The sequence below is a fragment of the Ochotona curzoniae genome, unplaced genomic scaffold (assembly GCF_017591425.1).
Source record: "Ochotona curzoniae isolate NIBS_2020 unplaced genomic scaffold, NIBS_Ocur_1.0 scaffold_4701, whole genome shotgun sequence".
Taxonomy (NCBI): Eukaryota; Metazoa; Chordata; class Mammalia; order Lagomorpha; family Ochotonidae; genus Ochotona; species Ochotona curzoniae.
Genome location: NW_024467122.1, coordinates 70,366,165 through 70,508,514, shown reverse-complemented (window position 1 = coordinate 70,508,514; position 142,350 = coordinate 70,366,165). Strand labels below are relative to the sequence as shown.

General features: G+C 53.0%; 1 protein-coding gene and 2 pseudogenes across 1 annotated transcript; all 3 read right to left on the bottom strand.

The window, feature by feature from the left end:
* Positions 1-38,562: 38,562 nt before the first annotated feature.
* On the bottom strand, positions 38,563-42,822 carry LOC121148415 (annotated as a pseudogene).
* Positions 42,823-58,530: 15,708 nt separating this feature from the next.
* LOC121148414 lies at positions 58,531-58,890 on the bottom strand (annotated as a pseudogene).
* A 10,094-nt stretch (positions 58,891-68,984) lies between these two features.
* Positions 68,985-134,978, bottom strand: SMAD6 (SMAD family member 6). Its single transcript, XM_040969670.1, has 4 exons — positions 133,905-134,978; positions 127,357-127,413; positions 124,315-124,392; positions 68,985-69,891 (listed from the first exon to the last, which is right to left on the bottom strand). The coding sequence occupies exons 1-4, from the start codon at positions 134,722-134,724 to the stop codon at positions 69,350-69,352; spliced, it is 1,497 nt and encodes a 498-aa protein (XP_040825604.1). The 5' UTR covers positions 134,725-134,978; the 3' UTR covers positions 68,985-69,349.
* Between the last annotated feature and the right edge of the window lie 7,372 nt (positions 134,979-142,350).

Sequence of the window (142,350 nt, the reverse complement as noted above, 5' to 3'; positions counted from 1 at the left end):
CTGGCATGTGGTCAGGACTCCAGGCACACGTCCCTAGCATGGGTTTCCTTCTCACACACACCCTGGGCTCCAGTGCAGCCTCGCTCGATCCACACTTGCACTCCCACAAAGCTCTCTGCTGACTTTAGACTTGAAGGTGCACTTCTTCCGCTAGAACGTTGCTGGCCACATCCAGCCAGCATTCCAAGCCTAGCCACAGGTTGGTAGAGCAGTATGTTGGCACCTGAGCCATTCTCCACCACGTTTCCAGAGGCATTAAGCAGGGAGCTGAGTGGGAAGTAGAGCAGCCAGGATTGGAACTGATAGTCTGATATGGAATGCCAACCCCACAAGTGGTGATTTAACGCCTTCCCCAGGTGCAGAGGATTCTAACATGGTATTCTGAAGGCTCACAATGAATGGCAAAAATTACAGCAAACAAAATATGCAACTTCTAAATTGAGACAGGATCCACATGACATCCTGATTCTCCCTTCTGTCGCCAACTTGGCACTGTTGCCAATGTTGTCCTTCATTTCAAATCCTGACGCTTAGTCTTGTCTTACACTTTTTTTTTTTTTTGGCATGAATGGTGATCTTAAAAGACAAAAACAAACAAACAAAAAAGACAACATTGAAACTCTACTTGGTTACTGAGTATGGCGGTGTCGCCTTATCTTCTGCACACAGCACAAATGCATCCGCTGTCTCCCTGTAGTCCCGGCCCTTCCGACTGAGGGTTCCTAGGGAGGGCCAAGGCCTGGACCCCAGCCTGCTGTTTGTCAAGTCTGGGTCCCCGGCTGGACACATGCCATTGTTCACCATCTCCAGGAGATGTGTAGATGGAAAGCCCTGTTACTTCTGTCATAAGTAAACATGCTGTCTCCATGAAAAAATTCACACCCACAAATGAGCAGCATCTTGCTGAACTGTATGGATAGAATCAGAAAAAATTTGGATGGAGCTCTCTCCTGGGTCCTCTCCTCCCTCCCTGCCTCACCCTGCAGCTGCCCCCTTGTTTCACCGAGGGGTTCCATCTCCGGGACCACCGTCTTCGGCCTGTGTCCCCCTGCCTCTTGCTCCCATGGCCCACAAGCTCCCAGGCAGAGAAAACACCTTAGTCTCATTACTCAGATGGCTAATTGCGAACTGATTTAATTAAAGTATACAGATATTTCCCCAAGTTAGTTACATTTCATATGGCTCCATTAGGAGTAATTGGTTGCAATGAGGAAGAGAGGAAAGGGGGGCTGGCCAGGTGGGTGGGGAGGCCCTCGGTAGGCGGGCATAAGGCTGGCAGCCTGGCTGTTTTGGGTGGGTTCTTGGTATGCCTGGTGGTGCCCTGAGTTCCTGCAGTTGCCAGCTCTACCCAGCTCGCAGTAGGTTGCAAACAAGGGCATGATGGCCACCCAGAGCTGGCCTGGCCTCCTCTGGCCCACACTCAGGTTTCTCAGGCATGCCAAGTGACAGCACGTGCAAAGCCCTTTTCTTCCTTCAATGTATTTGAAAGGCATTGAGAGAGGGACTCAGAGATCTCCCAGCCACTGGCTCACTCCACTCCCAGCCAAAGCCAGGAGCTTGGAATGCAATCCAGCTTACCCGTGTGGATGTCAGGGACTCTCACCAGCTGCCTTGCAGGGTGCCCAGGGACAGGCAGCCAGAATGGGGAGCTGGGAGGGACTAGAACGCAGGCATCCAACATGGAATACGGCCTCCCAGTCAGCACCTTGTCCACCAGGCTTAGCACCCTGCCCTTGATCCCCTGCAGGACAGTAGCACAGCTAATTGGGACCATAGGGTGTGGCTGCAAAGTGGAGAGACACAGGCGGCGGATGAAGCATCAGTCTTGGACTCAGAAACTCTGTGATCTGGAGTCAGGTGTGTGGCTTAACGTTCCCTGCAGCCTAAGCCAACAGCTTCCTCTCCTGAGTCTCCAATGACTCACCTGGCAGACACGGAGAAGGAGGTGGAAATGGGTTGGCTCACTTGTTGTCCATTCTCCCCATCTTCCTTCTTGGTACAGCTTGGATTGGTGCAGCCCTGTGCCAGATTCAGACTCTCCACTTCCCAAACCTCTCTGATAGACAGAGCTGGCACCAGGACCAATTCCAGTCAATCAGTAGGGTTTCAAGAAGTCTCCTTTCAGCTCAGCCAGCAGATGTCTCCCATTTGTCCTTTCTCCCACCTAGAATACAGTCCTGATGGCTAGAACCCCAACAGTCCTTTTGTGAATAGGAGTTGACTTGAGGAGGCACCTTCTAGCAGAGTCAGCCACTGGGCTAGGAGGAGACTACTGGAGCCTTTGAGGAGCTCTTGTTGGCTCAGCCCTGACCACTTGCAGCTTTCATGACACCTGGAGAGCAAGGGAGGCCTCCGCTGTTGTATTGCCTTTTGTATTCTATCTTTGTTAAGCCTTTGCTCATTGGGGCTTAGTTCCCTGTCAGCAAATGTCACCTCTCACTGATACTGGCTTTCCTGGCCTGTCAGGGTAACAGAACTTTGATCCCAGAACTCGGAACTGCCTGTTCCTTCCCTCTCCTGCTGCAACACCACCCACACCCACCTTGTCTCCAGCCCCAGTCGGCCTGCCCTGCCCAAGCCCTGATCCAGGACCACACTGAGACCAGACTGGGAAAGGACAACTTGAATGTGAGGATTTGTGCTGCACTATCTGACAATAATCCCACACCTGCCCTTCTGCCCCACTAAGCAGCCTTGGAAAGATCTCTGACTCCCTGCAAGCCATGGTTTCCTCATTCGTGACAAGGATCATGTGCAATTAGGCTCCTCTTTTAGAGACATTCCCTGGCCAGATAAGGGGAACGACCTGGGTTTTCCGGAGACCTAAAAGAGGAGGAAAAGTCCCCTGAGCCTTCTTAACCATACAGACAGGACCATTAGGGGCTGGGTTTCCAGTCTGCTTCTGCTTCCAAGGCCTTGGCTGACCCTAGCCACTTCTCTTGTTCTAAACCCAGAGGTTGCTGGAGTGGTGAGTGTTTTCATGCCAGATTGTGCTGGCAAAGATGGGAACAACAGCGAAGTCTCCAAGCTGCTGAAGGTCTGGCTGAGGAACAGGGTTCAATACCAAACCCCTGCACCCCCCTCAGCCTTGCCTGGGAGTGCTCTCTCCCCACCCATGTGGCCTGGCTGTGGTTGGCTTCCCCAAGGCTCACATGCCAGACCCTTGGTCCCCATGAGGTAGAGCCTAGAAGGAGGTCCTCCACCATGGCAGAGCATCATGCTGGTGTCTGAGAAGGAGTTAGTTCCTTCTTAGGAATCTGAGTTCCCATGGCTGGTGTCTGGCCCATGGCCTAGCAGGTAAAGCCACTGCCTGCAATGCTGGCATCCCATATGGGCACTGATTAAAGTCCTGGCTGCTTCACTTCTGATCCAACTCCTTGATAATGCACTTGGGAAAGCAGGGGAAGTTGGCCTAAGTGCTTGGGCACCTACATCCACGTGGGAGACCAGAAGAAACTCCTGACTGGCCCAGCTCCAGCCATTGCAGCAATTTGGGGACTAAAGCAGTGTGTGAAATTTCTCTCTCTCTGTAAATCTGCCTTTCAAATAAAAAAAAAAATCTTCAAAAGCTAATAATAATAAAGCAAAAGTTACCTGTCCCTGTCTCCTACTCCCTAACTGGCCATATAAGCTCTTCTTTTCACACAGGCATCCACCTTGACGCCATTCATCAGACTGTGACTCAGCCAGCCAAGATACCAGCATCATACCCTACAACCTTCAGACCCAGCAGCTCAGGAAGCCTCTTTTCTTGATTAAAAAAAAAAAAAAATCCCCAGCCTCAGGTGTTTGTTATAGTAACCAAAAATGAACTCACACACTATGCTTGGTCTATAACCCAGAGCAGCTGGTTGGTTCCTATATCAAGGGTACAGAGATGGGGACAGGGGAACTCCAGCAAACGGTTCACAACCTGGTCCTCTCGCCTGCGTTTCCCAAGTAGAACCCACTTCTGCTCAATAGTTGCACCTGACACGGGCCCAGGAGAGCAGCACCAGGATGCTTGACCACCCAATCAGCACCTCCCATCATGCTCTGACTTCCTGCCCCTTCCAGGCTGGGAGACCCACCCTGCCTTTTCCATCCCTAACTCCGAGCCCCCAGAGTGTCTCCCAGCCCCTGGACCACACCACCGACCCATCTCACCAGTGTGTTTACTTAAAGCTGAATTCTGTATCTGGAAGTTCATTAATGTGTGTGTGTGCCAAAGTGTGTGGTTGGCTTAGTGCTTATCCTCAACGGAGCGAGCCAGGTCCTGAGAGGTAATGCCATGGGTAGTGGAATGTAAACAAACACATTCTACCTCAATAAACATGCTAATTCCCAGCGATGATATTCACAAGTAAGAGATCCATCACGCCGATCCTATTTGGCAGAGGCAGCGGGCCTCATCCGTCAACGGGGGGAGGTCCCGCCAGTTCGCTGCAGGAGGGAAATAGTGCAACTTCGCTCGCTTGATGACGCCCTCGGGGGGAACATGAACCTCATAAACGAAGGCTGGAAATGTGATAAAAGGATAATCTTGCGTCAATGAGCCCAAAGCATCATTACCTGCGCCCACCACGGCCAGGCGCTAGGCTCGGGATGCTGTGGCCCCATTTCCGATAAATTAAGGCCACGGAGGCAGTGCCTGGGGTCAGCAGGAACCCTGGGTGCCTGCCTCTATCCTGTCCCCCCCCTCAAACCCCCTGCCAACCTTGTGTGTCCCTGGCCACCCTAGCCCACAGTTGCTGTACAGGATTCATGCTAGCTGGATGGGAAGTGGTGTCATGGATGAGAAAGGCAAGGACAGCCCTGATCTGACACACAGCCCTTGGTGACATCAGACGGGGCCTAAGCCCTTTTTCCCACTCCAGAAAGGAAAACACAGGCAGCGGGTGTTGCTTCATTTCCTGAGTCACAGACACACTGGACGGCTCCTTGCCACCCAGGCACTGAGCCACTCACTTGCAAAGCGAGATCAGACCAACTTCGGACTTTGGGGAGTTCGTGGTCAGCTCAGAGAGGCTTAGCGGCCTGTGTGTTCTGAGTGTGAAAGGTGCTCTACATACCCACCACCACACCTGTGTCACAATCCCTGATCCCACATCAGGATGATGGTGTTACGGATGGGGGTGAGGGGCTGTCTTTGGGAGATGATTTAAGCTGAGCCCCTGGGAGACCCCCTGCCCCTTGGACGGTGTGAGGTCACAGCAAGAAGGCAGGCGTAGCCTGCCAGGGAGGACAAGGCCCTCTTAAAGTATTAAGTTGATTTGCTCCTTGACCTCGGATGCCTCAAGCTTCTGTCATTCCTGCTTGGGGTATGTTGTCATAGCAATCAGAGCTAGTGAAGCCAGAGTGCCTGGGTGGTGGCTTCAAGGCTGGAGGTCACTCCATAAACCAAGGGGCAAGAGTGGGTTAAGGGACCCTTCTCCTGTTGTCCCCTCTCAGCCATGTACGTGTCTCCTAGGCCTACTCAGGCTCCACTGGCAGTGGCAATGGGGAGCCACTGTCCCTGTCCCACCTGCTGAGAGGGGCGGGGTTAGTTTCCACCCCTGCCCCCCTGAAGGGTTCAGGGCAAAGCCAGACTGCAGCTGAGAGCCAGGCTTCACTGTTCCCCTTGCACTCCCCTCCCTCTGCCTTATCCTGAGAACAGACGCCCCAAAGAACTGGGTGACCTGGAACCCCACCACCACCACCATGCCGCCCAGCTGGGCCCTGTGTTCTGCAGGTAGATGAAGCCGGAAAGAGTGCTGCAGGCAAAGGGTGCCCTGGATTCACAAAGCAGCGTCCCATGACCAGCTCATGGCAAACAGGCCCATGGCCAGCATGCCGGGCACAGGACGCAGGGTGCGGGCTATGGGGCACGGGGCATGAGAACAAGCCAGACCGCTCGCTGTGGGAGTAGAAGTGAACAACAGAACAATTCACAACAATCCTCCCAGCCACAGCGCCTGACACACCTGCTCCCTCTCTCCCCAGGAAATCCTTCACACCAGAAACGCGCTCAAACGGATGCACAGTGCACGCTTGTTCCCCAGCCCTGAGAAGAGTAACAGGAGCTGAGGAGTTAGGAAGTCTAGAAAATAGTAGCTCAGGGGTCAGCACTGTGGCATAGTGGTTGAAGCCATTGCCTGCATTGCTGACATCCCATTTGTGTGCCAGTTCGTACCCCAGCTGCTTTGTTTCCCATCCAGCTCCCTGCTTGTGGTCTGGGAAAACAGTAGAGGATGGCCCAAAGCCTTGAGACCCTGCACGCACATGGGAGATCTGGAAGAGACTCCCGGCTCCTGGCTTTGGATCAGCTCAGCTCCACCATTGAGGCCACTTGAGGAGTGAAGCAACAAGTTGAAGATCTCTCTCTCTCTCTCATCCTGCCTTTAAAATAAATAAACGAAAAAGAGAGAGCAGGGGATCTTTAAGAGCAGTAAGTGCTGAGATTAGAGAAGACTTCACTTGTTCATTCAGCCAAAACATTTGTGATGTAGGAGAAGAATCTGTGACCAAGTAGCAAGCAAAAGAGAAAAGTGGCGAGCACCTGCTGTGTGCAGCAACTGTGCTGGGTGCTTGCATCAGCAGCCACCAAGCCTGCACCACAGCCTGGGGACAGCGGGTCCTGCTGCTGTCTCACACAGCAGACACCAAGCAGCAGGAATTGCTGTGTGATGGACAGGTCCAGGGACCCATGCCTGGAGCCTGAAGCCATTCACTCCACACGACGTTGCAGAGACCTGGAAGGGATTAACTAGATATGCCTGAAGGCAGATACCCATGGGTGGGTCAGCTCCAGTCCTGGGTCTCCTGGTGTGTCGTCGGAGGGGCCCTACTGGGCAGCAAAGCCCTCCCTCAACCCCGCAACCCCCACGCCTTGCCACACCCAGGCTCAGACCAATCAGTCCCCAAGGCGTCCTGCATGGCATTCGCACATGGGGTTAATGTTCTGGAAGGGGGTGGGAAAAGGCATTTGTGGGGCAGCAGGACCAGCGACAGCTCCTCAGAAACCTGAGCCACTCATGCCTTAGTCCATGAGGCTGGCTGGGAAATTGCTGCCCAGAGCCAAGCCGGGCACCACCGCTCAAGCTCTCATACTCCCCGCCTGCGAGTCTCAAATACTTTCCGCGGTTTCGCCAGTTGGAGGGCCAGGAGAAAAGAAGCCGTTATTATGGACTTGGCTCGGCCAAGCAGCCTGGGAGCCGTAAAATCGCAAGGGCTGGAAAATCTGACTCTCGAACTTCAGGGGCTCCGGAATGTGCGGGGGAAGGGAGAAGAGGTAGGGGTTCCAATCCGCAGGGGATGCTAGCCACGGCGTGGTCACTGCTACCCCTCTTAGAGGACTTCCCAAGTGCCCCTCCTGGATAAGAGAGCACCTGGAGCCCCTCTGGGGCCATCCAGGTGCCCCACTGAATATCTGCTAGTGACAAACCAGAGGACAATGACAGAGTGGGCAGAATGAGAAACCATAAGCCAAGAAGGTGTGGGAAGAACCAGTGCCGTGGCTCAGCTGACGAATCATCTACCTGTAAGTGCCAGCATCCCATATGGGCACTGGGTCATGTCCTGGCTGCTCCACTTCCCATCCAGCTCCCTGCTTGTGGCCTGGGAAAGCAGTGGAGGACGGCCCAAAGCCTTGGGGTCCTGCACCTGTGTGGGAGACCCAGCATCCCAGGACCCAAGCCATGCTGTCACGCTAAGGAAGCCGGATGGTGCCTGACCCAGATTCTGGGCCCCCTCTACTCACAGGCTGTGGGACCCTGGGGAGCTCACCTCTCACCTTCAGCTTCCTGATCCCTCGCCAGGGGTACAAAATTGGGGCTGTGTCTCTTAGGGATCACACTTATAATGAGGAGGCACAGGGGGACATGAGGGAGTCTGTGCAAGTGCCAGCGAGGACCCAGTCAGGGCAGGGGTGGCTGTGGAGACCCAGGCAGACATGTCACAGACATGAGTGTTGTTGGCCTCAAGGTTGCCCATCTTCTTGGAGTTTCCAAGCTGAGTGCTCACCAGGCACCTGCTTGCCCAGGTCCCTTAGCCCAGCAGGCTGGGATCCTGCACGTTCAGGGCTCCTCTGCCCTCCGTGTCTGGCTGGGACTATTGTCCCATCCTGGGACTCTGGAGCCCTACGAGGGAAGTTGGAATCTGAGTGTTCAGGCTCCAGGATCCAGGTAATGCAGCCTGCGTATCTCCACATCCGTTGTATTCCTAGCCTGGATCCCTGCCTGCCCTCCAGCCCGGTGTATGGGTTATGGCGGGGCGGCGGGTGGGGCAGGAGGGACCTTGCAACCTTAGACTATAAGGAGAGGGGGTTTCCAGTGAGTGAGAAGAGTGGTCCAACAGCTCCCATACACAGGCATGGGGCACGGATGGAAACTGGCAGGCAGGAAGACTTCGCACATGGCCCTGCCTTGTGGGAATCCTGGATTGACACGAGGTGCAGGATTTCCTGTCCATCCTTGAGAACTGGAACAAAACAGGACTCAAATGATGGCAGGTCCTCTCCCACAAGCCTCATGGTGTCTACTAAGAAACGGAAGCCCAGCGAAGGTCAGTGACTCGCCAAGGTCACACTGAAAGAGGATGACCAAGGAGGAGCCAGGACCAGCTCAGTCTCGCATCTCTAGCCCAGAGGTTCTCAAACTGCGCCCCTGGAGAAGGCGTTCAGCCTCAGTGTCCCACCTGGTGCGTCGTGGATGAGGGAACACTCATCCTCCAGAAGACAGAGCAAGTGGGTTGAAGCTTTGCATGACTGTAAGCTCTGCGAGGAATATTTTAAACAGATGCATTGGAGTTTGGCCTGGGGGGTGTAGTAGGTTAAACCTTTACCTGTGGTGCTGGCATCCCATCTTTTAAAAATAGATATAGATAGATAGATAGATACCCTGTAGACATGATTTGTGGTCCTGTTTTCTTCCAGGAATCTGCTCTTGCTGAGGGCCTGAGTACCCTAGGCTCCAGAATTCGAGGCAGAAGCACAGCACAATACTCAAGAAAAAGATGGACTTATTGGGAGAGAGAGAATTCACATCCACTGTGAGTGTGGCCCATCCCCCCTGAGGAGGATGGGATGGGGAGGGGAAGAAGCTGGAAGCTGGAGAGAGATCTCCAAGTAGGCTCAAGGGTGGACAAAGGTCTCTCCCACATGATCAGTCTCTCTCTCTCAAGATTTATTTATTCATTTATTTATTTTATTGGAAATTCAGATATACAGAAAGAAGGAAAGACAGAGAGAAAGATTTTCCATCCACTGGTTCACTTCCCAAGTGGCCACAATGACCAGAGGCTGAGCCAATCAAAAGTCAGGAGCCAGGAGCTTCTTCCAGGTCTCCCACATGGGTGCAGGGTCCCAAAGACTTGGGCTATCCTTGGCTACTTTCCCAGGCCACAAGCAGGAGCTGGATGGGAAGCAGGGCTGCCGGGATTAGAACCAACATACATACGGGATCTTGGTTCATGTAAAGTGAGGATTTAGCCACTATGCAACCACTCCGGGTCCTATCAGTTTCTCTTATGAGGCAGGGCAAGCCTGGGTAGGGTCGGTGCAAATGGCTCTCTCAGGGAGTCTCTCCCTAGAGTTCAGCTTCCACATGGCCACTGGGGCACCTCCTTTCACATGCTGTCAGACGAGACAAAGCGGTGCGTTATGGGAAGGCAGGTGTGTTAAACTGATAGGTGAGGGGGTGAATCCCAATGCAGGGCTGACATGATCCGCACTCACCTGCTTCCGTCTGACTATCCCATGTCACTCTTTGTCATACCTGGTGCCAAATCCAGTGTGTCAGATGTCACTGTGTGTTATGAAGGACGCTAGGAATTGACGTCCAGGCTTTTGAAGACCCCTCATTTGTGCAGGATGAGAACTGGCAGCACCTCACTCTAACCACACGTCAGGACCCCCCAGCCCAACCACCATGCCAGCTGAGCCCCACTCAGCCCTCCTCACAGCACCCCCCAAGGGTGGGTCTGCCATCAGTTTCATAGGTGAAGAGACAACAGCTTGAAAATGTCCAGAACTTGCAGGACGTGGCTGAGTTAGGCTGCAAACCCAGGAGCTTGTCTCCAAGGCCCCTGCACCTGTTGACCCTTCCGGATGTGTCCTGAGTACTTTCCCCACTGTTGACCATGACATCATGGACACAGAGGTGCCTGCATGTATGGGGGCAGCTCCACCAGGACACAGATGAAGGAGACTCCTCCCTACACACTCCTTTATCCCTCTTACCATGTGCTCTCAGAGATAGCTAACCCAGCCAATGCTCTTGGCTGACTATTTTTCTTAATGACAAAGCTGCGGGCTGGGGGTAGCAGTAAGAGACGAGAGTGAAGGCCTGGTGCGGGAACTCCAGGGAGCACAGGTGCTTGCAGGTAGACCTCAGAGGTCTTGGGCTGCCACCTCACAGCACTCAGCCTCTCTGCCCACGTGGCACCCCCATCTCCCAGCAGCCCTGCCAGTCCTGCCCGACCAGGACTGCCCGACCAGTATTGACCCCAAATACTGTCCGCTGCCTGTGCCCCGCTGCCACCTGACCCCAACTGGCCTTCCAGAAAAACCTTCAGATCCTACGATGCCAGGCAACTGGGACACAATCTCACCCATATGGGATCCTGTCACCTGCAGGGAGAGGATTAACCAGTTGAGCCATCGTACTCAAAAACTCTGCTTTTAAAATCTGCAATCTGTTAAGGGTTTCAAAGCTTAATTTATCCGGGCACACTTGTTGAACATTCCATTTACAGCTTATCTACCTACCTACCTATCTATCTAGATATCTATTTAGATATATCTAGAGAGAAAGAGAGAGAAAGAGAGAGAGAGAGAGAGAGAGAGAGATACTCACATATGCCTTGTGCTCTGTAATTTTTTTTTTTTTTTGCGCCAAACTGCATTTGGGTGCCACATTCTACCACAATAGGTCTCCTGGAGGGCAACTGGGTCAGCAGTTAGCCCTGTGGGGGAGGGAACGGGGGTGGGCACTCCACATATATCTGCTTATTGTATTTGCTGCATGCTACGCAAGACAGGAGCAGAGCTTGGAAACTTGCGCTCGGTGGTAAAAGGCAGGCAGTGTGTTACCCACTGCCGTTTGCATCAGACAGAACCATGCGGACAGAATGCACACTGCTGGCTCCCCGAGGGTGGAGGACGGGGAAGCAGAGGTTTTCCCGTGGGAAGCATGACAAAATTCCACAACAAGATAGCGGTAAGACTTCCCACAGCGTGGTCAACGTGCTTGCATGACGTTGAAGTGTATTTTCTAAAATGGTTTAAAAATAAAAGCGTATGTTATGGGTATTTTACCACGCACACACACAACGGCAGGGAAAAACAAGCCAAAACACAAGGCCTTGACAGCTTCATAGACCATCGCTCTAAACTCTAGGAGAAATAATTCTTATGCAAATTAAACCATCTTACAGAGGGAGGAAAAAAGAGAAGATTTTTCAATTGCCATTGAGCAAAATTTAGAGGACTCATTTACAAAATGTTCTACTCCATGATAAACATTTGGGATGATTTATGGAGCCGTTCTTCAAAAACCCTCAGACGTGAAGAAAATCTGCCCAAGAAGAGACAGCCGAACAGAACAAAACAAGGTCCAGTGTGAACCACGGTGCAAAACCAGGGCCCCCGAGAGTGAAAGGAAACCCCCAAATCCTGGGTCTGATTTTCTATAAAACGTTGATACTTTTGCTCATCATACTTTTGTTTGGCTGTTTCATTTGTTAAAATTTTATTAATTTTGCTTGCTGTTCATCTTTGGTGCGTCCCCTTCAGAGCTGTAGATGCTCCAAGTGGCTCATTGTGACCTGCTATCAAGTTAAAATCTGAATCTGTTAGTGTACTCACCGAGTGTTGGGGCGTGTGTGTGTGTGTGTGTGTGTGTGTGTGTGTGTGTGTTTTAGGTATATAACTCAACAACTATGGCTTCTACAGACCGAATCACCACAGCACCTTGTTTTATCCCAGTTGTCAATGATGTGTGCAGTGCTACCAATCCCAAGCTCATTTCTGCTCCATGGGTTTCCTAATTGGAAAAGGATGTTGTTTTGCTGCTGCTGTGTTCTACCGAAATTCATATTCAGGGCCCAACACAGTAGCCTAGCAGCTGAAGTCCTTGCCTTGCATGCACAGGGATCCTATATGAGCGCCGGTTCTAATCCCCGCGGCCCCACTTCCCATCCAGCTCCCTGCTTGTGGCCTGGGAAATCAGTCAAGGATGGCCCGAAGCCTTGGGTCCCTGCACCTATATGGGAGACCTGGAAGAAACTCCTGGCTCCTGGCTTCAGAACGGCTCACATTGAGGCCACTTGAGGAGTGAATCATCGGACAGAAGACTTTCGTCTCTGTCTCTCCTCCTCTCTGTATATCTGACTTTACAATAAAATAAATCATTTTTTAAAAAATAATATTCATATCTGCAAATACAAATCACTGCATCTTCAGCATGGAGGTGTGTAGCTGGATCCGCAGGAAGAGTTGCCCTCACCAGCCTGAACTTCCAGAAGCTGGACTGCAGCTCCCTCATCGGGAGCAAATGATCTGAAGCACCTGCCGACCTTGGTCCAAGATGGTTAAGGTCAGCAGCTTCGGTTACAAGAGTAGAGGCCTCAGGCCTGATGCGATAGCGTAGGAATTTGTGTCCTGGCTGCTCCACTTCCCATCCAGCTCCCTGCTTGTGGCCTGGAAAAGTAATCAGTTTCCAGTCGTGCATTGCCAGTCTACCGAAACATGCTTGACTTTTAGTTGCTAGTGTTGTATCCACAGCCTTGTGAAATGTTCTGATCCACTCTATCTTGTTGAGTTTTGTTTTTTTGTTTGTTTTTGAGATTCCTTGGGCTGTCCTGTATAGCGTCATGAAATCTGCAAATTGTAGCATAAATGTGTATTTATTTATCTGAAGGTAGAGTGACACACACATGCACTTCCATCTGCTGGCTCACAGATACCCGCATCTCTGTAAGGTGGCCCTGGACCCACGGCCCAGCAGTGCTGCAGCTCCTAAGGCCTTGTGGATGAGGCCCTGCCTGGACTGGGCTGCTACAGCACAACACTGGAATCAGGCCCTGTGGGGGCCCAGGGCTCCTGGTGGCTGGTCCTCTCCCAGAGCTACAGCCACCAGGAGCTGTCAGCTCCACCGCTCAGGCCCCTCAGGCAAGACCTGTTCTACAAACACTTACAGACTTCCCCACCCTGTCATCAACTTCTGGTTTGACAGAATTGGGAGCAACTAACAGACGTTGTATGATTTGAGAAGGGTTTTTGTTGTTGTTGTTGTTGTTGTTTGTTGTGTTTTTTAGATTTATTTATTTATTTACTTTGAAAGTCAAAGTTAGAAAGAGAGGGAGAGAGAGAGATTCCATCTGCGGATTCACCCTCCCAGATGTCCAAAGAGCCAGAGCTGGGCCAGGCTGGAGCTGAGAGCCTGGGTATTGTTCTGGGTCTCCCACACAGGTGCAGAATCCCAACTGGAGAAGCCGGGGCATGAACCAGTGCTCATACAGGAAGCTGCGACACCACAATGCCAACCCCTGATTTTTGTTATTTTAAATTTATTAAGGCTTATTTTATTACCTAAGATCTGCCCCTTGCTAAAAGAATAGTATGAAAAAATCTCCAAAAGAAGTGTAGATTTCTCCATTTCTCCTTTCAGTTTAGCCCATCTCCCACTTGGCCAGCAGTCTAGGAACTCATTCCTCTTCTGGAAGAGGAGCCATGTGGCCTGTGCACAGGCGCTTGGCTAAGGCACTGCTCAGGGGGCACCTGCAGCCCGCCCCGGGTTCAAGCTGCAGTTGTATCCCTGCTAGCTTCTTGGGAGGCAGCAGGTAATGGCCCAGACACTTAGTTCCTGCTGCCCACAAGAGACAGCTAGGTGAGGTTCAGGCTCCTGGCTTCAATGTGGTCCGGCACTGGCTGCAGCGGATGAACCAGTAGATGGACAATCTCTCTGTGTGTGTATGTCTTTCAAATAAGAATGAAAACAAACAAACAAACAAACAAAAAAAAAAAACCCTCAGCCTTTGAGTCAGCAGGCCTTGGGACAACTGGCAGCTTCTGATGTACTTACTGCTGTGGGTTCAACTTCACTTTGCTTCTGAACTCTGATTTTTTGTTTTTGTTTTTATTTTCAGTTGTCTCTGTCACATGGAACTGTTAATTGTTTCCAGCACTTTTTTTTAATTTATTTTTTATTGGAAATTCAAATCTGCAGAGAGAAGTAGAGGCAGAGAGAAAAATCCTCCAGCTGCTGATTCACTCCCCAAGTGGCCACAACAACCAGGGCTGAGCAGGTCCGAAGCCAGGAGCCAGGAGCTTCTGGGTCTCCCACGTGAGTGCAGGGTCCCAAGGCTTTGGGCCATCCTCGACTGCTTTCCCAGGCCACAAGCAGGGAGCTGGATGGGAAGTGGAACAGCCAGGACACAAGCTAGTGTCCATATGAGATCGCAGTGCATGCAAGGCAAGGACTTTAGCCACTAGGCTATTTGAACCGGGCCCCTCAGCGTTTTTATATACACATTACATTCTCACAGTTACTTGGCTTTTTAAAAAGTGCTTGTTTATTCATTTTCATTTATTTGAAAGGGAGGAGAGCGATACAAAGAGAGATCCTCCCTCTGCTGGTTCACTCCCCAAGCAGCTGCAGCAACCCAAGCAGAGTTGATCCTAAGCCAGGAGCGAGGAGCTGCTTCTGGGTCTCCCACATGGCTGCAGGGTACAAAGGACTTGAGCCATCCTCCACTGTTTTCCAAGGCCACAAGCAGGGACCCGGATGGGATGTGGAGCAGCTGGGACACAAACCGGTGCCTATACAGGATGCCAGCACTTGAAGGGAGAGGATTAGCCTGTTGAGGCATTACACCAGTCCCAGGAGACATCTGGAATTTTCAATCCTCTGCTCTCCTTTAGGGACTTACTACAATCCAGAACTATCCAAAAGAACTCCTGCCCCATTGGAAGTGCTCCCTGTCACCCTAACACCACAGCCACTGGCCATGTGTGGCTTTGGACACTAGACAACAAAGATGATTTCGTTGCTGCGTCTTAACATGCTGCTCCCCCAAAGCAGGACTTGTTTTGCTCCAGGAAGCCCAACTAAATAAATCCAAATCTGCAGCAGGCATTGGGATTCAGCTTCCTGCCTCTGCTGTCTTGGGAGGCAGCAGGCGATGGCTATAGGACCAGAGTCCCCTGCCACCCCCGTGGAAGACCCAGAGGGAGTTCTGGGCTCTGGCTTTGGTCTGGCCTAACCCTGGTTCTTGAGGTTCATTGGAGAATGAACCAGCAGACAGGACTCGTGTGTGTGTGTGTGTGTGTGTGTGTGTGTGTGTGTGTGTGTGTGTATGTATGTGTGTACATTCTGCCTCTCAAAAAGTGCTTACGCGATTAAGTCATGATTATAATTTTTAGTCCCATTGTCACCATCCATGCAGAGCCTTCCTTAGCTACCCGCACACCTTGCCACCTCTGATATGAAATCTCTCTGCCAACCTCGCCTGGACTCAGTTTCTCTCCAGTGGACACTTTCTTCACTCCTTGTGTCCCCAGTACAGCCTGATGGAATGAATGGGTCTTGCCGGGGGAGGGTGGGTGGAGCCTCGAGTGACCCAGCATCTCCAGACAGTCAGCTGACCTTGAGCTTCCAGTGCCCGGTGGCAGGGCCATCCAGGTCACAGTGCCCCCATTCTCCTGGACCGCCGCCCCTTCTCACTGTCTCCCCTCAGCACGCAGTTGTGTGCAGGGTGGGGATGCACACACAACCTCCTTCATCTAGTTGAAGTGCCTTTTTGCTGGATCTTTTTGTTGTCACTTGGCAGGGGGACTTCTCAGCCTGGTTGGCCAAGTCACCGTTACCCCCAGTGCTTGGGTGGGAAGTGGCTGGTGCTCAGAGCTGGGTGAGTATCTCCCATTTGTGCAGGTAACAGCGGATGCCTACCTACACCTACCTATAGGATGCCTACCTATAGGTGATGGCAACGTGTCAAGAGAGGTGGCCCCAGGGCTCTGGGTTTCTCCCTGGCCCTGAAGAGAGATGCCAGGCGATGACCTGAATACGACCTTCCTTCCAGACACGCAGAGACCTGCCTCCCCACCACAGCTCAGTGGTGCTGTCAGCCTGCTGCAGTGCAGGGTCCAACAGGAGGCCAGTCCACCACTTCACCTTCCTGCCTCATCGCCAGGTCTCATTTTGTGACTGCAGCCCCCAGTGTGTGCAGGACGCAGAAGGACAGAGTGCAGGGGAGACTGGGCGTTTGGAAGGACTCCCTATGAAACAGGACATAGCACCCACCAACCCTGCTTCCATGGGTGCCCTCTGTGTCCTGGGGGACATCAGCAGAATTGCAGAGAGGGGATACTTTAGACAAAGCGGGGGTACCCACAGGGAAAAATCCAGGCAGTCTTCCTGGAGAAGGTGCTGTTTTTGAGTCCAGTCTTGAAAGATGCTGTGAGGACCACAGGGCACTGTGGGGCAGAGAAGCAGCGTGAATCAAGGCTAAGAGACCTGAAACAAGGGGGGGATTCCCGGGGTGGGACCAGAAAACAGAAGAGTAGGACATTGGATGTAGGGGCTGCCAGGTAGGGGGCGTATGGTTGAGCTCAGCGGAGAGAAGACAAGCTGAGCTGAGCAGGGGGACACAGAGGCAGGCTGGGCTGCCCTGGTTGCTCCCAACAGGTGCCAGCTTTTGTGTGCGGCTGAAAAGACCCCCACCTTTCTGTGCTTTCATCAGGGGCTGAGAGTTAAGGAAGCTCTGCATTCTGTGCTTCGTGATCCTGTCACACTCACCGTGTGTAACCACTTCCAATACATGGATGGACACACACACGCGCACACACACACACACACACCATCACCACCGCCACCAGCCTGACACCGCGTGAGGAGCGACGCAGTTCTACGATTCGCCACTAGAGGACGCGTGTGTCAGTCCCGCAGAGCCAGCCGGCTGCAGGAGCTTGTCCTTGTCCGGCCTACTGCAGGCTGCACTCAGATTTAGACTTAAGTGGGCAGGTCTATCTCCCAGTGCTAATGTACGGTTTCATCGCCGCCTGTGCTCCAAAATCCACTGCAGCCATGGATCCTGGCTGGTACCAAGCTGGGGCAAGACCCCAGAGAACTTTCCCAGGCCCTGAACCCAGGTTTGCCCGTGGTCCCTGCCATTCCGAGCCTCCAACTCTGATTGAGGCTCCCGGGTGCCACAGTCACCCAGGCCTCTAATCTCGTGAACGTAGGCTCTGTGGGCAGACAGGAGGTCAAGAGAGGGGAGTCCAGAGAGGAACTTGAGCAGCTTGGCGGGGTCAGGCACCTCCCTCTGCAGAGCTGCTCGAGGTGTCTGTGCAAAGTCCAAGAGGCCCCAGCCTTATCTGGCAGGGATGCGTCATGACATTTTTATGGATGAACTGATACGCTGTCTGGGGTTGGCCTCCGAAGTAGCCCATTGCTGGGAGCAGCAACTGAAACTGGCCAGAGCTGACGACCGTGACTGGAGACACGGGACTTGCATGTCTGCTATTTTCTATACTACTACGAAGAAGAAGGAGGAGAAGGAGGAGGTTTGCACGTGCAGAATCAACCATTTTTCTCCGCAGCCTGGCAGTTCACTCCTCTGGTCCCTTTGTGCCTGCTGGTCCCCTGTGCCCGCTGGGTCACTGCAGGAGGCTCCTCACAGGGGAGCATGCCCCCTCGCCCCCCAGCCTATTCTCAGCATGGCCACTAGAGGGGGCCTGCGACAACGTGAGCGCCCTGCTGTCAACCACGCAGGGTCCCAGCTGTCCTTGTAGGACAGCAAGGCAGTCTGGAAGCCCGCCATCCCACCCTGCAAGCACCGGCTCAGCGCCCCCCCCCCCAGTCCTCTCCCACGTGCTGGGGTCAGAGGCCTCAGGTCTCAAGGGTCCTACATGACACGACATGATGCATCCCTGTCTGCTGTATTGTGTGGGCATAGTGCCCCCCCCAACCACTTGCAAATACCCAGTCACTATTTGCCTGAAACTTGAAGTCAGCTGGGAATTCTATGACAAACGGAGCAAACTGGAATCCCTCTCCCAGACATTCCTGATGTGCTCCCGAGTGTTCCCCCAGGATCCCCAGAACACGAAGGGGGCCCCTTCTAGCAGACCCAGCTGCTTGCCCACTTGCAAGGATTTCAATGGTGCTGTGCCCTTGTACGGCGCACACCTGCACTAAGGGTTCATGGGCAGCCCTGCAGCAGACCAGAAAAGCAGGTGCTTTTTGAATCAGAGGAGCCTGCTTTTGCAGCTCCTGTTTTGCGCCAACAATGGACAGGGTCCGACCATCCCCAAGGCCTGGGCCGGCAATCCCCTCTGAGAACATTTGGATTTGAGCCCCACAATTCACAATGCCTCCTGTGGTGGGCGAGGCAAGAGGGTGGGGCGCCTGCGCCAGGCGCCAGCAGTCCCCAGAGCCTGAGGCTGCCCACTCAAGTGATTCCAAGTAAACATTTGACCAGGCCGACTCCAGGCCTCGTCCCACGCCAACACTCAGCCCTTGTTTCCCCCACAGGCCCCTTCTGTGTCCCCTTCGTCGTTGGCTGACATTTCAGGGTGGCCCTGGAAGGTCGGGCTGACCTCTGCCCCCTTCCATTCTGCAAACTGGACCTGTGGAGGTGGTCCCCTGGGTGGTGGGTACTGGGGAGGGGGGTGTCCAGGCAGACAGGCCGTCGCCAGGCTGGACCCGTCACCCTCCCTGGCCCCCCGCCCGTCACCCTGCAGCCAAGCGTGGGCCGCTGAGCCCGAGGCAGCTCTGACAGTGCAGCCGCCCAGACGCCAGCTGCCTCGCGGCTTGTCCAGGCCTGGAGTGCTCTGAATGGCCGCGTAGAAGACGCAGATAACACTGGCGACGGCTCCGATAACGCGGCTGTCAGAGGCTCCATCCCAGACGGGCCCCCCCACAACACCCCCAGCCAAGCCTGCCATAGAGGCCAGTGCCTTCGTGGGGGGCTCAGTCTGTTCCCAGGAGGCTGTAGAACCCTCCCCACTCACAGCTGGAGTTGAGCTCTTGGAACTCTCTGAGTGGTTCCGCAAAGCAGCTTTCTCATATCAGCAGGGCAGGGGGGACAGTCACAGCTACAGCTCCCAGGGAGTCGGGGATTGAGGGGAGGGTAGAGAGGCCAGTTCCCACTCCTTTCAGAGATGTCCAGAATTACCCTGGACACAGTCCCTGTCTTTCATGTCACAAGAGTCCCCTCTGGACCTGGCTGACAAAAGGCCAGACCCAGGTGACAAATGACACATAGGATCCATGATCACAAGGGGCTTCCTGAGCCTGGCCGGGCCTCGGAGAGCCCAAGACTCAGCAATGTGCCCAGGATACAGGAGTCCCCAGTCTGAGGGAGCAGGTGCAGGCCATGAAGGCGGAGCCTCGGTCCCACAGCCTAGAGCCTATGGAGTGGGCCCCAGGCACATGATCAGCCAGCCAACATTTTGGGGCCAGCAAATGAACAAGTCAGCCAGGCAGAGGTCAGCCAGGCAAGCCATGCACATCCATGACCTTGAACCTGATGCCCACCATGCCAGTCTGTGGGTTCCATGCCCAGCTTTCCTCCCAGATTCCAGCTTCCTGCTCAGTGTGCACCCTGGGAGGGAGCAGGCAATGAGTCACACTCAGGTCCCAATCCTGGGAGCCAAGAGATTGTGCCCGGCCCAACCTCAGCTGGTTGTGGGCACTTTTTCACATGTAAGTGAGAGAATGAATGAATAGCAATGACCCCTGCCAACAGGGGAGAAGATGCAGGGCCCATTCTGAGTTTCCTAGTGGCACCCCACCTGTGGCACACCCAGCACAATGCCAGGTGACTCTAGCCACGATCATGCAAATCGAAAACAGGAGTTCTCCCTGCTCCCTAGGGAAGCAAGAAGAGGGACTCCTAGGATGTGAGCCCTCCAGACAGGAAGGCAGGAGCAGCTGAGACGATGGGGTCTTCCCACAGCACCTGGCGGGGAAGCCTAGCGCCATGCCGAGCAGGGAGATGAAACCCCCATCTTTTTTGAGGAAGTAGAGAGGGGCAGCCCGGCTGTCCTCCCAGCTCTGCCACCTGCTGAACACACTCCCCTACTCTGGGGGAATTCTGGGCCAGGGTGGCAGGGTAAAAGGGGTACACCCAGGCACCTGACCTGGGGAGACACTTGGGGTTCGGAGGTTGCAGCACTCATTGCTGAGTGTGTCCCAGGGGACGCCCATCACATCCCCAGGACTGGCTGGTTGCTGCTGTCATTTTCTCCTCGGGGAGGAAAGCAGCAAGAGAAACCTGGAGACAGTGCAGCACAGCGTCCCCTGCCCCTGGCTGGGACCGCAGGGATGGCAGCAGCTGGCAGCCCTGAAAAGGCGGCTGGGCAAGGGCTCTGTGGCAGGAGGACATGCCTGGGCACTTGGGAGGAGGAGCGCCCACCCCGAGCAGGCAGCGCCTCTCCCTCCATCCCGCTCATCCTGCCCCCGGGCTTTGAGTCGTTTTGCTTCCTTTCAGCTTTCATTAGACACTTAACGCACAGGTAGCACAACATGCATCAATCTTATTTATGTACACAGCCATGTGACAGCAAGTGGATCAAGCTATAAAATACCTGCAAATTGACAGAAGTTCCCCCCACTCCGCCCCTAAGCTCATCTCAGCCTCTCACTACAACTCTCATAGTCTCTGGTCTCAAACTTCCTATGAATGGTCTCACCCTGTATCTGTTCTTTATGGTCTAGCTTCTTTCAATGACCAAGAGGTCAGGTGCATTCTTGTGGCTTCTCTTTCTCTTTTTTACATGCTTGTTGGGGAATTATCCCATCAGTGCAGAACTTACCTGGCCAGTCTTGTGCTGAGTGGCACTAGTGTGCATTCCACCCAGAGCTGTTGTTGGAAATAAACCTCACAAACACCTTGTCCATACCCGTGGGATGTGCACACTCATTTTCCCAGGATGGGAAATGAGTAGTGCACTTGCTGGGTCAGGGAGTGGACGTGTCTCAGCCATCGTGGCTGCTGAGACATGGGAACAGAGGCTAGGGGAGCGTAAGCAGCTCACCTGAGCTTATGAGGTTCACAGCAGAGCCGAGTGTATGGTCCAGAGAGATGTCTGACCCCCAGGGTCCTTGCAGAAGAGCCCAGAAGAGCTTCCTGACCCCATCCTCGTTTCTTGCTTTGCACAACGGGTGAGATGTGGGGGGCAGGGGGCATGGCTGGTAGGAGCCAGAAGACAGGGGAACACACAGCCAGGACTTCAACAGCTGGTTCTGTGACCTTAACCCCTCTGGGGGAACCCTCCGCAGGCACTGGACACAGAGTCAGAAGGGCCACCCTGGCCACCACTGCTCGCTCATCTCTCTTCAAGAAATCAGCTCCATGGCCTTTCTTACTGTCCCATCCCATCCACAATTACATAGTCACGGCCCCTGCTCTCATCACCCTATACCCACCCTCCCTTGCTCTCTGGTCAGATTCCTATACATTTTTTTCTCCATCTGATCCCCACCCCAGAAGGGCAGGCATGCTGGAGGGCAGGTCTGGTTATTGTCACCCATCACTGGTGAGAGGTGGAGGCGGTGTCTGGCACCAGGGTGGGTGTGAGTGACAGAGGGCGCAAATGCAAAACGGTGCTGCCTTGTGGGTAGGGAGTACCGGAAGCCACGGGGCAAGGGATGCTCTGGTGCCAGTCACAGCTGCTGCTGACATCGGGGGAGTGCAGAGACACCCCCAGGGAGAGGGTACTGGCCTGGAGTTCCAGGATGTGGCCGTGGGCAGGGCAAGCACGGTAACATTCTAGGGTCTCCTAGGGGGACCCAGTGAGTGGTCATCTGGGCCGTGAGCAGGCTGGCCTTTCAGGGGATTCCTGGGTACGGGGTGGGAGACCGGCCCCGGCTCTCCCCAGCCTCCTTTCTGCCTTGCAAGAGTCACATCATCTTGAGACAAGTCCCCAGTCACCTGGACCCTGCCTCGGCCAGCCAGCACCAAGACATATCCCCCTCCCTGGGGCTTGTTGGCCTCGGAAATCTCTGGGGAGTCTTGCCCGAGTTTTGAGCCTCACATTCTCCATCCGTGAACTGGGTGGAAGGAGCCAGGCCTCTAAATCAAGGACCTAAGACTGCGAGTTCTTCTGTTAAGCTCTCCCATGTGTCCGAGGCAGGAGTTGCTCTCGGCGGCCCCGGGAAATGTGAAACGAGGTGTTCGCATCCTCTATAAAGATAAACTCCGCGGAGGGAGGACTGCCGGGAGAGGGCGCTGAGGGAGGAGGGTGAGAACCTGGAGAATAAACTTGACACGCAGCCTGAGTGATCCAAAGTGTTAATTTGTTGGAGACTTCCCCTCCGAGCTTGTGCGAGGCCACACAGCCAGGGCACGGGCACAGCAGGGCCAGGATTTAAAACCTGGAGCGGCTGCCCCTAGGTCCACCCCCTAAGCCGCTTCCCCGGGTGCTTGGGGAGGGAGAGAGCCAGGTAAGAGAGGCGTGGCCACCGGCGCCGGGGCGAGACGAGCGAGGGCGAGGGGTGGGGCCTCTGCACCTGCCGCTCCTTTGATGAAAAAGGTCCTCCCTTAGACCGCTGCTGGGGGGCGCTCCCCTGCTCCCTGGATCTACACAGCTGGAACATCTCCCCCGAACACCCACGAAGGCCCCTCTGCTGGCCTCCCAGTCCCCCGTCGCCCTCCAAAGCTCCATCACCAGGGCTGTGGCTGCGGAACCTTCTCCTGCGTCTTAAACGTCTGCTTTCGGCCTGCGTCTCGCACCCCGCTCTCACTTGGAGGCCTCCCTCAGTCCTATGAGCACCAAATGACCCAGTGCCTTCCTCCTGAGTAAGCGGAAAGCATCTACTCCATGGCCAGGCGGCTGGACCGGGGAAGGACTCACTTCCCGCGTCGCTGCCGTCGACCCATTTCCCGGATGGCACTCGAGACTCCCTGAGGCCTCAAGGGCCGCCGGGGGGATGAGGAAGCGGGGAGGCGGAGCAGGTCTCGGGGTCGGTCCTCACCGAGAACAGGGACAGATCCAGCGCTGGGCAGGGGGCAGGAGGCGCGGCTGGCCGAGCGCTGGCCTGGCGCCCTGGGCCGCGCCCGCCGCCGCTGCGCGCTCCGCCCTCGGCGCTGGCGCCGCCCGCGCCCCGGCGACCTACCCGACCTACCCGGCGAGTGTGGCCCCGGGGGCGCAGCCCGAGCGCGCGCGTTCCTCCAGCGCTAATGACAGGCGAGCGGGGGCCCGGCGGCCGCCGTGACGCCCCGGGCTCCCCAGACTCCGGGCCCCCAGACTCGGGGCGCCCGCAGGCCCCGCGGGGCAGCGGGAACCAGCAATTTCCCCGGCCCGCCCGGCCCGGCCGCCGCCCTCTCTGTACTTAGGCTGATGACGGGTTCCGCGGCCCCGCTGGCGGGGTGGGCGAAGCCGGTCCCGTGCTCGGCTCGCAGGCGGCCGCCGCGCCTGTGTCACCCTTCAGGAATTTCTGTTTTCCCCTCCGCGGGGCTGGAAGGAAAAACAATAATTAGGTCACTGGGCAGGCGGCAGAGAGGGTGTGGGACAGGCCAGTGGCGCCCCGTTGGGCAGGGAAGGGATCTGGAACGAACACACACACACACACACACACACTCCCTCCTTCCCTCCCAGAGTGCCCTTCCCCTTCCTGCCTCCCCAGGGTGCCTGTCCACCCGAACCTGGGCCCGTTCATCCATCGCTCAGGCGTTTGGGGGCAGGTGGGGGCACCTAATCCTGTGCTAGGTGCTGGGGATTTGGCTGTGAATGGGAAGCAAGGGAGGACAAGTGGCCACAAGAGGATTGCAGAACGGCAGGTGGAGGGAAGAAGCTGCACAGCCCCTAAGCCTGCAGGAGGGCTTGAGGCTGGGGGTGGGTAGTTAGGGAAGGCTTCCTGGAGCAAGTGACACCCGCTCAGCAGACTGGCACAGGTATTGGAGTTGGTCCTCCGCCTCACAGAGGACCCAGCCAGGCGCTCCTAGGAACTTAGCAAGGGGAGCTCAGTCTGGGTCTTTGGTGAGGGCTGGTCTGGACTTGGCACACTTCTCTCCTGTCACTGAGATCTTAGGACAACCAATGGGAAAAAGGCAACTCCGACTGCCCACTGGGACAGTGGAAGGGCAAGCTGAGCCGGGAAGAAGGGAGGCGGAAGCACCCAGGGTCTTCTGGGTCGGTGCAGTGGGCAGCTATGGCTGGCTGTTGGTTTAACGCCGGGGCTGGCCCTGGGGCTGGCTACTTCCAGCTCCCATTTCTGCCCTCAGTGGGTTTGTCCCTTGTCACCTGCTGGAGGCCAGAGCCAGACCTCCTGTTGTCCCGCTGCCCTGGGCCCTCTGCTGGGGGAGCTATTTTAAAAAAAAAAAGGCAGGGTCCTTCCCCTGGGGGTCTAGGGTTTCCAGAAGAGGCATGTCTGAGTGGGGGTCCCAGCTGTCTCCCAGGCCCGTGCCCAGGTAGAGTATCCAGGACTGGGGGTGCTTTGTGGGCCCTGGGCTCCTGCTAGCCTGCTGCTCTGCCAACCTGTGGTGCCCAGTTGGTTCTCCCTGCCCCCATTTCACCCCCCCCCCCAGCTGTCACATCTATCACAATCCTTTAGGAAGATGGTGGGAACAGGGCCATGTGTTGTGGGAGAAACTCCCTGAAATCCATGCGTGGTGTTTCCATAGGGTGCACTTCCTGGAAACTTGTTGAAGATCCCTTATAAACATGGGTTTCAAAACTGTAGGGCCAGCATCGAGGTTTAGAGGTTATGGGTGCTGGTACAAGTCCCAGCGGATCCACTTCTGATCCAGCTCCCTGCTTATGGCCTAAGAAAGCAGCAGAGGATGGTTCAAGTCCTTGGGGTACCTACCTGCAGCCATGTGGGAGACCCCCACAAAGCTCCTGGCTTTATGTCCTTGGATGGCCCAACTCCAACCATTGCATCCCTTTGGAGAGTCAACCAGCAGATGGAAGATCTTTGTCTCTCTGTCTCTCTGTAGATCTACTTTCACAATAAAAAGAAATAAAACTTAAAAAAAAAAATTTGTGTCAAAGCAAGCATACTGTTGAATTATATTTTCCACGTATTTCCAGAAGTGCTTCCTATATTCTGGGCAGAGGGAAGGGGACAGAGGGGCATGTGTTCTCACCTTCAGGAACAGCGTGTCTGCCCACAGCCTCCACCCCTGCGACCTCCCCACACCCCAGCTGCATCACCTGGTCACATTCTGGTGCAAGGAAGACCAGCTGCTCAACAGAGAAAAACCAAAGCATCGTTAAAGTATAGAACGGGTGGTCTATGAGCTTCTGCAGCATCTGGTGCCATAGGCTGCACCCTCCCTGAGGCCCCGCCCATCTGCTACGGAAGCAGACAGGTGCATGGCAACGCAGCGAGGAACAACCACGTGTGTGTTTCCAATACCAAGCACTTATAGTCTCCTATCACTGCCTTGACGCCTGAGATGTTACATCCTTCTTTTAGTTCTTCCAACCATTTAAATTGGATTTTTTTTGAAATTTAGTCTGCAGGCTTATAGACTGTCACCTCCTGCCCCAATGGGGAAGGGGAGATGGCAAGGAGAAAGACAATGGAGGGTCTGTCTGCCCCCAGGAATTGGGTATCAGGCCTGTGTCAAGGCCACATGAGACCCCAATGCTCCAGCAATGGCTGTCCTGGGCGCCAAGGCTCTGAGACACAGGGAGGCTCCCTGGAGGGCCAAGCAGGCACAGCAGGACTACAGCCTTGGTGGTGTGTCAGGGCTGGGTGAGAAGTTTGGCATGTGACCGTGGTGCCCTCTCTGGGTTTGAGGGACCAGGAGGGAGATCCCCTGGGTGGCAGGGCCATCCCTGACCTTCAGCCATCAGCATACATGGTAGAAGGAGGCCAGGGCCATGCCCCTCATGGCAGCGAGCAGGAATTCCTAGGAGAGGACATACCAAAACACCATGTGGGGCCAGCGTGGCAGACGTAGCTCAAGTTCACCGACCACAGACCAGGTCTGTGTGTCCACATCTCTATCTCTGTGTGGATTCATGTGCGTCCTGCAGCTCTACCTCCAAATCCACATCTCTGTACAAATCTGTGTCTACACTGGCAGTTCTGCTGCCCTCCGAATGCCCTCCTGGCCTTGTGTGCAACCACAGCACTGGGACAAAACCAACCCCTGGGGGGAGAAGCATGGAAATAGAAAACCACAATACACATGATACAGATCCGCACTTCAAAAAAAATAAGATTTATTTATTTTTATTAGAAAGAGAGATCAGATTTACAGAGAGAAGGAGAGACAGAGAGAAAGATCCTCCATCTTCTGGTTCACTTCCCAAATGGCCAGTATGATCAGAGCCGAGCCAATCTGAAGCCAGGAGCTGCTTCCGGATCTTCCACATGGGCACAGGGTCCCAAGGCTTTGGACCATCCTCTGCTGTTTTCCCAGGCCACAAGCAGGAAGCAGGGCGGAAAGCAGAGCAACCGGGACACAAACAGGTGCCTATATGGGATCCCAGAACTTGCAAGGTGAGGACTTAGACGTTGAGCCATCACACTGGGTTCCCACACTTTTTTCTTAACAACAACCAAAGAAAGCCCTGTATTTCCTACTCCATTTTACTCAAACAAGATAAAATATTCTCAGTCGAATTTATTGCGGGAAAGTAAGTCTCTTAAAATGTTTCTGCCTCAAAGTCCCTGTTCTCAGGGGTTCCTCTAGAGAGGACCAGGACTCGAGGGGTGACATCAGTGCGGAGAAGAACTTTGGGACACAGGAGGTGCAGAGATGAGATGAACCAATGCATACTTTATTGAATTTTTCTGCAGCAACTTATACCATTTTTTTTTCAGGGCAAGCAGGTAGATAAAAGTTACTAGTTAACTAAACAATAACATATAGGCTACTCCAGTGACAGATCACAAGGGATTAGGGGAGCAATCACCAGGTCTCAGGCAACAGAATAAGTAAACATGAGTTACAGGAACCAATACAAGCAGATCTAACTAGGAAAAGAATCTAAAAGAACTTTATTGTATCAGATGCGTTTAGGCCATACTCGCTGAAGGAAGAAGATGATAATGAAGACGTCTCATATCTCCCCAGGCACGCTTTGTCAACAAGTGACCTGAAATTTCAGCAAAAAGTCTGCCTTCTGCAATATTCTCAGTCTTGGGAATGTTTGAGATTCGGGGTCCCTTGGACATTTGGTGCCTGGTTCAGGGGACCACTCTCCACATTTAATAGATCTTGCACAGCCTATGTCACAAACCACTGTGGCTTTTCCAAGTTGGAAACTCTAATGACCACAGCAAGTTGTTGACCTTCATGTGCCATTCAGGCCTGCACCCCACTCCCATACAGAAAGTGTCACCTGTGCAAGGTGGTCCAGACCCTCAGACCACCCAGTGGGTGCTTGGCAGGAGCTGTCAGCAAGGTGATTTGGGACACAGAGGACAGCACCTCTCCTCCAACTGTGTCCTCTGACCCTCATGGTCAGAGCCCTTGGAACTCATCAGAAATGCACACTCCCAGGCTCCATTCAGCCTTTCACAATTTCAAGTTTGGAAACAACTGGCCTGGAGACCTGATCAGTGGGCTGAGAGTCAGAAAAATCTTTCCTCTAAGCGTAAACCTGGTGTTCCCAGGCTCTGTGGCCCCAGACATGTCAAGTCCAAGTTCTATGGGCAGGGTTAGGCCACCCGAGTCCATCTGCTCGTCCCTGGCTCAGCCAGCCTGTGGTCTCCTGACAGGACAACCAACATTGGGCCTTGGCCTCGCCCTTCTTAGAGATGTTGGTAGCAGAAGTTGGAGAACCAGGTCACATCCCCAATGTGTCCTGGCCTAGCCTGGAGCCTCTGTAGTCAGAGAAGGAGGGTGGGTTAAGCACAGAGCCCACTGCAGGGGCCAGCATGCACGTGATTTGTGTGTGTTTGGGTCAGGCAGGTGTCCCATGAGGTTGTCTCTAGGGCGCCAATTGGTCCTGCGTGCTGTGGGGAAGCACTCTGCCCGGCTTGTCCTGGCGTGGCCGTGTGACTCCTCTGTGGCAGGTACATAAGAGCAGTCAGACAGAGTCCTGAAGGACCCTGGGCAATGACCACTAGGAACATTATGAACTGAGAGCTCCCTCTCTTGAGTGCGAGATCTTTGAGCTGTCTTGAGGGACTAGGCTCAGGTTCAAGGCTGTACGCCCCAAAGAGCAGGCTGAGTTCAGTTGGCAGATCCCTGGTCCAATTCTGACCCTGAAAGAAGCTCTAGGTCAGGATCACTGTGAGCTGCCTTTCTTTGATTTTTTTTTTTTACCTGCCCCCCAGACAGGATGATGGAGGCACCCAGGTGCACACAGAAGAATGTGAGCCATGAACTTGGCACCCTAAGTCTCCACTGTGGCTTTGCTGCAGCCATCTGCCTAATACTGCAGTCAGTCTCCCCTCTGGGTTTCAGCGTCCTTAGCTGACCAATGGAATCATAATAGCTGCCTGACTTTAAAACCCAGAGAAATGAGCTAGGTGGGTCAGCACTATGAAGTAAGGAGTCAAGCTGCTGCCACCCACAAGGGGAACCCAGATGAAGCTCCAGGCTCCTGACTTTGGCCTGGCCCAGTTTCAGCCATTGTAGCCATCTAGGGAGTGAACCAGTGATGTAAGATCCCTTTCTCTGTCTCTTCCTCTGTATCTCTTTGTGTAGTTCTGCCTTTCAAATTAATAAACAATTGATAAATCTTTAAAAAGAATAAAAAGAATAAAAGTCAGTGAGAGTATTGTGTCAAGTTTAAGATAGAATTTTATGGGCCCTGTGGGGTAGCCTAGCGGCTTAAGTCCTTGCCTTGCACCTGCTGGGATCCCATGTGGGCACTGGTTCTAATCCAGCAGCCCCACTTCCCGTCTAGCTCCCTGCCTGTGGCCTAGGAAGGCTGTCGAGGACGGCCCTAAGCCTTGGGATCCTGCACCCGTATGGGAGACCTGGAAGAGACTCCTGGTTCCTGATAAGCTAAGTTCCAGCCATTGCAGCCACTTGGAGAATGAATCAATGGGGGGAAGATCTTCCTCTCTGTCTCTCCTTCTCTGTATATATCTGACTTTCCAATAAAAATAAAATAAATCTTTAAAAAAAAAAAAAAAAGATAGAATCTGGCCAGCTTTCCCGGGAAGCTAAGACTCAAGAGCCAGGACAGGGCTGTGTTGGAGCCGTGGCCAGGACCACAGTCCTCTGCCAATCCACTCCCGTGGTTGCAGGCAGGACACAGCTTCCCAGGGGTTGCTGGACTGCGGGCCTCAGTGCACCCCACCTCCCGCCCAGGCCCTGCCAGCCCTGCTGGCTTAAAGACACCCTCAGGTCTTTGTCCCATGATCCTCTCACTGAGCAGCTCCCAACCTGGCAGCTGACATCACACAGTCCTAGGATGGGGAGTTGACACCCCACCACTCTGGGCTGTGTCTCTAGGACTGGCCACACTGGAAGAGAAAGGATCCCATCCAGGTATTAATATTGGGAAGCGTCAGAAGCTCTCTTAGGAACGCCCTCTTGCACCTGCCACAGGAGCTTGCTCTGCACACAGCAGAGGGGGATGTGTAGCCAGTCATGGGGGGGGGGGCTATCCTCAGCCAGTGCCCCCAGCCACAGCACCGCCCACCCTGATCTTTATCTGCACTGCAGGGCCTGTCACTCAGGAGGGGATTTGCAGCCAGCAGGAGCTGCATTCCAGCGCCCAGTACTTAACATTCCAGGGCAGCTCTCAGCTAATTAGTGCCTTGCCTGTCCCAGGCCTGGACCACCCGGCTCCCCTGCCTTCCCACGGCTTGGCCAGAAGACTCCCCCGTGGTTTGAGGCCACATGGAGAGGCCTACAGACGAGCCAGAACTTAACCAGGGTCCCACTGTGATGTGTCAGGCAGCAAGGTTGGGATTGTGGGAAGAATGGGGCAGATGTGGACTGAAGCTTGGGGCTGAGTGTTGTGGGGCTGGGAGGAGTAGAAGGGATTTGAGGCAAACAAGATACCTCTCACCTGTAAGAAGGGAAATTTTCCCCATGATTGGACAGCAGGGGACAAAGCCTACGTCCTTTCACAGACTTCCAGTGAGTGGCTCTGGGCACTGTTTGCCCAGGCGCATCCTTGGGCCTTGGCTTCTGTGTGCCCAGTCCGGTTAGAACATGAATCCTGTTAGGTCACTTTAGTTGGAATGCCCCTACCCTGATGCCTCCACTAGGTATTTTCCCCTCTCCAGCCCGCACACTCATCTGGGCCGTCTCATTGAGTTGCCTTGACATCTTTTACAATAATCCCAGAATAAAATCTTGTGGATCACTTTAACAGGTGTTGAGAAAATCTTTTCCTTTAACACACGTGAGAGTACTTCCAAAAGGTTGTGGGAAGTGGAACTGAAACCCAAGGGGTAGGGAGAGCCGGCCTTCGGGTACAGCCAGTTAAGCTGCTGTGTGCAATGTTGGCATTCTGCTCAGGCACTGGTTCAAGTCCCGGCTGTTCCACTTCCAATCCAGCTCCCTGATAATGCAGTGTAAGATAGCCCAAATGTTTGGGCTTCTACACCCACATGGGAGACCCAGATGGAGTTCCAAGCTCCTGGCTTTCATTTGTCGTTGTAGTCATTTGAGAAGCAAGCCAGCAAATGGAAGAGCTTTCTCTTGTCTCTCTCTGAAATTCAGCATTTCAAACAAATAGAGCAAATCTTAAAAAAAAAAAAAAAAGAAAAGAAAGAAAGAAAAATATTGCTGGCTGTTGTGACACAGTAAGTTCAGCTGCTGCTTGGGGCACCAATCTCCCACACCAGAAAGCCTAGGACCTAGTCCTGCTCTGTTTCTGCTCCAGCTCCCTACTGATGTGTCTGGGAGGCAGCAGATGGAGTCCAGGTACTTGGGTCATGTGACCCACATGGCAAACCTGGGTGAAGTTTTGGGCTCCTCACTTTGCCCTAAGTTATTGTAGGCATTTGGGGAGTGAACTAGTAGATGGAGGCTAGCTCACTCTCGCTCTCTTTCTCTCTCTCTTTCTACCTTTCAAATAAAGTTGTAAAACATACTAAGAAGAAGAAGAAGAGCGAACAGCTGATGTCAACATTGGTGTAGTGTTCAGGCATCAGCCTGGGCCATTGTCGGGCCCTCTCTCTCAGCCTGAGCCACCGTGGATGATCTCCCACCCTAAAGGGGAAAGGGCTGAGCCCAGGCCGGTCTCAAGCTTCTCCTGCACAATTCTGCATCAAGAGGACCAACTCAGATCCTCAGAGCTCAGAGACTGGTCCGAGGTGGGAGATACCTGCTTGCCTGTGTCACAGAATTACCAGGAACACTTAGGGTCTGGGCTCTGCCCCAGCCCTGGGAAGTGCATCCCATTCATGGGACATGAATAGACAACTAGGGGCATCCTATTCCATACAGACACCCCATTCCTCTTGGTTCCTTCTCTCATCCGTGCCCTTCCTCTTGCTTGTCTTCATCAACTGCCTGTAAGATCCAGAACCAAGTTGTCCCTGCAAACCCTCCTCTTCCGGGTCTCCCTCACAAGTGCAGGGTCCCAAGGTCTTGGGCTGTCCACGACTGCTTTCCCAGACCACAAGCAGGGAGCTGGATGGGAAGTGGGGCTACTGGGATTAGAACCAGTGCCTATATGGGATCCTGGCACGTTAAAGGTGAGGACTTAAGCTGCTAGGCCATGGTACCAGGCCCAGTTTTCTACTAATTGAGTCTTAGTCTCGTCATCTGTCAAATGGACAGAACAATGGTGCCCATTCCATGGGACATGCCGAGGGGTCATGAGTTAGCGGCACTGAGTGTGGCTGCCTGTTCACTGTCTTCTCACTCCCCACCCTACCCCACTCCCATGGAGGGTCAGCTCCCCAGGGCAGGGTCAACCAAGCTGAACACCGTTTCCTTGTGACGTGTCTGCAGAGACCATGGGAGCAGACAGGTGGATGATGGGAAGGAGGGCACACCCAGCTGTGTTTCTAGTACAGCACCTAGCAGGGGCAGACAAGGTCCCTTCCTAGGTGCCATCTTTCCACGTGCACAGGTGTTCGATTTGCTGAGTATCCATGCCACCCACTCGTAGCCTTGCGCCAGGGGAGGCAGCCCTTTGTTTTGGGAGTTGATCACCAATGGTGGCACCTGCTCTGCATTCCCCAGTGCACCCTGAGGCCCGATGTCTCCCCGCTCCCACAGCAGGACAAGAATTACAGAATTAAACCCACCAACCACTCGCCTGGCCCTGCCCAGTTATCATCATTCTGAGCTTGCTGAGTCAGTTCTGCACCCCATAGAAACATTTAGAACAGGTGGGTGAATGGAGGAGGCCTCTTGTAGGGATCCACATCGCACTTGACCCTCACCCCAACAGGCAGTGGTAGAGAAAGAAAGGAGGATCCCAAGAGGTGCCCCCGTACCCTGCCATGCATGATCACAGTTCCTGCCCAACCCGGGGAGGCCGAAGTGATCACACACAGCCAGTGGCTCCAAACTCACCTCTCCATTTCAGGGGGCCAGGCCGTGCCTGCCTTCCCAGGGAGATCCTAAATGCTTGCACGATGGAGCTGCGGGTTCCACTCCGGCCTCCTTGGCAGACAGACTCCGCAGAGTTTCAAGTGTCTCTGAGGCCTATGAGGAGGAGGGAGAGGCGGGAGAGGAGAGACAGGAGGAAGAAGAGATGGAGGAAGAGGGCGGCGAAGCCTGGCCCAAGAAGGGATTCATCTGGTCTGTGTTAACTGGTAGCTGCCACTGCCTCGAACCCTGTCAACCAGAGGAGGGACCCCCAAAGGGCCTCTCAGGCCGCAGCCAGCCTTCCTCCAGCTGTCACAGTTGGTGCCTTCAGAGTGCAGAAAAGCTGACGGAGGGTCTTTGCTCACACACAGGGGAGCAGCAGGCTGGCAGTTTCATGGAGAGAGTAGGAGGTGCCCAGGGCTTTGGATCCCAACGGAGAGAAACTTTTCCTTGGCCCAGTTCAAGTGGTTCAAGTGGGGCTTGAAACCTGGAAACGCCAGGGCAGGCCATCCCTTGGGGGAGAGGCACAGACACTGCTGGAGGGCGGCAAGGAGGAGACAAACTGGCCCGAGCGGTTTGAATGTCTGTGAGACGAGGCGCAAGAGTAACACGCCGATGCTGCAAGGAGAAGAAAGGACTCGCAGACAGCACCGGCTTCCCCACCCAAGGACAGAATGAAACTTTCTCAAAAACCATACTTAGTGACCAGTGACAGTGTCCCCTAGCCCAGGCCCATCCTCACACACCTCCTGAACTTCCAGCCAAGCCAGGTCTTCCCTTGAAACTAGCCCTTTTCTGTTGCTAGTTTCTGTTGCCCCATGGCCCACAGCCTGCCCCTCAGAGCTCTGGTGGTCTTCCTCCAGTTGCCTCTAGGCCTTTGCCCTGGGCTCCAACTGGGTCCAGCAGGGAGGCAGCAGAGAGCACAGCCAATGGGATCTGACCATCTGATCACTGGTAGGTTATTGCATGATCCCTGATAAGGCTTCAGCACAGCACCCCATTTCACATAAATAAGAATAAAAGCGTTGGTATGTGGGGGTGGGGAGAAGTGAATCCTCCCCTTCCCCATCCACATACCAACAACCTAATGATTTAACCTCTGTGAGTGCAAAAATACTTAATCAGTGTTGAAAAAAAAAAAAAACTCTAAAGATTTATTTTTATCGGAAAAACAGATTTACAGAGAAGAGGCAGAGAGATCTTCCATTGGCTGGTTCACTTCCCAAATGGCCGCAACAGACAGAGCTGAGTTCATCTGAAGCCAGGAGCTTCTTCCAGGTCTCCCACACGGGTGCAGGGCCCCAAGGCTTTGGGCCGTCCTCGACTGCTTTCCCAGGCCACAGGCAGGGAGCTGGATGGGAAGTGGAGCAGCCGGGACATGAACTGGTGCTTGGGGGCAGAGGATTAGGCAATGGAGCCATCGTGCCAGTCCCTGAAAAAATTTCAGGAATGCACATTTATTATCCTCATTTTGAGCCAAAAAGAGGAGAGGAGGGTATCAAAGGGAGAGAGTTAGAGAGAGGGGAGAAGGAGGAAAGAAATGAAAACTTGCCCAAATTCACATGAGCACAGACGAGAGAATAAGGAGCCCAGGACTCAGGGACGTGGGTCTGCTGAGATTGTATCCTGGGAGCTCAGAATTCTGGGCGCTCCTCACTGCCCTACAAGCTCTTGTAAGAAAGGCAGTGCTCGGGGCACGCGGCCCAGCAGCACAGTCTCCAATCACTTGGCTAGATATTTTTTCATCTTCCCTCAGGGTGATTTTGAAGCAAAATTTACAAATACCAAGAAAATTGGGGAAATTGCCAGTATTCTACTGCAGTCTCTCTCACACACACACACACACACATGCAGTTTGGTGCTTTTTCTTTTTCTTTTTTTTTTTTTTTTTACTTAGATGCAGATCTACTTCAGCCCAGCTCTGGGGAGATTAATCGTGCCTCTGTGCCATGCTCTCCTCATCTACAAAGTGAGGTTAACACACGTGATAACATGTGGCATGTGCCTGGTCCGCCCAAGGGCTATCCGGGATGGCTGGTAGCATTGCTGTTGTCCTGGACACCGCCTCTCCCCAGTTCCCTTTGCGAGCCCCAGGGGACTCCTGTGGCTCTGGTGTGCCTTATTCATTCCACAGCTACTCAAGAGAGTATGCGCTCCGGGCTAGGCCTTAGACTGAGCAGAAAGTACACAGAAGTGACTGCTAAGAGACCTCATGCCCAGTCCAAAAACCTTGATGGTAGGGGAGATGGTGGGCCCGTAGGAGGGTGCTAACGATCCTGGGAGTGAAAAAGCTGCCACTCATGCTCACGACACCAAAATCCCATGTACCTCAGTACCCAGTCCAGTCCTAGCTGCTCTCCGTCTCATTTCCTGCTAATGCACCTGGAAGATGCTAACTGCATGGGAGACCCGGATGGAGTTCTGGGCTCCTGATCTGTTGGGAACATTTGGTGAGTGAACCAGTCAATGGAGGATCTCTGTCTCTGCCCTGCCTGCAGTCATTCTTTCAAACTAAAACCTTAAAAAAAGGGGGGGGAGGGCGGCGCAGTTAAAGTCCTCGCTTTGAATGCACCAGGATCCCATATGGGCGCCGGTTCTAATCCCGGCAGCCCCACTTCCCATCCAGCTCCCTGCTTGGGAAAGCAGTCAAGGACGGCCCAAAGCCTTGGGACCCTGCACCTGTGTGGGAGACCTGGAAGAAGTTCCTGGCTTATGACTGGCTCAGCAGCCGTCGTGCTCACTTGGGGAGAGAACCATCGGACGGAAGATCTTCCTCTCTGTCTCTTCTCTCTGTATATCTGCCTTTCCAATTAAAATAAATAAATCTTAAAAAAAAAAAAAGGCAGCTGTGGGGTGTAAGCCTTGAATGACACATGGAGAAGTCTGAGGGTTTATCTACATTCAAGTAAGAATGCTTTCACCTGCATGGGACCCATTGCCCCCACGCCCAGGGAACTGACTTATAAATAACAAGATCTCACTGGGTTGGTGGATTAAATCATGACTCTGAGGGCCCTCTTTGTCCCTGCTTCTCGGCCATCGGTGTGGCAGGCCCTCTCAAGATATCCATCCTCACGGACTGACAGTGGCTGCCACCGTTCTGACAGTACCTGCAGATACCGCAACCCCCAGAGGTGGAGGAGAGGCCGCCATGTTCCCGGGACTCACCGCCTTCTCTCCCTTTTTCAAGCAATATACTTCTCCCAGGATTCTTCCAACTTCTCTCTACCTCGATCAGGCCAGAAAGGCACCCAAGTTCAGGGAGAGTGCAAGGAGAGTGATGCTGTCACGATGGCCTGAGGCCCATTCCAGGTCTGCCCTTGGGGCTGGCTTCATCTGAAGGTTCAGTAGGCTAAGGGAACAAGGGAACAAACATGGCTGCTGTGGCTGCTGTGCCAGCGATGGAAGTGAGAGAGGCGGTGAGCAATCTGCTAAAACTGACTGTAACAGGGACTTTCTCAGCTCCCCTCTGCCTTGGTCCCCAACTAACAATTGTAAAATGGGAACAATAATGCATCGCTTACCCAGTTATCTTGTGGATCAAATACTGTAATTTCTCGAAGTCTCTAGAATCATGCTTAGTACATATATTAGCTATCACCACCACCATTGAATTCACCCTCTTTCTTTGTCAAAACTCTGCTTCTTTAAGTCCAAACCACATCTCAAGAAGAAAACAAACCTCATATGGTGATATTTTGGAAGTCTCTTCCTTCTTCCCTGATCCTGTGCACTTATCCCCAAAACATGTCTGGGCTAAGAGACCTATACCACACCATGCCTGTCCTGGTTCACACTGCTCACCATTCCCAGGACACACCATGCTTAACTCACCCTCCAAGCCTTGCTCAGGCCACATGTGCTCAGTCAGAGCGTGACCCATCTCTGGGTCCTATGCGCATCTCAGAAATTCTGCTCAGCATTATACCCCAGTTCCAAACCCATCTCCGGTTGCCTTCCTCATCCAGGGAGCCCATGGTTTATGCCCTATACAGTTAGAAATTGTTGAGTCTAATGTTCAGAAAACCCTGGAAGGAACAGGTGTTCCAGCCCTCCAGTGACCAGCAGGGGGCAGTGCATAGCAGGGGCTGTGTGTTCAATCTTCGCACGACCAGGAGAGTTTGAGGCCTTACCTGGAGCCAGGGAGTGTGTAAAAAGAGCTTCCCCTGGAATGTCACATTTCTTCTTTGTGACCATTCCACCCATTCTATAACCACTATTATTGTCCTCTCTCTACAGATGTGGAACCTGAGGCTCAGTGAGGTGAGATGACTGACTCAGTCACACACAGCAGGAGCATGATGCAGCCAAATCCGCATCTCTGCTCCCCCAGGGCTCTGTGCCCTGAACAATGACTTGGTTTTGGGGGAAACAGATCCCAGATGCCTGTCCCCCCACCCCAGATGTTGCCCAGATGCCAGTTGCAGCTTCTGGGTATTAAAGATGTGGGGCCCTGAAGAATGGTCCTTTATATATATATATAAATTGCTTTTATTTAAGAACAGTTTTAGAAGCTTCATGCTACCCCATCCGGTTCCCCTGTATTAACATCTTGCATTAGCATAGTGCATCTGTTACATTTAATAAACCAATGTTGACATAACAAATTGATACATATTACTAAAAATTATCATGTACAGTAGGGTTCATTCTTTGTGGGGTTGAGTGTTATGGGCTTTAACAAACATGTCGTACCATGTGTCTTATGTTAAAGCGCTATGCACTACCGTTTGGGGGGCCTAAAATTGCCCTCAAGTTCACCAAGTCATTTCTACTTCCCTACTGCCTACCCCCTACCCGTGAGCCTCATAACCATTGATCTTCCTCCTCCTCTACAGCGTCCCCTGTTCCAGAAAATAATACAGCTGGCACCACACAGCTCTTTCCTGGTTTGAAAGTTTGTTTCTTTTTGCAGTCTTCAACCCAACTGTGGTTCATTCCTAGAAGCAGGAGTGCAGGATTGTGTGGTAAGAATATAATTCAGCCTTGTTATAAGAAACATTGTTTTTCAATAGGGCCACACCACTCCATCACCAGCAAGAAAGAGGCTGTTCTTCCACATCCTCACTAAGCATCTGGTGTTGCCACTGTTTGGATTTTGGCCATTTTAATAGGTGTGTAGTGTTAATCTTGTTTTAATTAGCAATTCCTTGCTGACAAATTACATCGAGCAAATTTTTCATGTGCATGTTTGCCATGTGTATGTTTTCTTTGATGAAGTGTCTGTTCGGATCTTTTGCCATTTCTAGATTTGGTTTGTTTTTTTTTTTGAAAGAGTTCTTTGTATGCTTTAGGTGCATGATCTTTATCAGGTATATTTCGAAAACACTTCCCCCCCGTCTGTGGCCTGTTGTTTCATTTTCTGTCCAAAGATGCTCTGAACAATGTCTTTTTCAGAGCAGAACTTTTTAATGTCAGTGGAATCCAATGAGCCCATTTCTTTCTTTTGTGGGTCATATTTTTTGGTGCTGTATCTAAAGTCTCATTGCCAAGCCCACAGTTACCTAGATGTTTTTCCCAAATTATCTTCTGGAAATTTTATAGCTTCCTGTTTTATATCTGAGGGTCTATGATTTTTCCTATGAAAAGTGTAACAATCTAACTAGATGATTTTTCTTTTTCTTTTTTCTTTTTTTTTTTTTTTTTTTTTTTTGCATGCAGGCTTCCAAGGGGTCCAGCATTACTTGTTGAACAGGCTATCTTCTCATTGGCTTTACTCCTTTGTCAATGACCAGTGCACTACGTTTAGGTGGGTCTATTTCTGGGCCTTCTATATTGTTCCACTGATCTGTTTAGCTATTCTTTCACAAATACCACACTGTCTTGATTTTATAACGTTTGCTCTATGTTTATAGTAAGTTTTCAAGTCAGTGTTAGTCCTTATTTCCTTTTTAGTAAGTATCTTGGGAATTCTGTCAAGATTCTCAAAATAAGTTGCAAAGATTCTAACTTGGGTTGTTAGATAATTTGGAAAGAACCTACACTGCAACAATGTTGAATTTTCCTATGCATGAACATGAAATATCTTTTTTTTTTAAGTATCTGATTTATACTGGAGAAAATATTAAATTTGCAACTAAAAATCATTGACAGCAATCACTATCCCAGACATTACCACAGCAACCAGGACAGCAGGAGAAGCCAGATACACATGCCTGGAAGCCAAGGCCAGTCTTCTCTCTTCACTTAGGCCAACTCTTTCTTAGCCTTTTTCTCCTCCCATATGTCCACAATGTTGGCCACCAGACTGGTGGGGATGTGAATGTCTTCTTTGTCAACTGACTCAATCGCCTTAGTAAGACTGTCGATATTGACCTTGCGATCTTTATTTTTATCTAGTGTGGAGGCTAAGCTGATCAGCTTCTTTTCAGAAATGTGCTTGATTTGCTTCAGGGCATTGATGAGTTCATTGATACTGATGATGTTCTGCTCTACAAGTGCGTCCTGTGCTGGGCCCAGCTTGCCGGCCCTCTGATCAGCCTCCAGCTGGGAGGTCAGGTTGTCCACGTGGTTGATCATCTGCTGCACCCTCTTCGTCAGTCTCACACTGGCTTTCAATTCACCCACATGCTTTTCTCCACCATCCTTTGAGAGTTTCTTCTTGATCTCTTGCAAATCCTCACTGTAGTCCTGGACATTCTCCTTCAGCAGCTCCAGCTCCTCCTTCTCCTTGGTTAGGGACTTATTCTGGTTCTTCAGTTTAGAACACACGTTGCTGAGGATGCAAATCTCTTCCTTAGTTATTGCCTCTTCCTTGAAGACTTCAGAAGCAGGGACAGGATCTTGCAGTGTCACCAATGGCAGGATCACATCAGGTACTGCTGGCTGTCAGCTGGCCACTGGCCTCTCAGGGATGACTTCTACTCCTTTCTTTTCCACGTGGGAGAGCTTCTGCAATACCTTCTCCCGGTGCTCCTGCTGGATGGCCACATCCTCCTGCAGGGTGGTCTCCAGCTTCACCTCATTGTCCATCTGCTCACCCTCAACCTTGGCCACCTTCACTTGGGCACCCTTTACAACAATCTCGGGAAGGGTCTGCAGTGTGGATTTGGGCTGGTCAGCAGGCGAGGTGATCTGTGGAAGGTACATGGCAGTGATGTGGGGATCTCCTGATGCGGGTGCAGGTCCAGCCACTGCTTCAGCTGGTCTCATAAGTGGTCTTTTGTGAGACCAAGGGCTAGCATGCCTCGCTCCCTACACGCAGACTGCAGTTCCTTGATGTTGAGGCTTTCCATTCCTTCCTCAGCAATCAGCTTGTCATCAGCTTTTATGATCTCAGCTTCACGGATAGCTGAAAGTGCAGGAAGTTATTGATCCCGATGGTCTGGAGTTCCAGTAGCTTATACAGTGCCACCAGCTGCGGCCGTGTGAGGTTACCCAGAGTCAGCTCATCTTCAAACAACTTGGAAAAACACATAATTTCCTCGTTGCTGGGGCCTTTCCTGGTCACTCGGATCTTCTGGAAAAACACGGAGAAGTCTTTGGCAGTGCCGGCCTGGGTTGCCTTGCTCTTTTGGGCTATCTCCTCCACAATGTCCTGTAGGAACTTGGCCAACTCCAGCCTGGCCCAGCACAATGGCTCAATGGCTAAATTTTCATCTTGCAAGCACCGAGATCCCCTATGGGAGCCATTTCATGTCTCAGTTGCTCTACTTCCCATCCAGCTCCCTGCTTGTGGCCTGGGAAAGCAGTCCAGGACAGCCCAGAACCTTTGCATCCTGCACCCAAGTGGGAAACCCAGAAGAAGCTCCTGGCTTCAGCTCAGCTCAGCTCTGGCCTTTGCAGCCACTTGGGGAATGAATCAGCAGAGGGAAGATCTTTCTCTCTGTCCTTCTCTCTGTAAATCTGACTTTCCAATAAAAATAAAGAAATCCTTAAATTAAAAAAAAAAATATTTTATTTGGAAGGCAGAGAGATGGAGAGACCAGCTAATCTATTCGCTGGGCCCTCCTTAAATGCGTTCAACAGTCAAGGCTTGGCGTGGCCCAGCAGAATTCAATCTGGATCTTCTATGTGGTTGGCAGGAAGTTAACTGCTTGAGCCCTCACCTGCTGCCGCCTCCTGGGATAGGTATTAGCAAGACGCTGGATCCAGAAGGGAGCTAGTCCTTAGCCCCCAGGAGTCTGATATGAGAAGTAGGTGTCCCGTCAGAGCGTCCTAACAGCCTTGGCAAATGCCTGTTGCAGCATCTGATTTCTGGTTATTGGCTTTAGCCTCTGCACTCTCACCATCATCACTTGTTAGTTCCAAGAGGTTTTCGTTTTTGATTTCTGTTTTCAGTTCTTTAAGCTCTTCCCATGTGATCTGTGAACAACCTAGTTTTGCTTCGTCCTTCCCAATCTGTCTACCTTTTATTTCAGTAACTGGGACATTCGGTACAAGGGTGCATAGCATGCTGGGAGGGGACATCCCTGCCTTCTTTCTGATCTAGGCTGGGATACATGTCTAGTTTCTCACTCTTCAGTGCATAGTTGGGTTTAAGAGTTAAGTGGCGAATGAGCCTGTGTGTGTGGAAGAGGGACCAGAGGAGAACTGAGCACCTTTAGCAGCCTCAGCAGCAACACACCTTGAAACCTGCCCAGAATTTTCCAGTGCAGAGTCCTGGCCAGACCGTGATCCCTTCCCAGGAGGTCCCAGCCTCCCCTTCCCAGGGAAGCTCCCCGCAAAACTGTTTCTCTGGCCAACATCCAATGGGCTACCCAAGGCTGGCAACCCTGGGCCATAAAACCATCACAGCCTTCTCTCGAGGGAGCACCCTAGAGCAAACCTCTCCACCCCAGTGCCAAGCAAATCTCTGCCCCCTGAGTCTGATGGTACTGAGCAGTACAACCCTGGGAGAGATTTTACACCTTGCATGCTCAGGTAAGCCTTTCTCCAGGAAAGGAGAGAGAGGGGAAGGAGAAGTGGTGGGAAGAAGGGAACCTCCTCCCTGACAGACCCAGTCAGAATGCAGACCACACGCTCAGCTCTGTTCTGGGCTGCCTGGCCTGCCGGGTGTAGTCTCTCCATTAGAACGTGGCTCTGCCCAGTCTGAGTGAGAGGCACTCTCAGATTCTGCCTGGAGAGGTGTGCATCCCATTAAACGTTGCAGTGCTATTAACTGCCACTCTTGTCTCACATCTGAATTCTTTCAAGTGTGAAGGTAAGATTGTGTTCCACTCAATTTCATTAACACAAAGTTTTGTGGATTTTTTTTTTATTTTGTTGGTCAAGGAAAATGAGAAAATTCTCTTGTGTTCTAGTTTTAAGTTTTCATCATGTATGGGTATGCTTTTGTCCCTTATGCTTATATTACGTTCTTGCATATTATCTGCTTCTCCTGTTACAGCCCTTAAACTATTAACCATGTAATGATTTTGAATCCCATCTCTGTTTAATTCCAAAGTCTTTGTGATGTCTTAGTCTGGGTCTGATGCTTGCTTTATCAGTTTAGACTGTGTTTGTTTTGTTTAGTTTTTCTTGACTTTCAGTATGCTTTTACATTAGTGTTGAAAGCCCAGAAAAATAGACTGGGTTGTGTGAATCAAAGTAATTGGGCTTTAAGTATGAAAGTTTATGTTCATCTTGCTGGCAACAGGACTCTATCTCAAGGTTTGCTGTAGCTTGAGGTGACAGAGGTTTTAGATTCCTGTAACTTCTTTGTTGTTTTACTGTTGTTTTCTCCATGCTTATCCTCAGGTGTCCCTAAGAACTCCTTCTTCAAAAGAGTGTGTCTATCTTGTAGCTCTTGCAGTTACTCCCCACTGTTAAAAACCTACGTAACTATTGAGGGAGAACTACAGTTACAGCTACAAGTGTTTAACTTTCAAGCAAGTCCACACTCAGCTTCCAGAGGTTTATCAGGAAGATCCTTAGGTCCCTGTCCCTGCTTCCAGAAGTTTCTGCCCCACGTGAGCTGCTCTCGGCTGTGCCTGTCTAAATTCAACCAAACCCCCTCCACCCCCAGACTTTGGAGTGGCAGTTGGTCCTAGGTGTTGATTCTCTGGTGGCTAAGAGGCAAGCCATTGACTCGCGTTTGTCCAACACTTTGCTCTTATTCTGAGGGAAGGAGTGACAGAGTCTAAACTCTGTCTGTCAGAAACCCCCTTTGCCGGGTTTGAACAGCAACAAGAGGCTGCTCCCACTCACGGACACAGAAATGAGCAGACTGTACAGATAGCAGCCAGCCCTGTGGTCTGTGCAGCTGTGCTGTCTGCCAAGGAGACTCTCCCCAGGGAACTGAAACCCTCGGCGCAGGGGCCCCAAACCATCTCCCAGGACCCCTTAGCTTCTCTCCTTCTTTGTCAGCCATGATCTCTGGTTCCCCCTGAAAGGACTAGGTTGGGTTGTAGTGCGAGAACTTGAAGCAAGCAAGAGCTAAGGTCCTGCGGGCCAGGCACCTGCCACTGGGTACCAACTCCCAACTCTACCATTCACTAACTGTGGGACCTTAACTTACTGGACCATGCATGTCCAGGACCTCAATCCTTATCTGTAATCTCAGAAAATAACAGTGCTTTCCTGGGACAACCATGGAAAGAAAGACATGCCTGACACTGGGTCTGGCTGTAGCATGGGTATCAAATATATCTTCCTTCTGTCTCTTTTGTGGGCTAAGGAACTGATTAGCACTCTTGGAATGGGCAGGAACAGGAACTGGACTTGTAGCTAAAAACACCTAGACTAATTGGACTCATCTGTATCCAATATCCTGCTAAATGAGGATGGGGGGCGGGGGAAGAGTATATAAGGAGAGGTGAAGGGGCAATAGAGAGACTTCACAGGCTTCTACCATCCCTGGTATCCTGTCGGTTCTTCATCCTCAGACGCTCTCCGTGTCCACATTACTGACTCTACTGGTTGAAGCATGTCCCCAACTGGAGCGCCATCCTGCAGGCATCGTCTCCAATCCAGCAGCCCTCCCAGCCTTCCTGCTAGTCAGAGGCACCTTCCTGCATCTCACCGCCTAACACCAGGACCCTCGGAACAGGAGGAGTAAGAAAATTTGACAGCAGTCAGCTCATGTTAATACAGACCTGTCACAAGCACCATTCTAAGCAGCCTGTGTGCAGCTGTGACGGTACAGGGCCACGGGTTCTCCCCGGCACCCCGACGCACGTTCCAGTGCCTGCCTCATGCTAATGACACAGAACCCCAGGGCAGCGGAGTCAAGCCTGTTATAGGTTTGACATCAGTTACCATGCAGCAGAAATGGGCTGCGGGACCCACCCATGTACCCACACTCTGTACAGCTTGAACCTGAAAGTGTACAAGATTCCTTGGGAAATCATCAACCTACAGATTTCAATTCAGTAGTCTCGTGTAGAACTCAAGATTCTGTTCTAACAGACTGTCAAATACTATCAATACTGTAGGTTTGAGAACCTGATTTGGAGAGACAAGGCTGGACAGGACCCTTTATCTCTCTGGCCTCCCTTTCCCCCCACCCCGCCTCCTCCCACTCCTTCTCTTTGTTCCGCTCACTGCACTGGCTTGGTTCCTGCCATGTCCCCCAGTTTTGGAATGAGAGTTGTCCATATCCCTCCCTTGCAGCCACCTTCTAGGTACACAGGACATCTCAGGGTTATTTGAAGGAAGTTTCTGCACAAATCCACATACATCCATCTTTGGGCTAGAACTGTGATCTGTGAGTGTCTCCCACCCCCTTCCAAGGTCCCAGATGGCTGGGAGCAGCACTTGGCTCACCTGTAAAATGAAAACATGATCACAGAACCTGAGTTCCCAGGGCTGACTTGAGGATGCGAACAGTCTGTGCTTGTAATTCCATCAGCTCGGTGTCCCACATGTAGTAGGCACTCGTTCCAAAGCCTTAGCCCTGACTGTGATGCCTGACCACAGATGAGGGTTCAAATAGGACTTGGGGACCACAGGGTACAGCAGTCCTAAATGTGCACCTGAGTTACCTGCAGGATTTGTTCAAACATAGCTTTCCGTGTTCCCTCCCTGCTCTGCCTGCCCGGTGACCATGGGTTTCTGATTTAGTAGGACTAGACTGGGAGTCGGGGGAGAAAAGGGGTGACAAGGTTCCAGATGTTGCTGCTGAGGAGCTTGAAGGTCTAAGCTGGGGCCAGTTCACATGGGGAGATAGGAGCTTTACCCAAGATCTGGGCTCTGAAGATACTGGAGAGGGGTTTAACTAACGCCTAGGCCCCTCCCCAGGCCTCCCCTGCATGCCTGCTGCCTCCTGCCTGGCCCAGCGCCCTGGCCCTTCGAAGGCCCCCTCCACCCTGCTTTGTTTGCATTCCTGGAGGCTGTGTCAGCCTGGGCAGCGGGCGTGTCTACACGAGCCGGCCTGGCGGCGTGGCCCTGATAGCTGGCCCCACTGAGGGTCTCCTGGGCCTGGGGTGTCGCAGTGGCCACCAGGGCTCACTTAGCAGACCCGGTGACTCATGCTTCCTCCCGGATTCCGGGAAATGCCTTCCCTGCTGCTGCTGCTGCTGCTGCTGCTGCTGCTTTCTTCTTTAATGAGAAGTTCTCTGCAGACTTCCCTGGCAACCTCAGGGTGGGGAGGCAGCAGGGGGAGCAAGCCAAATCTACTCCCAGAGTCCCAGAGAGGCTCCAAGGCTTCCTATCACACTCACTCACACGCACACACACACACACACACACACACACTGTTTACTCATAGGCACATACACACTGTAACACATACTTACACAACTCACAGACTCCTATCCCCTCGCCAGCCCCAGCCTACATCCCCCAGCCACCCCGATGGAGCTTCGGTGCGGGAGGGCCAGTCCCAGAACTGCTTGCTTTTATTAAAAAGGAATGGCCTCACAAAGACACGACTGTAGGAAAGGTTGTAATTTGCCCAAATAAAACTTAATTTAATCCATGAAATAGCTGTGGTTTATTGTGTAATAGATGTGCTATGTGTTTCGATTTAATAGGAGCCAATATAATAGGGGGCCAGCGAGGACCTCCAGGAGCCCACCTCTCCCCTACCCTGCTCCACGCACAGTAGGGCCATGCAACCCAATGGGATGATAGGATGCTGTCCCAGAAGGGGATAGACGGCTGGCCCGGCCCAGGGACGCCATGGGAGAAACAGCCCAGAACAGAACAAGAGTGCTTGAAGAAAAAAAAAAAAAAACTTTTTCCAAAGCAAGGCTGTGGGTGTGTGAGCCCAAGGAGGGGGGCGTAGGGGGTTGAGTCACTCTCCTGTCCACTGGTGTCGTGGGAGAGGCCCTGCCAGGGGCTGCAGGAGGTGGGTGGGGTGTGCCCGAGCTCTGGCATGTGGAGACTACAGTCAGGCTGGGAGGGACGTCAGTGTGAGGGGGAGTGGGGTGGGAAGAGCTTTCGGGTGTGGCAGGGTCTCTAGGGCCAGCCTGGTCTGGCCTCCCCTGCCCGCAGCTGGCTCTGGTAGTCCAGATTGGGGCCCAGAGAGGGTGCACAGAATTCCAACAGCCGGTGGGCAGCCCAGCGGCAGATGACCTAAACTTGCTGCGCACTCATGCTGGGACAGCAATGACAGGATGCTAGGCTGTTCTTATAGATGCCCCACCCTTCCCTGGGGACTGTGGGCTGATTGACAATGGCCATGAGGAGCCAGAAAGCAGAGATTGTTGGGAGCATGCCTGGTGGATGATCTTGTTGAGTTCTCTCAATGACCCTGAGATTTGGTGGCCCCATTTTTCAGAAAACACTGAGGCCGGCTAGCCCTTGTCCAGAGTCACACTCTCCATTGCTTGACTGCCGCAGCAGCCAGGCCTTTCAGGTGCTGGAACTCTGATGCCAAAGTCTAAGATGTCCCGACACTCTCTTGCCATTAAGAACATTCCTGAAAAAAGGTCTTTGTTGTTGGCTCAGGGCGAACCTGAAAAAACAGCCCTAAGCCTCCATCTTCTCATCTGTGAAAGGATGCTAACGACACACCATTCTCAAAGATCATTCTGAAGAGCAAATAAGATGCTGGCTCAACTGGCTAATCATCTGCCTTCAAGTGCTGGCATCCCATAGGAGCAGGAGCTCCAGTTCTAGTCCCAGCTGCTCCACTTCCCATCCAGCTCTCTGCTTGGGGCCTGGGAAAGCAGCAGAGGACCTTGGGACCCTGCACCCATGTAGAAGACCCAGAAGAAGCTCCTGGCTCCAGCTTTGGATCAGCACAACTCCAATAGATGCAGCCATTTGGGGAATGAGCCAGCAGAAGGAAGATCTCTCTTCCTGTTTCTCATTCTCTGAATTTCCCAATAATAAAAAAAGAAATCTTAAAAAGAAAGAGTAAATAAGCTACCACACACAGAAAGAAACCCACAGAACCCAGGACTCAGCAGCTAGTAGGATTCATTTACCCCACCAATTTTTTTTTTAAAGATTTATTTTATTTTTACTGGAAAGTCAGATATACAGAGAAGAGGAGAGACAGAGAGGAAGATCATCTGTCCACTGACTCACTCCCCAGTGGCCGCACCAGCTGGAGCTGAGCCAATCCAAAGTCAGGAACCTGTTAAAGGTCTCCCATGTGGGTGCAGGGTCCCAAGGCTTTATGCTGTCTTTGACTGCTTTCCTGGGCCACAAGAAAACTGGATGCGAAGCAGGGTTGCCAGGATTAGAACTGGTGCCCATATGGGATCCCAGCAGGTACAAGGCAAAGACTTTAGCCACCAGGCTACCACCAATTTTTTACGCTGTTCACTGCATGGTAAATCCTGGACATCAGTTCTGGACTTGAATTCCAGCTGCATTCATCACTCCCCTAGTACCAGGACAGGCATGTAGTTGAGTCTCTGTTTCATTCCCTGTAAAGCGGGTATGTCACAGACAACAAAACAAGATAGCAGATGGCATATGACAGGTACCCAGGAACTTCAGCTGTTCTTTATCATCAGCTTCTTTCTAAACTCTCATTTACAGACCAGCCTCTGGGGTATAGAATTGCTTAACCTTGAGCTCTGTCTGTACTTAGAAGTTTCTCTTTGAGACTCAGAAAGCCTTCTGTTCCCCAGGCTGCCCCAGCAAGCAGGAACCCACGGATTGAAGACACACCCTGGAAAGTAACATGACATGGACTTTGCCTCTTTTTCCAAGGAAAGGCCACCTCCATGCCACCCGTGGTGGGATGAGGAGTGCAGCCAGAGAGGCAGGAGCCTGCTTCAGCAAGAGGCCTCTGAAAGTCACATAAGGCTGCTGGGACCCTAAGGAGGCCAGGACGCTGGATTAGAAATGCATGCTGTGATGCGGAGAGTTTGTTTGGGGCAATGGTTAGACACTGCATGGAACGCTGCATCCCATTGTGGAAGCTGGGCTCCTATCCCAGCTCCAAGTCCAATTCCAGTTTCCTGCTAATCTGCACCCAGGGAGGCAGCAGGTAGGGCCCAGGTCTATGCTTCCCACATGTGGGAGACCCATGTGGAGTTCCTGACTCCTGGCTTCAGCCTGGTGCAGCCCAGGCTGTTGTGCAAATGAGGGGAGATCTCTCTGTTGTTTTCTGTATCTCTGCCTTTTAAATACTTAGAAATTTAGATTTTTTTTAAAGATTTACTTAATTTTTATTGGAAAATCAGATATACAAAGAGGAAGATCTTCCATCAGCTGATTCACTCCGCAAGTGGCCACAACGGCCGGTGCTGCGTTGATCCAAAGCCAGGAGCCCAGAGCTTATTCTGGGTCTCCCATGCAGATGCAGGGTGCCAAGACTTTGGGCCGTCCTCAACTGCTTTCCCAGGCCACAAGCAGAGAGCTGGATGGGAAGTAGGGCCACAGGGATTAGAACTGGTGCCCATATGGGATCCCAGCACATGCAAGGCAAAGACTTTAGCAGCTAAACTATTGCACTGGACCCTGGATTTTATTTTTTACGAAGGAAAAATGTCATTGCTCAAGACCTCAGCACATATGTCCTTGTGTGTGCACCTATGTGTGCATGTGCAAGTGCACATCCTGGAGTGTGTGCACTTTCAGCCTTATTTTTTCCTCCTAATTTCAGTACCTCACAGGGAGCTGTAAAGATCAAGGGACAGACCAGCGCAATGGCTCAGTTGGTTATTCCTCCCCCTTCAAGCACTGGGATGCTATATGGGTGCCAGTTTGTGTTCCAGCTGCTCCACTTCCCACCCAGCTCCCTGCTTGTGGCTTGAAAAAGTAATTGAGGACGGTCCAAAGCCTCAGGACCCTGCACCTCAGTGGGAGACTGGGACAAAGCTCCTGGCTCCTGGCTTCAGGATCAACTCAGCTCTGGTCATTGGAGGCCACTTGTGGAGTGAACCAGCAGATGGAATGTCTCTCCTCTCGGTAAATCTGCCTTTCTAATAAAAACAAATCAGTCTTAAAAAGATCGAGGGAGGTGGTCAGGTACGTCAGGTACATTGTTATATGATACAAATGTGACGGTTCACTTAGCATCCTTTAATGCAGTCAGGCATTGTGGTCCACTGGGTTAGGCCACCACCTGCAATGCTGGCATCCGAGATAAGCTCTATTTTGAGTCCTGCCTGTTCCACTTCTGTTTCAGCTGCCAGCTAATGTGCCTAGGCAAGCAGCAGCAAATGACCCCAGTGCTTGGACACCTGCCACTTCTGTAGGAAATCTGGATAGCTTCTGGCTCCTGCCTTCAGCCTGAGACCCAGCCATCGTAGCCATCCGGGGAATGAGTCAGTGCATGGAAGAACTCTCTATGTAACTGTATTTCAATTACAAAGTAAATATATGTTTTCAAAAGGCCAGGCTTCAATTAAGCAGTTTAGTCAACATTTATCAAAATGAAACATTTACCGAAACAAAAATATCAAATTATTTTTGTTCAACATTTATTGTGAAGAACGTTCCTATTGAAATTTATAAACGAGTTCAGAGCCAGTGCATTGGCGCTATAGGCTGAGCTTACACTGATTCGTGTCCTGGCTGCTCCACTTCTGATCCAGCTCTGTGCTTATGGCCTGGGAAAGCAGCAGAGACTGTAACAAACCTTGGGATCCTGCACCACATGTGGGAGAGTTGAAGGAAGCTCCTGGCTCCTGGCTTCGGATCAGCTCAGCTACAGCCACTGTGGCCATTTAGGAGTGAACAAAAGCATGGGAGATCTTTCTCTCTGCCTGTCTTTCCTTCTTTCTGTAAATCTGCCTTTCAAATAAAAAATAGAAAATGAATCTTTAAAAAAAAAGAAGTTCAATGGGTTAAAAATAATACATGGTCAACTGAGAAAATTTGAAAAACAAAACAAAGTTAAAAACATAAATGGGGCCTAGCACAGTGGCCAATCCTCACCTTGAATAAGGCAGGATTCCATATGGGCACCAGTTCTAATCCCAGCAGCTCCACTTCCCATCCAGCTCTCTGCTTGTGGCCTGGGAAAGCAGTGGAGGACGGCCCAAAGCCTTAGGACCCTGCACCCACATAAGAGACCTGGAATACGCTCTGGGCACCTGGCTTTGGATCAGCCGTTGCGGCCTCTTGGGGAGTGAATCAGCTGACAGAAGATCCTCCTCTCTGTCTCTTCTCCTCTCTTTATATCTGACTGTAAAACAAAAATAAATAAATCCTTAAAATACGTATTTGAAAAAAAACATTCCTAACCCCAGAATGCAGATCAGCTCACTGATTACCATTTTTTTAATTAAAAAAAAATTTTTTTAAAGATATTTAGATAGTTGATTAGGTTGAGAAGAGTCCAGGATCAGGGGGAAACAGGTGAGACCTTTTCTTCTTCCTATATCTGGGGGAAAGGGAAAGAGGAGAAGCCACACCCAGCCTTCCAACCATCTCAGGACCCAAGGATGGGGAACAGCTACCCAATGTCATCCCAAAGTCCCTGATGTGGAGCATGCCTCAGGGGTTCCGCTGAAGTGGTTTTGATAGTTCTGAAGTGCTGGTGATGTTGCAGATGCAAGGATAAGGACATCTTTCCAAGGTTCCTAGGCAGACACAGTCCGCCTTTGGGTCTCTGCTCAGATATTTGCTGTCATGCTTCATTGGGGGTAATTGGTCAATTTATTCTGCCCTCCTTCATCTGCTATGTTATCAGGTATCTTCTGCAGGTTCCAATAGTCTGACACGTCTTCCATGTGCCTCTGGGTATGCTGTCCACTGCTCTGTCAAACCCACTGAGGAGGTGCATTTTGACAGATGCATTCTATTGTCAGACCACAGCTCCTGCCACTGTCCCCACGGTTGGAGTTATAAGCCCAGGAGTTTAGTTAGGGGGATCCTCAAAGCAATCTCGTCCAAGGTGATCTCAGACCCATCTCTTGTGTGTGAACCCACCTGTACAGGGTCCAGTTCATTCTGTCACCCATATCAGCCTACATTTACACTGGTAATTGCAATTGCTATGTCCTATTTATCTCCAGCTCCATTTCTTATGCAAGCCAATGGGTGCTACAGCCCACCCAACCCTGCCCTCCACACACCATTGGGAGCTGCTGCCCAGTTAGAGTGATCCCCGATAGCCCCCACGGAACTCGCCCCCAGCCCTGGTTTCTCTGTCTGCCAGCATGTGCAGTGGACTGGTCTGCTCTATCCCACCTCCCATTTAGCTCACATACACATAATTGGGCGTTGGAGCTTAGCTCATCCCAGCCAACTCCACCTTCCAGCCCACACTCATGCCAGCAGATACCACCACCTATCTAACTAGACCTGTCCTGGTTTTCATGCTTGCCAGTGGGAGTTGTAGCCTCTCAGATGGGTGCCCACAGTTTCCCTACTGGGCCCACTCCCAGGCCTAAATCTTGCATTCTCTAGGTGGTTCTGCAGTCTAGCTCGACAGGACCTGTCCCCTGTCCCAGCACTTGCCAGCTGATGCTGTGGCAAAGCCCAACCAGCCTGTCCCCATTCTGGCTTATGCCTGCACCAGTGGCTATAGTCAGTTAGCCCAGCCTGGCTCTCCCTCAGTCCAGTTCACAATTGGGCCAACAGATGGTGTAGACCCTGCCCAGTCTGGTCTGCCCCCAGTCTCAGCTTTCACTCTCACCAGCAGGGGCAGCAACAGGAGGGTCTCCACAGCTCCCCTACCGAGCTGGCTCCCCCTCCAACAGGTCTCATGTGTGCAGGTGGGTGCCAGTCTGGCATGGCCCAGCTCACCTTGGCATTTGCCAGTGGATGTTGTAGTCTGGCCCGGCCTGGTTTGTTCCTAGTTCCAGCTCATGCTGATTGATTACCCTTTTTTTTACTCATGCATGTATGCATGGGCATGAGTATCCAGGCATCTGTTCAGCAGCACTTTACATGTGCTGGGCAAAAACTTCTGTGCCTACCGCAACGGCGGCCTAACCTATAGCACCACAATGCCAAGCCCTACACCTTCTATTTTTAAAATATTTATTTATGTATTTGAAATACAGAATGTGTGTGTGAGAGAGAGAGGAGAGGGAGAGAGATTGATGCTTTACTTACATACTGGACACAGGTCGAAGTCAGGAGCCAGAGCCCTGTCCAGATCCCCATTCTAGGTAGTCCTCGGGTGGCAGAGACCCAAGTGCCTTCCAGGCACCTTGGCAGTAAGCTGGATAGAAACCAGCGTAGCCAGGATTACAATCAGGCACTTCTCCATGGGCTGTGAGCATCCCAAGAAGCGTTTTAACATGTTACACCTCAATGCCTGCTCCATTAAACATGATTTTTTTATAACATAATTTTTCAAAAGACTACAAACATTTTCTCATGCAGATTCTTGAAGTCTCTCCTGTTGGGCCTTTAGACTGTTTGCAAATTTCTTTGGATATTAAAAAACGGATTACTTCTCAGGAATGATCTTAGGGACAGAATTAACAAAAAAAAGGCATCAGCATTTTTGAAAGCTTTAGAAAATATTCTTATTTGAGAGGCAGAGAGGGAGAGTGCCTAGCTACTGCATCATTGCCCCATAGGCAAGGGAGCAATGGCCGAGAAGGGGCCTGAGTGAAGTCAGGAAGCCAGAACTCAATCCAGGTCTCCCATGTGGGCCGCCGGAAGCCCAGGGCTGGAGTCCTGCTCATGGCTCCCCTGGGTCGGCACTCACAGGAAGCTGGGTCAGGAGCCAGAGCTGGCAGAGATGGCAGGACTCGGATGCTGCGTGTGGTGGTGCCTCGGCCACTAGGCGTGTGCCCACCTAACTTCACTGAGCCTTTGAAACTGCACCGAGACGCTGGTTTCTGGAAATTTGCTCTCATTTGTGGTTCCCTCAATGTGGAGGGAGAACATGTATTTTTTCTCATTTTGCTTTATTTTGGCTTCATTTGCTTTTTTTTTTTTAAGTTTGGCCAAACTTTCAATTTTCATTGAGTCTTTATAAATCTTTCTTTTTTTTAATTAATGGAATCCTTTTTTTTTTTTCTTACAAGAGTGTTTGTCCATCAACTCAGTCATTCAAAGTCTTCTCCTTGGTTAATTTTTCAGGTTCACTGCCCATTTTTTTTCTTGCATTTTTGTTTTAAAGATTTGTTTATTTTTATTTGAAAGGCAAATTTGCACATAGAAGGAGAAACAGAAAGGGAAAGATCTTCTGACCACTGGTTCACTCACCAAATGGCCACAATGGCCGGAACTGAGCTTACCCAAAGCCAAGAGCCTCGAGCCTCTTCTGGGTCTCCCACATGGGTACAGACGACTTGAGGCCATCCTCTACTGCTTTCCTGCTTTTAGCCACACGCAGGGAGTTGGATTGAAAGTGGAGCAATCGAAACTAGAACTGGCACCCATATGAGATGTTGGCACCTGAAAGTGGAAGATTAACCTGTTAAGCCACAGCACCCATCCCTTCACCCCACCCTCCTTTTTCTTTTTCTATTGAAATTTTTAGATTTTTTTTTATTAGTAGTAGTTTCTGGTTTGCAAGTGCTCTTTACATATTTGTTTTTATTTTACTGTGGCATATTTTGATGCACAGCAGTTTCCCATTGAAAGCGTACACACTTATACATCTTTCCCTTCCTAATTTCTTCCATTACCACTGTGCTCTCGGGGGCCCTTCCCCTTCAAAGATCAAAATCACCAACGTTTTATGCTAGTTGTTTTATGGTTCCATTGTGTTCACATTTTACAGTCTTGCCCATCTGGAATTTATTCTGCTGTATCGTGGGAGGTGAAGACACAGCTGTCCTCACCCTGGCCCTCCCACCACCAACTCTTCTGTCTTCCCAACACCAACATTTTTTTCCCCATTTTATTTAAAAGGCAGTGAGACAGATTTTACCCATTCAGCATTTCATTCCCCAGGTTCCCGTTCCCTCCTCCCAAAACAGCCAGACCTGGCCAGGCCAAAGCCAGGAGCCAGAAACTCAATCCAGGTCTCCCATAGGAGAAGCAGGAATGCGGGTGTTTGCCTGACCTAGCACCTGCCGTCCCCCAGAGCATGCTGAGCAGGAAGCTGGAGAGCGAAGGGAAGCTGGTATCAAAGCCTAGGCACTCAGGTGTGGGAGGGTGACATCCCAAACGTATCTTATCCATGGTACCAAGCACCCCCCAAACATGTAATCAACCCCACTTGCTAAGAGAACTTACCTTTTCCAAGGGTGTCCTGTGAACTGCGGTAGCTGCAGGCACTGAGCTGGCACACCTGACGACACCTCGAGCCTCCCGCCATACCTACCTTTACCCTATATTTACCGAGGCCTCACCCTGTGGTAGGGCCCTTGACCTCCTTGTGGGGACACAGATGGCTCCGGGGCTTGGGAGGAGCCAGGCCCATACAGGGAGGATCAAGGCAACACATGCCGAAAGCCTAGACAGGGCCAGGGGGAGGCGGCCGTCTGGGTACTGTGTGAGCACACAGCAGGTGGGTTTACCTGTGCCAGGTGAGCAGAGAGCCATTAGGGCATGAGTTCCAGAGGAAGGCAAAGGAGAACGGGGTGGGACATTGGAAAGTCAACAATGTTGGAGAACAAAGACACCCAATGAAAGAGGTGAGCCCCACAGCAGACAGTGGCAGGGCCCCAGGGTGGGCGAGGTTGGTCTCCTATCTCCCTCCACACCCTTCTGGCCCCATGGGTGGATCACCTACTGACTGCCTTAGCTATTCACAAGAGGCTCAACTTTGAGTAAATAGAAAAGCATTTGAGGGGCCTGGTGTCAGTGATTTCAGGAGCAACACTGTGTTGGCCCAAAGCAGGCAGGGGCTACAGACAAGAAAAGGCCTACCATAGGGCATGCAGAATGTGGCCTTGGACAGGCAGCCAATGGGTGGTTTTGCACAGGGCATAATTTGGTTAGGACTACATTTTGGGAAAAGTTATCTGGCAGCATTGGTAAAAGAAAAGGGCCTGCTTGGTACAATGGCTCAATTAGCTAATCTCCCTTCAAGCACCAAGATCCAATATGGGTGTTGGTTCATGTCCCAGACGCTCCATTTCCCTTTCAGCTCCCTGCTTGTGGCCTGGGAAAGCAGTAGAGGATGGCCCAATGCTGTGGGACCCTGAACGCACATGGGAGACCCAGAAGAAACTCCTGACTCCTTGTTTCATGTTAGCTCAGCTCTAGCTGTTCTAGCCACTTGGGGAGTGAGCAAAAGGACGGAAGATCTCTATCTCTCCTTCTCCCTGTAAATCTGCCTTTCCAATAGAAATAAATAAATCTTAAAAAAGAAAAGAAAGATAAAAGAAAAGAGGCTGGTATCACAACGCAGCGAGTTAAGCCACCACCTGTGATGTTGGCATCTCTTATCAGTTATGCTTCTGATGTGGAATGAGGCTGGTGGCTAGATTAGGGCCACCAGCTGGAAGCCATAGTCCCCACCCTATGTAATACTACCTGTGTTCCTATCAATGAAATGACCCCTTTCCCAGGAGGAACCTCCCCTCACCTAGGATCTGGTGGTAATATCACATAGCCACTCCCGTTTTTCAACTTTGTGAAAAGACTGGTGACTGGGAGGGTGTCTCTGTTCTCTCTCTGTTCCCGCCGAGGAGGCAGGGTCCTGACACATCCCCTCAAACTTCCCTACTCCATCCTATTCCTTCCCATCCCACTCTATTCCTGAGCAGTGCCCATGTGTGTGTGTGTTCCTCATCTTTTAAGTAAACTATACCACTTTATACAACATATTTGTGCCTGTACTTAGAAAGCTTCGAGTCCTGACTGCTCCACTTCCAATCAAGCTTGCCGCTAATGCACTTGGGAGTAGAAGATGGCTCAAATGCTGGGGCCCCTGCCATCTACATGGGAGACTCTGATGGGGTCCAGACTCCCCTCTTTGGTCTGAATTATCCTTAATCCACCCCTGACCATGGAGGCTATTTTGGGAGTGAACCAGCAGATGGAAGATTTCTTTCTCTTTTAAATGAACAAATAAGTAGATCTTTAAAACAAAGAGACACGGGCTCAGTGTGATGGCCTAGTGGCTAAAGTCCTCGCCTTAAATGTGCCCGGGATCCCATATGGGTGCTGGTTCTAATCCTGGCAGCTCCTCTTCCTATCCAGCTCCCTGCCTGTGGCCTGGGAAAGCAGTGGAGGAAAGCCCAAAGCCTAGGGACCCTGCACCGGTGTGAGAGACCAGGAAGAAGTTCCTGGCTTTGGATCAGCACAGCACCGGCTGTTGCGCTCACTTGGGGAGTGAATCATCAGACACAAGATCTTCTTCTGTCTCTCCTCCTCTGTATATCTGACTTTGCAATAAAAATAAAATAACATAAAGAGTATCTTGTCTTAAAAAAAAGAAAGAGACACAAAAGTGGCTCTGGTCAGGTAGAATCCCACAAGATGGCTATCCTATGGTGACAACAGAGAAAGAACACCACACATCCAGAGCCCTGGTGGCCGGGGGTAGCTGCCCCTTCCCGCCTGGAAGCCTGCCATCGTGTCACCATCAGAGCTGTGGGGTGGGGGGTAGGTAGGTCACTACCAGTCACAGTTGGAGTCCTGGGTCAGGACATTTTTCCACTGAGGAAGGCTGTTGGGATTGAGAGTAAAATCCCCTCCTCACAATGGAGTACCTTCTGTAGCCAGAGACACATCAACCCAGCGTGCCCCCTTCCAGAGGCTGTAACCTCACCCATGCTCCAGTCCTGCCCTATCTGTCCCCAGATCCATCCTGCAGAAGGGCCCGGTTCTACAACAATGGCCTATTATGAAATTCAACCCAAGTTTCATGTGCCCGCCCCCCCCACGCACCCCCAGGAAGCCCATTTGGCCAAACTGACAAATGTAGGTGTATCCTCTGGGCTGGCCACACACACAGTGCTTTGGTTAGACTTTCACATCTTCAAAATAAATCCTATAATGGGGTGACCCCTCCAATCTCTTTGAGCCTCGTCATCACTGAAGAAGTGAGCAACAGAGATGACCCCTTTGTGGTATGAAGGGGGACAGCCACAGTCAGTGATCAAAGTGGTTTCACTTAGCTATGAAGTCAGGGAGAATATGAGCAATGTAAAGTCAGAGACCTTGACTCGAGTTTCAAGAGATTCGTTCCCACACTCACAAACCAGATCCCTGGGGTGACTGTGAAGGACCCTGGACACCTTGGTGATCAGCCCACAGTGGAGTGCCTTCTGCAGCCGAAAGTACACCATGGTCAGATTGCATCCACGTAGAGAACTGGAGGTGGGGTAGAGATCCACTCTATGGCTCTCCCTAGTGTGCCTAGAATCAGCTGAGCAGACGGGAGCAGCGACCCCATCACTGAAAATGGATGGAGACCAGTGAGCCAGAAGCCATAAGGTGGGGTCAAAGGCTCAAGGTGGTCTGTCTGCCAGTGTGAGGCAGAGGCCATGGGTGCCCAGTCAGCTATTGGCAGAAGGCACAGCCTAGCATTCCATGGTAGGCTGTGAAGGCCTGCACCCAGAACAGGCCAATGCAGGCAGGGGTGATGCCGTCTGCTAGGCTGTCTGGGCACAGCCACATTGCCAATACAGACTAGGGGCATTTATGCAAAGGACCCAGGCAGTTCAATTCACACTTTCGATTTGCCTGCCTGTTATGTGACCCCAAGGAAAGGCATCTTTAACACCCCCAGCCTGTGGCTTCCCAAGTGGTAGACAAAACAACCAGACTGCTGGCTACGCTTAAAAATCAAAAAATGCAACAAGTTTTATCAAGGGGCATGTTGGTTAGAGCTATGAAGACAGGACTGAGCTGTGCCAACCAAGCCGAGTGATCCAGTCCATTCTGGGTTCTGCTGAGTTGTGCTGAGGCTGGCTGGTCCGGCAGCTCAGACAACACCATCAGGTTTTGGTTTTTCTGAGCCATCAGTGACCTGGGTTGAGGCATGAAGGGGAGCTGCCATGACCCAAGGAGCCACAGGGTGAAGTATGATGTGCATTTCTTTGCAAAAGGCTGGGCTGAGTAGGGGGACAGTAAAGCTGAACAGCTGCTGTGTTCTGGAAGAATCTATGTCTACTGCTTGAATACAATGTTTTGGGCCCTCTTGCCTTGGCAGTCTTTGAACCTAAGTTGACCCACCCCAATGAGAGCATCCAGCCAAACAGTTGGAAGCCCTTTGCTGATTCAGTGGCAAGGACAGGGTCTTGAAGAGCAGGGTAGGTGTTGGGCACAGCAGTTCAGTCACTACTTGGGATCCCACATTCCTTATTGGAATTCCTGGGTTTAAACCCTAGCTCTGAGTTCATGACACCTTAATAGAAGACCCGGATTGAACTCCAAGCTCCTGATGTTGACCTGGCCCCGCCCAGCCCAGCCCTAGCTGTTGCAGTCATCAGGGGAGTGAACCAGTAGATGGAAGATCTTTCTCTGTCTCTTCTCTCTGTGCCTTTCAAGATTAAAAAACTCTTTAATGGGCCCAGTACAACGGCTCAACAGCTAAATCCCTGCCTTGCATGCTCCGGGATCTCAAATAGGGGCTGGTTTGTATCCCAACTGCTCCAATTCCCATCCAGCTCCATGCCTATAGCCTGGAAGAGCAGTAGAGGATGCCCCAAAGGCTTGGGACCCTGCACCATGTGGGAGACCCAGAGCAAGCTCCTGGGTCCTGGCTTTGGATCGACTTGGCTCCAGCCAGTGCAGAGGTGTTGAGGGAGAGGGTGTCTCCCAGCAAGGAAGCCAGGTGTACCTGTCTGTGACTTGAGCCTGCACTGCAGCTGCTTCTGACTCCACCAAGCAGTCCTGAAGCCCTACCCGGGAGTCACCACTGCTGACACCATATGGGGCACTTTTAGGGCTGCTCAACTTGGCAACCCAAGACACTCTGCTTTCTGCCTCCAGCCACCGGATTTCTCCCCCAAGCCAAGTTGCATCTGACTCATGGAACGGCAACTTCTTTTTTCAGTCTTAAATTTTATTTAGTTCTCATCCACGTGACTGTAGGTTTTTGAAAGCTGTGGCAAGCACACAGGTAATCAAAGCACAGAGTTATTTGGTGAATCTTCACCTCATTACGTTTTCTGGACCATCTCACATGGATGTACGTGGGATGTTCCTTGTTCCTTTGGCCCAGACAGCTTTGTTGAGCCTGGTATCAATGCTCACACACCTGGAGTCCTCATCTCTTTCCTGGCAAAATTCTGGATCTCTGAGTGCCCGAGGAGCCCACTTCTTGAAGCCAATTTTGTGCATGTGCTTGTGAAAGTTGATGGTGTATTCCCATGTCATCACCTCATTGATGGCAGAGCGGCCCTTTTTCTTGCCACCCTCCTTTGCAGGAGCCATCTTGTAGGGCCAAAGTTGAAAAGAAAAGCAGCAACTATCTATTTATTTATAAGTTTTATTTTTTATGAGGTTCACATAGTTGAGAAGGATGAATACCCATGTGGACCACTGATTAGGGTGGGGAGGGTTGAGGAATGGGGGAAAGTGAATGAGACCATTGTTTCCAACTTTTCTTTTTCTTCTTCCTATATCTGGGGGAAGCAGGGAGAGAAGGGGAGAAGTCACACTCAGCATCCTAACCACATCAGTACCCAGGGATGGGGGACAGCCACTCAGTGTCATCCCAGGGTCCCTAATGTGGCGCATACTCCAAGGGTTCTGTTCAAGTGATTTCAATAGCTCTGAAATGCTGTTTATTTTGTTGCTCCAAGAATGAGGAAAGTCTTTCAAACTCCATTGACTGACATAGTCTACCTAAGAGTCTTCATTTGCCTGGATACTTGTTGTCAATGCTTGGCTGGGACAGTTGTCCCGTTTGTTCTGCCCTCCATCCTCTATATGGTACTAGATGTCCTCTGCAGTTCCCAGTGGACCTGCCATTTTTCCCATGTGCATCTGGGCATGCTGTCCACTGCACCATCTTCAGCAACTGAGGAGGCCCAGTACTGACTCGTGCACTCCATGGTCAGATCACAGATCCTGCAATTTTCCCAGTGGTTGGAGTTCTGAGCCCAGCAGTTCATAGCCTGGCCTGGCCCGGCCTGCCCCAGCTCCAGCTCATGCTGGTGGGTGGAACAGCAACTTTTGAAAGGAGATTACCTTAATCCAGGTGCCTTCTGCTGCTTTGCCACTGATATAATTAAAATATGCATGTATTTACTTCACCTACCTGAAAGGCAGAATGATAGAGAGGCAGAGCTAGAGACAAAAAGATTTTCATTCTTTGAATCATTCCCAAATGGCCACAGTGGCCTGGGTAGTGCCAGGTCTAAGCCAGGAGTCAGGAATTTTATCTAGGTCTCCCATGTTGACAGAAGGGGCCCAAATATTTCCCAGGCACATTAGCAAGGAGCTGGATGGTAAGTGGAACTGTTGGTAAACTGGTGCTCAGAGGGGTTACCAGCATTGCAAATAGTGTCTTAACCTGCTGTACCACCATGCCAACCCCTATTATATCTTTTAAATGCTGGTGTCCATGACAGCATTGTAGTGTGGAGTGTTAAGTTGGAAACTGTGACACTGCCAGTTCAATTCCTAGCTGTTCCACTTCAGATCCAGCTCACTACTAATGCACTGGGAAGGCAGTGGGAGATAACCTAACTGATTGGGCCCTGCACCCACATAGAATATCTAGAAGGAGCTCCTGGATCCTGGCTCACAAACCTAGCTCTTGCAGACATTTGGGGAGTAAGCCAGTGGATGGAAGTGTTCTCTCTCTTTAAAATAAATAAAAATTAATGAAAGATAAGTAAATATAAAAATACTTATTTTTTCTTTTAAAAAAGGATCTTTTCATAATTGGAAAGGCAGATTCACAAAGAGAATGAGAGACAAAGAGAAAGATCTTCCATCTGCTGGTTCATTTCCAAATGGCTACAATGGCTAGAGCTAAGCTGATCCTAAACCAGGAGCCAGGAGCCTCTCCCAGGTTTTCTATATGGGTACAGGAGCCCACAGATCTGAGCCACCCTCTGCTGCCTTCCTGGGCTATAAGCAGGGAGCTGGATCAGAGGTGGAGCAGCTAGAACTAGAACTGGCACTCAGATGGGATGCCAGCATGGCAAGAATTAGCCTGTTGAGCCACCGAGCCAGTCCTGCTTATCTGCTTTTAACATAAGGGTTAGGGGAAGTTTTTTAGGGTGGTAGAATTGATGGAAATTTTTATCTAGGTTTTTTGGGCATCCGTTTCTCATTCTCCAATGGATCACCATTGGCCCTAATGCTAGTCAATTCTTTGGGTCAACATTGTGATTCAGTGGGTTAAGCCACCACCTGCAATGCCAGCATCTTGTAAGAGTGCCAGTTTGAGTCTTGGCTGCTGTTCTTCAACCCAGCAAACTGATTATGTGTCTATATATATATTTTTAAAGTTTCACTTTATTTATCTGCAAGGCTGAATGACAGAAAATGCAGTACAAGACGGCCGGGCTACATGGGCCTTTGCCATGGGAAATGCTGATGAAGTTTCAGGCTTCTGATTTTAGCCTGGCCCAGCTCTGGCTGTTGAGGCAACTTGGGGAATGAACTAGCAGAAGGAAGATGCCCCCCTTTCTCCCCCACCCCCTCTGTCTTGCCCTTTCTTTCTGTAACTCTGCTTTCCAAATAAATAAACAAATGTTGAAAAAACATATACCAGCCAATTCTTCATCTGTGTTTTCTTTTGGGAGTTTATCTGCCTTAGGGACGATTTCTGAAGCAAGACAAAATTCCTTCAGCTTCCCTTGTTGCTGCCAAGTTCCACTGAAAAACCAAATCAAACCAAGCTTCATGTCCTTTCCTGTGATTTCTAATGGACAGTTTGGCATGGGGGCAGGGGGCATGGTTATCGTGCTGCCTGGCACTCTTGCATCCCGTATCCGAGTGCCTGTGTGCATGTCTAGATTCTGCTTCCAATTCCAGTTTCCTGCTAATGTGGCCCCGGGGGCAACAGGGGACAGCTCAGGTGCTCCCCTGCCACCCACGGGGCAGACCTGAATTAGTTCTGGCGTCACCCTGATTCCGTCCCAGGTATAGGCATTTGGAAAGTGAATATGAATATGGAAGATCTCTCTATCTCTATCTCTATCTATATCTCTGTCTCTCTGACCTCTGGCTTACAAAAAAAAAAAAAAAGGCCTGTTAGTGAGTATAGACTAGCATTAAAAAGAATATATAAGGCTCAACACTGTGTGGTGCAACGAGTAAAGACACTGCTTACAATGCCAGCATTCCATGTCAATGTGCTGATTCGAGTTGCTTGCTCCCAATCCAGGTCCCTGCTAATGCGCTGGAGAAAGCAGCAGAGGATGGCCCAAGTGCTTGGCTTCTGCCACCCACATGGGAGACCTGAATGTAGTGCTGGGGCTCCTGGATTTCACCGGGCCCAGACCTAATCATTGCAGGTGCTGCAAGGGAGGGAGGGCTGTAAACCCAATGGATGACTCTCTCTCTCTGCCTTTCAGCCAGGAACTCGCCAAGCTCTCCCACATAGATACAGGAACTCAAGCTCTGGGCCATCTTCTGGTTGTCAGCTGCAGCAGCAGCTCAGGCATACAGCTGGATGGAGAAGCGAGGGAAGCCTCTTTCTCTCCGGGGGTGGCTTCCATGGGGTCTCTGAACTTTGGGGCCCTGGGTCTCCTCTCTGTCTAGCCAAGGAAAATTCAAGTACAGCCCTCAAGTATTCAGGAGGCTTCTAGTGTCTCCTGAATACTTAAGAGCTTGGCCCCCCGGCCTAGAAACCAGCACAAAGGCTTCCAAGGACACCACCCCCTGAGAGGGGTAGGCTCACAAAGGTTCTCCCCCAGTGGAACCCCAACTTCAGCCCCAGGCAGACTGAGGATTCCAGAGCACACAGACTGGCGTCCATTACAAGCCCCTACGTAGCTCAGAGCTTGTTGTGCAAACCTTGGCAGAGACACTCCCCATCAAGGCCAGGGAGGTGCAGGTACCCTGGTTGTGGGCCTGGATGGGACAACGTGGCTCCAGGGATTGGACCTCAGAGCCCTGGGCCCAGAGGGATGTGTGCTCAGGAAGCGCCATCACACAGCTTTGTGGGGACCTGGTGTGATTGGACAGATGTGGACCTTGTGTTTGGGGCAGCACAGAGCAGGGGATTCCTAAAGACCCACCATGGTTGATACCAGGAAGAGGAGTGCAAACACCCTTCACTCCAGTGTAGGAAAAGGAAGGTAAGGGGACTGGGTATCATGACATAGTACGCTAATCCCCCACCCGCAGTGCTGTCATTCTATAGAAGCACCAACTTGAGGCCCAACTGCCTGCTTGTGGCCTGGGAAGGCAGCAGAAGATGGCCCAGATCCTTGGGCCCTTGAACACACATTGGAGAACTGGAAGAAACTCTTGGCTCCTGGCTTCAGATCAGCCCAGTTTTGCTTTTTGTAGTTATTTGGGGAGTGTACCAGGAGATGGAAGATTGATCTCTCTATCTCTCCCTTTATCTCTCTCTGTTTCTCACTTTCTCTCTGTAACTCTGAGAGTCAAGAAAAAAAAATCTTTAAAAAAGAAAGAAAATGCAAAGAAAAGTTAGGGAGTTGGGGGGGCGGGGTGCACATCATTTGTGAAAGATGTGCCTGAAGCAGGACTCGAACCAGGCACTCAGATATGAGCTGCCAGTGTCCCCAGGAGCGTCTTACCCATTGTACCACACACCTGCCCCCAATCTTCTGGCTTAGCCCTATCACATAAAGAAGGCACTGAAACTTGGGGAGAGAGAAAACTCCCTCAGCAGCACTCAGCCAGGTTTCAAAGTTCACGCAGTGCTCAAAGCCCCTCCAAGGACCCACTCCCTGGCTCCCTGCGGCAGATTAGGAATTCTCACTCCTGCACCACCAGGAGGGTAGGGGAAGGCTGCTGGATTTGAGCCCCTACAACCCTAAGGGGGCCAAGGATGGGGGCGGGGTGTGTTCTTAGGAGCCTGGAGGGAGGCACCAGCTGGGGGTTGTCATGGAGACACATGATACTAATAAACACACCCCCTCTGGATGCCTGTTTGGTCCTTTCAAGTTTATAAAACACACCCACAGCCATCACCTCCTGACCCTTACATTCCACAAACATCCAGGGAGCCTGTCCTCTGTGCCCGGCAGTGGGCTGGCTCGGGGCCAGGGGGGCGGGCAGGACAAGGGACATTTCTGGCTTCCAGGAGTTTGCAAGAGTTGGGGGTGGGGAGTGGTGTGGTCAGAGCTTGGAGGGGGCAGACTGGGGGATGGTTGAGAGGAGGGGAGAGCTTGGGTAAAGGCCCAGCAAGGAGAGAGAGAGAGAGAGAGAAAGAAAGAGAGAAGGGGATTGTTCAGCTTGACATGGGGCTGAGGCCGAATGCTCTCAGGGCCTCCCAGGCCACCCTAAGAGGCAGCTGTCCCTCCTGTGGGTCCAAGGGGCCCATCACTCAAGGTGAAACATGGTGGGAGGGACGGGTGCTGTCCACAAGAGGCCCTGGTGACCCAGGCCAGGGACACGGCAGCAGACCAGGGACTGTACTTCCCAGCTGAGGACTTGGGCTCAAACAGGGGCTTGCCCCAAGTGCCTGGCAGGTTAAGGGCCCTGCATTTGAGGTCAGCCCAAAATCCACACTCATCTCATCAGCTGTGGCTGCCTTTCGGGCCCCGGTACCACGGGCTCATCCTTGCTCAGCACTCAGTACCGCAAGCAGGGCTTCTCAGAGCCCTTCAGCTACCCCAGCAGGTGGATTCCATTACCACTACTATTGAAGAGAACAGGAGCCAGAGAGGCTGAGGCACTTACTCCAGGTCACACTGTGGATAAGTAGCAGCATGAGGATTGGAATAAGGCAGCTACAGGCAGATCCGTGAAGCCCCCAACAAGGGTAGGATGAGAGCTTGTGAGTCTGCTGCTGCCATTTCTATTTTATTTGTAAAGATCCTATTTGTTTATTTGAAAGTCCGAGTTACAGAGACAGGCAGACAAAGAAACCAAGAAACAAAAAAAAAAACAACATAGGAAGGAAGGAAGGAAGGAAGGGAGGGAGGGAGGGAGGGAGGGAGGGAAAAGAAAAGAAAAGAAAAGAAAAAAAAAAAAGAAAAGAAAACAGGAAGGGAAGCAAGAGAGGAATTCTGTTGGTTGGTTCACTTCCCAGATGGTCACAAAGGCCAGGGTTGGGCCAAGCCAAAGCCAGGAGCCAGGAGCTTCTTCCAGGTCTCCCATGCAAGTGCAGGGACCCAAATGTTTGGGCCATGTTCTGCTGCTTTCCCAGCTGCATTAGCAGGGCCTGGATTAGAAATGAAGCAGCCATTACATAGTTACTGTACATCCCCTTAGATGAAAAGCCACAAAACGGAATCAACAACAGGAAGAAAAAAGAAACCAAAAACGCCATGAAGTTAAATAACATGCTCCAGAATGACTAATGTGTTGCTGAAGAAATGAAAAAGAAAACCAAGAACCTTCTTGAAGAAATGATGCTACTGAATGATCTATGAATCAGTGAAGAATTTAATGACAAAGTGTTTTTGGAGACTATCATATCTAGTAGCATGTTATTTAACTTCATGGTGTTGTAAATTTCTATTCTTGTTGTTGATTTTGTATTGTGGCTTTTCATTTAAGGGAATGTATGGCAACTGTGTAATGGAAACTATCATATCCAGATGTGAGGATACAATGCAGTATATATCTCTACTTCCAGATCAAAGATGGACTCCAAAAGAAACTGCTAACTATATTTTGACAATAGGATGCTGGACTCTGCCATTTTCCATACCCACAATGATGAACTTATGACTGTTTATGAAGAACTATACTATATTAAGAATAATGATAGAAATAACATAGGGGAACTCAGTGGGGGCAGAGGAGACTTGGGGAGGGAGGAAGGGAAATCCCAGGGCCTATGGAACTGTATCATAAAATGACAATAATAATAAAAAACTAAAAAATTAATAAAATAGAGGGGAAAGGAAGAGGGTATATAAAAAAAAGAAAGAAAGAAAGAGCTGAAATAGGAACCAGCCCTCTCTCATATGGGATGCTGACAGTCCAGGTGGTGACCATACCCACTATGCCACAATGCTGACCCCTCTGTTTTTTTCAATGTCAACTTATTTGTTTATGAAAGACAGAGGAACAGAAACAGAAAGGTCTTGTATGTGTTGGTTCACTCCCCTAAATATTCATGACAGCCTGGGCTGGGCCAGGTCAATCCCATGGATGGCAGGGGCCCAAGCCCCTGAGTTGTTCTCCATTGCCGCCCAGGGCATGCACTAGACAGGAAGCTGGGATGGAGAGCAGAGCTGGGTCTCGAATTCAGGCGCTTGGATAAGGAATGTAGGCACCCCAAGCGCTGTCTTATCTGCCAAACAGCAGCCCCTGTTCTTAGCATTCTAGATCACCCCCTTAATTCTCCCACTCCAACACACCCAGGGAGTAAGGTGGAGGCCAGACGAGATGGGGTGGGGTGTGGAAGGGAGAAGAGAGAACGCCCAACAGATAAACCCACCTCTACCAGCCCTCAACAGTCAAGTACAGAAGTACAGGAATCCTCTGGCCGTGGACCGTTTGAGCTGAAGTCTGGGGCCACTCCATCCCACTGATCTTGCTTCCGAGAGCCCTCAGTGCCCAGACCTCCACCACTGCACCACTCCCCACCCCGTCCCCAGAGCCTTGTTTAGCAAGCATCTCCCTCGGGAGTGTGAATCACAGATCGCGTTGTCTGGGGGAAGTCACCATCATTGTCCAGCACCAGGACGGAGTCAGCGGGGTGTGTGCTCCTGTCACCACTGGTGAACTGAGCAGCTTCGCCTGGTCCTGGGACTTGGCACCCCTGTCCCCAACCTCACCCTCCGTGGCAGGGGCCTCTGCCTTACTCCTTAAGCCCTCAGCTTTAGGTTAGGGTGGGCTGGGGCTGGCACCAGGCACTCCTAGCAAGGTGGCTTTGGGAGGCATGGGGAAGGGTTTGATGTCTCTGCCCTGGCTCCCCAGCACATGGTGCTTCTGGTTTGCAAACAGGCCCATCGTGGCAACGTCAATCACTACCAGTATACATGGTCTGGCCTCTGAGACAGCGCTTGTCTTTCCCCCTGGTGAACTTACAGGAACAGCACAGATGCTAGCATGTATTGTCCATCAGTAAAGGACCTTACGGGCAATGCCAGCATAAATCACTGCCTAAGGCTCAGGTCACCTGGAGGAGCTGCCCACAGCTCAGCAAGCAGTAGTAAGACCATGGTAACTTGGGGGCACAGGGGACCCTCTTGTTGGCTCAGGCAGGAGTAAGTGGCAGTGTGAAAGGGTTGAATAGTCCACTGGTCGTGAGAACCAGAAGATTGTCCTTCAAGAACCAATCCAGCCAGCAAGACAACCTGACTCTGGGAGACTCCGCTCCCTGGGGGCAAGGGAAGTTGTCTTTGGGTCTCTGTAGAGGGGAGGTAGGAAGCCTGGGACCAAGCTTGAAGACACCCTGCTCTGGGCCTCAGCTTCCTTATCTATAAAATGGGGTTACTGACCCCAGTCTTTGGTCCCCTGCTTACGGAAGAGATTGGTCAGTGCCACACCTAGGGTGAACAGCCTCTCTCTGGGGCCTGGAGTTTGTGGGTACCACACTTTTGGGAGCCAGGGCAGCTTTGGGGCTCAGGGCAGCACTTCTGCCTGCAGCCCCTGGGATACCCCCACAGGCCTGTATGAAAGCCCAGCTCTTATCACCTCCATGACTTCCACTCAGAACCCTGCCCCTGCTCCCCTTTGGGGCTCCCTTCCTTGCCCTGGCCCGTGTTAAGTCACACCTGCTGTGTGTTGACAGTGCTTCCCTCTCCCAATTTGCACCCACCCCTGAAGAGGTGCCAGATATATGCCCATCTTACAGATGAGAACACTGAGGCTGAGCCTTCTACAGCTCTGCTGAGGGGCAGAGCTGGGATTTGAACTCAGGTAGCCTGGCTTCAGCGCATGTACATCTGCCCTCTCCTGTTTGCCTGGTCTCTGCCATCCCCTACCTGCCAGCCTGCCCTCTCATTTATCTGTGAGGAACAGGGCTCCAGCACAGAGTCCTGCTGATCCTGCCCCGAGAACTGGCTTCCGTGCTCCTGCCTGGCTGGACACTCACCCTGACCCCAAACCAAGGATAGAGTCCTCTACAGGCCCCAGTGAGTGACTTGAGGCAGAACCTGCAAGTGCCAGGTTATATAGTCAGCCCACAGCTGGTACAGGGACAGGATTAGTCTCCGGGCCACCTGAGGATGGCAATTTTCAGGGTGTGTTACTAGGAAGACGTGCTGGCCAGGAGTGTTGTCCCCTGTATTCCTACCCTTGTACCACCTCACCCAGAATCAACATGACTAACACAGAGAATGGCAGTACCAGTGATGGTGGCGACTCCCCAGGTATGGGGGGGACAAGGGATGGTGGCATCACCTGTGAGCACTCCTTTCGATCGCTCAGTGTAGGGCAGTCACGTCACCAAGTGGCCCAATGCAGAGCAACAGTGGTTTGTAGCCAGTAGCCATGTGAGCAAGTGTGGGGCAGGTGCCCAGCCCCAGCCAAGCCCCTGGCAAACAGCTTGACTTCAAGCTCCCAAAACGTAAGCCCTGGGCAAAGCTGCTGTGGGGCTTGCAGGCACAAAAACCGTGGGAAGGATAAGCAGCGGCAGTTGTTTTCAGCTGCTGAGACTTGGGCTCACAGATGACTCAGTGGGAGATAATACGCAGGACTTCTCAGAGCACTTGTGAGTATAAATCTCCAAGAAGATATACAAGCTTACCATTTCCCTTTGGCCAAGTGGCCGACTGGCCATTTTTTTTTTTTTAAACATCGTCTGGAAAAAACTTACATCAAAAGGACTCTGGACCCTGGTCCGACTGTTTGATGTTAACTTCTAACCTTGACTTTGTCTTCTGTGCAGACAGGAGGCATCCTTCTAGAAACTCAGCATTTAAGCTGAACTATACAGCTCAGCAAATCATCCACACAGCCCCAGCGGGGCAGACTCTGAGCTGCTGCTGGTGGGGTGGCGTGCCTGTCCCTGCCACCCCCCGAGGGCAGATCGCTGAGTGGGGTGGGGTCCTTTCCCCCGGCATGGTGGGAAACAGGGCGCTCTTCAGAGCTCATCTTGGAGCTGGAGGCCCGTCCCTGTGGCTCTTCCCGGCCAGAGCACGTGCCTCCCCCCAGCAGACTGGACTGGCCTGTGTACTCTCCCTTCCCTCACCCCCATTCCTGTGTGGCTGGGTACCCCACAGCCACTAAGAGGAAGCAACAGCACCCTATTGTCCAGTGATGTGCCCCTTAGCCATTCTACTTTATGCAGTAAAAAAAAGGAAAGAAACTAATGGCTTCAGGGTGCCCTGATGGGTCGCAAACCAGCCGAAAGCCTGCATGCCCCTCTTTGTAAAAAGAAGACAGTTTAAAAAAAAAAAAAAAAACCACTACAATGCGAATACTTTATTATCAATGAGTGACTGCTATTAGTTGTTTTTTTTTGGGGGGGGGGTGTCTGGGCATTAATATTTTAAAAACCATAGATCAAACCGAGGTTTTTTCACCCAGTTTTGATGTTATTTTCTTAAAAAAAAAAAAGAGGAAGGAGAAGAAAGAAAATATATCTGTATTCAAAGAATTATAAGCCAAAGTGCGTCTTTCTTGTTTTGTCCATATACACACATTGCACCATACATAAATAATTACATTGTAAAAATGACTCCATAATTACAAGTATAATATATATATTTCCATATAATATATAAAACTTTATATTAAATCTAGGTAGATGATATTTGGGGCTGGGGTTGGGGCAGAGGGTGGTTTTCGTCCGTGTGGGAGGGGAGAGCACTCCGTCTCTGGGCCGAGGTGGCCGCCGCTATCTGTGGTTGTTGAGGAGGATCTCCAGCCAGCAAGGGCAAGAGGTGATGAACTGCCGCGAGTAGCAGGGCCCCCAGCCCTTGGCGAAGCTGATGCGCACACTGTTGGGGTCGTAGGGGCCATCGGCGGCATCGGGCTCGGCGGCGTGCTGCAGCAGGCCTGAGCGCTCGAAGTCGAACACCTTGATGGAGTAGCCAGGCGGCACCTTGCGCACGACCAAGGCACGGCCGCCTGGCGCGTCCAGCGTCGGGGAGTTGACGAAGATGGGGTGCTCGCCGCGGTTGTAGGCCCACACGCCATCGGGCTCCTTGCTCAGCACGATGCCGAAGCCGATCTTGCTGCGCGTGCGCCGCACCGACTCGCTGCGCGGCTCCAGGTTGAGCTGGCCCAGGCAGAAGCCGCTGCCCTGAGGTAGGTCGTAGAAGATGCTCACCGCCTGGTCGTGCACGGCGTAGAGGCGGCCCACGCGCGTGCGGTGCTCCCAGTATGCTACGCTGCACCAGTGGCTCGGCTTGGTGGCGTCCGGAGACATGCTGGCGTCTGTGGGACAAACACAGGGCAGGGGCGGGTTACTCAGGGTGGCAGGTGGGCCTCTTGGGGAGGGGGAGGAGAGGGGGGTCTCCAAGCACAATAGGACCTATCATTCCCATATATGCAGCCTCAGGAGACAACCTATACACAGTGCCAGCCAGGTGGGGCATGTTCTGTGGATGTGCCAGCCTGAACCACACGCAGACCATCAGCTGGTGCCACAGACACAATGCACGGGAGCTAGCATTTGGCTCAGCAGCTGAGATGCCCACACGTTGGTTGTGTGTGCCAGCAGGCCCTGGGTGGGGGGCAGGGGGGCGAGAAGGTGAAGACTCTAGCAGTGGGGTACCTGCTACTCCTCAGGGAAGACCCAGACTGAGTTCTCAGCTCCAGGCTTTGATCTGACCCAGCCAGGTCCTGCGCTGTGTGCAGACCTTTGGGGAGTAAACCAGCAGATGGGAGCTCTCTTTCCGTCTCCTGTGCTTTCACAGTAAATTCTGAGAAGTCAATCAGACCCACGAGCTCCCACGCTGTAGCAGCCCAGTGCACCATGCTCCTTAGTGTGCACACACAGGACTCACTTTTTGGGCAGACCACCTGTTCCCCACCCCAGGCCAGCAAGGAACACAGCCAGGACAAGAACGTCATCTGCCCACACCCAGTCTGCACAGACCAGGGCTGCTCTGCATAAATCCCCACGAGGAGGAGACGCAAGCATGGCAAGGGGTGGGACTGGGAGTGTCACCGCCTCCCACTCCCTATCCTGTCTACCCACCAGCCTGGAGCTGGGGGGTTCCTGGGGATGCCTAGATGCACCGCACACGCATGCACTCATGCTGTAGCCATCTGGGTACCCCAGAGGAGCTGAGCTGGGATGTGTGCGGCTGTTCCCAGGCCTCCCCACTCTGCACAGCCAAGCAGTATCCTAGATGGTACTGAAACGCCTCCCCACCACACCTTCAGGGCCATCTATGCATCGTGTGGAAGATCTAACAGTTTTCTGAGCCCAAAACTAAACACAATCAAGGGGCAGGGGCAGGAGTCCATCTCATAGGGCAGCCACCTGTTCCCTGCTGTCAGGCACGACCAGCTTCTCATATCCCGAAGCCTCCCGCCATCATCTCTGCTTTGAGCTTGCAGTTCTGGGGCAGTGGGCAGGCACCGAAGGAGGGGATGTGACTTGCATGCCTGCTTCCATGTAGTCCCCTGGCTGGGGTCCAGGCGCAGGGCAAGATTTTGCCCTGGAGACCTGGGCAGAACAACGCAAAGCAAAAGCTCCGTGGAGAGACCGGTCCAAGCCCAGCCAAACCCAAGGGGGACAACACAGCTTCACCTGGGAGCCCAGGTAAGGGCAGATCTGAATTGGTTCCAGATGAATGGGTGACAGGACCCTCTGACAGCCTCGTATACACCAGGAGGCTTGTCTGGCCACTCAGCAGGGACTGACTATCTGCCTATGGGCATCCTCTGAGCTGCCGCTTCTCTGTGAGCCTGGGCAGGGCCTCTTGCCCTCTGCCTAGCATGGAGGTTCCAGTTCCAGTCCCCTAGGCCTGCAGGAGAAATCCAAGTCCAGACAGCCTAGAACTTGGGATACTTTGTCTCACTGTCTCTATCTTAGCCTCTCTGGGTACCAGCTGATGGTTGAGTTGGGAGAGACAAAAAGACACCCTGCCACCTGACTTTGACTGGCGGGCCACCTCTCACGGTAGGGAGGTCAGGCTGTTGGCACTGGGCCAGTCACTGCCCCTCTCTGTACCCATCCATCTGGTGCAGGCACAGAGGCCCCCCAAAGCTGAGTAAGCAGTGCTCCTAGAACTCCCAGACGGATCCTTGGTCAAGCCACTGCCTACATCTTGGGCAGTGGGCAAGTCCCTCCCTTTCCAGTCTGGCTAAGTCTCCTTCATTCCAGGAGAGAGACTGCCACCTTTGGGAAGCCCACCCTGCCCACCTGTCTCTCCTGGGGCACCTTCACTGTAGCTCCTCCCTTGGCCTAAAGATTCCTCATGCTGCAGCCCAGTGCTTTCCTATGGGGCTGCGCAGTGGCCTGCAAAGCTCTTGCCCAAAGCTACAGCAGAACACGGCAGCTCCACGGGGATCCCACCCAACAAGCACACTGCTGGCTGGAGGTCCTAGGTCTGAATTTGAGCCAGACAGCGCCCAGGGTACTTCACACACTGGGCTTCCACACACCAAGGCACTTCTAAAAGGGGCTCTGGGCGACACATGGGGCTGCCACTGTAGCCTTTTATCATACACTCTTCTGCCCTAAGTTTCTTTCACTGCGGACCAATGCAAACTTTCAGAAACCACTACTGAGTCCAGTGGCCTGGTGTGTGCCTTGGGGAAGGTATCCCAGGGGGCGCAGAGTGAGCTGTCCAGGGAAGCATGGCAGCTCTGACAGAGCTGGGATCAAGCCCTGAGACCCCAGAGTGTTCTTCTCACCCTTGTCCACAGCAAGATAGACCCACGGCCTGACCAGCGGTATGGCTGTAGACAAACTGCTGAGTGTCCCCAAGCTCCTTATCTTTACCATCAAATGACACTGCTGAGTGGCTCTGCATATGGCCCATGCCTGCCTTTTCCAGAAACCCAAGAAAGAAATCAACTGAATGCAGAAAAATCCGCTGTGTCGTAGTCAGTTCCAGCACTGTCCTTACTGGAGGGGGCTGGGGTAGACTGGCATTATGGCCCAGGGGTCAACACCGCAGAGGAGTTCATAGGGATGATGGGTGATAGGACTCTTTACAAAATGCTAAAATACCTTACAGATGCTCAGCATTTGCACTGAGTCTAGGACCTGCCATGAAAGGGGTACTTGATACATAACAAAATTAAACTGAAAGACCAGAACAAAGACGAGCCGGGCTGTAGCTGGTGGTGCTTGTTCTCATGTGCACATGTGCACTTGGGTTTCACGTGGTATGTGTGGCAGCACCAGCCTCCATACTCTTCGCAGCCCAGCGAGCATGAAGGCAGAAACCCCCAAACCCAAAGCCCCTTCCCCTGCACCCCTCACAGCTGCCCTTCTTCCCCCCACCTCCAGTCTGCGGCCTGGCTGTCACTTAGGGTACAAGGGACAGTGTCTTGCAGAGGGATCTTTTTTCTCCTCGTGGTTCCAAGGCTGTGGCCCGCCATCTCCCACAGCCATCAGCCTAATTAGGACCTGGCTCTTTAATTGCAAATAAATCCTGGGGAGTCAGACCCGAGTGAACAACATCAAAGATGACCGAGCTCTGACCGAAACTCCCCGCTCACTGCCCCCTGCTCCAGGCCTGGCCTGCTTCCCAGCCAGACTCTGGGTCCCGCTGGGAGGGCTGGGGCAGAGGAAGGAGGAGCAGGGCTGGGTCCAGCCAGCATGGACATGTACAGCAGTGCTAGCCTGGGAGTCAGGGATCCTGCCTCCCTGGTTCCCTCCCTCAGGCCCTCTCACTCACTCCTCTGGCCCTTGCCTTCCCACCTGAACAGTACAGTCAGTACTCTGCCTTGCTCTGAATCTCTATGATCTGGCACCTAACTTGGGGACATCCAGACACCCTGTAATACCACCCAAAGCCAGAAACTGACTCAGCATCAGCTGGAATACTACTTGCCAAAGAACAAGTCACTGACCCAGGCAACAAGGGTGGCTTGCAGGTGCATACTGCTGTGGGGCAGGAGTCAGGCAGAGAAAATGACACGTGCTGTGTTTCCATTGCTAGGAGGCCAGCCAGTTCATGAGTGACAGGAATCAGGTGACGACCCCCCCCCCCCCGGGAACAGGAAGACTGGGAAGGGGCTTGGGGAATTAGCCTCAGTAACAGGATGTTCAAAATCTCGATTGCAAAGCCAGAACCTCAGGCTTACTTATGCATGCTGTCCACAGTCTCCATGCACAGGCTGTGCATTTCCTCCTCACAGTTACCAGAAGATTTTTAAAAAGCCAATGCCAGGTGCCCCATAGGCAGCATCCCCCTTGGTCCCAGTGGTTGTCCTACACAGCCTCAGTATGGCTCTGCATTGGTCGGTCCACGAGGACAGGTCTGGTTACCTCCTGGTGGCTCCCACATTCCTGCCACCAGAGGGTGGTGGCTGCCCGTGCTGGGCAGGAGGCAAGGGGCCGGACAATGGGCCTCCCGTGCACAGGGGCCAGTCCTTGGAACGGCTGGCATTCCTTTCTCTTGGCCTCCCTGCCCTGCCAGGGTGCCTGGAGCCCAACATGTAAGTGTGTATGTGTGTGTGTTTGTGTGTTGCTTGGACAGCCCGGGGGCCTGCTGCAGTCTGGGAGAGGTGAGGAAAGGTTGAAAGCCCAAACAAAAACCTTAGCTTCTTTGACTCAGCAGCCTTCCTTCCAGAACAAAGGGTGGTGAGGTTGCTGCATGCTCCCCATGGGCCGCGTGCCCCAGAGCTCCGTGCACACACTGAGGCTTGCATCCCTCCTGTGCCGTCTTATCCTTTGGGCCAAGCTGCCTGGCTGTGGCCAGCCCACGAAGGAACCAGAAATGTATCCTGAACTTGGGAGGTGTATAGCATTCACAGGGGGCCCAGCCCCCTTCCGTGTTCCAAGTCTTGGCCGCAGCCTCCTACCCGCCTCTCTGGGACTGGAGCACAAGGACCTGCATACTCACATCAACAGGCAGACAGGGTCCAGACCTCACAGGGAGGTGGGAAAGGGGGCACCTACAGGAGGGGGTGGGCCCCTTACAGGCCCAGAGAGATGAGAGAGATCTGCCCAGCAGGCTGGGGGACTGGGCCCGAGAGGAGCCAGAGCCCAGCCTTTTCCAAGCCCCTCTGCACTGGGGCCTCCTGTCCACCTTCTGTCCCATGTCAAGCCTTTGGCTTCAAGTTCCCATCCAGCTAGCAGCTTTTCATCTGTGGCTCCCAGGCCTGGGAGTAATTACCTGGCCCTGCATCTGGTTAACCTAACACCCCTTTTAAAGCCTTGTTTGCCCATTAGATAAGTAGTTTTTGTTATCAAGGGTAGAGGGAAAAAGGCGTTTCCACTTAACCCTGCTTTGGCATTTGCTGCACTGGGGAGAGAGAGATGGCCTCAGGTTTTGCAGCAAGACCAGAGATGTCGCATTTAATTAGGGGGCTTTCTCCCCCCTTCCTTAAGGGAGGGGGAGGAACAGTCCTTTATCCACTGGACTGCGGCAGTAAAAGCAGAGAAGGAATGCGCACAGGGCCATGTTAATGGCCAACGGCTTAGAGCGAGCCTGGGCTGAACTCCTTCCAAAAGCTGGGCCCAGCTGACAGGAGTTTCCTCTTCTTCACTCCCCCGACCCCTTCACACCCCCCACCTCGGCTCCAGCACCTCTGGCTCCTGCAGGAAGCCCGGCTTCCAAGAGGAAGTTCCTAATCGGTCATTACATCACGGGCGGTCTGGCCACCACCTCCTCAGCTGCTGCCGCGGCTGCCTGTGCAGGGCCCACCTCAGGGGCTCCATCTCGGCTGCTGCCATGGGTTGGTGGGGGACGTAAGGGGAGCCCAGGATTCACCCCCTCCTGAGTCACTCAGCCACTCTCTGCGGGGGCTGACACCTGAGACAAGGGAGTGTGTCAGTGTGTGGGGTGAGGGGAGAAGTTGGGGGGTTGCAGGGATGATGACAGCAAGATCTCCAAGAGCACAGCAACATGGGGTCTACGTGGCCAGGGTGCAAAAAGCAGAGGCCCTGAGAGGTGAATTGACTTGCCCAGGTCACCCTAGAAAATGAGCAGCTTGGCTGGGCAAGGGTATCTCAAGCAGTCAAGAAAGCTGCCTGCTTGGGAACCCCCAGTTCTGCCACACTCAGGCTGTGAAATCTGAGGCAATTTCATGCCTCTGGACCTCAGTTTCTTAATCTGCAAAATGGGGGGAGGGTGCAACCAGAGGCTACTTCCTCAGGGTGTTGGGATTAACTACAAATGTGTCATGCCAAGTAGTGCTAAAGATAAGCACTCCATAAGCTAACAATGGTTACTATTCCCCATATGATTATGACTACACAGCCAGTCTTATCTCTTATATATTATTTGTCTAAATAATAATAGATTGACTTAACCTATATAGTTCATTAGGTAATAACATCTATGAAGATAAGATGTATCAATGGAGTAGAAAGAATCAAAGGAAAATGATAAAAGTGGTAATAATGCCAGGTGCTACCAAAAAAAGTTCATGAAAAATTAAAATGTAAGTTTATTTTGGTCACCCCCCTGCAAAAAAGGTGAAATAATTGTGTTATGATATGCCTTTTCCATGAACTTTCCATAACCAGCCAACCCTGAACAAATCTGACCAAACATCAGGCAGAGCATGAAGCAGTTCCGAAAGTACTAGGCTGACATTCTGCCTCATGCCGTCACTCAGCGCTGTGTCAAGGCCTGCAGGTCAGGGAGCATGCCCAGTGCAGGCAGCTGGGAGTGTGGCACAGCAGGGCCTTCGTATGCGGCACTGTTGGCCCAACTGCCCTGCCATGTGCTACCCACCTTCCTTGGCAGGCCATGGGGTATTTTAAACATCACCTTCTATATCCTCCAATGTGGCCCTGCACACACATGTCCTGTTTGGATCTTAACCATGCAGTCTGTCTCACATTCAAATATTCCACTCCCTCCAAACCAAAAAGCAAATGTTTTCTAGCTGTGCTGCAGTAGCAAACACTGGTCTTAGCGGAGGGCTGCCTAGCCTGGAGGTTGGCAGGTGCCTGGTGCCCTATGTTCTTCCTTCACAGTCCACATTATAACTCTACAGGTCCTGGAGGTACAAGCACCCCCATTGTCACGTAAGTCGGATGGGCGACACAGTGCGGCGGGGCAATCCAGCCAGCCAGGCCCTGCACCCACCCTCTCCGCTCTTCCGGGTCCTCCCCAGCCTTCCCGCTGTGGACTTGAGCAGCCCCAGGGGTTAGGCTCTCACAGGCAGCAGCCACTTGGCTGGGCTGCAGGCGCCTTCTCCAGGGAGCAGTCAGCCTGGCCCTGTAGAAAGGTCCTTCTCTCAGCCTCGGCGCCTGACCCTCGCCCGCCTGGCTGCTCTGTCTGGCCTGGGCCAAAGCGGCGGCCTGGGTTGACACGGGTAAGGTTTCCGTTCTTTCATCTCGCACAGTAGTCAAACAAATCCTGAAATGATGCACTCTTGCCTTGCAACCCTGACACAAAGCAAGCTTCTGCTCGAGGCCCTGAGACACTGTCCTGCTCAGTGTCCTCTCCCTGCCTAGACCCCGCCCAGCCCCATGCTGTGGGCAGACAGAGCAATGGGTCCCACAGGCCCTGCTTCCACCACCATCTCTACCTGTCCTCCCCTTGCAGTCCCCAGCAACCACTCATCAATGGCTATATCTACCTGGGAACTCAATCTGGGTCTCCTACGTGAATGAGAGGGATGCAAGGAGTTAGCCATCCCCATAGGTTATGCATTAAGCTACAACCTGAAGTTGAGCTGGGACTGGGAGCCAGGCACTCTGACAGGACTGATGTCAAGTTGCATCTTAACCACGATGCCAGAGGCCCACCCCCAGGGAGTCCCCTATATTCCAAGAGCTGCCAGACGGCAGGTGTCGGAGCTCTGTCCTCCATCTCAGGGCTGAATGCTCGCGCTCCACACTGTCCTCCCAAAGGAGACCCGGTCACTTCAACCTACAAAGGACCACCTAGGAACCAAGGCCCCAGGGACACTAGGAAGGCAGTGAGCCCAAATTGCTGTCCTTGGAAGGCAGGGGGCGCCCAGGTACCAAGGGTCTGGGAGGGGAGGGAGAGAAGCTGGAGATAGGCGACTTATAAAACCAGCCCAGTTTGGAGCAGGAACTAGAGTCTGCAACAAAAGGCTCTGAACTTTGCTCCCATTCCAAGTCCTCTTTTGTTTTCCCACCAAGGCAGAGCTGGAGTATGTTTGTTTGTTTTCCTACTCAGAGGCCACCTGTGGTGGGAAAACTTTGCTTGCATTGCTGCCCCCTGGAAGGACACCTATGTCCTGATGAATGACCTTTGGGGCTCAACAACCCTCCTGGCCTGGGGGTTTACCACCGTCTATGACATCCAGAAACCAGATTCATCGCTGGTCTTCCGGGTTGTGCCAAAGTCTCAGGTGGAACTGCCCAAGTTCGTGCACTGACCCCGACCTGACATCCCTGATTAATCTGAGACCAAAAGAGAACAAAACCAGCCCTTTGGGGGTTCAGCTGGGGACAGCCCGGGTACACATCAGAGGTGCAGGGGTGCTGGTTGGCAGCAGGCAGCAGCATCGTTCCAAGGGAAGCCTATGTCTGAACACATTCTCCCCCTGCAGGTTCCCAGAGCTGGCCAAGTTCAGGGCACCTGTACTTTTCCTTATATTTCCTCAATACAATTTGAGCTTCACTGATAAATCTCCTGCCTCAGACTTCTGGCTGGACCCAATGGAAAAATCATGAAAGTAGAAGTCCTCAAAATCGCTCTTGATCTGTTTGTCTCAGCTCTCTCCAGGCCATGCACTCACACCTAGAGAGAAACATGCCAGAAGGGTCAAGACCAGATGCCTGCCCAACCATCTGCCATTAGGACCACCTAGCTCCCTGGGCTTTTTGGTCAGCCTGCTTCTGATCCTAGACCATCCCCTCCTCCCTGAGACCACAGCTGGCAGAGAGGTGAAGTGGCAGGAATTCTACTTCATGTGTCACCTTGGGCAGGTGAGTTCACCTGAATGCCAGGGATAAGCACATCCCTGGGTGGCTTGGTGTAAAGTGGCTCATGGAAGGACCCTGTACTGCCAAAACAAGAAGCTCAGAGCAGGGTGAGAACGGCCCCTGAGCCAACCAAATCCAGCACACTCTTGCCACCCCAGTGCCCAGAAGAAAGGCTGTAGGGTATGCCGGAGACTAGGCCCCAGTGAAGGACAAGCCACAGACAAGACCTGCAGCGCTGTCTGCGAAGCAGGAGAACCCAAACCCACAAAGCCTGCCAAGCAGGGCAAGAAGGCACCCAGAGGGGAGAAGGGAATGGCAGATGCCAGCCAGGATGAGAGAGGCCCACGCACACCCGGCACGGGAGGCTCACAGGTGCTAAAGCTGCCAGGCGTGTGCGTGCTGGATAAATGTGTACTTCTGGTACCTGTACATTCTGACATACTACTTCAAATCAAATTTTATAAAAATGCAGACCTTGGTTTTACCTTTTCTCTGCTGTTTTAAAGCTGGAAGCCTCTACCACACCCCCCCCCACCACACACACACACACACACACACACACACACACACACACACACACGTAGGGAATCTCAAGACAGCAATTGCACCCACCCACCACTTATACCATAAAGCCCATCCTGCCAAAGTTTGGGGGTTCTCTAGAGCAGTCCCTGGCTTGGAGGGATCAGGGAGAGGGTTTCAAGAAGGGCCTAGCAACAGCTGTCTGGCACTTGATGACTCAGTGTCCTTACTGTCTCCTACCATTTGTCAGAATCTTGTTTCCCCATCCAGACCCCTAGGGTCACGCCCTCTGCAAGGAGGATGGGACATGTCTCTCCATCCTGCTCACCTGGGAGCAGGTTGGCCTGGGATGCTGTGGGTCTCATCTCTACCTACCATTTCCCCAGGGCCTGGCATCGTGCAGCCTTACGAGGGTGCTCTCAGGGATGGCTGTGGAGTGGAATTTTACATTCAACCTGGTAGAGCTGGTAGAGCTCTTGGGACATCAGTTGGCCTCCCCGGCCCATTGAAAAGGGACGACACTGTCCCCATTTAGCAGGTGATAACGGCTGGCGCCCAGGGGCCAGGACATTTAGACAGCAGGGAGGAGCGCTGTAGTTCTGTGCCTATCCCTATGACACGGTGGCCTGGGCGGGCAATGGGGTGCTCACAGGGTCCTAAACATAAAGTGGGCTGCAATGGCATGAAAAAAAAAAATCACCTGACGTCCCTAGTCACTGCATGTGGCAGTGGCCGCGGATGGACTCTTGCTGTTAAACCTGTGAGGGGAATGGGAAGACAGAGCTTGGCTTTGAATGCAAGAGCCAGAAGGGGTGAGAGGTGCCAGACTCTTAACCTCAAACCTCTCAGAAATTAGCCTCATCTAACACCAACCTGTTGCTCCTGACCCACAAGAAAGAATCTGTGTCCTTGCCAGGTTCCGACAGGCCTACCTTGTGACCTTGACAGGTCAAATACACCTGCTTTGATTCATACTGCAGTGTGAGATAAATAGCTCCCTCTGACTAAAAAATAAATTAATGAAGTTACAGTACCGGGGGTGGGGCATTCAATTTTAGCAAAATTCTCCCATTATATCCTTTCTTCTGAAACACCCTTCTGGACTACAAGGCTACACACAACCACACACACACTGTGCTGGACTTTTCTCTAAGCAACAGTTGCCTTGACCATTTCTGCACATTCCTGGGACAAACAGGAGCGATCTCATAAAAAGCCAGAAGCTAATATTGACAAGAGAGGTCATTAATCCGCAATGAAATGCTAGTATCTGCTGTAGAGAAGGCAGTAACATGAGATGCAAACGTTCCCTACAAAAATGGGGCCGAATGACCCCAGGGCTTGGCAGACACTGCTCCCGGTTCTATCATGGTCTGTATGACAGGCTAAAGCTGTGTTGTGGGTTGTGCATGCCCAAGTCACCTGCAAGAGCTGGCTAGCCCGGTGTGGGGTGTGAGGTGGAGTGGAGGGAAGGAGTCTGCTAAGAGCTCTGTCCCATAGAGATGCCAGGCACCATGCCTCAACTCTAAGTTCAAGGCAGAAGGAGACCAAGCCCCGTAGCTACAGTCTTGAGGGCTCACACTACCAAGCAGGTTTGACCACCGCCTGTCCCTACCGCCACAGTGAGGTGCCAGGTTGCCCAGTTCTCCAAGCCTATTCCTGTATAAAGGCCGTGAGGTCAAGGACAGAGCAACCTGATGAACAGCCTTCTGCTACACCGGCTGGGGGCGGTGACACCTGAGAGTCTTGTCTTACAGGAATTCTTCCCTTATGTCTGGATGCACGCCATGTGACCCAAGCCAGAGCAACAATACCAGGAGGGCAATGTCCCCAGGGTTATCTTTGCTCTTAGAGTGCCAAGGCTGACTTTCAACTCCGAGGGGTGTCTGCCTTGCTGCCCTGCTGTCCAGGACCCAGTTCCTCATCTTCAGCTTCTCCTTGTAAAGACAGGAGGCCCAGGGAGATGTCCAGGTTGAACCCCACAGATGGCAACGCCTCAAAGCCTTCTAGAACTACATCCCGCTCTGTGTGTAGTCACGGAAGCAGGGGAACTGGTGCCTTTCCTGAGACACAGAGAAGCCAGAAGGGAATCCTGGGGACTTGATCCTAGCAGGTAGCCAGCACATGGCATGTGTAAGCCCAGCAAGACAAGTGCAGGACTGGCTGGCTGCAGAGGCCTCATTTGCAGTCATCCCATGGACACCCACTGAGCACCTATTGTTCCGTGTAGCCCATCTCATTCCTAAGAGGAACTGGGGGCTCACAGAGGCCCAGCCCCTGCTCAAGATCACACAGCCCATGCGTCTGCACTTGAACCCAGAGCAGCCACACTCAGCAGTCACCCCTCCCCACAGAGTGTTGTCAGGGAGGCACTCAACTTCCGGCCTTCTGTCTCCCATGTTGTGAGTTCTTCTCAAAGTTGGCCTGTCACAAGGCTCACTCCTCCCTCTTCCCCGTGGGCACAAGTGGCCCTGCATTGCTAGAAGACAAGCCCAAGTCCGCTTACTGAGGAGAGGATCCCAAGTTATTCGGCCCATAAATCATGACCGTTGTGCATTTCCCTTTTAGCCACAGGCAAAGTCAAACTTTTCCTTCCCTGCCCCCCCTCCCCAACACTGTAGTGAACCAGTCTTTGTTCGCTGTATCTCCCGGGGCTCCGCCTGGCTGGGGGCCAGCTCTCAATTATTAATTAATCTGGGAGGCGCAGGTTGCATTCCTGGCCACCTAACCACTTCCTCCTCCTCTTCCTGGGTTGGCGGGGCACGGGCAGGCCAAGCCCTTTGCGTTACATCAGGCATCTCCCAACATCCCGGCCCTGTTTTGTGGCCACCGCTCACAAACCAGAGTTAAAAATAACCAGCAGAAAACCCAAACACCCATCCGTGTCCTTTCCCAGCCCCATGGTCCCTCTGTCCCCTGTCCCATCTGTGCCAACCTGGGCAGGGTGGCTTGGTCATTACAAAGGCACCATCAGCCTTGAGTTCCTGCCTGTGACACTACCACGCAAGGCTGCTCCTGGCTGCGCCCTAATGTAGGAAAGGGGTTAATCTCAGGGAGCAGAGGGGAGACTAGGAGCCTGCAAACCAACAGGGGAAGAAGGGGCTGTCCCATCTCCACAGGAAACCAAGGGCCCCGCAGCCGGGGACAGGGGGAGGGGCTGGGGGGTGGAGCAGAGAGCAGCACCCATGTTTCCTAAAGTCATCTAAGCATCTTTTGGAGTCATGACCAAGAGAACAGGACGTGAGGCTCCTTCTGGTCTATGTTAAGTCTTAGGTGGGAGGGGTCTTGTGTGGATGGACCCCTTGAGACAAAGCCACCAGCCTTGGTGTCCAATGTGACCCCAGGATGGTGACAATCAGAACCCAACTTCTGTCCCCCTCCCACCCCCTACCCTAGTGCTAGACTCTTGGCAAAGCTGTATCTTGAATCCCTCCATGTAACCGAGGCCTGTTTCTCCTTGAAGTTCCATGTTAGGACGAGCACTTCAGGTCAATGGGAACTCTGCTGCCTGGTTGGCACCAACTGGATGCATGTTAAAACAAGGCCAGGGGACCAGAGAGGGACCACAGTGACAACAGCAGCACAGTGGCTTATAAGCAAGGGTAGTCACTAGTCACTGCTGGTCACTGCCATGAAGTAACTTTGGTCAGCGCCTCCCCCACTGTGGGCACCTCCTCCCCCCAACATCTTAGCCTCACTCAGACCATGCCCTGAGCCAGCCAGGTCTGCTTTCTTTTGGTTTAATAAGGGAAATGATGTGACCCCTCCCCTCAACTCCACATCGCATTGGTCCCCTGGGGAGTAGGGAGAGGGGACACTTATCCCTAAACACCAAGGCTTTTGGAGAAAGCACGCATACTGCCAAGATAAATTATTGTGTGCACATAATAAAGTACCATTAATTAGGACTCATAAATCTAGAGTTTGTAATAATTCTGCAAGCAGCTGGGCTGAAGTTGGGGTGGAGTTGGGGGGGTGTTGATAAACAAATGCAAAATATAAATAAGGCTTAGGAGAACTGTTTATGCTACTCGCCCTGTATAAACAACTGGCATACCAATTACAAATCGCTCTTATCTATCCACCAAAGCACATCTCCAAAGGACCTCCCACAGGAAACATTATCTGGTCAGCATCACAGCCGAGGGTATTGGAAAACATTGCAAAACCTGGGTCCTCAGACGCAGTCCTTTGTAATCACCCACCACCCCATGGGCCAGGACTAGCGAGGACTCTGGGAGCTGTCGGGAGCTCTCTGCGGCACTGGAAAAGCAAGCCATCCAGACTTCCTGGAGGGCCGAGGTAGCCAGTGGCTGCCCAGGAGGAACAGCAGCCCTTGGCCTGAGCATGCTCCCATGTCACCCAGTTATCTGTGCCCATCTTAAAGAAGCCGTATTTTCTAGGGCATTCAGCTGGGGGCCCAATAGATGCAGACGTCTCCACGTGAGGGCAGCAGGTGAGCCAAGGGTGGCTGCTCTGTGGCCTCCTTGGTGGTTTCCAAATTAGCTAGGTCCCAGCACCGCCCACTTCCCTTACCCCTCCCTGCCTGGGTCAGTCAGCAATAACATAGACAGGTAAGGGGCCCCCAGACCAGGGCAGGCCAAGTGGGGTGACGGGAAGCAGCCTGGGTGAGGTCATGAGGTCACCAAGCTGAAAGGCTGCCTTAGACCTGGCCCCGAGAGGGACAGACTATGAGGCCCCAGCGAGGCGGGCAGGGGGCCAAGCTGGAAATACCGAGGGCGGCTCCAGCTAGAGGACACGGCGCTGCCAAGTTGGGAAGGCGGCACTGACGGGGCCCTGGCAGGTTCCGGCCGGGCGGGTCCCCAAGGGCACCGAGTCAGGAGCAAGTGCCTATGTCTCTGGGCACGTGGGGACTGGAGCCAGGCCAGGGAGACCTAGCGTCGCCGGTCTCCCCGGGGTGCCCTGGGCTGGCGCTGCCCAACTGGCTGGCAGACTGTCCTCCCCTATCCCCCGACTCCCAGTTCTGAAGTGCCCAGCAGCACCCACTGAAACTACAGTGCCATGCCAACAGCCCCTGCTAGTGCAGAGGGCTCCCTCTGCTGCAGGGGACACATCCTTCCTAGCAGGAAGGTCAGGTGTATCAGCTGCTGTCTTCTCCCTCTCCCACCAGCTTCTCTGGGCCTTCCTAACATGCTCTAGGGAACAGGTGTTCAGCACACAGCGGTTAAGATGCCCGAGTTCCAGACTGCAGTACCCAAGTTTGACTCCTAGCCACTGTGTTCCTGACTTTAGCTTCTCACCAGCACAGGGCCTCAGGAGCTGGGGTAAGGGCTCAGGGAGTGGGTTCCTGCCACCCAAGGAGGAGGCGTGAGGATGCTCCCAGTTCCAGACTCTGACCCAAAGGCAATGGTTGTAGATATTCGGAGGATGGACCGACACAAGGGAGCTCTCTCAAATAAAATAAAAACAAATGACTCACTATCAGGGAAAGCCAACAATAACACGGGACAGGGCCTCGCCACAGAGCAGGCTCTTGGCCAGGAGATGGGCATGTTGTCTTGGACACCTGGGCTTCCAGAGTTGACCCTGGTTAACAGTGAAGTATGATGGAAAGTGGTCTCCATCCAGACATCTTTCTTAATTAGTTGAAAGGCAGAGTTATAGAGAGTCAAGGGAAAAGACAGAGAAAGATCTTCCACACGCTGATTCATTCCCCAAAATGGCAGCAATGGCCTGACCCAGGCTGTTTTGAAACCAGGATCCAGGAGCTTCTTTTGGGTCTCCCACATGGGTGCAAGACTCCAAGCATTAGAGCCATCCTCCACTGCTTTCCCAGGTAAATGAGGGAGCTGGATCAAAAATGGAGCAGCGAGGACCTAAACTGGCACTCATATGGGATGTTTGCGTTGCAGGCAGCAGCTTAACTCACTGCCTCATGCTGGCCCCTGGTCACCTGAATGACCATGCATTCATTGGTCACCTGAGTGTTCACTTGGCCCAACCTTATCCCTCCTCAGGATATTCACCCTAAAATGGGGTCTTGCTTTAAAGAACTGCTGCCTTGCAGTTCAGACATGCCTGTCTAAGGCCCAGTGGTCACCCCCTTCCCCAGCAGCCACCTCCTGGGTGCTCCCCAGCTAGCCAAGTAAGCACAGCCCTGCCTAGGCCTTGAACATGTGGTGCTCCACCCGGAAATCCTGGAAGCTAATTCCCTGAAGGGAAGGTGTGGGTAGGATGTTTTCAAGAACCACTCATTGTGGGTTTGGGACCCAGCCAACAGAAGGGCCACAGGGATGCAAGACGGGCATCTGCCCAGGAGGCCTGTACCCCGTGCTTGCTCAGTGCCTACTGGGTGCCAGGCTGTGCCAACCCAGGCTCCCTGGAGTTTTTCATAATTCTGCGGTGTGAGGGAATTCTGGAGGTTGCAGAACGGTGGAAATTACAGGTATGTCGTGGGCAAACAGGGTGACTTATTTTTGTATGCATCGTTCATTCTGGTCAGCTCCAAGTAATGTAATAAGCCACACACACACACACACACACACACTCCTCCCCCACCCCCCCACCCCAACCAAAATAGCTGTCTCTCAGACTGGAAGAACAACACAAATAATCTTTGCTGCTGGCCTTGTAGGTAAACCTGGCTGAGCCAGCTCCTGCTCGCAACTCCAAAAGGGACTGTGGCCTCAGGGACATGCCCTGCCCCTGGCGGGCCATGTAGGTGTCTTGAGATGAGGGGAGTCACCATTCTGGCACTAGCAGACAATGATAGGGGGGCAGTGGAATATTCTGCATGATAGCAATTTCATGCAAATTTCCAAATGGAACTTGGAAGCAGGAGCGAGGGGTGAGCAGGTGGAATTAAAGGATTCCTGGGAAACTGCTGGCCAGCAGGCCGGGAGATCTTTCAGCAATCCTGTTACAGAAGAAGAAACTGAGGTTCAGAGAGCAAAGAGCCCTTGTCCCAGGTCACCCCTGGGTCCTGGCCCTACGGCTCCTGTTTCTGAGCAAGAACCCTTTTGTCTTCCTGGGGCCCCTGATGAATCCTGGTGAATTGAGGCCACATGAATTATTTTGGCAAAATGGCCTGTTTGTTTGTTCTCGTGGGCGGCAGCAGACACACACACACACACACACACACACACACACACACACAGAGAGAAGTGTACACACATACACACCTCCCTTTGCAGCTCCCCCACCGGAGCCAGAGAAGTGACCTGCCCCGGCTGGACGGCACCGCCAGTCACTCTCAGGCAAAGGATGTGCGTTGCAAAAATGGGGCAAAGTTTCCTATTCTGAAGATAACATTGTAAGACACAGGAAGTCTGCGAGCGGAGCCTGCGTTGCCAGAAGGCTGCCGTGCGCCACCACCAAGCGCCACCACCACTTCCATTGTACATTCTGGAGATTTTAAGGCTGAGGGGAGGTGGGAGGGAGAGAGGGAGAGGGGGAGAGGGGGCCCGCTGCTGGGAAGTGGCAGCAATCAAGGCCCAGGTAAGAGTCTGGGGAGGCACTTTCCAGGCCACCCCAGGGCAGGCTCAGTCACAACCTAAAAGGGTTACAAAAGCCCTTGATCTCTCCTCCTTCAGGCTCCCCCACATCCACATTCCCAGGCTCCGCCCCTGGAGATTGTGATTCATGGGGCCTGGGTGGGGCCCGGGAATCTTATGTTTTCCAGCCGATTTCCGAGGCCCCCCCTCCTCTCTGTCTGGCTCTAATACATGGCTATCCCGAGCAGAGGGCTCTGCGGCCTGGCAAGGGTTGGGGTGAGTGTGTATGTGTGTGGCGGGGGGGGGGGGGGGGGAAGGACTCTGAGCAAGGAATGACAGGAGCAGGAAGGACAGCAAACCAAACTGACTTCCTAGCATGAGACAAGGCATGGTCAGCCCCAGCGCCAAGCCTGGGAGCCAGCCTGGAAGGCGACATTCTGGAGCCACCACGGATGGCCCTGACTCAGTGTCTTGGGTGTGTTTGAGGACAGCCCCCTCCCCAAGGTGGGGGGAGGTGGAAGACCTCCCAAGGGATTTGGAACCGAGGTCCATGGTTCAAATTTCAGTGCTGATACCTCCCAGGCTGTGTTGCCTGGGAAAAACGGCCTCAGTTGCCCATTTGTAAAATGGGCCCAAGACCACCCAGGACAGCAAACAAAAGGACTGCAGTATTGAAACTGCTCATGTGTCCTCTGAGCGCACCAGCACCAGGCACTCACCGTCCTCCCATCAACCCACCCGGCAGATGCTGCTAACTGAACCATTTTACAGACGGAGGACATTCACAGAAGGAAACAGGTCGCCAGTGGTACAGGGAGGAGCCAGGGGCTCACCAACACCCAGCTGGAGCCTTCTGTTCTCACCCTCCACATGATGCACCCAGGGAGGCCCACACCCTGCTGGTACCTTCCTGCCCCTTCCCCGAGTGGTACAGGTACTGCCCAGCACCCAAGGTGTGCACAACAGTATTCTGCATGGGCTTCAGGAGACTGCAGCTCACATCCACCTGTAAAGCTCCACAGCCAGCAGGAAGAAAGGATATTATTACAAAAGAGCATGACATGGAAGCTACATCGAGGCAAGGAGTAGAGGGACAGCAGACTGGCCCAGCAGAAAAGGATACAGGGCAGGGGGTGGGGCAAGGAGGTGCAGGTATAGGGGAGGAAGTAGTACAGGGGCACACACACAGGCAGGGGACAAAGCCACATGTGTGCCCTCCAACCAGGTCATAGAACGCCCCCAAAAGGAGATGGAGAAGAAGAGTCTGCAGAGGCAGCTGAGGGACCAGGGCATCTCTGAGCAGGAGGGTGCTGTGGGCATAAGGAGCCTTGGTTGGGTGCTGACCCAGGAGCGGGATGAGGCCCAGACAGTCTTCCCCTACCTAGTTTTTTGGTTGTGAATCCCTAACAGGCCAGCGGCTCAGCAGAGCAGGAGACACTGTATCACACACATATCTCATGCCTTCTATGCCAACAAGTGGACATGACAGGTGCTAGAAGACGGCTGGATTCTGCAAAAGCAAAATCTAGGAGGGTGTGAAGTCCCCAGTACCAAAGATACAGAGCTTTTTCTCCTGTTCTTTCTCTTTAGACGTGAAGTCACATTCACTGCTATAGTTAAAAAGAATTTTTTAAAAAATCCCAAGGGTGAATAAAGATGTAGCACAGCACAAGAGGACAAGCACCTATTGGTAGGTGGCTGGCTGGATGAAACACTCAGATACACAAGTCTGGTATGGTGTTTATAATTCATTTACCCCCTCTTTCTTTCTTGTGTGCACTATTCTGAAGTTTTATCACATTCTTTTGTTTCTATTCTTCTGTGATTTAGATACCTCACAATTATGTTGCCAGGTATATATCATTCTCTAAGACTATCCTACTAATTGTTTTAACTTCAACTCATGTGAAGGGTCAGCAAAGCCATTTGGGATTGCTTCTTCATTCTGTAAACAAAAAAAATCTTTTTTTGTAACAGCTGTGTTCAATCTTCCATTGTATCATCTGTTAATGGATGCTTCTAGGCTACCAGGCTGACCTGAATGGTTATGACAGAAACTGCCTGACCTGCAAGAATGAAAATCTTGACAATCTGGCCCTTCAGGGAAAAGGTTGTTCCTAATCTACGCAAATGATGCCTTCCCTCCCTTTGTTTTAAATGGACTGTTACCACTTGGTGACACTGCCTCACCTGCTCTCTTTCCATGCAGCACTGCGGGAGTACTGGCTGAGTCTCTCTAATCCAAAATACTTAGGATCAGAAGTGCTTCCAATTTTGGAACATTTGCATATATGTAATGAGGCATCTTGGAGCCAGACCCAAGTCTAAACAGGAAATTCATTTATGTTTCCTGTGCACTTTCTACACATAGTCTGTTGGCAATGTGAGGCAATATTTTGAGTAACCATGACCTACTGCACGTGGCCAGCTGTTGAATTTTCCACTTAAGTATCATGTCCGCACTCAGCAGGTTTTGGATTCTAGATTTCAGGAGGCAGGGGGGGTAGAGATATTCAACTTGCATGTCCTGTCTTTCTCCCAACTCCAATTCTCTTTAGTTTTAACTTTGATACAATTTTGTTTCCATGTGCCCTAGATTACCAATGTAGCCAAATTTATAAAAGCACAATGGGAGAGCTTTTCCCCTTTAATAGCTAATTTAAGACACATTTATTGCTACATGATTGTCCTTGCCATACTGTTACATGTTTTCTAAATGTATCGTGTTTTATTGTTTCCATTCTGCTGAACTTGGCATAGTGAAGGAACTTTGCAAAGGGAGACTTCTGTCTTATCAGTATGTCCTGAACCTTTATAAACAGAATAGAACCATGTTAGAACTTATAGAATAGAACTTATTTAATCACCTGTTACTTCATATCCAACAATGAAAAAGAGTGGTAGGTATTGTGGTTAACCTGCAGCTTGAGACCCACACCCCATAAGGGGGTGCCTGGTTTGAGCCCCTGCTCCTTGACACTTCCAACCTACTTTTCTGTTCATGCACCTATGAGGTGGCAGATGACAGCCCAAGTATTAGGGTCCCTGCACCCAAGTGGGAGACCTGAGCTGGAATTCCTGGTTCCTGGCTCCATCCTAACCCAGTCCTGGCTGCTCAGGGCATTTGGGGAGTGGATTAGCAGATGGTCAATATCTCTCTCCTCTGTCACTTGGCCTTCCAAATAAATAACTCTTACAATAATAATAAGGCAGAGACTAATTTTAAAGAAGCAAGAGTTCCCACACATACAAGGATCTCAATGATGACAGAATAGTCATGCCATAAAGGGTCTGGTCACACAGTCACACACTGCTACCCAGCGCCTCCACCTGCAACTAGGCACACAAAGACAACTTTATGGGAGCGAAACGACTGTGGAGTTTGCTTCATAGAGGCTTCCCACGCCCCTCCCAGGCAGGCTAACAAGGTCCCTCGGGGCTGGGGCCACGTAAAAGTGCCCCGCCCCTCCTCCCTGGCCCGTCACCCTGCCACCACAGAGTCTGGGAGGAGCCTGGACCCCAGTACCCAAGCCATTGAGTCCGCCTGCCTCTCTGTTGTGCTGCCAGCACTTCCTTCGCAATGGTGACATTCAGGGTGTGTGTGCAGAATGTGGCTCAGGGCAGGCCTGGCTGGCCCTACGTGCCCTCCTGGTTGATCCCACCTTCAGAATTTCCTTTAGCCTGTTCCAGAATGCAAGAGCCCCAGAGAACCTCCAAGATCTCCAGAAGGGAGCAAGCCCGGGCCTCATGGATCCCATGGGAAACCCACCAGGAGCGGCCTGGACAATGGGGCCCACCCAGTAGCAGGAGCCCTGGCTCAGCTCTCTGCCCCTTGCCAGCCCCCTACTGTCTCCAGGTGTCTGCCCACTGCCCCAGGCTATTGCATCCACTCTGTGGGGTTCACAAGGGGCCTCCGCCACTGTGGGGAATGTTCCCAGCTTCCCCTCAACCGTAGAGCCCTTCCTTTAGAGCCAGGTCTGCCCTACAGGCCCTGCTGCTGGAATCAGGGTTTTCAAGGAATTTTGCAAAATGCGTCCTGGACACTCCCTGCACCCCAACTGTTTCACAGCAGCCTTGGCGTCTACCGACAGATGCTGTGTAGATGGGGACACTGAGGCAGGGCATGCCACAAAGCCAGGACCCCGAAGACAGGCAGTCAGTCAGCAGCATTAACCTCCACCCCTAAGTCTGAGGGCTCCAGGCCTGGGCACCCCTAGAATACACAATTGCCTCAGGCAGACAGAAAGCTGAATCCGAAAAGGAAGGATCCAGCTACTCTGCCACCTGCCCCTCAGTCTGGGGGACAGATCATTCTGTTGCTAATTCTCCGTGTGACTCAGGGCAACTTACTGCCCGACTTAGGGCCATGCTGCCTTCTGGACCACAGGCGACACTGTCCTGTCCAGGTCTGTGGGGTTGCGGGCGGCAGTCTCTCCCAATTACTAAACCCCACGGAGGAGAAGGCTCCACCGGAAGACTGTGTGCCCTGTGTTGGGGACCCCTCCCTTGGCTGGATGTAGAGGGGGAGGGTCAGGCTGCCAAGGCAATGGAAAAACAAAGATTTGCAAGGGCTTAGGAGTAAACATTGCTGCTTGGCATGGCAGGGCCGGCGGAGTTGCTGAACGAGAATCCCAAAACCGTTAAAAATAGGAAAAGCAACGGTGCAGTTCACATATTTTGCAAAGCTAAGTTAAACCAACATCTGCAAAAAATATCCCCGTTAAACGGAATAGCAGGATTTCATTAAGTAAATTGCAAGTTGGCAAAAATTCTGAAAGAAAGGGGAAAAGCCACGGGCTGGCCTGTAATTTAAACCTCATTTTAACTGTGACAGCGTGACTGCAAAGGGCTCCCTTTCCAAACGAAAGGGAAAAAATAAAATCAAACCTAAAAAAAAAAAAGTAAAATGTGTGTGTGTGGGGGGTGCCTCCTTCATGCTGGCGCCCCCTCCTGCTGGCTTCCACAGACCCACAATATTTTCAGTAATTATAATGTTACCTTCTTTTCCCACGAACACAACAAATGAGGGACCAGGAAGGGGGGGTGTGGGAGGAAAAAGTGAACACAGTCACCATTGTCACCTCTAATTAGGTCCTGCCCTCACTCCCACCCCCCACTGGTACCAAAATGGCTTGAAGCACAGAACTCTGGGATTTTCCTCTGTCCTGCAGGAGGCCCTTCGGTTTAACCCCACAGTGGGCGCCCTCATCAGGCTGGGGGTGGTGTCTTCCCCACTTGCAGGGATGACCCTGCAGCTCACCTCAAGCGGCTTCCTCCCTCCGGGAGCCTCAGTGACTCATCTGTAAAATGGGGTGATGCCCACAACTAGCCTGCTCACCCCCTCCCGCAAGAGTCGGAGCAGGGGTTGGGAGTGAGGGTGGAGTGCAGACAGGACCAGGGCAGAGGAAGAGAGGAAAACACCTTGCAGAACACAAGAGTGGTGGTAAGACCAGGGGTGGAGTGAGAACCTCCACCCTGGAGCAGCAGGTATGGCTGCAGGGGGGACCATGTGAGGGGCCTGGGAGTGATGGGCAGAGCCTCTACCCTGCATCCCACTGTCCCCACAGGCTGCCCTATATCAGGGTTGGGGAGGATGGGGAGCTGCAAAGCAGGGCAGGACCTTGTAGCACATTCTCATCTAAGGGAAGACACACTTGTCTTAGTCGCTAATGAACAGCCTTCCCGTTAACCCCAACACCTAAGTACATGCGATCAAGCTAAGCCACACATCCAGCTGTGCCTGGAAGAATGTGAGAACTTGCACTTGGTCTGTCTTCCTTCCTCTCCTGGGAAAAACAGAGGCCTAGCCCAGATGGCGACTGGCCCCATGGTTTGTGCATTTCCCAGTGCAGGGCAGCATCTTGGGAAAGTACAGCTCTGTATTCATGCCAGGAGCCCCCAGCCTCAAGTGCTGTCTCTGCTTCCTGGTGAGGTGAGATGCAGCCCCATCCAGCAGGCTCTCCTTACCCAGGTTCCTTACCTGCCGCACACGGCAGTCACCTGTACATCGCACCTGCTGCCTAACAACTACAGAGACTTCGGGCGCAGGTGGTGAACACGGGGGGCTAAGACACTGCTTGGGACACCTGAAGCTCAAGCTGGAGGGTCCAGGTTTGAGATCCGGCTATAGTCTTCATACCAGTGTCCTGTTCATGTTTCCCCTGGGAGGTAATAGAGAAGGTTCCAAATGTTGGGTCCCCACTACACACGAGGGAAATGTGGATTGAGTTCCTGAATTCCAGGTTCAAACTGGGCCAGCTCCACTGCTGCAGGCATTTGGAAAGTGAATCAGCAGATGGGAAAAAACTCTGCTTTTCTACATTGTTAATAAAATAGATAAATACATTTTAATGAATCTGTAACTTTTACGAGGTTACCTGAGTTGGGCAGGTGCCTTTTCTCTGAGCCTCAATGGATGCCCCTGTAAATGGGGTATGAGAATTACACCACAACCGCACTCCCCCTGCACCGAACTTTCAAGACTTTGGGAGCCCCTCTGTGCACAACCCAGCTCTGAACTCGACCATCAGTGCACAGTCATTCCACACTCGGTGGGATGACAAGCCAGCCACACCCACCCACCGGATGCCACCGACCTCATCTGAGTGAAGTGTGCATGCTCATAGGCAGGCAGAATGTGGTCAGCAAACAGGCAAGGGTGCCAACGGCAGCCCCGTCTTTGAGCAGCAGGGAAGGAGCCCACCCCATTCCCCAGGCAGTCTAGCAAACCTGTGACTGAGGCCCTTCCACTTGGTGAGAGTAGCAGGGGCTGAGGGAGGTCCAAGGACATGCCAGGGTAGGGGAGAGATGAGAACCAACAGTACCCGCTAAGGGGTACTCCCCTTCCCATTCCAATGTGTACATGGTCAACCTATCCTCAGAACACAGAGCCACGTGCTCCCCCAGGCACCTCACCCACTCGGGCAGTACGAGGAGGCAACACAGCAATGTGAAGCGGGAGGTACCAGCTGGGGGACCCAAAAAGTGGCCCTACGACTAAGGTATCCCAGCCTCCCCTCTGAGGCTCCCCCATGGCCTCCAGGAGTGGTGAAGCCCAGCTGGTAGGAGAGGATGAGGTTTAACGTTTCCTCTTGGAGTTCATCACAGATATGGGGCTGGGGAAGCCCCGGCTATGCAAGACCAGGAGGGACCACCGGGGCTGCAGGAGACACGAGGGCCACTCCTGCCCAGGGTCACCTGTAACGCAGGATGACTGAGCCAGCTACGTCTCTGCTCTGGGCCTTGGCTTTCCCATCTGTAAAATGGGCTTCAGTCCTCAAGGCCACCGCGGCCAACTCCTGCTTGAAGTTGTTGAAGATCATGCAAGGGAGCCTAAGAAAGCCAAGGAAGAGGGGAGAGAAAACACAGGGCCCAGAGTAGCAGTGTCTGGAGTCATGGGGACAAGGTGTAGCTGGGGTTCTTTGCAAGTGACCTGCCTTGTGCAAAGCTCAGATCTGCTCTTCCCGTTGCAGGCTGGGGAGTGAGAGGTTGTAGGGATGTGCGTCTCTTCTCAGCTCACAGCCTCTCCCAGGATCCCCAGACCCCAACACCTTTCCTACATCCTAGATCTTAAAAGTGCCCTCCTCACTGGGAACCCCTGCAGAATGGCAAGGACTAAGCCGCCTTTCCCAGGATTGCTGGGTGCAGGAACTCAGCACACAGCCCATGGAAGACACTGCAGTCCTTCTCTGCACCTCCTCCGGGAAGCCCGCCCACACTCACCCAGGCACCTCTGGCTGCGACCCTGCTGCGGTGCCCTGCAACAGCAGGTGTCTGCCTCCAGGAGACTGTGCTGGAGCCAGTGACACAAGGGCACCTGTTCCAGGAGAAAGACTCAGCCCTTCCCAGTGCAAACTTTAAGAGCCCCAAACTGGGGCTTTCCAGAGTCGACCTCCAGCAAGGTCTGTGGGCAGGCACAGCATCACCGAGGCTTCCAGCAACGTATCTGCCAGTCCTGATAGCCAGCCATCCCTACTGAGAGCATCAAGGTTGGTTGAGAAAGTGAGCACTACTGTGTGAGCATGAGCCCTGGCTAGGCTTCCTGGGCCTCGGTGAGTCCAGCTCAAACACAGATCACGCCCATTTGGCCTCCTGCCATGGCTTTCTTGAGAAACAAGTAAAAAACCAGGTTGCAAATTGCTCAAAAAAAAAAAAAAAAAAAGAGAGAGAGAGAGAAAAGAAAAAAAGAAAAAAAAGAGGCATCACTAAACACAAAGACTTCTTATTATGTTGACCAGCAACCATAATAAAAAGTACTTTATGTCTAGGCTCCTATGGAAGGAGTGAAAATCAAGGAGGCCTGGCAGGGCCCGGTTCTAGTCCTGGCTGTCCCTGGAAGTCACTGTGTGACTGAGGGAAGTCGCTCGTGTCTTCTGGGGCTGTTTCCGCTCTCCAGAAAACAAAGGCTGGGTCTGGCCGAGCGCCAAAGCCCCTCCAGTTCTGACATCCCGCGCCACGTCCGGCTCTGTGCAGAGCTGGAAGTGAGGGGGTTGTGGAGGATGGGGGGGCTTACAGTAGGGGGCTCCAAGAAGTCTCAGCTCCTGACACGATGACCTGCAGACAAGCCACCAAAGGCCACTGCCAGAGTATGGCCCAGCCACTTTGCCCTCCCCTGCACCCACCCCCGCTGCCTCTGCAATTCACTTTGACCTTGACACACGCCTGCCACATGCATCAGGAAAGCAGTGAGCATGGGAGGGCCTTGGGAGAGGCCTGGGTCTCGCCCTTAGCTCCTATTGGCCTGATAGTCCTAAGCAGAGATGGCCAGAGAACCCACCCAGCCTTGGAGGGTCACTGGAGGGGAGGAGCCAGCAGCTCTAAGGGAATAGACGCTCCTTGCCCATCTGTCCATGCCAGGCACTGGGCACTGGGCTACCACTGGGTTCAACCCAATCAGCTGCTAGAGTCCCATGCTATAGAGAGGCTGAGCTCAGGCTGGTGGCTCTCTCTTCTCGCTCCAGTAAGAAGGGACAAAGGCAGGCTAAGCCTCTGATTGCTGTGCCGACATCCCATGTGGGCACCAGTTCCAGTCCCAACTACACCACTTCTAATCCAGTTCCTCGTTACTGTGCCTGGGAAAGCAACAGAGGGCAGTCCAAGTTGAGCCATCCCTGACTGAGTGCTGGTGCAGCTCCTGCTGCTTGCTGTCTGAGGACTTGCCCTGGATGTGAAGGCCAGCTCCATTGAGCACCAGCAATCACCAAGCCTGGTGGGCCCAGCTTCCTTGTCTGTGGCAGGTGCTCACTGCTTCCCGGGGCTCCTGGTAGACTCTAGCCCCAGCTGTCCACACAGGTAACAGGCTTCCTGCTCTTCACCCTGGCCTCCTTCTCCTCCTCACCTCTTCCCTTCCCTTCCCATCCCCACTCTCCAGCTGCCACCTCCCTTCGTCCCTCTCTCTCCTCCCCACCACAATAAACAGGGTTTCATCTCAGGACCTGCTCCTTGTAACACCCAAACTAGGAAAACCTCCTCTTGGCACCGAACGAATAGTATCATAGCCAAGGCCAAGTTCCTCGAGAGAAGGGAAGTGCCGCGGGAACAAGGACCGAATCTTATCTGCTTTGTACCCTGCACCAGGCACAGGGCTGGGCTCCTAGGAGGTGCCCATAAATGGAGCAAATGCACTTGGAATGAGTCACTCGTCGAGTATTTGGTGGCCACAGGGCATGTCCCCATCTTCTGCAAAGACAGACAGGCACTTGTCCTTGTCCTCCAGGAGATAGGACGGTCACCAGTTTATGAAAGACAGCCATGGAGACAGCCTGACTTGGGAGCAAATGCTGTCCCCGGTGTCTGGGTCCCCATGTGACATGGCTTCCAAGCCCCTCCAAGACAGAGCTGTGCAGAAGTCCCCTGCAGTGGCTGCCATGCAGGCACTCAACAAAGGGCCAGCAGCAGTCTTCCCGGTGGGGAGGACTGTGCACATTCCGCCCGACCCCCATGCATACACATTAACCTCAAAGGACAAACAGTGGCCAATGGAGCTATGGATGCTTGCCTTTGCCATGCTCTCTGCGGAGCCAGACCACATCTGTCAGCGGGCCCTTGCCACTTGGCTGTCCTGGCCACTGTGAACAACTTTTCACACACAGGTTGCACTCCAGCACATAGGAGCAAGTGTCACGTGGGGCCGGCCTCTACAGACCCACTATCCGGATGAACATCCCAGAGTCCCTTCTACCAGGCACCTTCCACCACACAAAGAGTTAATGGGTGGCGAAGGATCACCACGACCTTGGCCCCTGACCTTACAGCATCTGTAAAAGCCCTTCTGGGGACTTTCCCCCAAGACAAAGTTTTGGAATCAGGAAGGCATCTCAGAACAACCCGGGTGCCCACTCAGCCACACATGGGGTAACAGCTCACCCAGGTGCTAAAACAAGTCTCAGAGAGGGTCAGCAGCTGCCCCAGGGAAACACAGCTCTCAGAGTCCCAGCATATCTCCTCCACACCTCTCCTCCAATCCTCCAAGCTTCTCCCTACAACTTGGTGAGGAAATTCCCAGAGTCTCTTTATTCTGACACAGTGAAGGAGCAAAGGCACACGGGCCGGGGTTCCTGGGACAGGAATGGGAGTGCAGGGGTGGGAGTGCAGCCCCTCACCCCCCCCTGCTGAGAGCCTGGCCATCTAAGGAAGCAGCAAGTGAGATTCAGGTGGTGGCAGTTCCAATACCAACATTTCCAAGATGAAAGTATGCGACTCAATTAAATGCTGAAATCGTGTTTTCTCATCCTAAATCACTGAAACGCTTGTGCATTCCTTAGATTTCTCAGGGCACTGTTCATTTTTATTTATTGTTGTAACCCAATGCCCTCGGCAAGCGTGAATGGGGCTATTCGAAGGAAACTTGTTTTGCAATGGGGCAAGTTGTCCCAGGTCTCTTAAAAGGCTCATTATGTGCGTGGTACCTGGGTTCTATTCACAATCTCGGACTGTACAGGCAGCACCGACTTTCCATTTAGCATTAGATTTTCCACGAGTCTGTAAACAGCTCCTCCACACAACCTCTTTTGATATTCAGTTCTTCTCTGCTTTTTTTTTCTCCCCTAACCACTCTTTTGAGCCTACTCCTTATTAAAAAAAAAAAAGAGAGAGAGAGAGAGAAGAAGAAGGAAGAAAAGAAAGAAATCACCAAGCACACATATTTTTTCAATTAAGCCATGCTTGGTGCCAAAATATATGGATCCCACTAATAGCCATAAGTAATCTTAAGGTCTTTTCCCCAAATATTTTGATTATTTTACAAATCCCCCAAGGAATGTGCTCTTAGGGTGATTTATGGAAGCCAGTGAGGCTCGTGATTGGGGGAGGGGGTCTGGCTGCCATGGAACAAGTGGGGGGGAGTGTGGGAGTGGCTGTGTGCACCCCGCCCAGGCTGCCATGGAACAGTGGGGCTGGGATGGGAGTGGCTGTATGCACCCACCACTGCAGGGGACCAGAGCAAAGCTCTAAGGGAAGTGTCCAGGCCAAGAGGCAGGGTGTAAGTTCCTACCCAAGACATAGTTGTCACTATAGATAAATAACCCCTGGGGGGCCCGGCTAGGAGTCCATGTGGGTATCAGTTCTAATCCCAGCAGCCCCGCTTCCCATCCAGCTCCCTGCTTGTGGCCTGGGAAAGCAGTTGAGGATGGCCCAAAGCCTTGAGATCCTGCACCCACGTGTGGGAGACCCGGAGGAGGCTCCTGGCTCCTGGCTCTGGATCCACTCAGCTCCAGCTGTTGTGGCCACTTGGGAAGTGAATCAGCAGACAGAAGATCTTCCTGTCTGTCTCTCCTCCTCTCTGTATATCTGACTTTCCAATAAAAAATAAACAAAATTTTAAAAAAACCTTGGGGTCCAGCCAGCTCCAAACCTCTTGCACGTGTGCAGTCTAAGTGGAGGTGGTTTACTAGACACCCATCTAATATATGCATCTTTTTCCAGCTTACTTTTTAAAAATAGCTTCTTCTATGACTAAGGGGGAAAACCAAATTTTCGATGGGAGGAAAGGTAACCTGGCATCTGAAAACCTCCCTAAGAATAAATTCCAAGCTGCCAATGGCTAGGTGGGGTCCAACAGCCCCTGACCATAGAGTTCCTAACCCTCTAGAAAGACTCCGGAAAGGAGTGGTCTGAGGACAGGAAGGCTTAGTGTCTTCATGGGGGAAGACAGGAGTCCAGCCAGGGCCTTCGATGGCAAGATGTGGCAGTGCCACAGGTAGGGCACCCACTGCAAGGGGCAGGGGTTGGGGCCTGGGAAAGCAAGGCTGGGCTTGGGCAGCCAGAGGCCTGTGACCCATTCATCACCCACTGACCTGGCTGTGTGAGCCCAGCAAACCAGGCCATCACTAGCCGAGCCTCGTTGTCCCCACTCATCAAGTAGAGGTAAGAGATTGTATCCTCCTGATTGGCTCCTCCCAGGAAGGATCAATTGGATCAATTAAATTAATTGGATTATGCTTTGTAGAATGAAAATCAGGCCAGAAGGAATTTTGTGTATTTGTTCTGTTAGACCAGTAATTGACATGCTAAATGTCTCAATGTACAGGATCCTGGCCTGACTTTTACTCCAAAATGAAATTAATCCTTCGGAGCCAATGTTTCTGCATCCCCAACCATGCCCTTCCAGTCAGAGGAAATACCAGTCTTCCATCTGCATCTGATGGGAGCCACCTGCTGGATTTACTAGGAGGGGCCCTGTAACTGTGTCAAATCCAGTCTCACCGGTGATGCAGCCCTGAGAAGTTGAACCATAGCTCCATCCCAGGGTATCCGTCAGCCACGGCCACAAGCAGCCAACTTCAGTTTGACCAAGATACAATACTGGCGATAGTCCCTGGCTCAGCCCTCTCCTGTGGACAATGGTGTCTAGAACCAGCATGTTCCCTGAACAAGCCAGTGTGACACTGAAGAAGTAGGGACCTACAGTCCTCCACATCACTCCCCCACACCACAGCACAAATCCTGAGAGGAAGTGGAGTTTCTGCGTCAGCTGGGGGAACCAAAGACTCAAGTCAGGTTCCTTGAGGATGTGGAACAAAGAGCTGGCTGGCCCAGGAGGGAGAGCTTCCACTTCCAGATACCAGGCACGTCCTCTCCCATGCAGGAGGATGGCCCCTGGGTCACGCAGACTTGAAAAGGCCCACCCCGGCCAATGCATAAACAAGAGAGGAGTCACCAAAGTTGCACAACTCCTGGGCTCCCTTCTTGTGCCAAGTCTAGTATCCTGTCACAAAGCTTTCTCTCACCTTGGGAGGTCCAAGAGGGGGCAGGCTGAGGCTGGGGAGCCCCCAGCATCCTTTCCAGCTGGTGCTCAGGGAGCCCCAGCCTCTCAGTAGGGCCCGCCAGCCAGGCACCAGCATACATCCTACACTGGCTACACCTTACATCCAGCAAGCCTTGTCTGTGGCTTCACCAATGGCTGTGCAATTTGGGTGCAAGAAAGCAGTGGGGTGGGCATGCCACAGGGCTACTTGAGGATCTTCTGTGCCCGAAGCCTTCGCAGGCAGAGAAGCAGAGCTGAAGAGAGCACATTCAGTGGCTAAGGCAGCCGTGGCCAGCAAGGAGATGGGACTCATCCATGGTCACACAGCCCACTGTGGGCAGAGGCCAGGTAGGTGCTGACTTTCAAGCTAGGCTGCTGCTGCTTCTGCTCCAGGCACCCTAAGTGGCATCAAGGACATCAACTGCCCTTTCCATACTTGGTGTCAACCAAATGGACACAGCACACCACCGATCTTGAGGATGTATGCCAGCATGAGAAAGTAATGGTGTTGTACAGGTACCTCCCCTCCTGCTGGCTTCAAGAGAAAGGGGTGAAGGCGAACAGCAGGGAAGAAGAAGGAACCCCTGAGAACTGTTTTAATGTTCAGGGGTGGGGCTGGCAGGGGTTGGGGTTGGTGCACAGGTGGGTGTCCCAGCCTGTGAAAGTACAGCTTGGGAGGGTTGAGGGGCTGCAGGGCTGGGACGGAGCTCTGGATCTTAAAAGCAGGATGTTTGGCTGAGGCCTCTCTCCTCTCAAATAAACAATCTACAACCTTATTCCAAACACAGGGGCATGCTGTGGAGCACTGGGTCACCTGATTTTCATAGGGAGGTGAGGTGGGATGGGGAGGGGCCAGGTCAGGGGATGCCACCAGCCATTTCCAAGAGCCCTGTTTGCACAGGCAGAGCTGGGTAGGGGCATCCCAGTCCCTCTGGCTCTTCCCAGCCTCCACTCTGACCACAGGCAAGGCCTCCTGTCTGCATAACCAGGAGGCTCCCAGGAGGCCGTGAGCATGAAACCCAAGCCCAGGCTCCCCACCGGAGGGGCAAAATGGCCATGTCCTGTGTTCTCACTGAGCCCTGGAGCACCCTCTTAATGGCCTTCTTGGGTTCATTTTCTCACAGAGCCCAGTTCCTTGACAGAGCTAGTACTGATGGAGGATGCAGGCATGGAACACAGCTCTGGGCTTGGAGGATGTCACCAATCTTGAGTGAGATAGGCTCAAGCTTCTATCACTAGAAACTTTGCTTTTGAAGCCATGCCCATGTCCAGTGTGTGCAGTGATGCCCGCAACCCCAGGAAGGAGATGGATCAACTAGACTGGGCCTCCAGGAACCTTCCCTCCACCCTGTACATCCCTCCGGGCTTCCTGTTGGCTTGGGAGGCATTCGCCAGCCATCCCAAAGCTGGTCACCTTCCCACCCCAGGACACAGACCAAGTCTGGGTTCTCGGGTAGGCTTCCCAGGAGCCGGGACCCAGGAGGCCCAGAACATTCACTCAAAACCTGGGAGTGGCCTATTTACCAAATGCCTAGCTTCCTCTGGCAGGAAGTCGCTCCCAGAGCAGTGGTTTTTGTTTTTTGTGTTTTTTTTTTTCCCCCAAACTCTTTCTGGGCTCGTGGTTTGGAAATAGCAAAGAGCTGTGAGCTACAGGATCTGGGCCCGCTCCTCCACTACTAGTGCTGTGACAGAAAACGGATACAGCCTTTCCGGAGGGCACTTTGACCTTTAATGTACATGGCCTCTGACCCAGCCAACCCACATCTAGGAACTAAACCTGAGGAAATAACCAGCCAAGTGCACCAAGACGGACACACAAAGGATACATGCCAAGCGGTAATGTTTACAATTAAAGGAAAAAAAAATTGCAGCGATGACCTCAACAGCCAGCCCCGGGGATTGGCTTGAGTAAACAGGGCTCAAGCCACGAGCTGGAATATTGAGCAGTCATTAAAAAAAAAAAAATTGGAGGACTCGCTGGATTAAAAATGTTCTCAACGCTGCTATGAGAAAAGCTGGGAGCTACTCCACAGCGATAGGTCCTTTTTGAAATCTTTGTTTATTCATCGATTTCATTCAATTGGAGAGACGGCACTCATCCGCTAACTCACCCCCCAAGTGTCCACAACCAGAGTGGGATCAGGCAGAAGTAGGGAAAGCACTCAAGGTCTGAAGGGCAGAGATCCATCCAGGTGACTCTGCCGCCTCCACGGGTACATGTTAACAGGAGTGGGCTGGGACTTGAATCCAAGCACCTGGACACGGTCTGTGGGATTCTCAACCACTCCATATGTAATGTACTTTTTTACACACCCTTTCACAAGGACAAAGTTATCCTAGCTCACACTTCCCATTGTTTTCCGTTTTATTTTACCAAAAATAATGACAAGAAAAATAAGACTCCAAATAACTAAAATAATCATATAATTATTTTATTTCCAGATGATAGAGTTCAAGATCATGATTCCTCTGTCGTGCTTTTCTTATTTTCTCAATGTTCTGTGTTCATCATAGATCTATTCTTTGGAGAGGAAAGAAAGAGAGAAAAAAAGAGAGAGATTCTGTGGCTAAGCCTGGGGCTCCTTCACTCTGCTGCAGGGACAAGTGCTACTTGCTGTCTTGGGGAGATGGCTGCTCTCATCAGTGATGGTAGCTAGAAAGAATCAAGCTCATTTCACAGTGGCTGAAGCAGAGGTCCCCTTCCGCAAGAGAATACAGCCCAAACCAGCCTTGTAAGATGGGTTGTTGCCAGGAGGACTCCCCCATCCCAGAAGCACCGACCCTCCTGAGAGGCAAACCCTCAGCTGTTGCTCTGGCACCTGCAAACCACTGTGGCCTCTAACAGTCCCCCAAGGAACAAGGCCCTGTAGGGTCTGAGGATGGTGGCTGCATCCGCCTCTTCATTTCTCCCCTGGCAGTTTCCACATCAAGGGCAGGGGTGACTCACTGGAGGGCAGAGCTAGAAAGGCCTTGCTATTTCACAGACATGGAAACTGAGGCCGCACAAGGAAAAGGTCACTGCCCGGGTGTGAGCCACCAGCACAGGCAGCCACCCTGGCAGGCCGGACTCCAGGTGGGGCACTCCCAGGAACGGATTCCAGCAAGAACCCAGTAAGAACACACAGACCCAGAAATGGCCGGGCCTCAGGCCACGAGCCCAGGTGCTGGCACAACCCACCTGGCTTCCTAAGATAAGGTTGGGGACTGGGGAAAGGGACTCAGGACCACAGACAGCATCAGACAGGCCAGTGGTGATCCCAGTAATGGGGACTACAGTGACCAGCCACTAATCACTGGGGCCGTGGGGATGGGCTCCCCTGGGAACATCCCCAGCAGTGTGTCCCAGCTGTGAGCTGGTTAAGCTGTCCCCAGGGGTCAGCGGGTCTAGGCCAGTAACTGCCTGGGAGGAGCCATGCAAGACAGGGAAAGGGGAAAGGGCCTCTCATGTCAAGGGCAAACTGGCATCATGTCCCTTTGTGAGGCCTCCTCCTCTGATTTCACAAAGGTGCTGAATCCCTTAGCAGGAAACCCCCACCTGAAGGGCAGCCTCCCCACTGGGGAGCTGGGGGTCTGAGACAGCAGCACCTGGGGGCTGACAGGTACTGAGACCCCAGAGGGGGAGGTAACCAAGGGCCCAAGACTACAAATGCGTCCAGAACCACTGGAGTGGTAAACCAGATGCTATATGAACTGAATGTCAACTTTTACATTCATGTCTCCCCTTTTTCCAAAAGACACCTGCCGTGGCCCTACCAGGAAGATTCTGCTTTAGTAGTTGTGGGCCTGGAAACCTCATTTAGCACACTCTTTTTTTTTTTTCTTAAGGAGATGAAGGTTCCCATCCAAGGTTGGAAACTCTCGGCCCCAGGACCCTGGTCTTCATATAATCGTAGGTTCTGCCTGTTACAGATGCCCCCCTCCTTGGACACATGGGAAAGTTGAGCCCACCCCCTCTACCTTCTATCCACCCTACCCCTACCCCCACACACAACAGGAAAAGGCCTGGAAGCTCCTGCAGGATTCTAAGAACATGCAAACTGTGCTTGCCTGCAGGGTCTGCAGCACCTCGATCGAGCCCCGACAGGGTGGGTGCAGATGAGAGGGGTGGCTGGGAAGGGTCTGTGAGCAGGGGAACTTTCCCACCTGTGTGTCCCAACCAAGATGTCCACCATCTCCCCACTAGGCTAGGAGATGGAAGTCTATTTTTTTTTCCATTATTATTATTATTGTTATTTTTCAAATAGGAATGATTTCCAGCCGGAAGGCAGAGGGATGAGGGCCACCGGAGGCCTCTGGCCGCCGGCACCCGGCCAGCCTCGTAAACTTCTGGCAGCTGCAGGGAGACTCAGCTCATTGCTATCGAAATGAGCTCGTTCCTGCTAATTTCCCTGGCTCACCCACTGATGCATCCAGCATGTGCCTGGAGCTCCAAAGACCTTTCTTTCCGAAGCCACCCTGGGGGAGCGAGGGAGATGCGAGAACCCGGCGGTGTGGGCCGAACTCCAGGGTGGCCTCAGTTTCCCTGCCTGACCAAAGTGGGAGCAGAAGGAAAAGAAGCAAGGACAGCCCACTGGACAGTAGCAGAGGCATCTCCAACACGGGTCAGCTGGGGTCCACTGGACCATCACAGCACAGGCTCCCCAGCTAGAACTTGGAACAAGCCCCACAGCTGAGCAAGCCCCCACCATGTCTATGGCCAAGAACATGGCACTTGGTACAGATTCCCTCTCAGTTTTCCACACAGCCAGGCCAATAGATCATGAAAAGCCTCGTCATCTTTCAGAAGAGAAACCCAGAGTCAGAGATGGTAAGGGACTTGCCCCAGGTCATGCCAGGCCTGACTCGCAAGACCAGCATTCTGTAAAGCCAACAAGACAGAGGCCAAACACAGCAGAACCAATGCCCATGCCCCACTCCAGGGCACAGAATGATACTCTGTAGCGGAGGCACAGAGGAGGACTAATGCTCAGCAGCCTCCCCAGCAAGAAAGGAGATGCCACCCACCCACAGTGGGTGTTGCCTTCCCCAGCAGGGCAAGGCCAGGGCAGTAGGCAGGAGACTCCTGGGGTGAACCTGCACCAGACTGCCTGTGGGCAGAGCCCACCTCCAACCCGGCTTTCCCATCCCACCTAGGAAGCCAGGTGTCCAACTCAAGCTGAGAGGCCAGCCCTGGTAGATGCAGAGACTGGAACAGAACGAGGCCATTAGCAACTGTATTTATACATGGTGAAAATATTTATGTGATGCTGCAGTGAAAAGGCAGGATGCAAACCACATTTTTTTTTTTTTAACAGGGGAAATCATCTAAGTCAACATAATCTACAACGGTGACTTTCCCTGGAGACTCAGTGAGGGAGTTCCCTGCCTGCATCTCCTAGAATTTTCTATGCTTTCCAAATAGTCCATGAGCCATATGTGCCTTTGAAAAACAAAAGCAAACAGATGTGCTTGAAGTAAACAAGAATGGTGCCAGTGAGGTCCCTGCACCTGCCCTCAGTGGCCTGTGGCACTGCCCACCTGAGTTCCTGAGTGGGCAGCACAAGAACTCAATGATTCACAGCTCCTGTCCAGCCATGCTCCAAAAAGCTGCCCCACTGTGTTCCCACTTTACTCCTCCGTTCCAGTTTGCCCTCTGGCCCCTCCATGGCAGCCACTCCCATTTGGAGGGCAAGGGGGCTGAGGGTCCAACAGGGTAGTGTTTCTAATAGGAAGAATTGTGAAGAAATGGAATTAAAAGGTAAGCTAGGGCTGTGGAATACTCCATGGTGAACCAAATGCTACATGAACGGAATGGCAACTTTTACAATTATGTCTCCCCTTTTTCCAAAAGACCCCTGTCAGAGCCTACCAGGGAGACACCTACCAGCACCCAATATGGATACCAGTTCAAGTCTCAGTGGCTTCACTTTCAATCCAGCTCCATGCTAGCTCCTGGGAAAGCAGCAGAGGGTGGCCCAGATCCTTGGGCCCCTGTACTCATGTGAGAGACCCAGAGGAAGATCCTGGCTCCTGGCTTCAAACCAGTCCATTTCTAGCCACTGTAGCCATTTGAGGAGTGACCCAGCAGATGGAGGTCTCTTTCTACATATATCTGCCTTTCAAGTTAAAAAAGAAAGCCTTTTTTTTTTTTTTTTAAAGAGGATGTTCTTCCAGGTCTCCCACATAGGTGCAGGTTTTAAGCTTTTTTTTTTATTATTTTTTTTAGGCCATCCTCTATTGCTTTTCCAGGCTACAAGCAGGGAACTGAATGAGAAGTAGAGTAGCTGGGACACATATGGGATCCTGGTGCGTCCAGGGTGAGGATTTAGCCACTGAGCCATTGCACCGAGCCCATAAATGAATGAATAAATAAATCATTAAACTAGACCCATGCCCCTCCGCAGTCCCCAAAAACAGCAGGGTTGTTCCTCACTTGCATGTTGATTCAGACTGGAGTTCTGAGAAGCGGGGGCTCAACCTGGGCTAGCTGAAGCCTGGGTTTGCCACAGGGGCCTTTTTCCACTCACCCAGGCCTGGAGCTGGCAGTGCCTACGTCCTGGCTCACTTGCTTTTACCTTTGATCGCAAGGACCCAGCTAGGACTTAAGTGACAGCTAGGAGGGGCAGCCTCCTAGCAACAATGGAAAGACTGGACCCCACTCTCCCAACAAAACCCTTCCTTTCCCCTCCAATTCAGTATCCGTTTGCCAAATGCCTGCCCTGTGCCAGGTAGTGCTAGCAGCCACAGTCCCTCGCTTGCTTCTGCACAGAAGTAGAACTCCTGGCACCGAGGGTCTCTGATGCAATGGAGGAGGTGGTGACAAGACCTACTGCAGCAATGAGTCACGGTGGGTTCCAGAGGGAAGGTGATATGGGTAGATGGCACAGCAGGATCTAGCATGGGGGTGTGTGGGGTATTTGGGGGTGAGGACCACAACAGCATGGCAGGCCTTCCAAGGAAAGGGATTTGAGAAGATTCGAGAGAGTTCCACGTCCCAAACTGTGGAAGGGAATGCAGGCCCTGCCCCTTTCCTTCACCCTGCACATTCCTGGGAGCCCGAGGGTCCCCTGTTGTTTCCTGCTTTATCCTAATCACATTCAAGAACAGCAGGCCAGGCTTCAGTGTCGGGTTTGCCTACAGCGCATGAAGGACTGCGAGGGGGTGGGGGAGTGTCCAGCGGCGCCGCTGAATGTGCCAGTCTGGAGTAAAATCTAGACATCAGTGTTTTTGTTTTTTTTCTCCCCTACAACCATCGAGAAGACTCCAATGGGTTCTGCTGTCAGGCAATGTCCTAGTGTGGCCCTGAGAAGAAAATAATCTTTTTCCCACATTACAGCTATTCAGGCTGGAAAACGTAAGCTGTGGTGTCAGCCCTAGCCACGCACGCTTCTTCATTTCTTGCAACACCTTCATGTATGACCTAGGTGGGGTTATCCACTACTACACGGGAGGCCCAGGTAAAATCTGGGTTTCACATGCATAACCAAGGGCTTTTCAGGATGAGTATAACCCCACTACTGCACGGAATATACCTACACTAACAGCTTGTCAGTGTTCGTCAGAAACTCCAACCCAAGTGAGCATCCTGTATTCTGATCCGTGGGATCTGGCCAGCCCAAAGCCACCACGGGGCATTAGAATCCCATAGACCACATGTGCCCTTCTGCATCAGGGAAGCAGCAGGTGGGAGACGGTGGCCGGCCAGCTCTTGGTGCAGGGGTCGGGGGGATGGCGGGGAGTGTCTCCCTTTCTTCCTGCCTTTGCAGAACCCTGGTTCAGTAAATACAGCACTCCTTTTTCTCATGATGTAACATTTCACGTGGAGCCCCAGTGACAATGCACTCTCGTGAGCCTTAGAGTGGACACCGCTACATTCTGCCCCTCTGACATGGCCCCCACCCCACCCAAGTCCTTTATCCAGAGCTACTTGGTGTTCAGAGCTAATAGCTCACAGATGTCCCTCTATGCAAAGAACTATGTCCTGGATCAGGCCAGCGGGTGTGAGTGAGCCCAGTGATAAGGGACAGGCACACTCCAGCAGAGGCCACATGCTAGCCGCCTTGTCCTCCCCCTCTCCCCCTCCTTCCCTCCTCTAATTGTTCCCTCCCTCCCTGCTCCAGGGAACACCCATCCCCAGCCCTCAGGAAGCCCCAACCTCAGCATCCCCATCCCAGTCTCTGCTGTTACAGAATCCAAACTGAAAGAACTCAGATCTGACTATCACCCGGGCCTTTTCCCACCCTGGCTTCCGAGAGCCACTACTATTTAGTGATTTGCTTGCTTGTTTGGGCTGGAATACCTTCACAGCCCTCTCCCACCTTCATTCTGTATCTCTAAAAGGAATCCTTGGCGGCCTTCCTGCAGGAGGAAGACTCCCATGGGAGACAGTGTCAGAACCCTCAGCAGAGACCAGAGTGGCAGAGACCAGAGGCCAAGCAGGCAGGCACCAGGCCAGCTCTTGGGGCTCCAACCCAGCCCTGGACCACAGTGCAGCTGGAGTGACCAGCAGGCCAGTCACCCCTGCTCCCACCTCTCCCTTGGGGATCAAGAGCTCTGGACAGAGGTGGGCATTCTTGTGGGGAGGCAGCCAGGGCCTGAGGGTTTCTCTGTCCTGGCAGAAGGGAGGAGCACAGGAAGGCCACGCTGCCCTCAGTCAACCTGCAAAGCCCTACCTTCTCTCCTGCCTGGGTTCCCTGGGAGACTCGCCCACCTATGGGGCCAGCTCTGGTGAGAGGCTGGACAGACTGTGTGGAGAGCATGGCAGCTTGGCATGTGCTGGTGAAGTCCATCCCTCATTTGCTATCCCAACCATTTTTAAAGTGGACTGTTGGGTGGCATTAAGAACACCCCCAGCTCCACACGGTGGCATGGCATGTTAGTCACTGGCTGTAATGCCATGAGTGCTGGAGTCCTGGCTGCTCTACTTCCAATCCAGCTCGTGATAATGAATCTGAGAAAGCAGCAAAGGATAACTCAAGTGCTTGGACCTATGCACGCATGTGGGAGACCCCGAAGAAACTCCTGGCTTCAACCTGGCTTAGCCCTGGCTGTTAACAGCCACCTGGTGAATGAACCAGGGGATGGAAAAGCTCTTTCCCACTCTGCATAAAGGTGCCTTTCAAATAAATAAGTGCATCTTTTTAAAAAAGAACTTTTCCAGGGCCAGTGCCATGGCATAGCAAGCTAACCCTCTGTCTGTGACGCCAGCATCCCATGTAGGTGCCAGTTCAAGTCCTGGCAGTTCCACGTCTGATCCAGCTGCCTGTTAATATGTTTGGGAAAGCAGCAGAGGATGGCTCAAGTGCCTGGGCCCTTGCATCCACACTGGAGATCTCAATGAAGTTCCTGGCTTCAACCTGGCCTAGACTTAACTGTTATAGCCACAAGGAAGAATAAAACAGTGATGGGAGATCTCTCTCTTTCTTTCTGCGTGAATATGTGTAAATGAATCTTTTTTAAAAAGAGCATTTCCAATATTGTGCAGTCTCCACCACGGCCTAGCAACAAGTTTTCAACATCCCAAATGGAAACCCAGAACCCAATGGGTAGTTCCTGCCAATCACACTGATTTTTCAGTTCAGAGGAAATCTGGGCTTGAATCACAGCCTCTTCTCCTGCTTCCTGCGTGACTCTGGTAGGTAAGAGGGACCTCTGGGGCCTTACTTTTGTCATCTGTTAGATGGGACAATAGCTCTCCGGGCTACCATGATAACCCAAGAACATGAATCTGGCTACCAAGCGCGAGCTGTCCCAGCCTGTTACTCAAGGGCCAGCCTAGAGCTTCCAAGGAGGAGGGAAGAGGGGAAGACTCCTGCTTCTCTCCTCTTCGCTCCCTGGGCTGCTGAGGTGACTCAGGACACGGGAGGCTGCTGGCCGTTCCCACAGGCACACACAGCAAGCGGAGCAAGCACTAGCAGGCCCAGTGTTTTCCCCAGCCATGCCCAGTGCCAATGCCAAACTCAAAAGTCACAAAAGCCTTTAAACTCCACTGTTGGGCCCTTGGGTGAGGTCAGCCAGAGCCTTTACTTCCAAGCACAGAGCTTTCAGGCTCTGAGAACAGTCGAAGGCCACCTGGTCAAGTTCAAGGCTCGCAGCTCCCAGAAGAGGCATGGGCCACTTCTGTGGTCTCTCCCTCCCTCTCTCGCTCCTTCCCTCCTTGGCTGGGGAGTCCTGTCCTCCCTGGTGTGGCCAATGGAGAGGCTTCCTCTTAGGTCTCAGCTCTCATCACGCTCTGCCACCCTGCGCCTGTGTGAAGGTCCAGGTCAACGGGCATGGCTCATAGCAGGTGACCTAGTCCAATGGGCTCTGTGGTCATCGCCTTGCAAGGTGAACTGGAGACAGACCCCTCCCCATGAGGCTGCGGAGACACTTCCCAAGCTGCCACACCTGTCGCCTTAGGACAAACACACCTGATGACTGCAGGAAACATGATGGCATGGGGCAAAGTGTTTGCATGCCTTCCTCCAAAGCACAGCACCCAACACCAAGCACCTGAGTCACAGGACATCCACAGATCCCTGCAGCTCCACACAGTAGCAATAAGTCAGTGGGAAAGCGTTGTTATAGTTCCATTTACAACAGCACCAGAAAACTCCAACTACGTATCTATGAAGTGAATAATCCAAGATTGGTACGTTGAAACTGCCATACATTGATGGGAGAAATCATAACCCACATACAACAGAGCTTGGAAATGGGACAAAAAGATAGTGAGGTGGACGCAGTAGTGCAGCAGCAAGGTAAGCTGCTGCTTGGGACAGTCGCATCCCGAATCAGTGTCTGGGATGGAGTCCTGCCTGCATTTCCATCCCAGCTCCCTGCAGCAGGTGATAATCCAAATGCTGAGGGCCCGGTCATGCATGTGAGAGACCAGATGAAGCTTCTGGCTCTTGGCTTGGCCCAGCTCTGATTGTTGCAAGAACATTGGGAGCAGTAGGATTTACTTATTCTTGATATTGAAAAGGCAGAATTTTTACATAGAGAAGCAGAAATAAAGATCATCTACCTGCTGATTCACTCCCCAAGTATCTGCAACAGCTACAACTAAGCTGATTCGAAGCCAGGAGCCTCTTCCGTGTCTCCCACACAGGTGCAAGGACCCCAAGATTTTGGGCCGTCCTCGATTGCTTTCCCAGGCCACAAGCAGGGAGCTGGATGGGAAGTGGAGCAGCTGGGATATGAACCGGTGCCCACATGGGATTACGATGCATACAAGGCGAGGACTTTAGCCACTAGGCTGGCGCCTTGGACCCAAAATAAAACCTTTTTAAAAAGTTTATTTTATTGCAAAAACATTTCAAATCCATGCCTATAGGGATTATACCATGCTCATTCACTAGAAGATTCCATGTTGTCAGAAAAACATTTCTACCTAAACTGACCTGCAAACTCAGTGTAATCCAAACGAAAATAACCACAAAATATGTTCTGGTAAAAACCAACAGCTAAATATACAACTTACATAGTCATGAAAATGGATAGTACAGCCATAACAACTGTGGGAAAAAAAATGTTGGCTAACTTGCACCCTACCTGGTTTCAAAATTCACAGCACAGGAAGCTATAGCAATCAACACAGCAGGGTGTTGGTAACAGGACAGACACCCACATAATGCCGCCAGAAGGGAGAACCACACACACTCACACACGATCAGCAGATTTCTGACACAGGGATTGCTATCATTCAACAATTTTTGCAACAAATGGTACTAGGACATGTGGGCGCACAGTTGCACCTTATATAAAAACCAACTCAACCTGGCTTAGAAACGCAGAGGATGACCTAAAGCTAGAAAACTTCTGGAAGAAAACACGGAAGAAAATGTGACTGTGGGCTTGGCAGTTCTCCATACAACCGGGAAAGCATGGAAAGACATGACTGATAAACCTCTCTCTAGCAAAACTAAAACCCTCTATTTTGATTACATTAAAAACAAATGACAAACTCAAGATGGTGAAAAAAATATTGGCACAATACGTATCTTGTAAATGTCTGATAACAGAATACATGAAGAATTCTCCACATTCGGTAATATGAACATAAATAACCCAATATGTTTTAAACGTGCCAACATCTGGACAGCAAAGATGCACAAACAAGCACATCAGAAAATGTCGAACAAGATCATCAGTTGCTAGGAAAGTGGGAGTGAAAACCGCCACCAGATACCACCGAGAGCCTGCTAGAACAACTCAACCATGAACTGATCAGTGCAAGCACTGCTAAGGATGGGAAGAATGCTACTGGGACTGCCAAGTGGTACAACTCCTTTGGGGAACAGTGTGGCAGTTTCCAGGGTTCAACACCCTCTCCACCACCATCCCAGCAGCCCTGCACCTGGGCACTTATCAAAGGAAACTGAAAACATGCCACACACAAAAGCCTGACCACCAATGTTCATAGCTATAAAGATCTATTCATACAACAATACGGTGGATCCTCAAAGCAGTATCCTTGAGTGAAGAAAAAAGGACCAAAGGCTACATGCTGTTGAATTACATTTGTAGAGTTTTCTGGAAAGGGCAGAAACAGAGATGGAAATCAGACTAAAGATGGCTGGCATAGGAGCTGGCCACAAACATGTACCAAGAAAATTCCCAGGGTGATGAAAAAGTTCTCTCGACTGTGACAACACAGAATAACAGCACACCTTAAAAAAAAAAATTCATGTGGATCGCATCTTAATAAACCAAAACCCCCGACACAGACCCCTTGCACATTTTTTACAGCTTGTCTTATTCCTACAGCCTGTAAACTCCTGACAGAAACACTTTGGACCACAGAGGTGAAGGGACTTCCTTAAGGACACAAGTTCTGGAGTCAGCCCTGGGTTCAGCTCCTTGCTCTGCCACTAACTGGCTTACTGCCCTTGAGCAAGTTAATTATTTCTCAACTCTGAGCTTGTCATCTCTTCCATAAAGTGTAGAGGGGGCAGGTGCGTGGCACAGCAGTAAGCCTTCTCATGCGATGTCTACACCCCCTATGGAAGTGCCTGGTTCAAGTCCTGGCTACTCTGCTTTGCATCCAGATTCCTGCTAATGAGCACCTGAAGGACAGCAGGTGATGACCAAAAAGTTTGGGTTCCTGTCGCAAGAATTTCAGCCTCTTGGCTTTGGCCTGGCCCAGTCCTGTCTGTTTAAGGGCATATGGGGAAGTGAACCGGCACATGAAAAGATCTCTTTGTTTAAAAAAAAAAAAGTGGAGATAAGGAACACTCTGAAGAACTTGCCTCATTAGAATGAAATGAGCTCAAGGAGTAAGACGCACAGACCAGCGCCTGCCACCTGCGTTGCCCTCAAATGACAGCCACTCCTACCATACTCCTTCTGCCGTTATGTTTACTATGTAAGCGGCAGGACTGAGTTCCGGGCCAGGACTCCCAATCACGTCCTCCTATAGCACAGCTGGGTCATGCCAGGCACCAGGGCCAGCTGACAGGACACAGGCAGACCCAGGGCCTGCCCAGAAGTCACCCACAGTCTGCCTGGGGACATCAGATACACTTGGAACAAAATCAACTGGGGTAAAGGAACTAGAGCAGGGAAGCAAGGACAGAAGCCACAGTGGGCTGTGTCCAAGGGCTTTCGGGAAAAAGATGGCTGCTCACAGGGACCCTCCAGACAAATCAGAGGCCATGAAAACGAAGGACCGGAGTTCTCAGCAAGGGAGAAACCAGAAAAATCCTTCTACTCCCGACTTCCCCCCCGGCCCAGCCCAGCTTCCATCCAGCCCTGGCAAGAGACAGTGGGCAGCCCACAGCCTTGGCCTGTCCCTCTGACGACAGCCCTGTGCCAAGGGGTTGGCACGGGGCACAACGGCAGAGAATCCAGGCACCCCTTTGTGCCCCCGCAATTGGGCAGGAGGTGTAGATGGAGGTCTGGTCTGGGACCATGGGCTCTCACTGCTTCCTCTCCCACCAATTGCTTTTTTCCATGAAGCTGAATTTGGGTTTGTCTGGGAAGTGTTTTCTTAAACCCAACTGTTTTTCCTGCAGTCCAGGCTGCCCCGCCCTGCCCCCCGTGGGCCTGGCCCTGGTCTGTGGCGCTGGCCACAGCCTGGGCCTGGGCCACTGAAATGCTGACTGGCCAAGCCCCCGGGGCCGCCTTTGATGCACACCACCCTCCAGACTTCAATGTCGCTGTGTGCACGGCCCCTTTAATAAGTTATTTCCGTGGAAAACCCTGGTAACTCGGTCGTGAATCAAGCCTATAAACACCTCCAACCCATCAAAGCACCCAAGAAAGGGGTGGGGAGGTGGGGGCACGCGAAGCAGAACCCCTTACGGTAACTCACACACCATGCCTTCAGAAGGGCTCAGGGTTCCCCCACCCCACCCCACCCCACAGAGGGAGAGGAGATCTTGAACCCCTCCCCCAGCCTGAGGCACAGCCAGACCACAGAAAAAAGGGACCGTGTCCCCCTCCTGCCAAAGCCCAGAGACGCAAAGCCCTGAAGGACACTGCCCTCTGTGTGTCCCGGGGACAATCCTGACCCAAGTCCCGGCAAGATTTACAGCCAGGAGAGGCCAACTTGCAGGCTGCTCCCGAGGTACAGGAATGTAATGTTTTGGCTACCGGTGAAAGGCCCAGTTTATTGGAAACACACTTCTTTTCCAATGTTTAGTTTCCTTTCACTCTTTTCTCCTCTCTTTTTCTTCTTTTTTGTTTTTCCCACAGTGTACTGCCTAGGGTGTCAGGACGATTCCAGAGCAAATGCACTGTCCTGTCTCGGGGTGAGGGAAGGGGTGGTGGCAGGGCTCTGGGACCCCCTCGGGTCTCAGTGGCCACCTCTGCGTGAGCACAACAAGGACAGCCCAGGTCTCGGCAGGGCCCTGCCTCTCCTCTCTAAGTGGATGGAATGAACGAAAACTCCTCCCCACAAGGATGCTCCTAAAAGAAACGCAGGGTCAATCAGAGTCTGGTGGGGCCTCAAAGTAGACCATGCTTATAGCGCACCACCTGGCACGCCCGCTCCCAGATATGCACCCAGGAGAAATGTGGCCTGGGGTCCACACGAAGTAGCTGCTGGGGTCCTACTGTGATATCAGCAGTAGAAGCCCCTAGGCAGGAGCCAATAGAATGAATACACCAGACCTCAGCATTATGGTATCTTCTCACACAGTACTATTCCCCAAGCACAGGGAGCCCTCTGCAACCATTCCCAACAGGACAGCCCAATCCCCGCACACAACCTGTTAAGTTAAACAAAACAGTCTTCCACGGGGCGGGCACTTGCTAAGCACAGCCTCTTCTTGGAGTGATTGGGCTTAAACCCCAGCTCTACTTCTTATGCCAGCTCCCTGCTCACGGGCCCCTGCCACCCACAAGGGAAACACAGATTGGTTTTGGAGTTTTTGTTTTGTTAATTTTATTTTTTTAGATTTAGTTATTTTTATTCTAAAGGCAGATTTACAGAGAGAAGATGATAGATTTTTCCATCTGCTGGTTCGCTCCCCAAGCAGCCGCAACAACCAGAGCTGAACCAATCCAAAGCCAGGAGACAGGAGCCAGGAGTCTCCTCTGGGTCTCCCGTGTGGGTGCAGGGGACCAAGAATTTGGGCCACCCTCCACTGCTTTCCCAGGCCAGAAGTAGAGAGCTGGATGAGAAGTACAAAACAGGACATGAACCAGCACCCTCATGGGATGCTAGCACTTGCAGGTGGAGGATTGATCTGTTTTAGCCACCCCGCCGGCCCCAAGATTGAGTTTGAGCTCCTTCACCCCCAGCTACTGCAAACATCTGCAGAGGGAAACGGTGGAGAATAGACTATTTCTCTGTCTCCCAAATAAATCAAAACAAACAATTTTTTAAAAGCAGCTAAACGTCTTTAAAGCCTTCAGCACATACCTCCATTTGTATCAAGTTCAAAACTAGAAAAGTAGTAGTCTACAGTGCTAACAAGTTAGGACAGAGCTCAGGTACCTGGGAGAAAGAGGAGAGGCTAGAAGGGAACAGCCGCAAAGGGGTTTGCGGGGGCACTGCTGCTCATTATCAGGGTGGTATTATACAAGAACACCTACCTACTCCATAAACTGTACATTAGGCACCAGCACACATTCAACAAGCAAACACCTCTATACTCCAGGGTTCTCCAAGGTGATAGCCCATCCGTCCATCCATCAACCCACCCACCAAAAGTATTTCTGAAACACCCACCCTGGGAGCCAACCCAGGGAAGAGAAGCCCAGTGCAGGAGGTAGCATTCAAGGTCCCCCTTCTGACAGTCCACCAGGACCAGACTTGGGTCCAACGCCAACAAAAGCCCAGCCAAGATCAGACCAGGTCCAGCACCAGCATCTTCGCCTCTGCCTGCCTGGACCCACCATTTCTCTCAGCCTGTGATGTTCCCTCCCAACCCCAGCCACTACCTCCTTGGAGCTCAGCCCTGGTCCCAGCATGCCCTGCGGCTGCTTGGGCAGCAACTTTCTCTCAGCCCACACCACGCACGGGTGGACCTTGCTGGTCTTTGCTATCACCATCTGACTTCCCCAGACACTCGCCAGGGAAGGTCTCCCCTCCTTTGCACCATCCTGTCCTTCATGCTAACACTGGATTCCCAACTCAGTGATTGCCCTGTTGCACGTTAGCCATGGTACATAGTACATGGTGCCACACGCTGTAGGCAGGAACAGGCAGGTGCACAGGGAGGCTGAGTTTCAGGGGGTAGGTGCTTCTGATCCCCACTAGCCATTGCCCCCTCTCCCCCCACACCCCTGCAAGGTCTCAGGCAGGATGGGGCAGAGCTGTAAGATTTTTTTCACCACCTTTTAGCCAAGTTGTTCAGACTCCCAGTGGGGCGTGAGGACAAGCAGGGTTACATCAGGGCTACAGTAGCGGACTGTCCCCAGCTTTCCTGAACGTCACAGAAAACACACTCGGCTGCAGAAGATGCAAATAGCCACAGCCTTGGGGAGCATGGGCCTTGGTTTTGGCTCCAGCCAAGCATCTCCAAGCCAGCGTGCAAGGGTCGCTTCACTCACTCCCAAACTGCTGTTACCACACCTGCTACGCCAGGTGCTGGCAGGACTCGCACAGCCACTTCCAGAACACAATCCCCAGCCAGGATGAAGCACATGGAACAGGCTGCTTTACACACCACACACATTGCCCTGCCTGGAGGAAGTGACCTGGCTCCTCTGAAGGACCTTCCAGGTTCTCCTAGACCTGGTCCCTAGCCCAGGCTGCACCTTCCAATTCCCTGGAGAATTAAAACCCAGAAGTGCCAATGCCCAGCCCAGGCAGACCCACCCCAGTTATTCCTGGAATGAGGTCAGCTCTTTCTAATAGGTCTTGGGAGACTGACAGTGGACAACCACAGAGTCACACCAATGATCACACCAATGCATCCATGTTACAGATGGGGAAGCCAAGCAGATGCGGTTAAAAGATCACTAAGTAAGCTGGTACCGAGCCAGGACTAATAGTGGGTTTCAGAAAAAAAAAAAATTTTAAATGCAAAAAATAGCGGGTTTCCTGGCATTCAGCCAGGGTAGATGCTGCCTACACAGGGCTTCCTGTAGCCTTGGCTCCATGAGAGAAGGGACAGCCAAGACACAGGCATCCAGTAAGAACAAGGTGGGTCCGCTCCCTACCCCAAAAGACTTGGAGACTTCTCCCCTACACTTTGGCTGCTCTCCGAAACAAGCAACAGGGGCCAGGGGAGACTCCATCAGACAGCTCCCCCAGCCCAGGCCATGGCACCGTGGGAACCTGCGCCAGTCAATGAGGGCTGAACTTAGTGTGGGGCCATGGAGATGCCTCTGGGTGGCTTTACCTCTGGGTAAGATCTGCAGGACTGCGTTCTGGACCCCAAGCAGCAGCCGGCAGGGTTGGGGTTTCCTTGTGCAAATCACTCATAGCATCCCAACACTGGCTGCAAGGCAGGCTCTGAGCTGGGAGCTGGGGCAAGGACTCAAAATTAAACTCCAGTCTCGCCACCTTCCTACATAAAGCCCACCCCTAGCAGCGCGCCTTTGGGACTCACTTTGGAAATTGTGTCCCTCCTTTTTCTCCAGCAATCTTGGGAGACATCCTGGGCTCAACCCTGCATAGCCTCAGGCCCTCAGAGCAGAATCTGGGGCCCACAGTTGGATGTGTGGTGTTCACAGTCATTGAATGGCAGGGATGGCACCTGACACCTGTGCCAGGGACTACCTCTCCAGTAAGGCAATGGGGACTGGAGGGCCAAAGACTGAGAACAGAAGGTCCTGAGCCTACACCCCTGCCAGCCACCTGTGGAGGGTAAGGTAGCTGAGCCCCACCCCCGCTTCTTCCCACCACCACTGACCATATCCACCTACCTAGCAAGGCCTCATACCTAGAATGCCCCAAGCCCAGAACAGCCCCTCCAAACATAGGCCGTGTATAAGGACTCACCTCCCTGCCTTCCCCCCATCCCTACTGTGGCACCAATGGCTGTACGGCCCAGCTTCTCCCTCCTCAGCCTAGCACTGACCCTGGTCCAGCGGGCTCTCAGACAGACCAAAGCAACAACATCCAGGCCCAGACCTGCGAGCTTCGAGACTTCTGCTTGGAGATCAATTAAAGTCTTGGCAAGGTCACCTTTGCAGTCTGGACCAATGGCTTTGATGTCCATTCCAGACGCAAGACCTAGGATTTTCCAAACCCAGAGATTTCCACCACGTGGGGACAGAAGGGTCCCTCCCTCGCTCCCAAGGCCCAGCTTTCTCTAAAATGGGGGCAGGTCCTCTGACTGGGGAGCAGGGGCGGGGGGACGGGCCACAAATATCAGGAATTCTTTCCACCCAGGGCAACTGGGAACGCAATGCGTCTCTGCCTCTCCCGGCGGCAGAGGGCCAGGGAGGGAAAATGTTTAATGTAAAAACATCTGACAAAGTACCTTCAGGATATATTTTCTGCATCAAAGAAGTAGCTCTTGGCAACAGCCGCCTGCCCCTGACAAGGAAGCACTCAAGCATGGCTCCCGATGGTTACAGACACCCTGGGAGCACTTGCCAAGGGGACAGTGGGAGGGCGGGCCACAGTGCCCCCAGTGCACACACATGGATGTGATCATGCTGCGTGCAAGCACGTGTACTTTCTAGAATTTCAGGTCCCTACGCAGAACCTGCCCACTCACTGGAGGACACGGGCAACCAAGGTGCAGTGATATTGGGTAGGGACATCCAGCTGGACAGACACTCGCCATTCGCCCTAGGCCCACCCACCTGCCAGCTCCCTCAGCAGCCAGCCAGTGGATAAGCAGAGCTGGGCTGGGACCAGGGTGACAGCTGCTCCCTCTGAGTCTCCTCAGGTACCCAAGGACGTGGAAGGCCTAACACCCATGGCCCCCGTTTGAATCCTGTATCTCCTGGGGACAGATATGGGAGAACCAGACCTAGCCTGGGCTCTGGTTCCAATACAACTGCTTTCCAGCTGGGTGACCCTGTGCAAGTTGCTTGACTTCTTCAAGAGCTAGTACATATATAGAATGCATAGAGATAACACACAGGGTATTTGCCCAATGTCCAGGCCAGAGCTCAGCACTCTCTGGGATTCCATGTGTGCAGTGTACTCTCTCCAGACCCTTCCACCCCAGGCACAAACTCATTTATTCAGGCATTAATTCCACAGTGACCCCTGCTTGGGTGTGGCCAATGCTAGATGCCAGGCAAGATCCTTTAGGACAAGTGGATCCCAAGGGTCCCTGGCCCCAGGGACCAGGATCGCTGTCTTCAAGCTCCTTCCCCTAGCATTCACAACAAACTCATTGATGCACCTCATCATGCACCTCTTTCCCCTTCAGCCACAGACTCTTGGAACATCAAGTGCTTCTTGCTGCAGGCCACTCGCCTTTGGTACGAAATCGCTATAATCTCCTGTCTTCCTAGTGAGCTCCTAGTCACCCTATAAAACCCAGTTCAGAATCACCTTCTCCATGCGGTGTTCTCTGAATGCCCCATTTCCCAAAAGAGAACCCCCTGCTCTGACATCTCAAAGGCAACACTCGGCACCATCACTTACTGTGTATCACCCCTTCTAGATCACCCATCCACCATTCTACCTGTTTATACATAGTAGGTTCCCCAGGAGTGTTTAGAGTGTTGACACATCACTCAAATGCCTACAGTCAGCAGACAACACCGTCCTGGGGAATCTTCAAGTCCCATGGCCTCTGGTGAGTGGGCCCTGGATTCTTCACTGCCAAGTGCAATCCGTCTCCCATCCCTGGCATTCGGTGCTCTGACTCTGAACACGAACGCTCAATCTCCTCCCTCCAAATGCCTTTGTCCCAGGCCACACTGTACTATGGGACAATGATGACAACACAATCTAAGAGACCACAGGCCAGAGGCCCTAACTCCCTGCCTATCCTGTAGGACCCAAGAGCTCCACACCACAGTCTGGTACATATCTGTACCAAACCAGTGAGCCAATGGCCCCAGGTACAGCTGAGCAAATGAAAACCAGAGAAGCCAGAATCCCACCTGAGGTTACAGAGGGGCAATGGCGCCCACACTGGCCCACACTGCACCCCACTCACTTGCTACCCATGCTGCTTGTTGACAACAGCAGATTGGTCAGACTCTGCCACAACGGCCCAGTCCTCCAGGGGGCAAAACCCAGCAGAATCATGAGCAGCACTGTCAGAGCTCATGCCTGGCTCAATCCCCAGCTCTCCCTGTAGTCCTGCACGGATGGCTGCCCTTCCTACACCCTTGCTGGAGAAGCTCAGCTAGCAGCACACGCACAGCCAAATCAGACCCAGCTGACACCAGCCTTGGCACTGAGTAATGCACCATACCAGTTCTCCAACAGATATGAGAGTAAGACACCAGCCAGGAACCAAGGATCCTAAAACAGTGCATCCCTGCCCTAGTCCCACAGCATGGAGTCAGGCAGGCCTGAACTCTCAAGAAGCTCTCCCCAATGCTCCCAGCACCCGGCCTGGCCTAGCCAGGGCTCCTGCTCTCACCCAGAACACAAACAAGGAGGTGCCCAGAGAACCCAGCCTTGTTCAGAAACCCCCTTCCCCATACAGCCCCTCTCCATACGATCCCTCAAATCACAGCCTAATTTTTGAGCGGAAAAACAAAAGAAGGCTGCCCATCAACCATGCATACCTTAGTACAAATTTCTCTAACTCATTTTCCTTTACTCCCTACCCTGAACTCAAGAAAATAGGAAAGGAGGGGCCCGCATAATGCCACACCGGTTAAGCCATCACCTACAGCATCATTCTCCTCTAACACCAGTTCCAGCCCCAGCTGCTCTGCTGCTGATCCAGCTTCCTGCTAACACACCTGGGAAAGCAAGAGAAAATCGGCCAAGTGCTTGGGCATCTACCACCCATGTGGAGGACCAGGATGAAGTTCCTGGCTTCTGCCTTCAACCTGGCCCCGCCCCAAGTGATGTGGCCATGTGGAGAGTGAACCTGTGGGTAGAAGATCTCTGTCTCTCTTTCTCCTTTGTCATTTGGCCTTCCAAAAAAAAAAACCACAAACTAAATAAATTTTCAATCAATGGGGAAAGGAATGGACACATCACAAAGAAGGAAACAACCTGGGGAATGGTTGGGGGGGTTGGTGGTGTTACGTGGTCAGAGGTTAGTACAGGGGCCCCTGAGTTGGGCAAACCACCCAGAGTGCCCGCCAGACCCAAGGGGCACCTGCAGGCCACACTTTTACCCATGCCCCACTGAAGACACAGCCTTTGACAAATGCTCTGCACTCCAGCCTCCTCTTGGCGAAATCGCCTGCCCCCTCAGCTTGCCCATTTGTTCAGTGGGAACCAGGCATCCAAACCTGGAGCTGAGGGAGGAGGTCACAGGACTGGTGTGTCAACAACTGTCAGACAGACTGACAGTCTCCTTTCTTGCTGCCATGCCCACCGGTGTGCCTCGGTTTGTAACAGAGTGCCAGCACTCCTACCAGGATCCATACCAGCCTCTGCTTCCTCTGCTTTGGCACATGGGAGTGAGGCAGGGAGCTTGAAGCTGACTACAAGCCGGTAGCTCCAGGCAAAACCCTGGGATGGTCCCTGTGCACATAGACAAGGGCGGTCTCCACCTCGAGGTTGCAGAGAGCTGTCTGACCAAGACAGGACTGTGCCACATGGAGACGAAGGGCAGCTGGCCCATGTGGTCCATGGGGCAGTCTGTGGGGTCTGCTCCCTGGGTAGCCTGGAGGAGTTCCCTTGTCAGCCCCATAAATCAGGATGGGCTGGCCCCAGACTCCTTGTGGATTATTTAATTTGTTCCCATTTTATCCAAAAGGAAGAGAGGCCAGGAGAAAGACCTAGGCCTGACTGGATCACCTGGCCCTGCCAGGGTCTGGCTGGAGGAAGGGAATGGGGAGTTTTACTGGGGAACAGCGGGCAGCGCTCTCATGGTAGGAGCTGGGCAGGGACTCACATCCCACACCTGCCATTCATAATCTAGTTCTTGGAGCAGCTGAGCCCGGCGACAGTCTCAGCCTCCCTCTCACCTACAGCAGGGGACACTTACTCTGGTCACACTAGGTTGAAATAAGGAGTCCAAGAGAGTGTGACGGCTGGCATGTAACAAGTACCCACAAATGCCACCTGTTGCCATCAGCAGCACCCACACCACGGTCATCAGTCCCTGACCACCAAATGCCCCAGTCTGGCCCCAGTCTGGCCCCTGCATGCCATCCCTCAGGAGTCTCCCTTCCTGGGTCTGTCCTAGAGGGTGACAACCAGCACAGCCCCCAACCTGGAGGCAGGAACAGCTTTCACCTACAGGCCTCAGATCCCCCATGACAGAGCAAGCCGGAAAAGGGGTCCCACAGATGGAGGGGACACAAGTAATCCCTGGAAGACGCCTGCTCCACTCACTCGAGGCCACCCCAAGCCCACACCAAAACCCACTGAGACCTTACTCCACCTCCCTGCCAAAGGAAGCAACAGATGATCTCCCCAAACCTGTCAGCCCCTGAGAATCCCAAGCCACTAGAGGCACAATGTTCTCGTGAGAACCACGCAGTCCACATCCACGTTAAAGACTCACAGGAGCCTTCTCACTGTCCAGAACCAAAAGCTGCTCTGGCGTTAAGTCCCAAACACAGGCCCACCAGGCAACAAAGACAGGCAGGTGTGGAGGTAACAGCCTGGAGACCTCTGACCTGCAGAGGGCGCTCTCTCCTGAGAACCACATTGTGGGAGGGATTTCTGCAGGTGTTCAGGGCCAGCTCCAGGAGCCTGATCCAGGTGCCTGAACCAGGCACTGGGTCTGTTGGCAGTGACTAGGACAACGGGAGATTGTGCTTGAAACACAATATGCACATAGTATGACAGGTTCAAGCTCACACGCAAAGGAAATGTCAAAAAATGACCTGTTTATCTAACTAACCAATGTCAACGCATCTGAATTATCGGAGGGGTGGCGACAATGCAGAATCATAAAGTAAGACTCTCAAGCCTCTGGCTGCAAAACTGCACGGGGCGTCTGGGTCCATATGGCTGGGTCTCAGTTAGAAGGACAGAACCAAACAAAATCAAGAGGCAGGGAAGGGAATGAAGTGGCCCCATCCGAACCTCTCCTCCCCCAGAGACCAGAAGACAGGAGTGACACCGAGGATGGTCAGACTTCAGTCCAGGCTGAGGCCATACTCCCAGGGTCTCCACCTCCAAAATGGCCACACTCCTGTGACCTCCCCTGGCTGCGGGGAGAACAGGCAACACGTGGAAAAGGGAAATGGCTGGGCAGCCACAGGCAGCCAGTGTGGGGTCATTCTTAGAATCACAGGCAAGAATGGCAGAATGTGGTAAGAGCTACAAGTGTGAGAGCTGCCACTGACCCTTGAAGAAAAGTGGGGAACAGACAGTGGTTAGGAAGAGACCCTGGAGGCATTTCTCAGGCCTAGGATCACTCCAAGAGGATGCATGTAAGGGGGTGCTGGGAGTGGGGCCCGGCCCACAGTCAAGGTCAACCCTCTATCAACAGCCATGGTCCCTGCTGCTGCATGGCTTTATGGAAGGAACAGCTCTGACATAGACAAACCCAGCCATCCGTGCCCACCGAAGGAGCCGTCAGGCCCACCTGGCATAGCAGGACACCTGCCCAGGCAGTCCCCAGAACATAATCACCACCAGAGTTCCTCTTGGCCTTCAAGGCCCCCAGCCCTCTCATTTAGGAACCTCCTGGCACATGGGGAAGTCAGCTTTTCATTGCAAAGGCATAAGGGGCTCCACACCAGGGTTATCCTCTGCTTCTACTCCAGCATCCCCTACTCCAGGAGAAGGCATAGGAACCCCAGACCCCGGGCAAACCCAAACTTGCCAACACCTCCCTGCCAAAGCTCCCTCAGCTCACTCCAGTGCCTGACTTCGCCTCACTCATCCCACGGGGGTTTCTCCCAGATAGCAAGAAGCAAAACTGAGGTGAACCTGGGCCCTCCTCACTTCCACAGAAGTCAAGGCAGACACCCCTGCTGACACCACAGTGGACGGGCACTCTAAAAGCATCTACCTTTGCATTTTACTCCGACAGGCTGTTCTCCACCCCACGAGGAAGCTCCCCATCCTCTAGGTGGGAGGAAAGGGGGAGGCCAGCGCAATGACCTCCCAGAACCCACGGTCACACTTCAACACCCCAGCCAGGTGCCCAAGGAGAAGCCTTGGAGCCCACGAGGAAGCCCACCTGAGAATTCTCCGGGTGCAGTGAGGAGGGAGTTGGTGGCCTCGGTTTCAGTGTAAGACAATGTGGAATCAGACAGATCTGTAGGGGCAAAGACAAAGACAACTTAGCCGTGGGACACCATCTCCAGCACGAACATCTCACACGCACACAAAGACATGGCAGCGTGTCCCTCGCTATTCCCCGACGTCACTCTGTGACACCCCCACACCCCACCCAGCCCAGCAGCCCAGCCCTGAAACTCTCCGTGGTGCGACCCAGACTCATGCACACCTGCTCTGACCGTCGAAGGAACCCACCAGCAATGGAGTAGGGTGTTGAGGGGGCCCACCCAAGCAAGCAGCAGCTTGGAGCCTTCCCTGGGCAAGGTGAAATTAAGCCCCTGCACAATTCATCATGGCTGTACTTAATTACAGCCATTAAAATTCTTGAAGCTGTTCCTTCTTGCTTCCTTCCTTCCTCCCTTCCTCCCGCTGGAGCCGGGGAAACTGTTTTAACAAGTCACCAGCCACCCTCGCTTGGTCCCGCGTACACCCCTCTAATTAAGGGCTCAACCATTTGCTACCAGATTAGCTTCTCCACCTCCCCATTCCCCTTCCCCCACGTCCTAAGATCCAAATCTACTCAAAGAGCGGCTCGCCGCATCTGTATTGTCCTTTTAAAGAATTCTTTTTGTTTTCTTGGTAAGAAGTCTTAAGCACTTCATGTAGTGCCTAATATTTGTTTTCCCGTGTCTGCAGGCCACTGTGACGGGAATAGAAAATCCTTTTGCACGTGTTCTCTTGAGTAAGGACACACTGATACCTTTCAGGACAGGAAGACTTGAGAAATTTTTCCTTAGCCCGTGCCCCTACCACTGGTACTAGGGAACTCTGCCCGTCCCTGTCCCGGAGTTGGAAGGCCTGTAGCATTTTCATCTTCTCTCCCACCCTGGCCCAGGTCTGTCAGGTCTGTCTCAGCTGCTCCCATCTGGCCCAGTAGGACCATTCCAAGCTGGGGGATTCCTGGGACAAAACCATAAGCCTAGGGCCTCCTCACTAGCTGGAATTCCATTTGATTCTGCAGGGTTTGTTTTTTTTTAACCACAAAGCTTGGGGAGCGGGAAGATGAAACACAAACCAGTTTGGCCTTTCTTTTTTTTCCCCCTCATTTCCCAGTTGCCAGATGCTGACTGGGTGTTCTGTGTTTTATTTTGTTTTTTGGTATCCTGTGATCGCAGAGACTTACAAGTGAACTGACTTTCTGTTTATGAAAAAGCAACAATGCAACGCAAAGAAAAAATAAAGACCTTCCCCCCAAAAAACGCAGATCTACAAGGGCATGAAGATTACAACCTGCTGGGGAAACAAAATGAGCAGGACAATAAGGGCGCTTGGAATACTAGAATCACACACACTACAGCACCCTGGGTGTCCAGGTGAGAAGCTCTTACAAGGACTTAGCTATGAATATGGAATGTGCTCCGTGCGCTCAGCACCCCCAGCCCTCCAGCAAGTTGTGCAGCAGCGCTCCAGGCCCATCCCACTTCTTGGGGAGCAACCAAGGCTCCCACACAGCCCTGGGAGGGATCAGGAGGAGTCAGAACAGCAGGTGCCTTGGCCAGACTCTCTCCTGCAGCATATCTGCTCTGCACCTCCAGCTTAGAGACTCCCCCACACTCCTCATTTCTGCTGCACCCACTCAGCCCTGTCAGTGTCAGTGTGTGGGCCAAGGAGGCAGAAAATGGACCACCAGACACAGAAAGGCAAACATCCTATCAAGTTCACCTGACAATCTCCTTGTGATTTTGAAGCTGGGATGAGCACTCGCGCCCTGTGGAAACAGAAGGTGGGCTACCTCCAGGAGTGAGCATGGCTCTTCCTGGGCCTCCAGGGGTTATTTACCTCTCGAAATAACCAAGACAACTGTGGGCTTCTGAATGGCTGTGCTGGAGAGCTTTAAAGACAGGCCTTACTGTTGCCCCTCCCCCAGGCTGACTCCTGCTCCGTGAAGAGATGGGCTCCCACCAGCTGACCTCTCCAGTTCCCCCCACAAAGAATTCAACAAAGCTTCTCCATCCAGGAGACCATTATGCTTCTGGAACAAACAATGGGGAGGTCACCAGCATCCCAGCCACTGACTCACACGGTCCCCACGGAGGGAGGTCAGGCTCCTGAAGGGGCCCGTTGGGCGCCTCTGCTTTCCCAGGGGAAGGTTTAGGAGGAAAGCCGGAGCCTGCAAAGCTAGCATGGTGCTGACACATGCCCCGGCGAGGCCTAGACCCAAAAGAAAACAAACCAAACCCTCCTTCCTGCGGTCGCAGGGTGGAATGTTCTAACATCCCTGCCACGCCATCTGCCTTCTTCTGCAGCCCCTGGGCACTGCTGCAAGCACACAGCTGCCCTCATGGGAGGAGGTGCAACCCAGCCCACCCTTGCCAGGGCTCAGGACTCAGCATGTGGACAGCCGGTGGATGCGCCATCTCTACTTAGCCAAGCACCTTCAGCAACATGTTCTGCCTCTGCAGGGTACAGGTTGCAGGGGACACCACCACCCCGACTGAGCTCCCCTGGGGATCGACCATACTCAGGCCCTTCTGGACCAACACTCTTGCTAATACTACAGCTATTGAGGTGGGGGTGGGGAGCAGAAGGAAACGTAACTCCTTCCCACAAAGACTCCATGTCGCACCTAATTGTCCCAGTGTTGATCAATACCCACTAACAGGCACCAACCCTAGGGCTGGGGCTGGGGGAGAGGAAGCCAAGAGGAGGCACAGCCAAACCCCCTCCTCCCCAGCAGATGATTCAGTCCAAACCCATTTCATCCCCCACAAGCCCATGTCCAAAGGTCACCAAAAGGTTAACGATGAGCCCTGGAATGTCAAGACGTAAATAGGGAAGTTGGCTCTGCTTTGACCTGAATGTGGGAGTGTGTGCGAAATTACACCCCACTGCAAAGCAACCAGGCTTGCTTCCGCCCAGCCTGCCAGCTCTGGGCTGCAGGGCAACGGAGGGTGGACACGCTGCCACAAGAGGAGGACCTGTGGAAGGGGGGCCTACTTACCCAGTGGCTTGTATTCGTCGCGAGGAGACAGCCGAGAGTAGGGGGGTGGCGGTGATTCTGGAAGACAGGAGACAACATGTCATGATGGGGAGGTGGGGGTGTTCACACCTGGGCTCCTAATGAACGGTTTCCTCAAATAATAAACAAATAATAAACTCAATCCCCTGCAAACCCTCCCCAGTCCCATCTCTGCCGCCGCCATCCCCCCCTCCTTTCCAGGATTGCATAGCAAAGACCTGGGCTCAAATTCCACCATGCCACCTTTGGTTGTGTGACCTCAGGCAATTTCTGTCACCTTTCTGGGCCTGTTCCCTCAGCTTGGAGATGGAGATAATGATCATCTAGATCTCCAGGCTTGACTGGGGAGAGCCAAAGAAAGATAGCGCTGGGGAAAATGCTTAGAACAGCTCTGGGCGGTGTGGAGATACCTCTACCAGCAGCAGCACCAACTGTGATAACAACTCGAGGCAGAGGGAAGGCAGAGATAAAAATCCAGGCATGCCTGTTTCAACTTGAATTGGGGGCAGACACAGCAGATTCGCAGATTTTTTTTTTTTTTAAATCTCTGGCAACATCTGGGATATACTATACTATGACACGAAATAGAACCGGGCATCCCATGTTTTCTCACCTTGGCCAAACTGGGCCAAGCCTGATTCGGAACTGATTGTATGCACTGCCACGCCGACAAGCTGCCTTGGAGCACTCTTGGGTGCAAGGAGGCTGGAGTAGCAACTGGGGACCCCGGGATGTTCAGCTAGCTGAGCAACCTGGATGGGAGGCCTCATTCACCCCCAGCCCCTGCAGCTCCCAGGATCTGTTTCCACAGTGCTGAAGGGCTGGGGTGGGACACAAGCCCTGCTCCAGCCTTGCAGCTCAGCTTCTGTGATTCCTGCCCATCCATGATGGGTCTTTTTCTTGGGGCTCCCTTTCATCTGCCTAGAATATTCCTGCTTAAAAACAGACATTTTGCCTTCAGAAGAATTCCTTAGCCTCTTGCCTTATGGGAAGTAACAATTTGCTAAACTAAGTAACAATTTGCATGAATGAAACGGCCCTTCATCTTCTCTAAATGAAACTAAACACCACCAAATCGCAAACTAAAACAAACTGGCAGTGGTAATAAAGTGGTAATAACTATTATTAGGCGAGTATCAGTAATGACACAAGGGGTAATAAGTGTTTGTCGTAATTATAATAAGGCACAATTAGGCTTCGCAGCATTTGTTTTGCTCCACGCATCCAATGAGCCTTCACCTTTTCCCCACCCCGACCTCTCCAGCCAGGAGTGACTTCCACCAAGCGGAAGGCTCACAGGTCTACACCCAAGCACTGTGGACAACATCAGGGGGAGGGAAAAGTCGACACCACAGAGGCCCTGGGAGAGAGCTGGAAGCTTGCTCAGCACCTGCTCCGGGGATCCCACTCCAAGCCAGGCCCTTTGCATGAGGCCCCTATTTCATCCTTTCTCAAATGAAAAAAGCAACACAACGGAACTATTAGCCCAATTTCAAAAATGAGAAAAACTAACTTCCCCACATCCCTTAGGGCCATTAGGGTTTAGCTGGCATTTGTACCTAGGCCTGACAGGGAATCCAGACATGCCCCCTTTTACGCACCCTGCTGGGTTCTGGCCCCGTTGTGAATTCAACACAGACAGGACTAGAACTCTTACATGGACCAAAGCCATCACAAACATAATGGCAAAGTTGGCTACATCTATGGGAAAGGGCATGGGGGACCCAGGGACACCCACAGAAGACCTTCAACAAGACTCAGGAGGTGGGTCATCTGTATAGGTTTGAGCCTACGAGGGACCAGAGGCCAGGCTGGATTGTGGCCCCATGTCTTGGGACAAGAGGCATGGGTCATGGAGAAGCTAGCCTTCCAGGGGATGGGGGACTGAGACCGGCTCCCCCATGTCCAGAGACGGGGGCCCAGCCAGTGGAAGTGATTCCCTTTTGAGCTGACCATGGGCCAAGAGAAACATTGGCCTCTCCACAAACACTGGAGGAAGAGGGGGAGCTCCTGACACTCCTGGATGAGGGCTGCTTCTACAATATGACTACCACAGGCCCATGATACCCACGGCAGGAAGCTCTGGGCATCTGCCCCCTATCGGTGGCACTGAAGGAAGACAGCTCACATTAAGCCACTGTCACCAGTCCCAGCATCTCTTTTAGAGAGGCCAACTCCCCAAGGCGCCAAAGATTAAGGACCAGAATGGTTCACCATGTCTCCGCTTCAGAAGCCTTGAGCTGTCAAACCCACCACACAGGACCACAGCTGAGCCGGGCGATTCTGGAGGCCAGAAGTGTTGATCACAGAAGCTGAGGCTGGCAGCCAATCCCTAAATATCATACTAGGTGGTCCTAAGAGTGGGAAGGCTCACTCACTAACGCCACTCCCCCACCCCTCCACCCTGCCACAAGAAAGACTTGGAATGGCAGAGACAGACAGGGACTTGGGGACCCAACTCCTTTTAACAAACATCCTGATAGTCCAGTGAAGGCCTTGCCCAAGGCAAGATTTTACTCTACCTCTCAACTTGACCCTGAAGTGCACCAGTAGGTGCATCTTTTAAACACTGAGATACAATCGGCCGACCATAAGACTCGCCCTTTTAAGAGTACACAATTCAGTGGTTTTGAGTTTATTCATAAAGCTATGCAACTGACCACGATCTAATTACAGGTCATTTTCATCACCGCAAAAAGAATCCTGATCCCCATTAGCAGTCACTTCCTAAACCTCCATCCCCTAAATCTTAGGCCACCACTGAGCCAGTCTATGGATTTGTCTGTTCTGGACTTTTTGTTTTGTTTTGTTTTTGTTTCGAGATTTATGCATTTACTTGAAAGACAGAGCTAGAGAAACAAAGAGATGGAAGTGGAGGATAGAGAGAAATAAATCATCCACTGGTTCACTCTCTAAACTACTGCAATGGCTGGAGGTGGGCCAGTTATAAGTCAGGAGCCTGAAACTCCATCTGAGTTTCCCATATGGGTGGCAGTGGGGTGAGGAATTGACACCCAAGCACTTGGGCCAACTTCTGCTGCTGTCCCAGGTGCATCAGAAGGAAGCTGGAGGAGAAGCGGAGCAGCCAACCACTTGAACCGGAGCTCATATAGGGTATTGGTGTTGCAGGCGGTAGCTGAGCCTGCAGCAGCACCGCCCACCCCCCCCGCCCCCCCCCGTCCCAACCACATGGACATTTGTTATAAACGCAATCATAGTACAAGGGCTCCGTCACAGGGTCCATCCCCGATCCCTTTGGGTAATTCCTCACTGCCACTCTCATGCGGCCAGGCCTCATGGTCACAGGTGCCTCCACTGAGAGTGGACAAAAGCTCCAGAGAGAAACCCAGCTGCCTCTTGCCCACTTCCCTCCCTCAGTTATGGCAGCCCCTCAGGCACTGGGAATCTTTTCCAACTTCCCCCAGAAACTAGAGTGCTCAGCCGGCACCAGCCCAGGTGAGCCTCTGGTTAGCCACTGGGGAGTCCTTAGACTTTGGGGTTCTAGACCTCAAGGGTAAAGCCAGAGGAGGTCGTGGACTCTCCCCACCTCTCCCAGAGCCTGGCAAAGCTTCAGAATGGGATCATTACCTTGCCTCCCAGACCTCTGCAGCCCAGCAGTCTTAAGAGAAAGATCCACCAGCCCCTAGAGGCCTCCAAGTTCCTCCCCCCAGCGGCATGTGCGTAGGCATGGGGTCTCCCCCCCCCCACCCTCACCACAGCACCCATCCCCTCAACTCTCCAGAAACTGAAAGCTCAGGCCCCAAGCCCCAGGATGGGAGAGACAGAAATGGAGCTCCTGGCACTTTAAGGCCGCCTGAGCCTAATTGCCCAGATTCCCCCGGCAGCCAGATAAACAGCGCAGCCGGCTGGCGCCAGCAAGAGGCAAACTGCACATTATCACCCCTTCCTCACCTCCAGGAGGGGCAGACAGGCAGGCCTAGGGGCGGGGGCTTGGAAGCCCAACTTGAAATTGATCTCATTTCAAAGGGATAATGCCAGGCCAAAGAAAAGGAAAACTTTCTAGCCCGTTCTAATTCCTATAGTCCCGGCCTGGGAACCCTGTGTTTTCCAAGGCGGCCTCCTCCAGTCGTTTAGAACTTCTCTGTCTCACTCTGTCTCTTTCCCGGGCACAATTTGGATAATAGTAATTTACTGAATATAATTACAGAAAAAAAAAGTGGTGAGGCAAAGAGCAGGAGATTTATTCCAAAGTTAATGGATACTTTCAGGAGAAAGGAGCTCTCTATAAACACAGGTTAGAGCTGTGATTAAAGCATTTCTCCACATTTCCGTCCACACAGGCACCCAACCGAGCCTGGTGTGCTGGCTTCTCCCGGGACAGAAGGACGCACCCGAGGGATGCAGAGTGACAGCCTGACTCCCAAGGCCGGGAGCCCACAGGCCAGGAGGCCCCCAGCGGCTGAGATCAGCCCTCTCACTTCACAGAAGGGCCTGGCTCCAGCCAAGTGCATGATCGTGCCTGGCCGGCAACAACCGCGTGGGCGTGTGGGTGCGGGGGTGGGGTCCACACTCCTGGCCCTGCAAGCCTGGCTGCCCCAGTGTGCCACAGTGCTTTCCTCTCTCTTAGCGGGGTGCCCAGCTCAGGGTGTCTGTCTGTCTGCCCCATGCCCAGCCCTCTCACCCAGGAGTCCTGAAGGAGCAGTATCCTTATCAGGACGCGCCCCGCTGAGCCCCAGCTATGCACCCGCCCAGCCACAGGGAGCCAGGCTGGCAGCCAGGCGGCCGGGGGTGGGAGGTAGGGTGGGCAGCCAAGGGCTTCCCCAGAGCTTGGCCCCAGCGGCCAGAGGGTCAAGCGGACGCAGATGAGCAGTTCTCCCAGATGCCCCTAACAGGGCCTGCCTGGGTAAAGCACTGGAAGGAGGAGGTTCCAGAGCCCGGTAGCTTGCAAAGAGGCAGGGCACTAGGCCTGCACTAGCCCCAAGTCAGCCGGTGAGCTGTAGGTTACTGGCTGGCCAGAGCCTAGGACGGGGCCTCGGCGAAGGAGCACCAGGCTGTAGCTTGCCAGGTCGCCCTCACCTGTACTGTCAAGTCTACCTAAGTCAAACCCAGGGCAACTCCCAGTCCAGAAAGCAGAAGTGGGGTGGGTCCTGCTCTCTGTCCTCCCTTGCCCACCCACTTGGGCTTGCCTGGCACCCCTAACTCTTCTCTGATCCATCTTCCAAGGCCAGGCTGCAGGTGAGAGCTGTGGAACTCCCACAGGTGAGCCTGTTACATGCACACGTGTACACACACACACACACACATGCACCCAGCACTACCAGTCAGCCAGAGGCACAGACCTGACTCTACCCACGTCCCTTCTACCTGGGTGCTACCTCTCTCTCCAGCACACAGCCCAGGGCCTGGCACAGCGCAAGCACTCCACAAACACCTGGTGCCACACAGAGAGAGGAAACACCTGCAGGGCTTCTACAAGAGGGAACTGGGCCCCACCATGCATCTCCCAGGGACAGGAGCACCACAGATAGGGTCCCCAGGTTCCCAAGACAGGGAAGGCAGGCGTTGCAGAGAGGAGAAATGCACTTCTAAGAGAAGCTGTCAGGGGAGGCAGCAGGAGCAACAGGTTAGAGAGCTGCTCCTCCCCAGCGCCCCATCAGTGGCCCCTCTTCAGGAACTCCAGCCCCATTTCCCTCCCACTGCCACCACCCCCACACACACACCCTCCCTTCCACCAGGTCAGGAACCTGTGGTGAGTGATGGAAATGACCTTCTAGGTGTCCCTAGGCCTCCCCTTGTCCTCACCTCTGCTCTAGCACCCAGGAGCTGGCCAGGACAGTGAGGCTAGGGGTGGGTGGCATGTATCCAGGAACAAAGAAGGAAAGGGGGAGCCGTTCGAAGAGGTCATAAAGTACCCAGCTTCTTCTCCTACTCATGCAAGACCCTCCACTCTCCAGAGCTCAATAAAGTGGAAGATGATGGAGTGATGCTAGCATGACAGCCACCTCATGTTGAGAATGCCAGCGGGCTTATCCTGCAACCGCTTTGCACCACAGTGTACAAAGGCCCAAGCGGGACATTTCAGGAATACCTTTGACTCCTAAGCGATGTGATCTGTCTACACCCCATTTCACAACTTGCAGCTTCGGGGAGACAAAAGCACTGTGTGAGGCTCAAGGCATAGGTACCAAATGCTAAAGGCAGAGAGCAACAGGACCTCCCAGTTCTTAGGCCTCTCCTCAGCCTGTCCTCCGCTTTCACCGTCTGTGCAGTTGCAGCCTACTGTCAGGTACCCCAAAGCCTGCATGGAGAAGCCTCCCATTCCCAGACGAACTGCCTTTTAAGTTTGCATGCAAAGTTGCCGATGCAACTCTCATACCCTCTGCCCGGCTCTCCTTCCAGGGCAGGAGAGAGGCGCACCAGGGATACCTCCTTCCCCACCAGCGCGCGCGCGCACACACACACACACACACACACACACACACACACACACAGGCCGTTGAACCCGCCCGCGCCCACGCCACGCAAGGCTCGTGCAAAAGGGGGCAGCGCGGGCCCCGCGGCGCGCTCACCTGGCCCGCAGAGCCGGCTGAAGTGGTACGGGTTGCAGCACACAGTGGGGCCGTCGGCGGCAGCAGCGAAGCTGTGACAACCGCACAGGGGCTTCAGCTCCACGGCGTGCTGCAGGTCGGGCCAGCGGAAGAGGCGCCCGAGCAGCAGCTGCGGCGGCGCGGGCTGGCCACCCAGGCGGAGGTCGGCGCGCGGCACCAGCACGCAGCCGCCCGGCACGCCGCCGCGGGACTCCACCGCCTCCAGCAGCGTGTCCAGCGAGCGCTCCTTGAGCCGCTTCAGCAGCGAGTACGTGACCGTCTTCAGTTCCTGCTCCAGCAACAGCAGCCGCGAGCGCGCTTCACGGCTCCGCCCGCCGCCCGCGGGTTCCAGCGCCGGGCCGGCCAGGGGGTCGCCGGCGGCGTCCCGTGGTGCGCCGGCGGCGTCCCGCTCCGAGAAGAGACAGCAGGTCACCGTCTCGCAGTCACTCTCGGGCAGCCAGCCCGGGCCGCCCGGCTCCGCCACGTCCAGCAGGGAGCCCCCGGCGCCGGCCCCCGGCTCCGACACGGGCCTCGTGGGGCCCCCTGCGCGCCGGCGCCTGCCCACGCTCTGGGCGCCTCGCTGTCCCACCGCGTCCCGGGGCCGCCGCGGGGTTACCGTGAGGACTTCGGAGCGGCCGCAGCCTGCGCCCTCTCGTGCCCACGGGGCTGCCTCAGCTCGGCTGCCCAAGCCCCCATCCTCGTCGCCGTCGCCGCCGCCGACGTCGCCGCCTTCCTCCCGGTCGGGGACCACACGACTTCGCCAAAGTCGCCGCACCAGCCCCGAGCGTTTGGACCTGAACATACGATATCCTTTGGCGCCGGGGGGTGGAGGGGAGGCGGTCTCCAGTTACCAGGGGTCCGTTCCCTCAGCGAGGCGCGGGCCGCAGCCCCATAGGAAGCTCGGCCGCCGAGCGCAGTGCAGACCGCGCACAGCCCGTCGTCGAAGGGGCGCCGCAGGGCTGCCACATGAGGGAGCTTGACCCGGGAACACGCGCGCGTCCGGGCGCAGCCCGCGCCGCTCGGCCACTCCAGCGCCCGCGCTCCGGAGGGCTGCGGGCGGCGCGCGGCGGCCACGACCCCGCAGGGGCCGGCGAGCCTTCAGGAGCCGCGCGGCTGGTCCATGGGCACAAAGCGCTCGCGCCGAAACCCGAGGCTGCTTTGCGAAACCCTCGCTGCTGAGACTCAAGCGCCCCACTACTACATGGGCTTCTCCTGCCCGACCCGAAAAAAAGCAGGCGTGTTAAGACCCTGAGCTCCCTTCTTAAACTGCCTGCAAAAGAAAAAAAAAAGTTGGGGGAGGAGAGGGGCGAGGCAGGCGGGAGTGGGGGGAGGAAGGGGGGGAAGGAAAAGAACAAATCCGCCCCCAAAACAACCCCCCCTTCAATGCCCAGGTCTGCAAGCACGGCAGGCCAACTCCGTCTCAGGTCCCAGGCGCGCTAGATGCACTTGGAGTGAGTTCTCCCGAAGGCGAGTGTCAACACGGGAGCAGAGGCTGTGAAAAAAAAAATCCCACGGAGCTGCTGGGGATCCTGTGTGGGAAGCGCGCTCCGCCGAGGCCGAGGTAGCAGCCCCGCGGTGCGCTCGGACGCTCCGGGCGCCCGGCGGCCGAGTGGCCCCCCTCCCCCTCTAAGTGCCTCCCGGTGGCCCCGCGGTCCCGGCGAGGTCTGGCGAGGCAGCGCCCGGCGGCTCTTTCTCTCGGCTCGGCTCTCCTCGCTCGCTCCCCCGCTCGGCTCGCTCTCTTTTTTTGTTCTCCTCAAACGCACACGGAGGGCCCCCGGAGGAGCGCCGCGGAGTCATTGGCTGCCTCCCATCATATGCCAGTCTAGACACTTTGGCGGCTCCGCGGCGCTGATTGTTGCGCAAACAAGGTTTCAAGTTTCTTAACTCTTAAAGGAGAACACGTCCCCATTGCTGGGGCCCGAGGCTCGCCAGGGCCGGCTTCCCGGGGCGGGCCGACGAGTCCCGGGCCCACGCCCCACGCCCGCCCCTCCGCCTCGGGCTTGACAAGCGCCCACGACTCGCCCTCTCTGCGGTGGCTCGCGTCGCGCCCCCCCGGGCACGGAAGCGAGTGAGCACACGTACCTTTTTTTCTTTTTTGCGCACACGCGGTTAAAGTCGGAACCGCGGGGCAGGGTGGCGAACCCATCGCCACGCGGGCGCACACGCCACGCTCCCCGGCACGTTGGCTTGGACACCCACTCAAAAACACGCGTAGCACCCGCAAAATCGGTTTAAGCCCCACCCCCAGGCAGGGCCGGGGGCTCGTGAAAATGGGTATCTGCGAGTGCCTGCCTGATTTGTGTCTCCGGGGGCGGAGAGCGGCTAAGTTGGGGAGTGGGATCTTCCAGGAAGAGTGCAGGGCTCCTCAGCCACTGCGCAGAGTTGGGGTCCTCGGCTGGACCAGTGCTTTTGGCGGGAGTGGGAGGCAATGTGGGGCGGTAGTTTCCAGGACAGCCAGAGGTGGGGAGCTGAAGGAGGGATCGAGGCGAGCTGTGTCTCCTCGCCGGCTCCGTTCGGTCGCCAGGGCTCTTCCCTCGGGGATAGGGGAGCCGCCGGCAGCCCCGGGGCCCCCCTCGAGGCCGGGCGCTACCGGCTCCTGGCCAACTTGCTTAGTGTGTTGCTGGAGGAGTGGGGGGTGGGGAGGGTTGGTGGTCGCTTTTCCCCGGGGACGGTGCACTACGAGGGGCCGGGGAAGTTGCGGCAGGGTGATGGTGGGGGGGTGCGGCGCCCGCCCCGGCGCGGGAAGGGTTAAAGGCCGCTCCGGCCCCTGGAGCCGGCGCGGCGGGGTACCTCCTCGGGCGCGCTCGCTCGGCCGAGGGTGGCAAAAGTTCAAGCTAGTAAAGTCGGGATTGGTCCCGCGCGCAGGGGGAAAAAAGGCCGGGGGCCCCCCTCCCCCTCCCGGGCGCGGCGCCGATTGGCCGGGCCGCGGGGCGACCCCGCCCTCTCCCCTGCGCTCCGCGGCCCCACCTCCCCCCCGTGCGGCGACCCGCCCCTTTCCGGGCAGGAGCCGGGCCCCCGCGCGCTGAATGAAAGAAATTCCGCTACTCTCATTGGCCCGGGGGCTGGGCGCCATCTCTTCCCGCGACCAGCACCACTGCCACCCAGCCCGGGCGGGCGCGCGCGCGCGGGGGCTTCGGGGCGCGGGGGTCTCCCCAGACGCTGCACGCTTGGCCGCGGGGTGCGCTGGCCCCTTCGGTCCCGAGTCTAGCTGTGCGCTGAGAGAAGGGCGAGCTTTGCAAGGAAGGACCCAAGACCATTAACTAGGATTTACCTGCGGTCAGGTTCTTTTGGAGCCCGGCACGTGCGCGCCCGCTCGGGGAGAGCCCTCGGCTCGCCCCACTGCTGGACTGGCCTGAGAAACGTCCCCGCCAGCCAAAGAGAAATAGCGTGTCTTCAGTTTATTTTCTTGGAGGACGTGTAGATGGTAAGGTCTGTTCACAGCCTGCCGCAAAGATCCTCGGAGAAGGCATGGCCCATGTGCACACATCGCGGTGGGCGACACCCATGTGGCCAGCACCTCATAAACCTAACCCCTAGAAGCCAGTCCTAGGATCTCTTTCAGGCAATTCTTATCCCTGGGGAAATGTATGTCTCATCATGTGAAAACATCAGGAGGTATTTTCCGTCTTAAGATTTAATTGGGGGGGGCAGATTTACAGAGAGAGAAAAATTATCTATCTTCCATCTGCAGGTTCACTCCCCAAGTGGCCACGAAGGCTGGAGCTGAAGCCAGGAGTCTGTTCCGTGTCTGCTACATGGGGGTGGGGTCCCAAGGCCTTGGGCTGTCTTCAGCTGCTTTGGCAGGTCACAAGGAGGGAGCTGGATGGGAAGTGGAGCAGCGGGACGCCCCCGGACACCCTTATGGGGTGCCAGTACTTGCAGGCTGAAGATCAGCCACCATGCCAACCCTCTGTAGGATAGTCATTGGTTTTTGCTGTGGATTCTGATGGGAGTAACTGTTGCTTCCTGCAGTGTTCATGGAAATTAATCCTTGGTACTTGCCACAACCTTGATGCGTGGCGATTATCCCCGTTTGTACTGGGGAAACTGAGGCACAGGATCCGTGGACAGTGCTAACACATTAAAACCTGGAGCCACCACCTGGTTGATGTATCCCTAGATTCTCGAGGGCTGTGTATATGTGTGTGGTGCTGAGTCAGGGTGTTGGGGGGGTGAGGCCCCCAGACTCCCCATTACAGCTGGGGGTCAGCAGGGTGTGGTTGTTGGCACTGTTTTATAGATAAGGACACTGAGCTACAAGGCTTGCACAGCTTGTAATTAGTTGCCAAGGCAGGATTGAAAGCAGCAGGTTTGGCTGGGAAAGGGATGAGTAGGTGTGTGCGTACACTGGAAAGTGGAGGAAAGAGAGGTTGCCTGCAGATCCCCTGGGGGCACATCTGTGAGCTGCCTGCAGGTGGCCCCTTTCCCCCATTTCTAGCCCTGGCCTGAGAAATATTTGACCAGTGCTCCCAAAGCCTCGGGCCAAGGCCACCCTGCAGAGGGGACCTTCCTGTGGTTAGAGGCTGCCTCCCTTCCCAGGGTGTGAATCTGGCCCCAAGCATTTCCCTGCAGAGCACTAAAACCCAGCCTCAGGCATCCCATCTGTAAAATGGGAGTGATTGTCCCAAGGAAATGGCCCCATCACTGCAGGGCAACTTATGGGAGAAAGGCACAGAAAAAGCGGGGCAGTGCTGTTGGGAGTCCTAGGGCCAAGCCAACCCCTGGAGACCCTGTGCCTGGCAGAGGTGCAACCACTAGAGGGTGTCAGGGCCCAGAGTGCAGAAGGGCACGGCTGCCAGGAGTCCCAGGCCCAGGACCCCTCCTGGGGTTCCCTGGAGAGAAAGGAGAAAGGTCACTCCTTCTCAGGTATCTGCAGCCAGGTGTGGGCCTGGGGCCCCTCCTCTGAACCCTGTCCCCCAGTGCTCAGGAGATGGAGTTGTGGGGTGGTTGAGTGCTCATCCCTGGTGAGTGAGGACGCCAGTACACACTACCAGCACAGTAGCAGGTAGGTGGCGGAGCCAAGACTCCAACCCCCAGGTGGTGTGAGAGCACCTGTAGCCCCTTTTGCTATGGAGTGAAGGCTCCTTTGCGTACAGGGAGGTTTCCCTGCTGGCTGAGGTAGCAGAGACCCTGCAAGGCACAGCCTGCTGCTGGGCGCTGGGAAGGAAAGGGGAGCACCTAGGGGCTACTGCCTGTGAAGAGCCTTGGAGGAAGTTGGGCCCCCTCCAGCTTAATGGGCAAATGAACCAGCAGGGCGACAGGCTTATCGCATCCCACTTCACAGGAGGGTGATGGATAAGCCAGGGTCCCCACTGATAAACTCTTAAGAACAACTCAAAGCTCCAGGATTTTTTTTTTTTATCTTTTTAAACTATATATTTATTTGAAAAGTAGAATTAGAGACAGAAGCCAGGTTTGGGCCATGCTAAAGAGAAAGCTAGGAGCTTCATGTGGCTTTCCAACATGGCAGGAACCCAAGCACTTGAGTTATCTTCCACTGCTTTTCCAGATGCATTCAGCAGGGAGCTGGATAGGAAGTGGAGCAGCTGGCGCTCAAACCGGTGCTCCTACGGGATGCCAGCGCTGCAGGTGGTGACTTAATCCACTGTGCTACAACATAAGTCTCTAGGCCGCAGTTTGTTAAAACATCAGTAGGCAGCCAAATGATATTGTCTACCCCTCTGGCAGGCAAATGTGCTTGGTGAACGTGGCCGTATGTGTGGGTCACCCAGGTCCCCCACCCCTTGGGTAGCTCTAATGAATGTGACAGAGGTTTCTCACTTGAGTGCACATATGAAGGATAGATGCTTGGCATCCGTTCGTTGCACGCAAAGACCAGTGAGCTTCTGCCATGTACCAGGCCCTTTTCCAGGGGCCAGGGACCCCGTGGTAAGCAAAGTACACTGCTGAGCTCAGGTGGAAGAGACCACGCAGTGTTTGGAGAAAGCGCAAATGCAAAGACTGCGTAAAATGCAGAGAAGAGGAGAGAGGGACGCTGGGAGAAGGTAGACTCTGGCTTAGACAGTGTTTAGAGGAATGCTCCCCTGAGGAGGCTGCTGTCCAGGAGGGAGATCTCAGCAGTGAGGGCCTGAGCTGTGACAATCCCCGGTGGGGAATACGGGCAGCTGCGGGTTCAAGGGCTCAGAGCCTGTTCTAGAACCATCAAAGAACTGATGAAGTGGGAGGTTGACAGGGGTCCCTGTAGGCAATCAGTGGGTGTCTGGTGTGGCATAAGAGTAACTCTCGGAACTCCTACAGGTACAGGCCTGGACCTGCCTTCTGTTGTCACAGGCGCCCTCTAGCTGCTGTGTGGAGAATAGACCCATGTGCAGGTCCTGAGGATAAAACAACAGCAAGTGCTTGTCACATCCCTCTGAAAGTGTGAGAGAACATCTGGACACTGGCACAAGACTCTTAACAGCCCTTGTCATAAGCAATGCAAGGGATCTCCAGAAAGTTCATGGAAAACTGATTTTATGAGAAACCGTGGGGATAGCCTTGCAGTGCATCCAGCTGGGCATCCCCTGTCCGAGTACTAGTTCTAGCCCAGCTGCTCCACTTCTGATCTTGCTAATGCACCTGGGAAAGCAGAGGAGGATGGCTTGAGTCCTTGGGACCCTGCACCCACATGAGAAACCAGCAAATGGAGGATTTCTTTCTTGCTGTTTGTTGCTCTGCTTTTCAAATAGCTAAATAAATGCATTTTTTAAACAAAAAAAGTTGATTTTATTGGAAAGGCAGGTCAGATTTATGGAGAGGAGAGATAGAAAGATCTTCATCTGCTGGTTCAGTCCCCAAGTGATTGCAATGTCCAGAGCTCAGCTGCTCCGAAGCCAGCTTCTCCTGGGTCTCCCATGCGGGTGCAGGGTCCCAAGGCTTTGGGCCATCCTCTACTGCTTTCCCAGGCCACATGCAGGGAGCCGGGTGGGAAGTGGAGTAACCAGGACTTGAACCAGTGCCTATATTGGATCCCAGTGCATGCAAAGTGATAATTTAGCTATTGAGCCATCACACTGGGCCTCATGAATACCTCCTTTAAAAAAAACCTACATAGATCTCAAGTAATTTGCACCTAAATACACTTTTTGATTTTCCATGAATGTTTCACACAGCCTTAGAATACCTGTAGTATTGCAGCTGTTCCTGTTGTATTGATCACTCTACGTGCATGGAGATGGCACTGGGCCTGGCTGGCTGTTCAGATACCAGTAGGAAGGCCAGAGTTGGAGCGCTGGCTCTGGCTCAGGCAGCCCTGGCCATGGCAGGCAATGAGCAGTGGACAAGTACGCTCTGATTCTCTCCCTCTGCTTTTCTTTTCCTCTCCAGCTCTCTCTCTCTGCCCCATAATAAGTACATTTTAAAGCATACAAAATGACACTTTTCTCATTGAACATAAATCTGTGTGTTGGTTGGGTGAATCCATCTCTTCCAGCACCCTGGGGACCCATTTAATCCAGTTCACTGCCTGGGCTTTTGCTTCCATGCTTCTTATACCTTATTCTGAGAGAATGATGTCTGCTGATCCCAACTCTGCTTCTGAGGATACTTCACCCTAACTCCTCTAACCCAATGGCTGGCTTTACTATCACCAGCCTGGAAGCACAAGCTAACAGCTATGGCCACAGGGCCCAACAGACCTGACTTAGAATGTGTGTTTGAGGCCCGGCACAGTGGCCTAGCGGCTAAAGTCCTCGCCTTGCATATGTCAGGATCCCATATGGCCACTAATGCCTGTCCCAGCTGCTTCACTTCCCATCCAGCTCCCTGCTTGTGGCCTGGGAAAGCAGTGGAGGACGGCCCAAAGCCTTGAGACCCTGCGCCCACTTGGGAGACCCGGAAGAGGCTCCTAGCTTCAGGTCAGCTCAGCTGTGGCTGTTGTGCCCACTTGGGGAGTGAACAAACAAATGGAAATTCTTTCTCTTTGTTTCTCCCTCTCTAAAACTGAATTTCCAATAAAAGTAAATAAATAAATCTTTTTTCAAAAAGAATGCGTGTTTGGCCGCATCTTAGTTGTATGGCCTTGGGCACGTTACAACCCCAACCCCCCCCCCCCCCCGCCATGGGCTGCCAGGAGAAATCCCACTCCTACCTAACAGACTATAGTTGGGGAACCTGTGGCTGACCTCGTCCTACTAATATCAACAGGTTATTTGGAAAATCAAAATAGTTAGCTTGGTGTCTGGCACCTAATGAGTGCTTGCTAACTGGTAGCTGTCATTAGCAAGATGAGCATGGAGTCAGCCATTGCCAAAGTCAGCTCGTAGACTAATGACAAGCCTGCTGACTCCTCAGCCACAGGACACTCAGTCTGCTCAGCTATAAAATGGACTTGGACCATGGTGGGGAGTTCAGCCAGGGAGGCTGTGCCACACTAAAGGACGCAGCAGCTCAGTGAGCAGGGCCATAAGCTTCGGAAGCAGGAGCAGAG

Bases quoted from the DNA above. Each gene is read 5' to 3' on its own strand.
- SMAD6 (XM_040969670.1), bottom strand. From the start codon at position 134,724: ATGTTCAGGTCCAAACGCTCGGGGCTGGTGCGGCGACTTTGGCGAAGT. The intron at 127,414-133,904 runs GTGAGCGCGCCG...CCTGTCTTCCAG, and splicing joins CAGCCGGCTCTGCGGGCCAG to AATCACCGCCACCCCCCTAC. The intron at 69,892-124,314 runs GTGGGCTTCCTC...TTTGTCCCACAG, and splicing joins TGCACCCGGAGAATTCTCAG to ACGCCAGCATGTCTCCGGAC.